The sequence below is a fragment of the Mustela erminea genome, chromosome 4, assembly GCF_009829155.1.
Source record: "Mustela erminea isolate mMusErm1 chromosome 4, mMusErm1.Pri, whole genome shotgun sequence".
Classification (NCBI taxonomy): domain Eukaryota; kingdom Metazoa; phylum Chordata; class Mammalia; order Carnivora; family Mustelidae; genus Mustela; species Mustela erminea.
Genome location: NC_045617.1, coordinates 15,281,153 through 15,424,789, shown reverse-complemented (window position 1 = coordinate 15,424,789; position 143,637 = coordinate 15,281,153). Strand labels below are relative to the sequence as shown.

Genomic DNA, 143,637 nt, shown 5'->3' with positions numbered 1-143,637 from the left:
TGCACTCTCTCTCTCTCTCTCTCTCTCTCTGAAATAAATTTAAAAAAATAAAAAAAAAAAAAGAGAGGATAAAACTCACAAAACAGCTGTAGTATCTTTCACATTTGCAAGTAAAACCTTCTACCTTTGGTGGCTTTTACTAAATTAGAAGGGAACAATTCACTTCTCTTGAAATATGACCCTGATTTTGAGATGGCCGTTCAAAAAAAGAGAAGTCATTACAATTCTATTTTTCATTTCTATCTCACATTTGCCTGTCTCATCTTTTAAGGTTGTGAACTTGATGGGGAAAGAGGTCATACACTTTTATAGCTTAGCGGTATTTAAAATGTCAAGCAGCAGAAAAATCAGGGTACCTTTTAGCCCGAGAATTTTAATGCATGTTTATTGCTGTTCTTCAACATTCCCTCTCATTCCACACACGCACATAGACGTTAGTCCTCCCTGACTCCCACTTCCCACATTTAGTCCAAGGAAAGATGTGTTCCGGAGCAAAAAGAGTACAAGTCTTTACTACAGTATCAAAGAAGGCTAATGTAATTAGTGTCCGGGGGGAGGGAATGGAAAAACATGTAATGTAGAAAGGTTATTTGTAATCTGCTTCTTGAAAAAATGTCTGCTTGATTTGTGTCCTTCTGCAGCTCTCTACAATAGAGGTTTGCTCCCTCTGCCACAGACCCATTTCCAATCACCAGGCTTGTGTGGATTTATGCTCTCTTCCGGATTTAATAGCAACTCCCAGAAGTGCTTTTCAGCGTCATGTAATGGAGGCTGTATTAGACATTCTGCAAGCATAGATTATATTTATCACCAAATTTGAGATAATTGTGAGCAAAGAAGAATAATTATAAAATTCATGTCTTATGCTACTGATTAGCCCAACTGTAATGATTTTTAATATATGGATTGTGCCTTGATTTTTGCATTTGGTGAAAGGAGTGTATGGTAAGAAAACAGGACTAGTAAGCAACGTATTTGTTCCTTTCAACAAAAGCAGAATGAGAAAACAGATGTGAAAGCACATTGTGAATCCTAAAGCACTATACGAATGTGAGTTATTGTTATTGATTTCATTAGCTGTTAAGCTTTATTGAAGGGAAGAAAGATAAGAAAAGAACTGCATGGGTTAGCTCATTTTCTTCCTTTACTGGCATTCTAAGTGCATTAGAGTTATCTATTTGTTTTCTAGGTATTTTAACATGTTCAGGTGGCATATTCTACCCTAATGAATGTTTTCAGTGTTTAAAAAGTGGTCTGCTTTCAATGCAAATTTTGAAATGGGCAAAAGATTTGAACAGGCACTTCCCAAAAGAGGTCATACAAAGGACCAAAAAACATGTGAAAAAATGTTCATGATGAATCAGCAAGAAAATGCAAATCAAACCTACTTTATTTACCACTAACTACATGCCCAACAGATTGACCAACATTGATGAGCACTACCAATATTGAGAACTGGCAAGTATACAGAGCAACTGGATTCTCCTAGGTTGCCCATGGGGGTATAGAGAGGTGCCCTTTGGAAAACTATTGAGAGTATCTGCTATGGTTGAATTTATGCACCTCTTATGACCAAACACTCTCGGATATATACTTTTGGTGGGCAGAATAAAGACCACACCCCTTCCCCAAAGCTATCTACCTCATAATCTTGGGAACCTGCGACTTTATTATCTTACATGGTGAAAGGAACATTGAAGATGTGATTAAGGTTACAGATGTTGAGATGGGGAAAATCATCCTGAACTATCAATGGGTCCAATCTAATCACATCAATCCTTAAAAGCCCAGAACCTTTGCCACTGTGGCCAGAGAGAGAAACAACAGTGAAGGAACAGCCAGAGACATGTGGCCAGAGAGGAATTCGAAGGCATCTTTGCCAACTTTGAAGACAGGGACAAGGTTATAGCTGAGGAATGCAGAGGTCACTAGAAGCTGGGAAGGACTCTCAGTCGAATCAGCAAAAAAATGGAACTCAGTCCTACTGCAGCAAGAAACTGAACTTGGCTAACTACCCAAATAGGTGAGATGATGCCTGGTGGGACCGTGGCAGACTTCTCACCTACAGACCTGAGAAATAACAAGCGCGTGTTATGTTAGGCGAGAAATTTGTGGGAACTTGTTGCCGCGGTCATAAAAAGCGAATACAGTACCCAACAGAAACGTGTCTGTGCATCAGAAAATGTGTACAATAATGTTCACAGCAGTATTATTTGTTAAGAGCCCCCAAGTGGAAATATCCCATGTGGCCATTCACAGAATAGGTAAATAAAATGGCCTGGGCCGTACAATGGGAATGTGGGGAGGTGAGAACAGAGGGTGGTGACAGCCCCCAGAGGATGTTTGGAGGCATTTCTCACGGCATGAGTGGAGTAGGAAGACGGTGGGGGATGGACCGTGTGCTCTCATGTATGTATATAAAGCTGAAAACCAGGCAGAACTCTTTCCACTGATAGAGGTCAGAACAGTGTCTTTATGGAGGGAAAAGGCACAGGGGGGGTTTGGGGAGGTGCCAGAAATATCCTGAGTTTTGATCTGGGGTATGCTCTTCTGCATATAGGTTCTACTACAGTTGAAAAGTTCAGATAAAAAGTGATTTGTTTAAATTATGAAATATTTTAAAAATTGTATCATACAGACCAGTTTGTAATGGTTATCTTTTCCCTCTCATTTACTCCTTGGCTTCCCTGATTTTTCATCATGGAATATTCCCTTTAGGCCAGAGGAATAGGAAAATCCAGTGAAATGCCACCAAATATAACACATTTGAATGAGTTTAAATGGATACACTTTCATACACTCTGCTTTTAAATTTCATTTCTTTCTTTCTTTCCTTCTTTAAAGATAATCAGTTTTGGGGCGCCTGGGTGGCTCAGTGGATTAAAGCCTCTGCCTTCTGCTCAGGTCATGATCTCGGGGTCCTGGGATCAAGCCCCATGTCTGGCTCTCTGCTCAGCGGGGAGCCTGCTTCCCTTCCTCTCTCTCTCTGCCTGCCTCTCTGCCTATTTGTGATCTCTGTCTGTCAAATAAATAAATAAAATCTTTAACAAAAAAAAAAAGTAATCAGATTTTTCTCCCCAGAAGCAAGTATTACATTGTTACTGTTCTCTTCTATTTCCTTTCAAAGATTTTTCAGCTACATTGTGTGTGTGATTGTGTGTGATTTTTTTCTTTCTTTCTTTCTTTTTTCACCTGAAGTATAGAAAACTATACATTTAGGACTGTGCTTGCTTTTCTCACACATGAGCAGAGTCATAATACTTAATAGCTGAGTGGATGTTGAACCATCAATCATTTGACCTAATCCCCTCTTGATGGGCATTTAGGTTTTTGTCAGTCTTTGCTATTGTAAACAACAGTGCAATAAATACCTCTAAACGTCCCTTACTTTTCATAATAAGAAGTTACTTTTCAGTAATCTACTTCAAATCAATAATCAATGGTGGATGTTAACTTTTTTAAATTTAAAAATGGATTACCTATGGACAGGAATACTCTTATTAAGGAATTCATTCATCCAAAGATACTTCAGTACCTAACTTCAAGTTGGACAAAGCCTAAACAAACAAAAAAATTAATCATACGTCTATAAAGGATATATTTTTTTAAATGATGTATTAGTTTCCTAGACCTGCAACAAAGTACAAAGTACTTTGTCGAACAAAGTCGAACAACAGGAATTTATCATTAGATAGTTCTAGAAGCTAGAAATCCAGAATCAGAGTGTTGTCAGAGCCACACTCTCGCCAAAGTCTCTAAAGATAAATCCTTCCTTGCCTCTTCGAATGGCTACGCGCAATGCCCTGGCTTGGAGATGTACGACTAGAATCCCTGCCTCCAGCTTCGCCTGGCTGTCTTCTTACAAGGACACGAGTCCTGTCATATTAGAGGCCCACTCTGCTCCAATATGGCCTCTTCTTAACTAATTATATTTGTGATGACCTTTTTTTCCACATAAGGTCACGTTCTGAAATACCGGGGGGTTAGAACTTCAATACATCTCTTGGGGGTTGGGGGAAGTAAGACACAATTCAACCCACATTATGGCTTGAGTATTTGTGTTCTTTCAAAATTCAGTGCGGTGATACAAGAAGAGTACATGAGTTGGTACTTTACTGAGGAAACAAAGAAATATTCTATACACGTGTCGTCAGCTTTCAGCAAATATTTGAAAGGTTCCTCTGAGGTGCGAGGCCTTATTCTAGGAATTGAGATAAAACTCTAAAAATGCAGGCAAAATTCTCTGCTCGTTTGGGTTTCAGTGAGGAGGCCGACAATAACCAAATAAGTAAAATGTATCTTATGTTGATAAGCACTGACATTGATAAGCACTATTAAAACCCCGAAGGAGGGGCGCCTGGGTGGCTCAGTGGGTTAAGCCGCTGCCTTCTGCTCAGGTCATAATCTCAGGGTCCTGGGATCGAGTCCCGCATCGGGCTCTCTGCTCGGCAGGGAGCCTGCTTCCCTCTCTCTCTCTCTCTGCCTGCCTCTCCATCTACTTGTGATTTCTCTCTGTCAAATAAATAAATAAAATCTTTAAAAAAAAAACAAACCCGAAGGAAGTCAGCCTTGGGAAGGCTTCCGGAAGAGGAAGTACAAAGGCCTGAGTCAGAAGGAGCATATCCGGTGTGTTCCAGGAAGAGCATGGGGCCAAGAGGCTGCAGGATAGGCAGGGTGGGCCAGCAACACCCCCCCCACTCCCCCAAGCGACGTCCCAGGGGAGGAATGAAGCTGCCCCACTGAGGCCACAGGAAGGACTTGGTTGTCCTGAGTGACGTAAGAGCTGTGGGAGTGTTGAAGTTTGTGGTGATGGGGTGGGCAGGTGTAGTCCTGTTCAGACCCTATACAGAAAGTCCAACGGACGGTATCTGTGGTTGGACCAGATTCAGAAAGCAAGAGAGGAGAATGCAAAGGCAGCCCAAAGGCTGCTGATCTGAGCAACTGAAAAGACAGAGTTCTCACTACCTGAGAGGGGGACACTGCAGGAGGACCAGGCTTAAGAGAGAATACACACTAAGTTTGGGACATACTGCGTCTGAGAAGGCAAGCATGACTCTGGAAGTTGAGGAGAACAGTCCAAACTCAAGATTGACACACTTTGGAGTCTAGAACATGAAGGGCATTGAAAGCCACATGACTGTTGAAATCATGTAGGAGATGAGTGTCCATCTAAAAAAAAAGAGAGAGAGAGAGAAGGAATCTGGTTTTCTGAGTTTCAGAAGCCCATGGGACATCCAGGGGGAGATTGAAAATACCAGAAGAGCAGTTTGACTTAAAAAAAAAAAAAAAAAAGACATTTGCCAATAAGCAATAGCTAAAAAATGGAAGTGAACCCTTGGAAATGCCAGTGTTTACATGGTGGTTAAAAGGCTCGCCAGTGCAAATTTGGGAGTGGACCAGGGAGGAGGGGAGAGGAGGGCAGGGAGGAAGGGGTGTCCCAGAGCCAGGGGAGGAAAAAGTTTCAAGGAGGAGAAAGGTAGAATGCCACAGAAAGGTGAGTGGGCTACAAACCGAGCAGGGACCACTGGGTTTGGTAATCAGGAGGTTTTTGTTGGCTTTAGAAGTCCGATTGCAGTAGATGGGGGAACAAATGGGATGTGAGGGAGTAGGTGATATTATCTGAGAGGCAAATAAACTCCATATTCTGGCCTTCCCACATGCCTCGGGTTGATGAATCACGGTCTGACCTCTAACCTCCTCCTATGTGGAGATGTCTGGGCCCTCAGTCAGCGCTTCCACTGGGGGGATCCCAGCCCCCCGGGTCTGTCTGACAAGTGCGGCACTGATGTTGATCTGTTTGTGGGATGCCTTGTCCTTGTGGGTTCAGATGCCACCCCTGGCTCAGGTCCCAGCTCAAACACTACTCCTCCTGGAAGCTTTCTCCAGTCTTTCCAGCTTTAAGCTATCTTTTCCTCCCCTGAATTTGTATACTATTTATCTGTACATCTCTTAACATACACTTGGCTTTAAATCTTTGTTTCCTTTTATATATTTATTGATGCTTTTCGACTTTTCTTCTCTACTAGACTAAAAGCTTCAGACAGGCTCCATGGTTGCTCCAGCTCAAAATCTGCAAGAATATCACATTTCTTCACACTTACACCACATTAATATTTCATACACGCTGGCTGATCAATAAATATTTGTTCAGTAAATTAATAAAGGGAGGCTAACAGGACCCAACAAGATCACATAAAACAGAGTCCAAAAATCTGGCATGGTGTGCGTATCTGTAGATTAAATGCTCTTTGTGGATGAAACCAGAACTTCAAAGTCAGCAGAGACTTGAATGCCAAACATCTAAGCCCATCCAAAATCCAGAAAGCAAGGCAGATGTTAGTCAAGGCTATGGGCTGAGCTGTGTCGCCCACCCCCAAATTCATATGTGGAAGCCCTAAGCCTCGCACCTCAGAATGGGACTGTTTGGCAGATGAGGCCTTTAAAGAGGTGATCATATTAAAATGAGGCTATTGCGTGGGACCCTAATCCAACCAGACCGCGTCCTGAGAAGAAAAGGAAATGAGAAACACAAAGACAATATAGGGACGCCTTCTTTGGAGTTAGAAGTTGGAAAGTATGATTGGGGAGCCCATGCTTTCTGCTTGTAGACAAAGACTGTTCTTGGGAACAGGAATGAGGCTGAAGATGGAAAGACTCCTGAAGATGTTTTTTCATCTCCTGGCTGTGGTCCTTCCAATGGGCCAGCTGCATTCTTGCTCTGCTACAGCTCCATCGCTCAACCATTCCTGGGGACCTGGAGCAAATAAATTCCAGTTTGGGCCTCAATTACTTTTTTTTTTTTTTTTCCAAATTAGGTTCCACGCCCAATGTGGAGGCTTCCGTAAGACTTGAACCCACAACCTGGAGACGAGACCTGAGTTGAGAGCAAAAGTCAGACGCTCAGAGGAGGGAGTCCGTTGGTATTACCGGCTGTTTCATGGAACACAGGCAAGGGGCCAGGTCACAGAAGAGCATGGTGGCTCCCAAGAGATCTGTCCTTTGGAAGTGAAGCAGGAGCAGTTCTCAGAAGGAAAGTTGCTCCCGGAAAGATTAAAAAAACACATGTCAACTGAATGTGTAGTTATGGTTTTCTTTTCCAAAATGTTAAAATATAATAACTTCCAAAAGGAAAAGAAAAATATGTTGGGGGTGGGGGCTGCGCCTGGGTGGCTCAGTTGGTTAAGCCTCTGCCTTTGGCTCAGGTCACTGTCCCAGGGTCCTGGGATGGGGTCCCGCATGGGCTCCCTGCTCAGTGGGAGCTTGTGCTCTCTCTGTCGCTCTGGCTGTGACAAAGAAATACATAAAATCTTTTTTTTAAATGTTGGTACTAAAAACCATCTTCTTAGCTTTACTTCTGCTCTATCATAAGTAGAATGTGTTTTCAGCATCTTTGCCCAGTTTATGGTGAAATTGGTCACCATGTATCGGAAGTCCTCAAAGAAACAGGGGGTTACTAGTGTCCAGCTTAGTGTCAGACTGCTTAGCTCTCCCCTCACTAAACATCAAAATAGTTCATTCATCTGGTGATAGAACAAGCTCATATTTGATATGTCCAATTTGCCCCCAAATTTTCAGCATTTAGGTTAAAATTGATTGATGGATTCATTCCCACACGTTAACCTCCCCAAGGCACTAACTACAGAAAAACAGGACCCTCCCCTCCACCCCAACACAGACACACCTCTCATAGTCCCCTTTTCTCTCAGCAGGTGTAAATACATTTTTTAAAGACAAATTTACATACAAATGTAACAAATCTGTTTTAAGCTCTTGTGTAAAGTTGTTTAGAAAGAGCTTCCAAATTCCTACTCTTGAGTATCCCCTGGTAGCAGGAGGAGATAATTTGACTGCTGAGATCTCATTCACTAGAAGAGGCGAGAAAGAATGATTTATTTCCGGGCACGTTTATTTCATAGAATCTTAGGCTCATAATTGAGTGGCGGATTTCCAGTTCTTCCAGGCACAACCGCCCCATGGAGAAATGATTTTAAAAGACGGAGATTTAGGGGCGCCTGCGTGGTTCAGTGGGTTAAAGCCTCTGCCTTCGGTTCAGGTCATGGTCCTGGGGTCCTGGGATCTAGCTCCACATTAGGGTCTCTGCTCTGTGGGGAGCCTGCTTCCTCTTCTCCCTCTGCCTGCCTCACTGCCTACTTGTGATCTCTGTCAAATAAATAAGTTAATTAATTAATTTAAAAAAAGACGGAGATTTAGTGAGGGCTTAATAAATTTTTCAGGTCTGCTCTCAAGGTTCTCTTAATTTCCTACGTACTGTTAAAGAGCGACAATTGTCCTGTGGTTAGAATGTTCTGGTAACGCACCTATGGACAGAAATGACTGCATAACACAATAGGGTCTGCCTAAGCAGCCAAAGAACAAGCGAACATAACTGAAAATGGCTAACAGCTGTGTAGAATGGTCCCAGCCCTGACCCAAAGTAAAATCCTGCCTCGGGGACAAAAAGCCCAGAAACTTCCAGTGGGTGCTCTGGACATGTGTTCCAGCAGAAACCCCAGGGCTCTCTGTGGTTTGTTTTTTCCCCCTTGGCTTGCGATGCTTGCAGTAGGAACTGCATTCCCAAGCTCATAAGATCAAGAACAGCTGAGAAAATGACCTTATGATGAATTGTTGGGTTTAAAGGAAGGCTATCCTAATGAACAAAGAAGCAAAAGTTCAAAATCACGCCCAGTCCAACCTGTCAGAGACGTGGAATCACAAATGTAATAAAGAATGATATGTCATGGGGCACCTTGTTGACTCAGTAGGTAGAGCATGTGATGCTTGATCTCAGGGTTGTGAGTTCGAGCCCCATGTGGGGGTGTAGAGATTCCTTAAAATTATATCTTTAAAAAAAAAAAAGAATGATATGTCAGGGTCGTTTTACAAACATTAGTTTAAAATTTTGTTCAGAGAGCGCTAATTCTAGGGTTCATTACGGTTTCTTTACTACCTATGTTTTACAGTAGATGGCACCTGTCTAATTCTCCCTGGGGAAAGGAGTCTTGGTCTGTCTTGAGAGGAAATGCGCAGCGGCATAGATTTCCTGTCAATACGCCAGACACTATCCCCCCTCCACACTTTCATTCCCTAAATGTTTGGAAATTAAAGTCATTAATCCTTTTCTTTCTTTCTTTCTTTTAATCATAAGGACCCTACTGGCATGGTGATTAGCAATTTTAGCCTAAAAAAAAAAAGGAAGAAGAAGAAGAAAAAAAAAGAAAAGAAATCCTAACACAGCTGCAAAAAAAAAAAGACAAATAGAACAGCTGGGAAAACCTGATCTATTTTTGCTTTCCATTTAGTTGGAAAACAAAATTCCCTTTCGGAAAGAATCCCCCCCCCCCACACACACACACACTTCATGTATCCCTTCCTTTCCTATAGCTTTTGTTTGGTCTGTCTTTCCCCAATGCTGCTGTCTTTTCACTCAATGGGCATTTCCTTAATTTTTCATTCATTTAACGAATACCCATTCTATGCCCAGGACAGGTGAAGTCCTGTCGCTGGGCACTGGAGGGCGAAGAGAAATGAAGCTGAAGAGTAATGAAGTATGGATATCAAAAAGTTTATCATCCCAGTAGAGGATATGACCGGTACCTAAAAGAGAATAACCGAAAGTAAAAGGCGGGAAAGGCCAAATAAATATTACATGACACAGAGACTCAGAAGGAGAAAGATTTGTTCCAGCTTGTGGGTTCAGTGAGAGTTCACAGAGGAGGTGTGTAGATAAAGGGCATTCCAGGCAGAGCAGAAACAGCAAGAGCAAAGGCATGAAGGCGTTTTAATAATTTTTAAAAACAGAGGGAGACAGGGTGACTAGAGGAGCGGTTCTCAAGGTGTGGTTTCCAGACCAGGGGCATCCGTGTTGCCTGAGAACTTGCTGGATAGGTGGGTCTTTGAGCCCCACACCAGATCTCTGAACCAAAAACTCGGGTGGTGGGACTCGACCATCTATGGTATAATTAGCCTCCAGGAGATCCTGGTCCTTAGGCACGTTTCAGAGACACCGAATGAGGGCATGTGACACAAGAGGACTATGGGGTGGCACATCTTTAAAAGTAAGATTGGGGGGCGCCTGGGTGGCTCAGTGGGTCAAAGCCTCTGCCTTCAGCCCAGGTCATGGTCTTGGGGCGCTGGGATCAAGCCCTGCATCCGGCTCTCTGCTCAGCAGCGAGGAGCCTGCTTCCTTCTCTCTCTGTCTGCCTTCCTCTCTGCCTACTGTGATCTCTGTCTTGTCAAATAAATAAATAAAATCTTTAAAAATAAATAAATAAATAAATAAAAGTAAGATTGGAAAAATGGGACTGCATCAAGGTTAGAAACTTGTGCATCCAAGGACGCAATTCAACAGAGTAAAAAGACAAGCTCCAGAATGGGAGAAGACACAGTTGACCCTATAATGAAGAGGAACTGCATGCGTCCCCTTAAATCTGAATTTTTTTTTTCATAAATGTATTGGGAAAACTTTGGAGATTCATGACATTTTGAAACAACTCAAAGACAAACCAGGTAGCCTGGAAATATTGTAAAAAATTAACAAAAAAAATGAGAAGTTAGGTATGTCATAAATACATAAAATATATTTTATCATTTGTTATCATGAAATATAGACAAATCTTTTACAAAAAGTTAAAAATTATCAAGACTCATGCACGCAAACACTTACAGACTTCATTGGCAGCTGAGAAAAATGTAAGCACACACAAAGAGGCGGTATTAAATCAAAATTGCACAAATTAACTCTGGTACGTACTGTCTTTTTTTTTTTTTAAGATTTTATTGATTTATTTGACAGACAGAGATCACAAGTAGGCAGAGAGGCAGGCAGAGAGAGGGGGGAGCAGGCTTCCCGCCGAGCAGAGAGCCCGATGCGGGACTCGATCCCAGGGTCGTGGGATCATGACCTGAGCCAAAGGCAGAGGCTTTAACCCACTGAGCCACCCAGGCGCCCCTACATTTTGTAATAATTTTGTAATAATTTTGAGTCACCTCCTGTTGCTTTTGTGCTGAGCTCAAGCCTTCCAAATATCAGTTGCAAGTATCTGCTTAAAATGCAGTGTGGGGGCGCCTGGGTGGCTCAGTGGGTTAAGCCTCTGCCTTTGGCTCAGGTCACGATCTCAGGGTCCTGGGATCGAGCCCTGCATCAGGCTCTCTGCTCAGTAGGGAGCCTGCTTCCCCCACCCCCACTGCCTGCCTCTCTGCCTACTTGTGATGTCTGTCAAATAAATTTAAAAAAAAAATCTTTAAAAAAATGCAGTGTGATGTTAATCATCTCCCTGTGTGCAGTTTGTCTCTCCAGTAAATTGTATACAACAGTGAAGAGTGATGTCTTGTGGTTCTCCCTACTAGCAGTTAAGTTTCTGGGGAGTCAAAAGTTATACACGATTTTGAGCTGCAGGGGGACAGTGGTGCTCCTAACTCCCCATGTTTTCCAAAGGTCAACTGTATTTGCAAAGACCTCAGGGGTTAAGATCCAGCATGTATAGTGGATTCCTATGAGGCACTAGGCTGGCTCAGTCAGTAGTGCATGCAGTTCTTAATTTCAGGGCGGTGAGTTCAAGCCCCACATTGGGCATAGAGCTTACTATAAAAAAAAAATAATTTAGGAAAGGATTCTTGGCATTGCCTGGGTGGCTCAGTTGGTTAAGGGCATGACTCATGATTTTGGCTCAGGTCATGGTCTCAGGGTCATCAAATGGACCTGCCTGGGCTCTGCCCTGGGCCTGGAGTCTGGTTGGGATGCTCTGTCTCCCTCTCCCTCTACCCCTCCCCCGACCTCCCACCCTTAAAAAAAAAAGATTCCTAGCACTCAACAACAACAAATCAAATAACCTAATTTAAAAATGGTCGGGGGTGCCTGACTGGCTCAGGTGGAGAAGCGTGAGACTCTTGATCTCAGGGTTGTCAGTTCAAACCCAAGATGGGTGTAGAGATTATTTAAAAATAAATAAAATTTTAGGGTGCCTAAGTGGCTCAGTCGATTAAGCATCTGCCACTGGCTCAGGTCATGGGATCAAGTCTGACACTGGACTCCCTAGTTTGCAGGGAGCCTGCTTTTCCCTCTGCTTCTGCCTCTCTATCTCTTTCTCATGAATAAATAAAATCTTTTTAAAAAATAAAATAAAAATAAATAAATAAAATTTTTAAAAATAATAAAATAAAAAATTTAAAATGGGCAAAGGACTTGAATAGATACTTCTCCAAAGATGGTTCCAACGAGTATATGAAAAGATGCTCAATATTAGTAATTATCAGGAAAAGTAAATCAAAATCATAATGAGATATCATCTCACAGCCTTTAGATGATTACTATCAAGAAAAAAAAGGGGGGGCACCTGGGTGGCTCACAGGGTTAAGCTTTTGCCTTCGGCTCAGATCATGATCCCAGGGTCCTGGGATTGAGGCCCACATGTCACACTCCATGTTCAGTCTGCTTCTCCCTCTCCCTCTGTCCCTCTCCCTGACTCGTGCATGCACGCTCTCCCTCTCTCTCAAAAATAAATAAATCTAAGAAAAAGAAAAAACAAAAAACAAGCGTTGGTGAGGATGTATAGAAATTGGAACACCTGTGCACTATTGGTGGAATTATAAAATGGTACATCCTGTATGGCAGAACAGTATGGAAGTTTCTCAAAAAATTAAAAATAGAGGGGCGCTGGGGTGGCTCAGTGGGTTGAGCCTCTGCCTTCGGCTCGGGTCATGATCTCAGGGTCCTGGGATCGAGCCCCTCATCGGCCTCTCTGCTCGGCAGGGAGCCTGCTTTCTCCTCTCTCTCTGCCTACTTGTGATATCTCTCTCTCTCTGTCAAATAAATAAATAAAATCTTAAAAAAAAATTAAAAATAGAAGAACCATAGGATCCAGCAATCCTGCCTCTGGGTGTATATTCTAAAGAATTAAAAGCAGAATCTCAAAGAGAGATTTTCATACTCATGTTCATAGCAGCACTGTGTCTAATAGCCAAAATGGAAGCAACAAAATCTCTATTGGTGGGTACATGGATAAGCAAAATGTAGTATAGGAACACAACAGAATATAAGTCAGCCTTAAAATGTAGGAAATCCTATCACATGTGATGACTTGGATGAACATGGAGGATATTATTTTAAATGAAATTAACCAGTCACAAAAAACCACCAATACTGTATGATTCCATGTATGTGGTGTGTAAAGTAGTCAGATTCATAGAAATAGAAAGTAGAATAGTGGTTGCCAGGGTCTAGGGGGAGGAGGGAAAACAGGGCTGTTATTCGAGGCAGACGGAGTTCCAGATTTCCGAGATGAAAAATCTGTGGAGATCTGTTTTACAACAATGTGGATATAGTTAACACTACTGAATTTCATACTTTAAAATGGCTAAGATGTTAAATTTAGTCTTACGTGGTTCTTTAAAATCACAATTTAAAAAGAAAAGGGGGCCACCTGGGTGGCTCAGTTGTTCAGCATCTCTGCCTTGGGCTCAGGTTGTGATCCCAGGGTTCTGGGGTCGAGCCCCACATCGGGCTCCCTGCTCAGCGGGAAGCCTGCTTCCTCTCCCTTTCCCACTCCCTCTGCTTGGGTTCCCTCTCTGGCTATGTCTTTCTCTGTCAAATAAATAAACAAAATCTTTTTTAAAATTTAAAAGAAAAAAGGAAGACTGGGTAAGTGAAGGTTTAGAATTCTACCTCCTTTTCTTTCCTTCAGTCTATTATGGTCTACTACTCCTTTCTTTTCTTGCATTTGGTCCCGGGATTTTCACTGTGGAAAGTTTGTTTTGTTTTGCTTGGGGATTTTATTGCTTTGGGGGTTTTTGTTTTACTGCTAACTCAATCTCCTTGTTAATATTTCTTTTTTTTCCCTTTGTTATAGTTCTATTCAAATTTTCTGTTCTTGAGTCAGTTTAGGTAGTTTGTATCTTCCTAAAAATGTTTGTATTTCATATAGATAATCTGATTTGCTGGTATGCAATTGTTCAAAATTTTCCCCTATAATGCTGTTTACTGGGGCGCCTGGGTGGCTCAGTCGGTTAAGTGTCTGTCTTCAGCTCAGGTCCTGATCCCAGGGTTCTGGGATCAAGCCGCACACTGAGCTCCCTACTCAGCCAGGAGCTCCTCCCTCTGCCCCTCCCCCTACTCATGCACAGAGGCTCACATTCTCTCATTCTCTCTCTCTCTCTCAAATAAATAAAACCTTTTAAAAATATATTGCTGTTTATTTCTTTAAATTCTAAAGTAATGTTTTTTCTTTCATTCCTGATTTTATTTTATTTTTATTTTTATTTTTTTAAGTATTTTTTCTAAGACTTTATTTATTTATTTGACAGAGAGAAATCAGAAGTAGGCAGAGAGCCAGGCGGAGAGAAAGGGGGAAGCAGGCTTCCGTTGAGCGGAGAGCCCAACGTGGGGCTCGATCCCGAGACCCCGAGATCATGACCCGAGTGGAAGACAGAGGCTTAAACCACTGAGCCACCCAGGTGCCCCCATTCCTGATTTTATTCATTTTATTTTTTTATTTTTTAAAGGTTTTTTTTTTTTTTTTTTTTTTTTTTAAAGATTTTATTTATTTATTTGACAGAGAGAAATCACAAGTAGATGGAGAGGCAGGCAGAGAGAGAGAGAGGGAAGCAGGCTCTCTGCTGAGCAGGGAGCCCGATGTGGGACTCGATCCCAGGACTCTGAGATCATGACCTGAGCCGAAGGCAGCGGCTTAACCCACTGAGCCACCCAGGCGCCCTAAAGGTTTTTATTTATTTATTTATTGACAGGCAGAGATCACAAGTAGGCAGAGAGGCAGGCAGAGAGGTGGAAGCAGGCTCCCTGCTGAACGGAGAGCCTGATGCGGGGCTCCATCCCAGCACCCTGAGATCATGACCTGAGCCGAAAGCAGAGGCTTAACCCACTGAGCCACCCAGGCGCCCCTCCATTACAATCTTTATTATATCCTTCCTTCTACTTGCTTTGAGTTTCATTTTTGCTCTTCTTCATCCAGAGTCTTAAGGTGGAACTTTAGATTACTAACTTGAGATCTTCTTCTCCTTGTTATTCTAACCATTTATGCTATGAATTTCCCTCCGATTAGTGTTTTAGGTGCATCCCATAACTTTGGTATATTCTATTTTCATTTTCATTTATCTCACAGCATTTTCTAATAACCGTTGCTATTTTTTCTTGTATTTATTGATTTTTCAGGAGTGTGTTGTTTAGTTCCCACAGGTTTGTGGATGTCCCAAATTCCTTTCTGCTCCTGACTTCTAATTCCATTCCACTGCAGTCAGGGAGTATATATTTTGTATGATTTTTAGTCTTTTTAAGTGTTTTGGGACTCATTTTATGGCCTGACATTATGGCCTATCCTGGAGATCATTCCACGTACACCTAAGAAAAAGGTATGTTCTGCGGCTGTTAATGGAGTGTTCTAATATCTGCCTTAGTGCTAAATGGTTTCCAGTATTGCTTGTTCTGTTTCCTTGTCCAGAACTTTTGTCTGGCTGCTCTATCCCGTATTGAAGGTAGGCTATGGAAGTCTCCAACTACTATTGTTGAATTGTCTATTCCTTCATTCCTGTTGGTTTTGTTTCATGTGTTTTGGAACTCTGTTCAGATACACGTTTATGTGTTTAGAGCATCCATAACAATGACTGCAGACTGGGTGGCTTAAACAATAGAAATTTATTTTCTCATAGTTCTAGAGGTTGGATGTCCAAGCATAAGGTGCCAGCAGGGCTGGGTTTTTATTGAGACTTTTCTCCTTGACTTGCAGGTGGGTACCCTCCTGCTGCTGCTTTGTAAGATTGTCCCTCTTTGCACCCCTGGTGGCTCCCCAGGCCCTATAACCTTCTTTTCTCCTAAGGACTGCAGTCAGATAGGATTAAGAGATACCCTACAGGACTTAGGTTAAGTTAATCACCTTTTCAAAGGCCCTATCTCTTCAAATATAGTCACATTCTGAAATACAGGCCATGAAGGATAGTTGGAAGAAAGGCAGGCGGCAACAAGCCCCCCCCCCCCAAACCACCTCTAAGGATTTTGCTACTGAAAGAGTCCTCCACCCTTACCCAGGTGACAGATAGATGACAAAAACCTGATTGGCTGACAGGTTGCAGGGAGGGTTGATCAGATTAAAACAGTCTACCAACAAGCCCATAAAAACCTTAGACTTAGAAAGTCCAACGCAACCATCTTGGGTCCCCGCCTTTTTCCCCCGAGCTTTGTACTATCTCTCAATAAACTTTGTATTATCACTTGATAAACTTGGCTTTGTTTCTGACCACTGCATCTGGTCTACCTCTTCATCCTTCAAAGCATGACCAACAATCTGCGGTCACTTAAGGAGAAGAAAATCCTGCAACACCGGGAGTTAGAACTTCAGTAGGTACATCTTCTCGTGGATGTTTTTCTTTGTCTTTATGAACACTTTCTGGTCTTCAAGTCTATTATTTCCCTGAAACTAGTATAGTTATTCCACTTCTTTTTTTGTTACTGTTTGCTTCTACTTTCAGTCCACCTGTGTCTTTGATTCTGAACTGTGCCACCTGTAGGTAGCAAATAGTTGGATCATGAACTTGTTTTTATCCATTCTGTCAATGTTTACTTATTGATTTCAGAGTTTAGTCCCTTTATATTTAATGTACTTGTTGATAAGGTAGGATTTATGGCTACAATTTTGTTCATTGTTCTCTGTGTCTTAGGTCTTTTTGTTCCTCTATTCATCTACTGCTCCCTTATTGTGTATTGTTTTCTTTTTTCTTTTTCTTTTTTTAAAGATTTATTTATTTGACAAAGAGATAAAGCAAGAGAGGGAACACAAGCAAGGGGAGTGAGTGGGAGAGGGAGAAGCAGGCTTCCTGCCGAGCAGGGAGCCCAGTGCAGGGCTTGATCCCAGGACCTTGGGATCAGGACCTGAGTCGAAGGCAGACCCTTAACCAACTGAGCCACCTGGGCGTCCCTGTGTATTATTTTGCAAATGTGTCATTTCAATTCCCTAGCTGTTTCTTTTACTGATGTTTTTTAGCTATCTTCTAGTAGTTGCCCCAGGGATTAAAATTAACATCCTAATTTATAACTACCCAATTTAAATTAACACCAACTTAATTTCAATCCTATGTAAAACCACTTCTATATAGGTCCATTCCCTCCCCCTTCTTTGTGCTGTCACTGCGTAGAAGTTACCTTTTTCACTCTTGAAAACAGTATGGGGATTCCTCAAGTTAAAAATAGAACCACTCCATGATCCAACAATTGCACTACTATAGGTATTTACCCAAAGAAGACAAAAATGTACTAACTCAAAAGGATACATGCACCCCTACGTTTATAGCAGCATTATCTATAATAACCAAATTACAGGAATAGCCCCAGTGTCCACTGACTGATGAATGGTTAAAGAAGATACTGTATATGGTATATGATATATGGTATATGGAAACAAGATATGGTATATTCATACACACACACAATGGAATACCCCTCAGCCATAAAAAAGAATGAAATCTTGCCATTTGCAAACACATGGATGGGCTAGAGAGTATTATGCTAAGCCAAATAAACCAGAGAAAGACAAATAGCGCATGATTTTACTCATATGTGGAATTTAAGAAACAAAACAAATGAGCAAAGGGAAAAGCGAGAAGGGGGTGGCAAACCAAGAAGCGGACACTTACCAACGGAACAAACTGACGATTACCCGAGGGAGTGAGCAGGGACATGGGTAAAGTAGATGATGGGTGTTAAGCTGGGCACTTGGGATGAGCACCAAATGGTATCTGGAAGTGTTGAATCACTACATTATACACCTGCACCTAGTATTATAGTGTGTTCACCAAATGAGATTTAAATAAAAATTTTTTTAAAAGTACAGTGGAAGGGCACCTGGGTGGCTCAGTGGGTTAAGCCTCTGCCTTCGGCTCAGGTCATGGTCTTAGGGTCCTGGGATCGAGTCCCCTGTCGGGCTCTCTGCCCAGCAGGGAGCCTGCTTCCCCGCACCCTCTCTGCCTGCCTCTCTGCCTACTTGTGATCTCTGTGTCAAATAAATAAATAAAAATCTTAAAAAAAAAAAAGTACAGTGGTGACAATACAGGGAATGAACTGTATACTGAGAATGAATGGAGGCTGCCGCCCAAGGCGGACACAGCTAAATGGTTGGCTCTGTTTTTCTAGTGTGTACACACATGTCCTTAAGTGATGTTTCTCTCATTTCTGGATTACACTGCAAGATCAAATTCAATCACAAGTTATGCTATTTCCAATATCTATTTTTTATTTTGTCAGGTTAAGAGAGATACTCTGGTATTTTATTCTTGGTATATTTTCCTCTTTCACATTCTTTGTTGGAAATCATTTTCTAACTGCATTGTGTAGTGTTATTTAATAAATGAACCTTCTTGGAAACCAAATGGATCTTTGAATCCTAAGTGAAGAAAAAATAAGGCTGTTATCTTGATCTTTAATTCACAGATCTGAGTCTCATTTTATTACTCATAAATTGGGAATAATAATAAAAGCATTTATTTTATTTTTTTTAGATTTTATTTATTTACTTGACAGGATCACAAGCAGGCAGAGAGGCAGGCAGAGAGAGAGGGGGAAGCAGGCTCCCTCCTGAGCAGAGCACCCATCATGGGACTTGATCCCAGGTCCCTAAGACCATGACCTGAGCCGAAGGCAGAGGCTTAACCTGCTGAGCCACCCAGGCACCCCTAATAAAAGCATTTAAATTAATGCATATAACATAATGGCTTAGAGTAGGCATTCAAGGATGATTAAGTGCCTTATTCATATTGTCGTTTTGTTTTCTTTCATTTCCATATTAAGGGAAGTAAAACGTGTATGTGCTCAAAAAATTACACTTTTCTATGTTATGTGCCCATAAACACATGTTTACAATTATTGCTGGTTAGTTCTCCTTTAAGTCAGATAGGAGGGAAAAAAAGTGTTACAAAGAAAAAATAAAGTTAAGGCTGCTTTTTCTACTTGCCAGTGCCCTTTAGTTCCCCAGGTGGATTCAAGGATTTCTTAAAGGACTCCCTTTACAATTACTCGAGGGCCTTGAAACGGCACACGGGAACACAGGCCAGTTTTCTCACTATCTTAATGGAAGAAAGAATTTTCATTTGCCATTTTGGTTGATACCGCTTTTTTTTTTTCATGATTGGAACCTGGGTTGGGGCTTTGTTCTCTCTTATCAGTGTTGTCCTCGTGGCCTGGAACAGGGCCCCTTGGCCTCTGTCTCTGAGCATCACCCTCTTCTCTCCTGGAGTCAGGATGCAAATGCAGAAAGCAGTGCTCGCAACTGTGTTTGTAAAGCATCAGCACCCGGCTGCTGTGATTTATTCAAATCTAAAAGGATTTACCCTGGGGCGCCTGGGTGGCTCTGTCAGTTAAGCATCTGACTTTTGCTTTGGGTTCACATCACGCTCTCAGGGTCCTGAGATTGAGCCCCAGGAGGACCCAGTCGGTGCTGGGCACTGGGCGTGGCCCATGCTTAAGATTCTCTCCCTCTGCCCCGCCCTGCTCCTGTGTACTCACATTCTCTCTCCAACAAAAACAAATAAATAAAAATAAAAATGAAAGGATTTACCCTGAGGGAGAAAGGTGAAGGTTTCCCTTCGCTCGGTGCTGGGGGCAGGACCCGGAGACTTGCTCCCCACCAGGTCCGTCTCCGTCTCTCTTCACTCCTTTCTTTTTGATTCCCGCTGGTCCCTAAGATAAGGCTGGGTGGGGTCCTTGTGAGCTGATTTGGTCCTCCCCTAGTCTAAACCAATTCAAGATCAAGGGTAGTGCTGATACGGTGGCAGGAGTGTCTTAGGGTCAAAGATAACTTGGTCTGAGCCCTGCATTCACTCTAGGTGTCCCCGGAAAGTCCCTCAACAGCATCACCGAGGCTCCATTTACTTTTCTGTAAAATGGGGGTAATAACATTCACCTCGGACGTTCCTAAAAACGACTGAGTGGAGCAGGGAATGTAGTTAAAATGCCCAGTATCCTGCCATCCATTTAGTTCGTGCTTGACAATAATGACGATAATTACATTGTGCACGTCGATGGTGCCTGAGAATAATGATCGGGCCTCAGCAGGAAGGGCGACTTGTACAGCCTTGTTTATAATCGTTTCCCTTAGTAAGCACCACTTACTACCTGTACTTTTTTATTTTTTTAATTATTTTAAAATTTTTTATTTTTTTTTCTTTTCAGTGTTCCAAGCTTCATTGTTGACGCACCACACCCAGTGCTCCATGCAGTCCGTGCCCTCCGCAACACCCACCACCAGGCTCACCCAGCCCCCCAACCCCCCAACCCCCAGTGTTGTGTTGTGTTTTGTTTTTTTAAATTCAATTTCCCTGAAAGTTTTTATATCTAAATTCCAGATGATATTCAACTTCTCTGTTTTGGCCCTCGTTGGGGGAAGAAAGAAGAAAGTGGCCGTGGACTAGGTTGCCACGACCTCGCCCAGCCTGCTGTGAAGTTACCGTTAATCCAGATTTCTCGGGCCGCCAGCTCAGCTCCGCCCCTCGAGTCCTCCCTCGGCAATCCTTTGCCCTCTTTCGTGTCCCTCTTTCTTCCGTCTCTTCCCATGTGTACGAATTGGTGTATTTCTAGGTCAGTGTGCTATTAAGGTCAAGGTCTGTGTCTCTGGGGTTTGCACTGTGCTACCAGCCTTCAGCCTCTGAAACAATTCGAGACAGAGTTGATGCTGCCCAGGAAGGCGGCGAGCCTGCAGGAGGAACCAAGGCTGGGTGTCAGAGCTCGACGTGACCGAAACCATCTCTTTGGACCTGTTTTCCTGAGCTAAAAAAAACCCTTGGAAAGTAGGGTAGGGTAAAGGGTGTTCAGGAAAAACTATGAACAATAGCTTTGAACACACATAAAACATGGGTCAGGAAATTCTGAGCCTATTTCATTGTTTTTCACAAAAGATTCCCTCAGTCTGCTTTGCTAATAGATACTTGCCCTAAATTCTATTCATCTGGTCTCCCTTCCTTTCCTTTGTTTATTTTTCATTATCTCCCCAACCCGATTTATTACACACGTTTAATTGTCATGCTCCTTTTTCTTGTGGGTTCCCTTGGCCTTTTGCTGAATAGTCACTCTTACCCTCACTGCAGATCTTTCAAGGTTGTTTATTTGATATAATGAAAGGAATGAAATTTGGAATCTGACTGGTAAGCCACTGGGAGATGTACAACCTTGAACAAGGAACAATAGGTGTATTTCACAGTTACCTCCCTTGGTTGTTAGAAGATGAAATTTTTTTTAAGGATTTTTCTGTTTTTGTTTTTGTTTTTGACAGAGAGAGACACAGTGAGGGAGCATAAGAAGGGGCCGTGGGAGAGGGAGAAGCCGACTACCCGCCGAGCTGGGAGCCTGATGCAGGGCTCTGTCTTGGGCCCCTGGGATCACAACCTGAGCTGAAGGCAGACGCTTAATGACTTAGCCACCAGGTGCCCTGAAGCTGAAACATTTTTATGTATATGCAAAATCAGGACCTAGTAATAACTCTAAAAAAGTATAGCTATTACTGCTATTTTATAAAACTCATGCATTTATGGTTTTTATCAGATGTGGTTGGGTTACCTGGCAGCAAAGGACAGCTAACACCTAGTGAGTGGGGTCTGTGTTTGGAGTTGTTTTTTCAAGAATAAGGATAAGGGAGGGGCGCCTGGGGGGCTCAGTGGGTGAAACCCTCCGCCTTTGGCTCAGGTCATGATCCCAGGGTCCTAGCATGGAGCCCCGCATCGGGCTCTCTGCTCAGCGGGGATCCTGCTTCCCCCTCCCTCTCTGCCTGCCTCTCTGCCTACTTATGATCTTTGTCTGTCAAATAAATAAAATCTTAAAAAAAAAAAAAAAAAGGATAAGGGAGACAGTCATTCACTCACACTTGATTCCCTTTGACCAGTGGCAGGCATTTCTGAGGCTGAACATTTACCCTATGTCTGTGCGAGGTAGGTAACTTTCAGTATCCCTGGGCTCTGCTGCCGAACCATCCTGATAACCTAGGGTCTTACCTGACTTCACGTTACAGTCATCCGGGGAGTGCTGCTCTATTTTGTTTTGTTTTTTTCATAGGTCACAACCCAGAGAGTTTGTGGTTTTAGGTCTGTGGTAAGGTTCTGTTACCTGAATTTTTTAAAAAGCTCCCAGATGATTCTAGTTGCTTAGTCAGCTTTCTTAGGTTAGATAACTCAGCAACCCTTACTCCCACACAGGGATTTTCATGCCATCTGTCCTCTGCTCAAACTTTTCCAGGCCCTATCTTAGCTTCAGATGAACTGGTTTTCTAGGGCAGAATAGCATCTACTGATGCCAAAGGGTTAAACGGCTTATCCTCCTGGTGAATATTCACATTGTGTAAGTGGTTTCATCTGGAGGACCGCATTTTCCTCAAGGAAAGATTTTACATTGAAGTACCTCCTCCTCCAGGAAGCCCTCTCTGATAGGCATACTAAGCTAAGGATCCTTCCTTCTTACTTTGGAAATGGCACTCCTACACTTCTAGTGCTGCACTTCTCGGTGGTTACATTAGGATGACCTGCTTACAGATCTGACTCTTCAGGGCCAGTTTCTTTACCCACCCCAATGAAGAACATTTTATTGAAGGACATTCCATATGATGGAACGCTGCCCAGAAATAAACAGGAAAACCCACTGATACCGACAACAACTTGGAGAAACCCCAAAGGCATTGAGGTCTATGAAAGAAGCCAGTCTCAAAAGCTTACATAATATATGATTCTAACTAGGGACGCCTGGGTGGCTGTCGGTTAAGCATCTGACTCTTGATTTTGGCTCAGGTCATGATCTCAGGGTGGTGAGATCGGTTCCGTAGACAAGGTGGAGTCTGCCTGAGATTCTCTCTCCCCGCTGCCCCTCCCTCTGCTCGGATGCTCTCTTTCTCTTTCTCATAAACAAATAAATCAATCTTCCATTCCATTTATATGACTTCGCAAAAAAAAAAAAAAAAACAACTACAGTCATGGCAAACAGATCAATAGATGCCACTGGTCTGGGTGGGGAGGTGGGGAACGGTATAACCTCAGAGGGCCAGCAGAATGGATTTTTGGGGGGATACAGAACGGTCTATCCTGACAGCTACGCCAAACTGTACATGGCTTGAAATTCATAGCGCTATTTGTCCCCAAAAAGCTCAGTCTGGGATATGATAATTTAGAAATTAAAAGTCAACAAATACAGTGGAAATCCTGTTTCTAAATCTAATTAATAGAATTTATTCTATTAATAAATCTTATTGATGCAAAATAAAAAACCAGACCCGGGGTGGGGGGGCGCCTGGCTGGCCGGGTGTGTAGAGCATGCAACTCTTAATCTCGGGGTTGTGAGACTGAGCCCATGCTAGGGGTAGAGATTATTTCAAAAAGTAAAAATCTTGGGGCACCTGGGTGGCTTGGTCCATTAAGCGGCTGCCTTCGTCTCAGGTCATGATCCCAGCCAGGGTCCTGCGATCGAGCGCCATGTCAGGTTCCTGGCTCAGCGGTGAGCCTGTTTCCCCCTCTCTCTCTGCCTGCCTCTCTGCCTACTTGTGTTCTGTCCGTCAAATAAATAAATAAAATCTTTAAAAATAAAAATAAAAATCTTAAAAACCCCAAACCAAACCCCAAAAATACCCCTTCAGTGACGTCTGATAGGCCATCCCCAAATGTCCTAGTACCTTAGAAGATGTTAGCATCTAATGCTCATTTTCCTTGGGGGGCACCCTGGTAACATAGTGCTGAGCCGTCAAGCCAGACACCCCCAGAACCCACACTGCTCCAGTACTGCTGAGCTGGACGGAGCTGGTCGGATGCCCCAGGCCTGCTCTTCTTCCCTGCTGCCTTGACACACGCCCTTCTTTCTGCGGACGGCTCATGGGCTCAAGTCCCCTGATGTCTGTGTGCCCTGTTGGTCCCTCAGCCTTCACTCTGTCACCATTCCGGATTCAGCCTGTCACCCGCACACGCCCGCATTCCCTGAGCCACCCTCCCCCGGTCTTTGCGGGAGGCCCCTGCTTTCTGGTCCCCCCTCTGTGTGGCCCTCCGGGGCTCACCTGGGTGTGCCCGCAGATTGCACGCTCAGAAGCTGGGGCTCATCTCTCTGCCTTTGGGGCGTCCCACAGGGGCGGGGAGGGGGCAGACTTGCAGTCTGAGGAGTGACTCGTAAAGGATGTTCTCACCCCAAAAAGAGGCCCAAAACACAATAAAAGGGAATGTAAAATGGTGTTTTTAATGACCCCTTGGCCAGTCCTTGGGGCTCCAAAGACAGCGGCTGCGTGTGTAAGGTGAATGTAAAACCCTTGGCAGACTTCATCTTCTCCTGAATTCACCCAGGGGCGGGAAGGAGGCACTGAGATCGGCCGCGTGCTGTGTTTCCGGCTGTGCTGGCGACCGTCCTTCTGTCCCTTCGTTCTCAGCCCCATCCTTTGGGGTGGACATGAACAGTCCCGTAGTACAGATGAGCGAGGCTTCGCAGCCGTCCCCATCCTCCCGGAGGCAGCAAGCGCCAGGGCCGGCGTGGCCACAGTGACAGCTCAGGGGTCCTGTAAACAATGCTGTGAGCATTTGGTGTTCTGTCCCGCCGGAGATAACCAAAAACAAAGGCCAAGATGGTGCGGGAATTGTCTGCCTTCAGTGCCCCCGGTTCTCATCACACCCTTTGCAAGCATGAAGGGGAGGACCAGACGAAGAAGGTAGGAGCTAGCTTAAGCAGTCAGGGTGTGCTGAGTTGAGCCCATCAGGGCTCTGGGCACACGTCTGTTTACATGTTGGGTTAATGTCTACATGCTGATGGTCTTTTTGGGCTGACATCTGGGGGCTTATGTCTTAACTGCCCCTTGCCCAGGATAGGGACAAAGGCCCTGTGGTTAATTGTCTTATTTTAGGATGTTTTTGCAGAAGTCACTTCTGGAAAGGCTGCAGAGCAGCATCCTAGCACGCTCCTGTCTCAGCTGCAAAACCAGATGTCAGTGCTGTTTGATCTTAGCTGTCCTGACTCCGTATCTTCTTGTGGGGGACCTCGGCCCTGACTAGCGAACTGTCCAACTCACTCCTAACAAAAAGACATTAAGCAATTCCTCCAAAGTCACATGGTGGGAGAGCTGGGTCCGTCCCACAGCAAAGTTCAAGCTCTGGCTGCAGCCGGATCCTCCTTATCACTCCGCCCATGAAATTCACACCATTGTAGGCACTTGGGACCTGGCTGCAGGACCCCTGTCGCTCACGCTTGCTGTTCCTCTCTTTGCCGCCCAACCAGTCTTAGCGAGACTTGCCCAGATCGGACAGGGAGGACCCCCGAAGATCCCACCAGTCCACAATACCGGGTTCAGGACGACAAAACCCTGCCAGTGTTACTGATGAAGAAAAGTTCCTTCCCCAAATCAAAGGACAAACAAGGCTGTTGGAACCGTAGTCAATTTACCAAAGGATAAACATTCCCGTTGGTTTCAGAACATTTTGATTTAGAAATTATACCAATTTAAAGGAAGTATTTATAGTCACTGCAACCACACAGTGAGGCTTGTACATGGTAGCAGATGTGAGCCCCCGTGATTGTATACATTTGAAAGAATTAAAGGTTCATCCAGTTCGAGTTGCAGAGGCTTAAAAACAAAAACAGAACAAAACTCTGACGATTAACTAGGAGAATCAGTTAAAAAGGAAAAAAGGAAAGGAGTTAGGACTTTAGAAACAAAAAAAGGCAGTTTGACCTCTATTTAACCTCTGCTCGTCTTCCTATTAATTGCAATGCTAGCCAACTCACCACAAGCTTTTGGTTGCATGCATTAGACATATTTTGTTATGTCCAGGATATACCCAAACAGAAAATCTGAAACACGGTTGGGGGTTGGGGGGGGGCAGTGGCCCTTCATTATAGGCAGAAGACTCAGTCTAACTTCCGCTTCAGATTGGGCTGGGAGAAAACCCAGGCTAAGAATAGCCCCACAGCGGGGCTCGGTCCTAAGAGCCTGAGGGCTGCTTGCCTTCTGTTTCAAGTTGCTTCCCGGTGGCTGACACTTAACTTAATTGAGACTGAGTCCAGGTTTATTTTTTGCTCATTCCCTGCCTCCTGCCCCTGTTCTCAATAAGCCATCCCCTCAGTCTGGGACCCACCCCATCTTCCTATCCTGAGGAGCCCTATCACAGGATCGCCAGGGACGGGAGCCTGCGTTTCTGCTCTGCGTCCTCCTCCGTGGAGTAGGCGCGTGGGCTTGCAGGCAGGGCCACGGGGAGTGTTTCCAGAGGATCCGGTGAGGACCCGCCTTCTCAGCAGGGCTGGGAGATGTTCATCAGTTAAGACGCCTCTCCTCCTGGGTGGCTTTACAGCAAAAGTTCCTCGGTTTCTCATTGGAAATCAGCCACAAACACAGGCCCTGTGAGAATCTTGGCACTGACTTCTTCAAGCTTCTATTCTGACCTTTCTGCTGTTATTAAATTAAAACCCCAAAGGGTCACTTAGTCACGTTTCCGGTTTTAGCCAAAGTCCTAAGAAGAGCCTCAGGTTAGAGCAGAAGCAGAAGAAGAATCTAGAAGAGAATGCTTTTCCAGAAGTTGCCAGGGAGGTGCCATCCAAACGTTACCGTTTGTGTGCTGTTCCAGGTTAACGCGTCCCTGGCAAAAAAAAGCCCTAACTCTCAGTTCTTATTTTAGGTGCCTTTTCTTCTTTTCTTTCCTTTTGAGGTTATCTGTGCTCCTCTTAAAGAAGCGATTAGCAATCTATTTCAGCTTTTAAAATCCTGTCTTGGTGATCAATTGAACCAAACTGAAAGTCAGATTACTTTAAAATGTCAGACTGCTAAGCCAGTTCTTCCCAAAGCGGAGAGATCGGGCTGCCCCCGGCGGCCAACCCTGGGCGGACACACAGCACCCGCCATCAGAATGAACCCCCACCAGTTCGTTCAGCAGACCTGGTAGCCCAGTCAAGACCCAACCAGCTACAAGGGAACCTGCACACTCCCTCCCACATCCCCGGGACAGGCCCCTGCGTTGCTTCTCTGGAGGAAAGGGAGCCAGAAACCAGATCCCACCCAGACCACCCCCCACCCGGGGTCTCTCTTTCTCTCCCCAAGGGTGAGCAGTCTCTGTTTCTGAGGCCAGAGGGCAGCGTGTACAGGGGTGCTGGTGGGCAAGGCGGAGACCAATAGGCTGTAGAGATTATCCGCCCAAGAAACTTGACTGTGAAAGAAAGGGGGGTCTAAAGGCACTGAGCTCTAAGGGCACTCACTGGTTGTTAATATTTTTCCACCTAGAATAGATTTAGGGCGCCAGCCCAGCTCAGGTGGTAGAGCTTGCGGCTCCCGATCTCACGGTCTTGAGTTCAAGCCTCAGGCTGTTCATGACATTCAGTGGCTCCTGGGTGGCCCAGTTGGTTAAGCATCAGACTCTTGATCTCAGCTCAGGTCGTGAGCTCAGGGTCATGAGATTGAGCCCCGGGCTTGGCTCCGTGCTCAGCGTGGAGTCTGCATGTCCCTCTCCCTCCCCTTGCTGGACTCTCTCTCTCTTATAAGTAAATAAGATCTTTAAAAAAGTAGATTTAAACATTTGCATGAGGAAAAAAAAGTCAAGAGAAGAAGGAAAAAAATTTTATTTTATTTTATTTACTTATTTGTCAGAGAGAGAGAGAGAGAGCGTGCATGTACAAGCAGGGGGAGCGGCAGGCAGAGGGAGAAGCAGGCTCCCTGGCAAGCAAGAAGCCCACTATGGGACTCGATCCCACGACCCTGGGATCAGGACCTTAACAGACTGAGGCAAAAGCAGACACGTAACAGACTGAGCCACCCAGGTGTCCAAGAAGAGAATTAAGGAGCGAGGGGGTGGGGTACTATCTGTGGAGCCCAAGGAGGGACACTAACCCAGTGTTTAGATAGATGCCTCCGTCATCTCTCATGCTAGGACAGTGGAGTAAAGACAAAGATGTTGCTGGATTCTTTTGGAGTATATTACCAGTCCCCTCATAGGAGGGGAGATGCTTCCTGGACGCGCACAGAGCCATAAGCCACCTCCAGGGGATGGGGACCAGTGCTGTCTACCCGCAGTGCACAGAGGATGGCAAGGACGAAGACCTCTTCACAGACACCTACTGCAGAGGATGCAATAATGAAACATGAGACAAAAATGCAGGGCCAATTTAAAAATAACAGTTTAAAAAAATATAAAAAATAAAAATAACAGTTTAACCTAAGAGATCTCCAATTTCATTTTGCCCTGACAATAAAAGGGGGCGGGGAATGCCTAGGAGACTTGTTTGGTTAAGCACTGGACTCCATCTCAGCTCAGGTCTTGATCTTAGGTCGTGAGTTCGAGCCCCGCCCCACACTGGGCTCCATCCTAGGAGTGGAGCCTACTTACAAATAAAAATAAAGGGTGCCTGGGTGGCTCAGTGGGTTAAGCCTCTGCCTTCGGCTCAGGTCATGATCCCAGGGTCCTTGGATCAAGTCCTGAGTTGGGCTCCCTGCTCAGCAGAGAGCCTGCTTCTCCCTCTCTCTCTGCCTGCCTCTCTGCCTACTTGTGATCTCTCTCTCTGTCAAATAAATAAATAAAATCTTTAAGAAAGACAAAAACGATCTGCTATTAAAAAAATAATAATGAAATAAAAATAAAAATCATAACTACAAATAAATAAATAAATAAAGGGCCACCTTTTATTAAAAAACATAGCGCCAGAAAAGGTCTTCTCCTGTCTTTATCTCATATTCGAAAACCAGACATGTTGGAAGGCACTTCTTTCAGTAAAATAATGAGATTCCAAAGCCAACCTATTGTGTCTGTTACAAATATTGATTTTAGTTACTGCGTTTATGGTGCTTTGTGCTTCCGTTTCTTTGGGATAAACTGTTGACTTCTGCTGGGCCGGCTGGTGACGTCACCCCTTCCGTGGTTTACCTACCCCAGTTGCTGTTCCAAATGCTGCTGGCATCTCCAGGGAACTGTCTCCGGATCCTAAGACAATTCCACATTAAAATTCAGTATTTAAATTTACATATATTTGCAACTCCACTCTTAGCTCTGAAAATAGGTATTGTTTTGGCAACATCTTTTAAACTTCTGGAGCCTCTCATACAGCCCCTGAATACAAGAAAAAGACAGGGCACCTCCAGTCCTATTTAAACCGGTTCGTACAGAGCACCTCCTGAATTTCTGTTTGCATGTGGAGATATCACCACTGATCCTGCCTCTGCGGTCAGGTCCTCTTCACAGCAACGTTTTGATTGTGAAACTGTTTTGCGGTTCTGCCTGCTATTCAATGAGCTCATTTCCTCCTCATACATCTGCTTCTGAGAGCTCCGTCCAGGTCACGTTGGAAACAAAACAGTGGGGGAGCCCGTCGGGGCACAGCTGTCACCAAACTGACATGACAAACACCAAGATCTCGGCTCCGGTCTAGTGACCACTGGGAATATGCATTTGCTAAGCGTCGTAAGAATCCGCCACCTTTTTTTATAAACATCTGACAATTCTTGCCCTTACCGATTCCAATGTGGTTTCTTCGTCCTTGAAACCCAAACACAGAGCATTTTTAAGCACCTTAGAACAGCAAACACTTATTATTTCACAGTTTCTGGAGATCGGGAACCTGGAAAGGGCTCAGCTGAGGGGTTCTGGCTCCGGGTCTCTGGTGAGATGGCCTTCAAGCTGTCAACAAGGGTGGGCGTCTGCCAGGAACCCCCCAATTCTCCAACATTTTCAAGGACTGTCCTAGGTCATGGGGAAACAAAAATGTATAAAATGTGGTCTCACCCTTGAGGAGCCATGGGATGTATAAATGAATTAAAAGGGAGCCACTCATGACAGTTCTGAATTTCTCGTTATAAACCACAAGTCATGGCTATGGGTCTGAGTGAAGAAGACAGATTTCCTCCGCCTTTAGCAGCACGGTCTCTAGGCTTACTGACTGTATATACCACCAATTTTTCTTTAAATTGAGCATTCAGATCCAGTATACATATTTATATTTATGTATATTTATAGTGCTATGGCACTAATATATTAGGTATATCCCACCATATATTCAAATTAGTAATTTAGATAGTATGAGGTTATAAACGTATAATTCTTCCTGTACCTCTGAGAACCTGCCCATTAGGGGAAGCCCTCTGAGATGCACCCTTGTACCCACTGAGAATAGTTGCTCATGAAAAATTCCTAGAGAATCTCAGAATTTTGTATTAGTGGGAATTGACAATAAGCCCAGAGAGCAACTGGATGAGGTTATCTGAAATAAAGGGGCTTCAGCGGTCATAGCCAGATGCTTATTTTCAAAATAAGTAGTTATTTTCATTTTCTTGGTCTTAAGGACAGATTAAATGGGGGCACCAGAGTGAAAGAACTATATTATTATTATTATTATTATTATTATTTTTAAGATATATAGGGATGCCTGTGGCTCAGTCGTTAAGCATCTACCTTCGGCTCAGGTGATGATCCCAGAGTCCTGAGATCCAGCCCCCGTTGGGCTCCCTGCTCAGCAGGGAGTCTGGTTCTCCCTCTCCCACTCCCCCTGCTGTGCTCTCTCTCCCCCTGTGTCTCTCTCTGTCAAATACATAAAATCTTACAAAAAAAAAAAAAAGGACGGATTAAATTGGCTGTAATTCATTTTCTTTTCACCAGTACTTCCTCCAGAAAGTTCTGGAAGCGGCTAAGCCACTAATAACTCATTTCTGGTCCTTGTGCATCAGCTGTTGCTCCCGGGACAGAGTCTTCAACCAGAATCGGTCAAGATGTCGTTTTTTTTTTGACCCCACATTGGTTGGTGAAGTAAATCACGTTTTCCATTTTCCTATTTCATGAAAAGAAAAGAGAAAGGGAGAAAAGAAAAAAAGACAAATGGGCCAGTTTGAAATGTCTCAGGTTATCTAGAGAGAAATTTCTCTGTCTATGGGACGTCCCAGGCTGCCCTACCCCCACCCCCTCTCCTCGCTAACACCTTACGGGAGACCCAAACCTGATCTCACATCTCCAAGAGCCTAGGGGCTCCGGGACCCTTGAGTCGGGCTGCTCTGTTGGAGGTGCTGCAGGTGCCTGGAAGGGCAAGTCAGTGCCCCCCATGCTGGGATCCCGGGGCTGGGGGTGCGGAACACTGGTAACACAGGAGCGGGGGAGCCAGAAGGAGATGGCTGGGGTAGGATGGGTAGGGATAAGGGACTTCAAACCAGAACAGCAATTTCCAGGGTGAATATATGAACAGAGCAAACTAAATAAAGAGGCAAGCACAGGAAACACTGGGGGTTTGCAGCTTTAGGAAAAAAGAAGGCAAATGAAAATGAAAGCCAAGGCCTTTTTTTTTTTTTTAACTGGTTCCACTTTCCGGAATATCCCAAATGCGGCTTGGGTGGGAGAGAAGAGACTCCCTTTTAATTATCTGCGTGGTTTTGAGTTTGGGGATGATAACGCACTGAGAGGAGTTGCTTTTGCAATTTGTGCTGAGAAAAATTTTGTCAATAAAAGGGAAATTATTCAATAATAAAGGCAATCATTCTTCAACTTAATGCCTAGTTTCTTCACACCAAACCATCTCATGAACATCCAAGAAACACTGTAACTAGAGACAAACGGTGAATTAGTACCTTCAGCCCTTTATTTTCAGGAATAGAGATAGTTCAGTGTTTTCCTCCCTGGACTGGCAAAAAAAAAAAAAAAAAAAAGGCGATTTTAAACTGTTCAGATCTCTAAAAATCTTCTTACCTCTCTCTTCAGCCACATAGATTAGGAATACTATTATTCTGAAGAGAGGCTGAGATGGATTTTCTTTTCTCTGCATATCTCCAGAGTGTCTAGAAACCATTTTATTTGAATACAACGAAATGTGGAAAGTAAAAACTCATCTCTTGTGGACATTTGGGGAATAAGTCTAGCTCTGCTGCTAGTGTCTATGTTTTACTCTGCTCAAAAATCAGCTTCTTGGGATGCCTGGGGGGCTCAGCGGGTTAAAGCCTCTGCCTTCGGCTCAGGTCATGATTGCAGGGTCCTGGGATCGAGCCCCGCATCGGGCTCTCTGCTCAGCAGGGATCCTGCCCTCCCCCCTGCCTGCCTCTGCCTAGTTGTGATCTCTCTCTCGGTCAAATAAATAAATAAATAAATAAAATCTTAAAAAAAAAAAAAATCAGCTTCTTAACCTTTTTTCCCCTTCTTTTTTCTGAGACAGGGAGGGAGAGCCAGAGAGAGGAGGTCAGAGGGAGAAGCTGACTCTCTGCTGAGCAGGGATCCTGAGCTCAGGACCAGCCAAAGGCAGAAGCTTAACTGACTGAGCTACCCAGATGCCCCATTAATCTTTTTTTTTTTTTTAATTTTTTTTAAAGATTTTATTTATTTATTTGACAGAGAGAGATCACAAGTAGGCAGAGAGGCAGGCAGAGAGAGAGAGAGAGGAGGAAACAGGCTCCCTGCTGAGCAGAGAGCCTGATGCGGGACTCGATCCCAGGACCCTGAGATCATGACCTGAGCCAAAGGCAGCGGCTTAACCCACTGAGCCACCCAGGTGCCCCCATTAATCTTTTTTTTAAAGTTTTTATTTATTTAAGTAATCTCTACGCCCACCCTGGGGCTTGAACTCATGACCCCAAGATCAAGAGTTGCATGTTCTTCCCACAGAGCCAACGAGGTGCCCTTAAAAAATCAGCTTCCAATATTGGTGGCCACGAGGTGCTAGCTGAGAACTTTATCATTTTGAAGCTTAAAAAAAAAATACAATTATAGGGGCACCTGGGTGGCTCAGTGGGTTAAAGCCTCTGCCTTCAGCTCAGGTCATGATCTCAGGGTCCTGGGATCGAGCCCCATATAGGGCTCTCTGCTCAGCGGGGAGCCTGCTTCCTCCTCTCTCTCTGCCTGCCTCTCTGCCTACTTGTGGTCTCTGTCTGTCAAATAAATAAATAAAATCTTTGAAAAAAATATAATTATAAAGCATTATCGATTTGTCAATCTTGGAGAATACCTTGCTGCATTGACTTGAAAGTTGTAAATATTTTTAGACAAGCAAATATATAACAGTTGTTATTAAATATAGGCCAAAAAAGGATATGGACTTTTTTTTTTTTTTAGCTAGAAAATATAAACCAGGGACTCGTGGGTGGCTCAGTTGGTTAAGCAGGTGCCTTTGGCTCAGGTCATGATCCCAGCATCCTGGGATCGAGTCCCACATCGGGCTCCCTGCTCAGCGGGGAGCCTGCTTCTCCCTCGGCCTCTGCCTGCCGTTCTGTCTGCCTGTGCTCACTCTCGCTCTCTCTCTCTGACAAATAAATAAATAAAATCTTAAAAAAAAAAAAGAAAAGAAAAGAAAATATAAACCATGGTCAATTTTGTTGAAGTGAAATTTACCCTGGGAAATTAACGTCTTAAAGTCTTATTAAGAGAGAGGAGGGGAGGAAGGCACAGACTGGAAGGGGAGGGAGACTCTTAAACTGGATCCAGGACCGAGATGGTGACCTGAGCCAAAACCCGGAGTCCACACTCAACCAACTGCACAAGCCAGGTGACCCTGGAAAATTAACATTTTAAAACATGGATGGGCCCCCTCCCGTTCTTTATCTGCTTTCTCTTCTCTTTCTTTATCTGATATCTGATACGATATTGCTAGATTCCAGTTTGGATTTTGCGAAACATCAGTGATGAGGGAAGCAGAAAAGGCAGGGACCTTCCAGAAACTGTTCTTAATGTGAGATGTTGCTCTCAGCTGACCTCCCTGGGACTGCTTCTCAAGCTCCATTTCTTGTTTGATCTGGTTCCTCTGAGACCCCTGGAAAGCAGGAGAACTTGGAAGTGATATTGGCCAAGATGATTACAGGTAGGTCCTTTCCTTCTTTATTGGCAAGATGAAGCCAAGGAGTTAAAAGGGTGTATTTACACAGCAGGGCAGAGCCAGGAAATCTATTGTTTCTGTATTTTATCAAGTCTGATTGCTGTAGAGTTAAAAAGCCTAGAAGCAAAACAAAATACCAGCCTCTTAACACTGTGTTGACATCTAATTTGGTTTAGGTTTCATTTTAAAAGGTATTTTAAACACATTGGAAAGTTGAGGAGACTGGAAATTAAATAAAAATGGGTATCTAGGATCTTAATTTTAGCCCATCTGAGAATACAGAATATATTGTTCTTTTTTTTTTTTAATTAAGCTGTTTTTCCCCCCAGTTAATTATAGATTTACGTGCAGTTGTAAGAAATAAGGCAGAGATCCCATATACCCTTCACCCAGTTCCCCTGGGGGTAACATCTTGCAAAACTGGAGCAGGCATCACAGTCAGGATATTAACATTGATACAGCCAAGGTAAGGAGCTTTCTCCTCCAAGGATCCCTGTTGTTGCCCAAGCCAGACCCACTCCCTCCTCCCCCACCTTTCTTTAACCCTTGGCTACCCCTAAGCTCGCCTACATTTCTGTAATTGTCATTTTAGATATGTTTTATAAATTTGAATTAAAAAGTATGTAACTTTGGGGGAATCTGCAGTTTTCTTTCAGCATTATTCTCTGGAGAGTCATGCAGATTACATTTTACATCTGTGGTTTGTTTCTATCGTTGAATGAAATGTCTTCGAATCTTTTGCCCATTTTTAAAAAATTGGATTGTTTGGGTTTTTTTACTGTTGGTTTTGAGGATTCCATCTCTATCTAGATACTAGTCCTTGTTGGATTTGTGGTTTGCAAATATTTTCTCCCAGTCTGGAGCTTGTCTTCTCATTCTCATAACTGGGTCTTATGCAGAGCAGAAACCTTAAATTTTGATGAACTCTCAATTATCCATTCTTCCTCTTAATGCTTTTTGTGTCAAGTCTGAGAACTCTCTACCAAGCTCTGTATCCTAAGATTTTCTCTTACTTTTAAGAAAGTGTTACAGTTTTATGTTTTACATTTAAGTCTATGATCCATTTTGAGTTAATTTTTTTTTTTAAGGTGTGAGATATAGGTCCGGGTTAACTTTTTTTTTTTTTTTTTGGCCTATGGATGACCAAATGTTCAGCACCATTTTTTGAAAAGGCTATCTTCCCACCATTGGATTACTTATGCAAATTGTGAAAAATCAGTTGTGCATATTTGAATGGGTTTATTGAAATTGTTATAAAATTAATTTACATTTATTTTAAAAGCATTTAGCATGTCAGCTTAAAGGAATTCAAAAGAAATGTTAGATCAACTGATCTGCCTCTCTTCAATTTATTCCTAGTTAAGATATTTATCAGTTCACACTCTGATTATTTTCATGACTCCAGGCATGTGGGTTTTGGCTAGACCAAATATTTTCTGTAGTGATTAAATTCTATACTGTGGAGCAAATATTCAGTATTTCATAACCTAATGGTTTTCTGCCTAGAAATATGATAAGCAGTATATAATTGCATGTAGATAATTTTATACTTATCTGTAACTCTGTACTGTAATAACCATCTTCTTTGGCGTGATTTTAAAAAGTACAGTCTTTCTATAAGGTGTTTCCAATATAACATAAAATTCATTCTGCCATGAGGTCCTACATGGGAACCTTCCAAGTGGATTGACTTCCTTATGAGCAACAGATTGAATATATATGTAATCACGATGATTCCAGAGCACAGACTTCCCTTCTCCTAGTATCATTTAAAAAAAAAAAACTATCCTGAAAAGAAATTGCTTTTCTCCCATATCCTTGCTTAGCTGACTATTAATGCCATCAAGAAACCAGGCCATACCCAGAAACGTCAGTTCAATCTCAAAGCTAGAGCAGTTGCTCTAGACCTCAGCTGCCTAATAGCATCACCAGGAAAGCTTTTTACAACCTCAGTACCCAAGCTGCAGCGGTAAATTGGGATGCAGGCATCCGTATTCATTAAATATCCCAAGTTATTCCAGTCTGCAGCGAAGTTTGAGAACTATTCCTGCCTACTTCTTTATGAAACTTTATTATTAGCATAATTTATCACTCCATATGGTAAATACGGTATACTGGGTTGTTGTAATGAACTATATGAACTTCCATCCTTCAGGTTCTAGTGTTCCTTGCGTGATTAAAAAATCTCTTACATGCTTTTTATTCTGTTGGCAAGAGTAACACATACTCAATGTAGAAAATTAGGGGAGGGACACCTGGGTGGCTCAGGGGGTTAAGCCTCTGCCTTCTGTTTCTGTCATAGTCTCAGGGTCCTAGGATCCAGCCCAGCATGGGGGGGGGGGGGGAATCTCTGCTCAGCAGGGAGTCTGCTTCCCCCTCCCTCTCTGCCTGCCTCTCTGCCTACTTGTGATATCTCTCTCTCTCTGTCAAATAAGTAAAATCTTTAAAAAAAAAAAAAAAAAAAAAAGGAAAGAAAATTAGGGGAAAAACAAGCAAGCATAATGAAGGAAAAAAGTCATTTTAAATTTTATCAGCCAGAAAGAATTATAGTAACATTTTCGCCTTTTTTCTAGGCATATATGCATACATTAAAAAAAATATATATGTATGTTTTCAGCTTTTATCCTATCAAGTTGAGATGATACTGTAAATGTAGTTTTCTAAGTTATTTTAGATTATCTGATAAATAAATGCAAAAATTAGTATCAATAACAGAAACTGTGAAATTTATACTGATTTGCAATGATCATAATTATCATAATTTTTGTCAAATTTTGTAATGGTCAAAATTGTTTAAAATGTCATAATTTTTACAACTTTACATGCTCTGATCTGGGTTATGGGTATTACTAGTTAAGATACACTTTTTAAAAAGTCACTTTAGGGATGCCTGGGTGGCTCAGTGGGTTAAGCATCTACTTTCAGCTCAAGTCATGATTCCAGGGTTCTGGGGATAGGGCTCCCAGCCCCGTGGGCGGCTGGCTTCCTGCTCAGCAGGGAGCCTGCTTCTCCCTCAGCCTGCTGCTCCCCTGCTTGCTCTCTCTCTTTCTCTCTTCTCTCTGACAAATACATAAGTAAAATCTTTACAAAATTAAATAAATGAAATTAAAAATCATTTTACGTTGCTGTACAACAGCATTTAAGGTATGTGACTATACTTCCCAGAATATTTTCCCCCTAAATTGACAACTTACACTGGTACCTCCGGTATCACTATATGAATTTAGAATTATCGCCAAAAATGCATCATTCCCAGCCAAGCTAATAACTATTATGGGAAGATAGTTAAGTTATCATTTTTTCCCCAAAAATCTTTTCAATACTCAGAGTAATGATATGAAGCGGGAAAAGCATGTAAAGTGAATACAAACTTATTAAAATACAGAATGGATTTGCCTTCAGCTATAATTCAGGCTCAAATGCCAGTTGATTTATTATTGTCTGGATTTCAATGGGATATGCATTCGTATATCACTCATATGTGCCTCGGTATTTTCATTATAGGGAAAAATCTCATACATATTCATTACTGAATTTTTAGGGAAGTCATATAAGCAAAAAACATTTTTATAAAATAAAAATCATCTATAACGGGGCACCTGGGTGGCTCAGTGGGTTAAGCCTCTGCCTTCGACTCAGGTCATGATCCCAGCATCCTGGATCAAGCCCCGAGTCGGGCTCTCTGCTCGGCGGGGAGCCTGCTTCTCCTTCTCTCTCTGCCTGCCTCTCTGCTTACTTGTGATCTCTGTCAAATTAAAAAAAAAAAGTTTAAATAAATAAAATTATCCATAACTATTGTTAAATGTTAAATAATTCAGTATAATTGTGGATAATATAATTATGCTAAGTAAGAAAAGTCAAGCGAAGTAAAGTACCTATAAGCAGATGATTCCGTTTTTTAAATTTTATTTTATTTTAATTTATTAATCTGAGAGAGTGTGAGAGCACACGCGTGCATGCAAGGGGTGGGGGCAGAGGGAAAAGCAGACTCCCCATCTCCCCAGAGCAAGACCCTGGGATCATGACCTGAGCTGAAGGCAGCCGCTTAACTGAGCCACCCAGATGTCCCTACATGATATACATTTCTATAAGATTCTAGAGAATGCAAACCCATTTGTAGTGACAGAAAGCAGACCAGCGACTGCCTGAGAAGGCAATATGGGACCGGAGGGGCTGGAGAGAGGAATTAAAAGGGTACATGGAGAGATTCTTGGATAAATGATTGTGCCCATTATCTTGACTATGATGAAGATTCCAAGAATGTATGCTTTTACCCAAACTCATCAACTTGTATACTTTAAATGTGTGCAGTTCTTTCTACACTAATTATACGGCAGTGAAACTGTGAAAAAAATATTCTAAGGGACTGTTGGCAACTTTCAATCAGGGGATTTGTTCCGTACAGTTTTACTTCAAATACTGAATACAGCAATCACTCACTGGGTATTATTTTCACTAACCCGTCATTTTTACTTAGCAAAACACCCCGTAATTTTGCACTCTGAAATAATCAGTGTTTCCAGTTCTCTCATAGAAACTGAATTTCAAATATTTTACTCATAATTTCTTCAAAGAATTCTCAAGAGCTCAATAACATTCAAAATAACATATCCAAATGATTATTTCATTTTTCAAAGTTTTCAGTGATTTAGTAGCATAAGCAGCTGCAGATTTTGGAATCTTTTTCGTGTAATTGATTATGCTCCCAGTGAAGTTGTAATGAAGTCACACATTGGCGGGAGGGAAGGGAGGGAAAGTGTATCTAGTTTCACTATTGATTTTCTATCTTTTATTCTAATTAACCACAGCTACCCCTCCTATAGATACTGCATTTGTAGGAATGACAAGAAGTCATTAAAAAAAGAAAAGAAAAAAAGCAGCCAACAGAATTGGGACCAATGCCCAGGAATACAGAATCTCACCACCCATCAAGTAGAATTTAGAGGGGAGTTGTATAAAATGGGATAAAATAGTCAACCTCTCCTGTGCATTTGCTTTTGGTAATTCTTAAGGTCAACCATTGGTCGTTTTGTTGCTAATGACAAACAATAACTGAAATATTTTTTGATGTTAAAGACAACAAAAATAGGGCACCGGGGTGGCTCAGTGGGTTAGGCAACTTCCTTTGGCTTGGGTGGTGGTCTCAGAGTCCTGGGATCCAGACCAATGTCCGTCTCCCAGCCCTGCAGGGAGTCTGCTTCTCCTCCTGACCTTCTTCTCCCCTTTTGTCCTCTCTCTCACTGTCTCTTTCTCAAATAAATAAATAAAATCTTAAGAAAAAAAAAAGACAACAAAAATATTGTAGATCTGAGATTAAAAGTTCACAAACGAGGGCCGCCTGGCTGGTTCTATTGGTCTTGATCTCAGGGTTGTAAGTTCGAGCTCCACGCTGGGTGTAGTGTTTACTTAAAAATAAATAAATGCAGTCTTTAAAAAAATTCACAAAGGTATTCAGGTTCATAGAGGAACATAAAAATCTCTCAACAATTTACAATGTGTGTTTCTAACATCTTTTACAAGTCAGCAAATGTCGACTTACGAAACCCAAGTTTTCAGCTCTGAAAAGTTCCAAGCATTTTGCCTGGTACTCGACTCAATAAAAGTCTATTGAATTAATATGTTAAAATATATTTTTTAAAATATTGGATACATACAAAACCTGTGCAGAATTTGTGAAGTGATTTGAAGGTAAGAGGATTAAGGTAACTTGGTCTGCTCTGGGGAATAGGAACCTTCAGATACTTTTGAATGTCTTCGAAAAATATGCCCAGAGAAACCTCTCTCCGTCTTAGGCAAATAATTCACTATATCGTGGACTCCACTCATAAGTGGCTGGAGAGAAGCCTAACTCTAGAAAAAGGAGGAATTAAAGCTATCCTAGCTTCTAGGTGACTGCATTTCAGTTGTATTCATTTGTTTGTTTATATTAGACACATCCTGAACAAAGTTCAGCTACGTCAGGTATGTCGAACTTGTTCTTTGTGGAATTTGCTTTTTTTTTTTTTTAAGTTTTATTTAAGTCTTCTCTACACTGAACATGGGGCTTGAACTCACAACCCTGAGATTGAGAGTCACATGCTCCTCTGACTGAGCCAGTCAGGTGCCCCAATACATAAATTAAAAAAACTTTTAAAATATATTATATACATATTATATATAATATTTATTTTATATATTATATATTTTTACATGTATTTTATATGCCATATAAGTATATATATATATATATATATATATATATATCACACCACCATCTTTTTTGCTACTTTAGTATAATCTTAGATTTGGGCCAGAAGGCAATCTTAAATCTTAGTGAATGAAACTAATAGAGCTGGCTTTATAGTTAACCCAAAGAAATAGATTTCTTGAAATTTAGAAATTTAGCATTTGCCTGTATTTATGATGCAGGTCTACAGGTGGTTGACCTTTGACCTTCATCAGTACATTGAACTTTTTCTGTAGCTCCTATATGAATGAATGTTGATTAGTAAGTCATGAATAAAGTAAAATTGTTAATTCTTAGGTTTTCTGGTTTATAGTTAGTAAATGGCAAGAGGGAAGTGCAGGAATTGGGTTTTTAGGTGATTTAGATATCTTGATGTAAGTAATTAGCTCAGAAAAAAAGTAGGCTTCTTATTTAGAGAATACAGTGAAGGTATACTTGGTAGTTTCAAGGTTGGAGAGTTTCCCTGTTCTAAGTGAAATTGCCTGAAGGCTTTGTAGCTAGAGAATGAATCTGTGGGGGTAGAGTTAAGGGTTGGTTTTAAATTGTTTTAATAATTATAATTATGATTGCCTTTTCAAGGGGCTGTATTAAGTCTGATATAACATGTTTCACAGTTGTGAATTCATTTAAAACATAGTCAAAGAGGTTTTGGTGTGTGCACAGGATGCCTAGTTAGGACTTTAACTTTTATTGGTACATCTCATGTGACCCGTCTTTCTGGAGAAGTTAGACATGAAGCGTACAAGTTCAGCCTGCTGTACCGGCCGTGTGTATTTGTTTTTGAGAAATTTCAGGCTGTTTTTATGAGAGTATCAACTCTCACAGAGAAACGACTCTACCACCAGCTGCCCCATGGGAGAGAATGTGTGGGACACCTGTGTCCTGCTGTTTGGGAGAGAAGGGGCTGCTGGCGAGAAATTGGGGTAACCGACAGCCCGGGACTGAGAAGTGGAAAATTGCGAACAGCTGCCTTCCTCTCTATCGATGACACTAATCTAGGCAATTCTAAAGGTGTCTCCAAAACCCTAGAAAAGCAAACCTTGGTGACTTGATTCAGAGTCTTGGCACCGAATGGGCACTCGATAAACAGCTGTTGAAAAAGAAAGGAATCAGGCACCTGGTTGGCTCAGGGGTAGAGCACGTGACTCTTGATCTCGGGGTTGTGTTTGAGTCCCACGTTGGGTGTAGAGATTGCTTAAAACAATGAGATGTTAGGGAAAAAATGGATGAATGAAAGAAATGAATGTAGTGTTCTGAATAGCATATGTCCTCTTATATTGAATGTTGTAAGTGGTATATTCAAAAGGTGGGGACATGGCATTGCTGGGGATAATAAATAGTACAACTACTCTTCTTAATAAAAATAACTTAACAGAGAGTAGCTCCCCAGTTTACAAGTAAGATGGAAAAGGATTCTTTGGGCAGTCCAGAAACCAAAGGTGCTTGTGTGAATCTCCAAAAGAGCCTGTTATTCCTTTTTTTTTTTTTTTAAGATTTTATTTATTTAATTATTTGACTCAGAGAGAGAGAGAGACAGACAGACAGACAGCGGGCACACAGGCCGGGGAGCTACAGGCAGAGGGAGAGGGAGAAACAGGCTCCCCACTGAAAAAGGAGCCTGATTCAGGGCTCGATCCCAGGACCCCGGGATTATGACCTGAAAGGAAGGCAGACGCTTAACCGACTGAGCCCCCCACGTGCCCCAGGAGCCTATTCTTCTTCTTCTTCTTTTTTTAAGATTCTTGTTTTTTAATTTATTTATTCGACAGAGAGAGATCACAAGTAGGCAGAGAGGCAGGCAGAGATGGGGGGGGTGGGGGAAGCAGTCTCCCTGCTGAGCAGAAAACCTGAGGTGGGCATCCATCCCAGGACCCTGAGATCATGACCCAAGCTAAAGGCAGAGGCTTAACCCACTGAGCCACCCAGGCGCCCCTGGCCTATGATTCTTAATATGCTTATCCGGGAGCTTTTTCAGGCAGATGAGGGAGGACTAGAAAGTGTGTATTTCTTAAAACAAGATTTTGCTGGAGTACCTGTCTGGCTTAGTTGGAGGAGCATGTGACTCTTTGATGTCAGGGTTGTGAGTTGGAGCTCCACATTGGGTGTGGCGATTACATAAAAATAAAATCTTAGGGCACCTGGGTAGCCTAGTCAGTTAAGCAGCTGCATTGGGCTAAGGTCTGGGATAGAATCCTGCATTGGGCTTGAATGGAGAGCCGCCTACTTCCTCTCCCTCTGCCTGCCTCTCTGCCTACTTGTGCTGTCTATCTCTTTCTCTCAAATAAATAAATAAAATCTTTAAATAAATAAATTAAATAAAAATAAAATCTCCCAAAAAAAGGATTTTGCTTTAAAAAAATCATATGAACATATTTATGGCCTGAAAAATAAACACAAAGCAAGCAGTTGCTAATCTAGGCCGACACTGATGATGTGGCTTGTATAGTGTTGGCTTGAAATCCTTGACCTTGTAATATTTCTCTGAAAATTTGAAAGCTGGATGTGAAAAGCTTTGTTAAGAATTTCCCAAGAACTGAGTAATTATAATCTCACAGAATGGGACATTTTGATAGTGTTTGTACTACATATTGATACATTTTCATATGTGCTGACCTTAGTCATTCTCAGATAGGCTTTAATAGCATTTTTAACCCTCATGTGAGGCCTAAATGCCACTTTTTCACAGATATTCCTCAGAAGAGAGAACACACTGGAAGCTTCCTATAGAAGGGGAGTGAGGTGTTGAACAGAGACTCAGTGTAGGAAGAATCCTTGCTCTTTTCTGCCTACCAGCTGTGAAATCTTGAGCACCTGATTTAATGTCTCTGGGCCTACTTTCCTCCACTCCCTGGTAAAATGAGAATCCTAGGCTCTACCTCATAGAGTTGTTTTGAGGACTAAATACAATGAGCTATGCAAAGTGCTTTAAACAGCACCTGGCACATACATAGTAAGTACTGGGATGTTTCCTAAGTAGTAAACAATTTAAGTTGAAATGGATGAAATGCTTAAAAATGATGAAAACCAGCCATTTTGCGTAATACTGCTTAAGAAGCCATATATTCTAGAGAAGGTGGCCTTCATGTGCTTCTTCAAATAATGCTAAATGTAGAAATATTTTATGCTGGATAACCATATGACATTATACTACAAGCCACAGTTAATCAGGCACAAAATATTCTACTACTGAACTATCCGCTTGCGTCAATTCTGCACTAACTTGTAGGAAATCTGAGCAGGGGATATTTCTCTGGTATCCGGGGTCGATATTCCAAGTTTCTTCATTCTTCCAACTATTTGTGAAATTTAAGGCAAGTGTTTGCCACTGAAAACTGGGGATAATTTCTCTTTTGGCCCCACCACCTTCATGCCTGCGTGCCAAGTAATCCAGCTGAAAATTTGATTTCCTTCAAATAATGGTTGGCTGCCTTGTGTTTTCATGGAACAAGTACTCAGGAGCAGGAAGGGTTAGGAAGGCGAGCCACTTAGGCTGATCCCCTTGAAGCCTGCATCTACGGAGAATTACTGATGGCCCGTGGACAGGTCTGTGTCGTCATGTCTCAGCATGGCGCGAGGGAGAAGTGGCCTGGACCTCCAGCATCACGCCCTCGAAAGAGGACAGGCCCATTTCCAGTCACAGCCTCACTCCCCCGAATTCCCCGGGGAAGGAGGGCAGCCCGTGTCGCTGATGGCATCGCCTGACATCACTGGTTCCGGATGATAGGCGAGCGTGGGGCCGCCTGGCCCACCTCATCCGTGGCCTGACTGCATTAACCTCTCGGTTCCCAGCTCCTGCCACGCGAGGTGCCCTAATATGGTCAGGCTCCGCAGAAGCCAAGGAGCGCTCGCCTTTCTCCTGCTCTTGGGGAGGAGGCAGGAACCAGCCTTCGGAGGCTCACCCGGGCTGAAGGAAAGCAACTGGGGATTTGGGTTCGCTTGCTGGGCGGATGGAAAGTGAGCTGCCGCAGACGCTCTGCCTTGGGTTATCAATCATTGAATAAACCTCAGCAAATCCAATCTCCCCGAGGGGCCTTCTGCCCTCCTCTCGCCTTCTGCAACCCTGGGTCGTCCCCCCCGCCTCACGCCCCCAGCTCGTGTCCCCATTTAGGAATGGGAAGCGCCCGGGGGTCGGGGTGGGAGGGCCGCCTGGACCCTGGCTGGAGGCTGGGGCTGCGCCTCTGGTCCTACAGCCTTGGGGGAGATGCTGCTGCAAGGCGTGTCTGGGGCTGGGCTCATGTGATGAAGCGAGGGAAAAACAAGGGGGAGGAGGAGGAGGAGGCAAAGAGGTGGCTTTTTTTTTTTTTTTTTTTTTTCTTTTAAGGAGTTTGCCGCGAGCGCGTCTCGTTCATTCGCAGTCCGGGCGCGTCGGGAGCAGGACCGCGGGAGCGGGAGGCGTGCTCGGGACCCCGCGGGCGCACGGCTTCTCGCTCTTCTCCACGTTCCTGCCGTTTGGGGGAAGGTGTAGCCGGGCAGCGGGGCGCGGGAGAACCGCAGAAGAGCCATGGGTGCCGGGAGCTCCACGGAGCAGCGGAGCCCGGAGCAGCCGGAGGCGGGGAGCACGACGCCGGCCGAGCCCGAGCCCAGCGGCGGCGGCCTTGCGGCGGAGGCGGCGCCCAGCGCGCCGGGAGACCCGGCGATCGCCGCCGCCGATCCCGCCACCAAGGTACGGGCGCGCCGGGCCACCTGCCCCGGGGACGGGGGTGGGGGAGGGTGGTCTCCCTGGTCTCCGCTTGCGAGAACTTCCCGGCCCGTCCAGCCCATCTGCAAACTCGGGAGCACGCACCCCTCTTTCTGGCTTTCCAGGGTCTCAGGCGTCGGGGCGGGACCAGAGCAGCAGCGAGCGCGGCGGGCTTGCATCTTTGTCGTGGGTCTCCGGGGGAGGCGACTGCGCCATCCGCAGTAATAAAATCCGGCCCCCGCCCCCTGCTAACCGAGCCTTTCTCCTCACTCTTCCGGTGGGAGCGACCCAGCCCTGAGATGCCCGAGATGCCGGAGCTGCGCGGGGGAGTCCGGGGGTGGGGTGGGGTGGGGTGGGCAGTGACCCATCCGCCGAGGGTCCTGAGCCCCCCGCCCCTCTTTCTTCCTCCCGGATTCGGAAAGTCCGCTTTTGGGCCAGGACCCGTGTCGCAGCGTGGCGAGGCCGCCACCCGTGAGTTCCCCGCCGCGTCTGGGCTTTGGCACCAGCTGTGCCTGGAGAGAGCGGGTTTGGTACCCAGCCCTGCTGCGGCAGCGGCTCGAGCCGACACCGCCTTCCGATGCAGAGGAAGCCTGGGGTGTAGCTCGCTCCGAGCCAAAGAAAACCTGGGTAGACGCTGCTCTTCGAAAAGGAATGACAGGTTCCGTCAACAAGGCGGGGTCCTCCTTTTCGCTCCGTGCATTGCCTGTGGACTCAAGGGGTAAACCTACCCGGGGAGTAGTTAGAAGTTCTCCAAGGATGCGGTCAGAGGTTGCCGCGAGGATTGATTGCGCTCCTGTGTCTATGGAGACAAGTGCTGAGCCTCCTAGAAATTTTGTATTTTATAGTCTTGAGTCTTTCAAGGCTGAAACATTTACTCTTGGCCACTTAACAGCCGCCAAGACGGGGACTTGTTTGGATCGTTGAGCATTCTAGATCTATTTTTCCAGCACGTGTTTTCATTAGCAAGGCATCACCTAATCTGTTTTGCCGTATCCTTGTAGGAAGATGGAGGATAACTTATCATACTTAATATTTTTTTCCCCCAAACCCCGTGTTTTACTTGGGTTGGGAAGGTGGTGGGTAACTTAATACATATTTTTTAAAGCCCCGTGTTTTATGTGGGTTTACAACCTGTGTTTTATCTGAGGATAAAGAATGTGAGGAACTTCAGATGTTTACAGTGTGAAAAACATCCCCTCCCCCACCAGAATCTGGGTAAATTTCACAGAACTGTGACCTCATTGCCCTGACCTCTTTAGCTGCCCTAGTCTAGTTTGGGCTGAGAGACTGCTTTTAATTAGATTCCTTCTAGTCGTTAACTAATAACTACTTGTAAAACCCATGGTCCCTAGAGTTGTAGATGCTACCCAGTACAGACTGCTAGAAAGCTAATTTTCTAAGACAGGGGCTTACTGAGGTCTAAGTGACATTTTAATACTTAACTGCACATCACCTTCTGATGCCAACTACTGCCCAAGGGGCCACATACCCAGTATTTAGAATCCAGTAGTGAAAGTAGTTTTAAGGTGTAATTGACAAAAGCTTGCGATTGGGGACAGTTCTTTTCTTGGTTTTTACTACTTCAGGTCTTAACAATTCATGCTGGAATAGAATGTTTAATTCCTTCCTGGTAAACTTGAATTTGTCCCTTTAAAAATACTCCTTCCATTCTCTTTTTGTCCTTCTTCCATAACCTTCTGCTCCTTTTCTAGGCGCCACCATCTTGAAGCAGCCAAGCATCCTCCTTTATAAAAAAATTGACTTAAATACATCTAGAATATCATTGAGCTTTTTGGCATACTGCCCAGTTATCAATTTGGAGACAAATCAATACACTTACATGTATCCTTGGAAAATGGTGTCGTTTTTCATTTCAGCTAGCAAAATGACACAGGTTTTCAAAAGTCCTTTTAAAAAGAACTCCCTAATTAAGAATGACTCAGCACATAGCTCTTACCTCTCCTGTTCACCCTGTGGAACTCCCAATTGCTGACCTCTGAGTAATCCCATCTGCCTCTTGCAGGCTCCTGTAGCACCGCAGGTCCTTCCCAGCAGTTAGCGGCACATTCGTGAGGTTAGTGACTTCACTGTTGTCCTCGTTCTGGAAGCTCCACGAGGGCAGGGGCCGTGTCTGTGTTTGCGCACGTCTTCCGCCACAGGTGGCATGCTGCCTGGTTTTGATTGCACGCTGTCAAGTTGGGGAATATTTTGGGCCATCGACTTTGTCTACAGTTTAACCGTGTCACTGTCATGGTCTGCCTCCGGTATCAGAGAGTGACTACACCAGATAGGTCCCGTTATTAATAGACCAAGTGACTATTTCGGCAGTAAACTCTGGAGGGGCTCTCCAGAAATACAGTGGCTTGTTCGCCTTGCAATTTTAAGTTGTCTTCATGTCAAATAATAGAACAGTATAAATTGCGGGTGGCTCGAATGAGACCACTTTATACATTAAATTAGTTAAGATTTGCATCTTGAGCTTTCTTGAGTGGGCATGTGGACATTTGGGGGGTTATACTGATACACGCCCCCCCCAATGCTGATCACTAATTAATTCAAAGCTATCGACATTTTTTCTATCTAAATGATGTTTGTATCAGATGCCTGCTGCTTATTTAATAATCCAGTTTACTTTCTCTCTCTCTTTACCTGTCCTTTACTGAGTTAAGTACTCAGACTTAAGATGACCTTACCCTAATTGAGTATCACTTCTATCAGATCATGTGGAATGTAAGGAAAAAGAAATTGATTATTGAAGCCTAACATTTTAGGGGCACTGAGGCACAAGTCCTGGCTTTATCTGGTATATTTCAATAAAATGGAAGGAACCTTTCCTTTTTCTTTTTTTTTTTTTTTTAAGGTTTTATTCATTTATTTGACAGACAGAGATCACAGGTAGGTAGAGAGGCAGGCAGAAAGAGAGGAGGAAGCAGGCTCCCTGCCGAGCAGAGAGCCCAATGCGGGCTCAATCCTAGGACCCTGAGATACTGACCTGAGCCAGAGGCAGAGGCTTTAACCCACTGAGCCACCCAGGCACCCTGGAAGGAACCTTTTCTTCCAGTCAGTCGTTCACAATCTTACACATGTAAATTTTGGGGGACAACGGTATCGATTATTTGCTACGTTGAATTTCGAGACTTGGAGACTTTGGCCTCTGCAGGGACAGGAATTATTAGACCACGAAAATGAAAGCAGTAAATAAGGCCTCTCACTTATTCCCATCATGCGGTTTTAAAAGTCTGTCTTTGAAAGAGTATTTGGTGTCAGTAGAGGGTGGAGTGACCAATGACAATCTCACGGAGAGTCTGGCAAACTGGATTTCTTTCTTCTTTTTTTAAGATTTTATTTATTTGACAGAGACGTAGCGAGAGAGGCAACATAAGCAGAGGGAATGGGAAAGGGAGAAGCAGGTTTCCTGCCGAACAGGGAGCCGGTTGTGGGGCTCGATCCCAGGACCCTGAGATCATGATCTGGGCTGAAGGCAGACGCTTAATAATGACAAGAGGCACCCAGGTGCCCCCAAACCTTGATTTCTTAAGCCAGGTTCCACATTCAGTCTGGACAGTCATAATTCTCTGAATTACCTACCCTTTTTGTATTTTTTGCTCCATCAATGACTGAAAACGGAGCAGTGATCGGTTGTAACCTTTAGGCCAATGTCCTTGGCAGGTGGGGAGATGGGGACTTTTTCTGTCCTTCTGTTAACAGTTCCATTTCGTCACAAGAGCTGGGAATCACCAAGGAACATAAACATGTACTCGAATGGAAGAATCCTTCATCCGATGGGTGGACTTAAGGATATCTTTGCCCTTCATGCACTAAGACAGTTGAGTTGATCAGCTGCATAATTCTTCCCCCTCAGGGGGGATGCTTTCTCCCGCTTTCTCCGCTTCTGTTTACAAACTGGGAATGGAGGACGTAGGTGACCTTACTGTGATCATGGATCAGTTTTACAATAAAAGGGCCAGGATTTAGGGTTTGGAGAGAATTACACGTTTGTTAACAGTGGTGTGTTGGATGTGTGGCTGCCTGTTTTCCTATGGATTCCCTCCCGATTACAAGAGGGGCTACTTCCTGAGTAGAACAGATTCCAGACATTGGAGACGTCGGGGTGAGGATGGTCATTCATTTAGCCTGTGGGGATTGCATAGGTTAGTGAATGTGTGTGAGATCACTGGAGATTTCCCCCTGAAAATACTGTTGGGATGAACCCGCCTCTCACATGCATCCTTTTGGATACACTTCAGGTTGGCTAATCTCTGCCTCGGTCACTTGAAAGCAATTAGAATAAGGATCGTTCTAATTTGGTATTTTATAGGATAATCGATAAAACAGAAATAACATGTTTTGCTTTAAAAAGGCATTAAGGACGCCTGGGTGGCTCAGTGGTTTAAAACCTGTGCCTTCGGCTCAGGTCTTGAGGTCCTGGGATCGAGCCCCGCATCAGGCTCTCTGCTCAGCGGGGAGCCTGCTTCCTCCTCTCTCTCTCTGCCTGCCTCTCTGCCTACTTGTGATCTCTCTCCGTCAAATAAATAAAATTAAAAAAAAAAAAAGGCATTATGAAAGTATTTCTTTGTCTCCATCAGCTTTAACGCATTAAGGATTATAGAACACCACCGAAAGGGAAATCAAGCTAAATGGTGCTCTCCTGGTTGGCCTCTGTACTTCTCTCTGCTCTAGTCTACTCATGAACTGAGAAATTAGAATTCATAGCACTGAGAAAAAGATAATCAGTACTTTTATCTCATGAAAAAAAAAAAAGCCAAATTAAAGATCATTGAACCCAATTCTTTGCCCTCTTATAACCTGAACAAATTAAAACTTACGATGTTTCATTTTAAAATAATGGAAAAATACAAAAAAGCTGTGTTTGGGAGAAGCACTGTCTATTATAAATGTGAACTTTTAAATCTTCAAGGGGCGCCTGGGTGTGTCAGTCAGTTGAGCATCTGCCTTCGGCTCAGGTCATGATCCCAGAGTGCTGGGAGCCTGCTTGTCTCCCTCAGCTTGTGCTCTCTCTCTCTCTCTCTCTCTCAAATAAAATCTTTAAAAAATACATGAACTTTCAAAATCTGTCATTAAAATTGACTTGTCTGCTTAGATTTTGGAGGGTTTTCTTGCAAATTAGCAGCTTAGAGATTCTAAGTGTTGGGTTTTGTATGATCAACCTCTTGTTTCCTACTTGTTAGTACATCTAATAAAAGGATTTAGGGGAAGAGGTTAAGAATCTAATAATTTCAGTGATACATCCCTCTGTTATTTCTTAACCTTAATAATTAAGTTATTGAAAACTGACTATAATCTGACTTTCTTGAATCATCATCTTCATAAGATCAGAAGTTCTTGTTTATTGTTGAAATTTTTGCTTAAAAGCATTGCATAACAGGATTTATTTAATGTTTATTTCTTTTTAAGGTTTTTTTAAATTAAGTAATCTCTATATCCAGTGTGGGGCTCAAACTCAAAAGCCTACAAAAGAGTCACATGCATTCTGGACTGAGTCAGCTGGGTGCCCTTAATATTTTATTTTTCTAAAAATGTTAAATGTTGAGGACTTTGATGTGTAGAGTATGATAAAAAATAAGTCTTCTATTACCTCTCCATCCCCAGACATTCACTGTGGATAGTTTGAAGCCAATGTTGGTGGTCTCTTGCATGTTCTTTCCAAACTTGATGCATGTACCCGTGTATAAACAAAAGCCCCAATTTTTAAAAAAGTAATCTGCACCATGTGGTGTGAACGAGTGGCGTGCTCCATGGAGCCAGCCCAGTGCCACGCCCCATGTTTTTTCCTTTAACAAAATCATTATCATGCATGTTCTGCTATTTAGGTTTGGAATATCTTTTCATATCAGGACATAAAGACTTACCACTGTTTTTATTAATGACTACATATGTTTTTCCTTTATGGGTTGAAGTACAATAAACGTTTAACCAATCCCCCTGTGTTTACATGACATTTTCCTGGTCTTGCGCGGTATTGAAGTAGCACAGGGACTGTCCGAGCTCAGGTATCTTTGTATGTGTGCAGATCTCTGGGGTAGATTTCTGCAAGTGGAATTGCTTGCTCAAAGCATTTATGTGCGTTTAAAGATAAAAAAAAAATTGGGGGGCACAAGGGTGGCTCAGTGGGTTAAAGCCTCTGCCTTCCGCTCAGGTCATGATCTCAGGGTCCTGGGATGGAGCCCTGCATCAGGCTCTCTGCTCAGCGGGGAGTCTGCTTCCTCCTCTCTCTAACTGCCTCGCTGCCTACTTTGTGATCTCTGTCAAGTAAATTAAAAAAAATTAATTAAAATTTTCTCAAAGACTTGATTGATTTGAGAGCATTAGCAGCGGGGTTGGGGGGAGGGAGGCTGAGAGGTAGAGGAAGAGAGAACCGGCCCCGCCCCCTGCCCACTCCCCACTGAGAGGGAGCCTGATGAAGCGGGGCTCCATCCTAGGACCCCGAGACCACGACCTGAGCCGAAGGCAGACACATAACTGTCTGCGCCCCTTACATACCCCTGCATTTACACTTTTGATAGCCCTTGATAAATTTACTTTCTAGAGATTCTGTGTCAAATTAGGTCCCCACTCGGGATCAGCAGTAGTTTTTGGATGATTTGCCTCAGTGCGGAGCAGATTTTCTAATATTTGCCATTCTGCACCCAAGTTGGCCCTGCAGTTTCCTGAGCACATGTCTGGTTGTGTATTGTGTATGTTGGCCATGTGGTCTGCCTCACGTACCACCCGGTCATGAACTAGACTGGCTTCCAGAGCATTAAAGACTAGGGCTTAATTTACTGTTCATTTTTAAAGACCACCTCCTTCCCCCAAAAAGATTCATAACGGGGGGGGGGGCGCCTGGGTGGCTCAGTGGGTTAAAGCTTCTGCCTTCCGCTCGGTCATGGTTGCAGGGTCCTGGGATCGAGCCCCACATCGGGCTCTCTGCTCAGCAAGGAGCCTGCTTCCTCTCCTCTGTCTGCCTGCCTCTCTGCCTACTCGTGATCTCTGTCTGTCAAATAAATAAATAAAATCTTTTTAAAAAAATGATTCATAACAGGGAAAACAAGTTGAAGAGTAAAAAGGTGGCTCAGGTACTGCTTGTATTTACTCATTGCTTCCCAGATTCATAAACAGACTTAATTTTATTTGTTTGGACAATGACCTACTTCTTTAGCAATGAGTTTTCAAGTTTCTCCTCTGGGAACAATCTAAAATCATCCAGTTGCCAGAAATTTCTTCATACTTCTGGTCCATGAAATGTTGGAACCTGGGACCGGGACCGGGACCGGGACCGGACCAGCAGAATTCCACTCCTGGGAAAACAATAGGTTAACACCCGCCCCTCCCCCGCCATGGGTTCCAGTCCCCTTAACGACAAACTACAGACTGGATCTGTTAGCTGGAATAAATGTGCTTTCCCAGAAAAAAGGAGGCACTCAAAGCACAGAGACGACAAGATAATCCTCAAACCATGATAGGCTTCTCTCTCTCCCTCTTTTGATTTTTTATTTACTTATTTTTGTGTGTATGTGCGAGAGAGAGAGAGAGAGAGCACAAGCAGTGGGGAGTGGTAGAGAGAGACGCAGACTCACCGCTGAGCAGGGAGCCCGATGGGGGACTGGCTCCCAGGACCCCGGGATCATGACCTGACCTGAGCCAAAGGCTGACGCTTAACCGAATGAACCACCCAGACACCCAGTCTTCTCTTAACACAAGTATCCTACAAGTTCAAAGGTTTTTGTCCTCCATGCCCCTTGTCTGTAATGTTTAAAAAAAAAAAAAAAGTAAGGTGGGGGTGGGGGGTTTCATTCTGCCCAGCCTTAATCCTAGTTTTAGTAAAAATGTCAGTTTTGTCTTTGATTTGTAAATGAAGGACGCTAAAACTTGGGAAGGCAAGATTACCACCACTCGAGGACGGGACGGATCAGGTGCAGACATTGCAAACCTGGCTGTCCAGTTGAATCGTCCAGAAGCTTGGTGAAGACACCGTCCCTGATGGCGCGGAGTCAGAATCCCAGGCATTGGAAGGAGCCCATATCCCGTAGCCGCGGAGCTCGTCGGTGTGCCCGTTTTCCCGGTGTGGCTGCCGTTGCCTTGAGGGAGGGGTACAGGATGTAGGAGGTGACAGAGGGCCAGGGGGGGGGCTTCAGGCGGCGATGACAGCAAAGGTTGACCGTGGTTGGAGCCCGTATGCATGGGAGGGAGAGTTTCAGAAGATGCAGGAAAAACAGGTACACCCCCCCCCCCCCCGCACGTTTTCCAGAAAAAAGTCAAGGGACATACTTCCTCCTACATAACTTCATCCTTTTATTCTACTGCATCGAAAACCAAGTGTGCCGCCAGTAGAGGCTTCTCTACATGCAATGTGCGATTCAGGATAAAGAGATACTGAATTCCATGCAATTATGCTTTCTGAGACGGAAGGAGCTACTCGTCAGTGTTCATTCCACCTGATGCCTCTTAAACCTCTTCCCTCATTTCTCTCAATTTGCAACTTCTGCAGAGCTAGGGAAGGAGTGGGTTCAGCCCTGAGGAGGGCTCAGCGGATGGTAGTCGGCTGGTCCAAAAATCCTTGCAGAAATACTAAAGCCCAGCTAAGTCGTTGAAGATCAGGATAGGGTTCTGGCTTTGTCCATTGTGTATTTACTAGTTGGCCTGGATTGCATAAAGATTTCTTTTTTTTTTTTAAAGATTTTCTTTATTTGAGAAAGAGCACAAGTAGGGAAAAGCAGCAGAGGGAGAAGCGGACGTGAGACTCGATCCAGGGACTCTGGGATCATGACCTGAGCTGAAGGCAGAGGCTTATTTAACCTTAACACTGAGCCACCCAGGCGCCCTGACGTTTCTTGACCAGCTGCTCTCCTGCAGGCACCGTGCCAGGACGTGGGGCTACAGAGGGAGCGCCAAGAGCTCAGGACTAAGAAAGTCACAAGCTTTCCTTTCCAGAGTTAGCTCCTGACTCTGCTAGAAATGAATTGTTCTGTGTCTGTCTGGAGGGAGAGATCCGAATTCATTTTCCATGCTCGTTACCTACTGTTTCCAGTAGTATTGAGTCAGTAAGTCCCCCTGCATAAAACTGGTTTTGGCATCTATGTATAAATCTCTTTGTTTATTTTTCTTTTTACTTTAAAAAAAATTCCCTGCTGTGTTTATATAGTAAATTAAAAGCATTAAGGGAGTGGCTTAAATGTCATCAGTTGTAGTAGCTAGCCTGTGGTTTAAAATACTTTTTTCTGTTCTGCATCTCAGGTGTTAACCTGCAGAGAGTCCTCTTTTAGGCAACAGGCTTGAGCAATGGAAACTTGATCAAGGCCAAAGGGCCTGGGGCAACCACCTGGCTGAATTCAGACAGGCTGTCGACCCACCTCAGACTAGCCATAGGCCCTCACTGACCAGTGGGCTACTTAGATGCAGGCACAGTTACCATAAAAGGGAAAATTCCATACGTGCCTCTACGTCCCCACGTTCTTGATTTAAATACAGCCCCCATCCCCTGCCTCCTGGCAGACACCCTCTCCTCCACTCTCCTGCCCGCTGCTCCCTCGCAGCGTGTTCGGTAAACATCTGTCTCCTTTGTTCTGCCTTGGGGGAAGCCCGATCCGCTGGCTTCCACCTGATCGTCCCCCCATGCTTAGGGCCCCCCCTCCGATCGAAACACCAGAGAGAACACCTTAAACTGGTCTGCCACGGCTCTGGATGGTTTATACATCCATAAATAGAAAAAAAAAAGTAAGTGGGAAACAGATGTTTTCTTCTAAACTTAATTTCTCTTGGTATGTATGAACATGCGTTAAAATTGGTCAGGTCAGGGGCGCCTGGGTGGCTCAGTCGGTTAGGTGTGCCATCTGCTCAGGTCATGATCCCTGGGGTCCTGGGATCGAGGCCTGCATTGGGCTCCCTGCTCAGCAAGGAGTCTGCTTCTCCCTCCTTTTGCCCATCTCTGGCTCACAGACACTCTCTCAAATAAAATAAAGATTTGAATTATTGGAGAGAGAGAACAGGTAGGTGAGCACAAGTGGGAGGGAGGGAGAAGCAGGCTGCTCACTGAGCAAGGAGCCTGACTCGGGGCTCGACCCAGGACCCTGGGATCATGACCTGTGCTGAAGGCAGCTGCTTAACCCATTGAGCCACCCAGGTGCCCCTCAAATAGATAAAATCTTTTTAAAAAAGAGTCAAGTATTCCATAAACACCTGTGGAAGACATTGGTCTAGATGGAGAGAGATTGGAGAGCTGAAGAGAAAGCATCATCCCGAAGGCCTCGTCATCTGGGAGAGGCGATGGAGTCCCTCTGCAACTAAGGATCGTGGGGTAGGGGTGGGGGGTGAGGAGGCATCAGGACAGGTCACCTATCACAGGATAGGTAGGTGGCAGGTGATACTGCGGAAGGAACTTCGAGTACTGGCCACGGAGAAGGTGGAATCAAAAGTGATACTAACAGAAAACGAGATAGAGCAGACGCCACTGGGTTGAACGGCTGTTGGACCCTCTGCGTTGTCACACGGCGGTCACTTGACCCCAGTGTGGCGGGTCCTCCTGAAATGACAGCGCCCCAGGGTTGACCAGGATTCCTTCCATTCCTAGTCAAGGAATCTTGGTAACATGGGGAGTGTTTACGTTGACTTTCAAAGAAGACATTTGTCATTTTTTTCCATCTCCACTGCCTGCCCTCGGGTTTGTTCAGAGGACGAATTACGGTTTGCTGTTTTTCATGTCCGAGCATAAGATTTCTTACTGAATTGAGCCATTGCAGGCGCTGAGCTTGTCTGCCTCGAGAATCGGTTTTCTATCGCCACTCCCCTGATACTGACCATTTTTGTTTAAGACCTGCTTTTGTTTTTTGGGTTTTTTAAAAGACCCATTTCATTGCACCCTTGATAGGTTTCCTTACTCCATACAATACATATTGTTGTGGTGCATAGAACCAGAGTGTTGATATATTTTATGGTTTCTAATCTTTGTTTACATTTTCAGCGCTGGGCGATAATTTTTCACTAAGTTAGTAAACTGTAGAATGCATCTTAAGAAACTTTGCTTTGAAGTTACCCTTCATTTGGGTATTTATGTAAAACAGTCTTACTCCATACCCGTAACAAATCACAGGCTGTGCAAAGTTCAGCCTTAGATGTGGTGTGTCTCCTTTGAATTTACAGTGTAAAGGGAGAGAGAGTGGAGATAGGCTTGTCTACAGGACGTTGCTAAGAGTTAGCCAGTCTCTCTATGACAAATTTTTCTTAAATTTGAGGAAGGACACATTGAACCAATATTTAGACATGAGGGTTTTTTTTTTTTAATTTTAGTTTTTATTTAAATTCCAATTAAGTGAAAATAATAGTGTAATACTAGTTTCAGGTGTACAGTTCAGTGGTTCAGCACTTAGACATGAGTTTCTGACTCCTGTAGTGTTAATCTAAAAGGGAAATTTTTGTTCTTTGGCTCTTTTTATATGAAGAAAGTTATTGAAAAGTAGTGGAAAATGTTTCTGCTAATGTTTACTAAATCAGTCTTGATTATTACCATCTTTTCTCCAATCCTGACAAAAGTTAGTGTATAAAACTTAAACAAAAAGGAGTTGACAGTCATGGGGGCAAAACCCCAGTTGGTTTGGTTTTCTATCTGATGTTTTTCTTTGTAAAACCTTCAAGAGTTTAACTTAACTTTAAACTCAGTTTGATGGTAGTTTTAGATCTGGCTCTTGTTTACAGTATAGAAAGTTGTTTTGCTTTGATTAAAACGAAGGTTGGTTATTCTTTTGATACTAATTAAAGACATATTAAGGTCTTTCCAAGGCTCAAAAGGTTTTTGTCCTCTATGCAGAGTCTGGTGACCAAGGAGGCCCTACAATGTTATCTATAAAGAAAGATTTCAAGTCCCTTCTGGAACTGTGCCTGATAAACAGTCCTCCAGGACACGAAGAATGCAAAGAATGCTTAAGTATTCAGGGAACTAGGTCATGGTTTAAAGTATTACATTTGTCAGAGAAAGTTTCTCAAGCGTCCCTCGGATCCTTGGATGCCTTCTATTCCTCATTCAGGGTGCTTTGGTCTTAGGGAAATTAGGTGTCTGAATTCACTTCTCAGGCTCAAGGAGGGCTGGGCTGCGGGGAGCAGATGCCACACTCCCTGCACTTGGAACACCAAAAAGACAGTTAAGGCTCTAGGTTAGTGACCGGAAAAAAATCAGAGATGTGATGTGTGTGTATGTGTGTTAATTGCCTGATCGGAGACTAAAAATTACTGAGTATATATAGGCAAGTGATAATAGACTGTAAGTACATTTAAGAAGAAGAGGAAAACCAGAGGCTTCCTTTTAAGTGTACCGGGGGTCTTTTTCTTTTCTTTTAAAGATTTTATTTGTTGGGGGAGGGGGAGAGGCAGGTAGAGGGAGAAGCTGACACCCCACTGAGCAAGGAGCCCGATGTGGGATTCCCTCCCAATATCCCTCCCAATATCCATGACCTGAGCCGAAGGCAGATGCTTAACCAGCTGAGCCCCCCAGGCCTCCCTAGTTGGGGGGGCTCTTTTTGGGCTGCCAGTGTTAAGCACGGCAGGGGACCAGCTGAGTTTCCCGTAACTACATGTGACCACAGTGCCCACGGTTTGCTGTGGACTTAAGCTTGTAGAAACCAGAGTTAGCCCTGAATTGTAGCTGAGGGTTGGACAAGAGTCACAGACATGACGGGTTGTGAAGGTAAGAGAGAGTGTGTGTACTCAGGCACCAGGGAAGGTGACCTAGAGGGTGGACTGAGTGTCCCCTGAAAGTTCATACCCTGACACACTAACACCAAATATGACGGTATTAGAAGACGGGGTCTATGGGAGGTGATAGGTCATGAAGATAGAGCCCTCGTGATAATAGGGTTAGTCATCTTGTAAGAAGAGACAGCAGGCAGCTTGCTTTGTCCCTACCATGTGGGGATACAATGAGAGCATGGGAGAGAGCTCTCACCAGGACTCAGATCGACCCACACCTTCACTGGGGACTTCCCCGGCTCCGAGGAGAAATAGTTCATAGCGGCCTGAACTAAGGTAGAGGAAATAGAATGAATGGATGGTGAATTGTTGAAAAACGGAGATGCTCAAGAGGTTGCAAGAAAATGGAGAAATAGTAAAATAATAATAAATATTTAAAAATGCTGAAAGGAGGCAGGAGGGAACCTTGTCATAATAGGAGAGAGAAAGTGGTCTCAGGAAAAGCTGGGGGACCCAAGTCTGTCTTAACTACAGGACTAAGCAGAATCTTTAATGTGGCGTCTTTACCCAAATGGAATTGGAAAATGCTGGGCTAGAGAAGAGCAGAGCTGAAGGAGGGGTTGAAGAGTCTGGAGAGGTAGCTTGTGGCTCTGCTGTGGAGAACATTGGATTCTAGGTATGACTTCTCTGCATTTATTGTGATCGGCTGTGTGAAGCCAATAATTGGGATCCAAATCGGCATCTGTTCGCATGTAGGCGGGGACTGAAAATAGCTTCAGTTTCTAAGCTGAGACTGAGAAAATAATTTTAAAATACTAGGGAAATTTGTTCTTTTTTGGTGGGGGCACCAGAAGGATGGGTTTTCACTTTCATTCATATAAAACTGATTGTATTTTTCATATGGAATTTCTTTTTTTTTTTTTCTTAAAGATTTTATTTATTTATTTGACAGAAATTACAAGTACACTGAGAGGCAGGCAGAGAGAGAGAGAGAAGGAAGCAGGCTCCCTGCTGAGCAGAGAGCCCGATGCGGGACTCAATCCCAGGACCCGGAGATCATGACCTGAGCCGAAGGCAGTGGCTTAACCCACTGAGCCACCCAGGCGCCCTCATATGGAATTTCTAAATGAACCACATGTAGAGAGACTTCTGCGGTTAAAATGGGAAAATGCGGAATATGTCCCTGCTTTTAAATGTACGTTCTTTGGGAAATGTCTCAGATTATCCTGAGATGAAATATTTCATGCTTTCATGTCCTTACTTAATGGCCTCTAGATTTGTTAATGTATTTTGGTGGGGGAGGGCAGAGAAGTGGAAAGTTGGTACAACAATAAGGATCATTCAGACTGGGGGGTTGAGGAAAGTTTGGATTAATTTCATTGCTAGATAAATCAGATAATTGCATCAGATTGAGATTATATTCAGTCTCGTGAGTCTAATTGTTTATAGACTTAATATTTATAGCACTTAATTGCACAGAGAACTAAACATCCTAGCACAAGCCATGTTATGCCTTCATACTTTCCTTGAACGGTATTTTCTGGAGCCAAAGACAATTGGACTACTGTGGAGTTAAATGCTGTCAATACTGTGTTCCTCTAACCCTTTCCAGCTCCTGCAATGAATACTGGAGGTATTGTAACTGTATGTGAACTTGAACGAAGATCGGGGTGGGGTGGGGGGGGGAGGTCAGAATAGAGCCTACTTGAATGGGATTGCAAATTCTTCCTCTGGCAAATAAGAGTAAAGAGAAATGTCACCCGTTTGTTGCTTTTTATGGTCATGAAGAAGGAAAAACCCTCAAAGCTTATGATTCCTTTGCTATGAGCTGAGAGCTGGCTTATTTGGGCTTTGGATGAGAAGTTGAGAAAGACACTGATTTTATTTTTTTTTTTGAGGCTGATCAAAGCTAGTAACTGTATTTGGGATTGTAACTAAGCTAAATTTTAAAGTTGCCTCCCCCCCCACCCCGCCTTCTCTCTGCCTGCTGCTCTGCCTACTTGGAATCTTTCTCTGTCAAATAAATAAAAATTTTTAAAAGGGGAGGGGGTCCCTGGATGGTTCAGTGGTTAAGCCTCTGCCTTCGGCTCAGGTCATGGTCTCAGGGTCCTGGGATGGAGCCCTGCATTGGGCTCTCTGCTCAGCGGGGAGCCTGCTTCCCCCTCTTTCCTCTGCCTGCCTCTCTGCCTACTTGTGATTTCTGTCTCTGTCAAATAAATAAATAAAATCTTTTAAAAAATTGTTCTAGGGCGCCTGGGTGGCTCAGTGGGTTGGGCCGCTGCCTTCGGCTCAGGTCATGATCTCAGAGTCCTGGGATCGAGTCCCGCATCGGGCTCTCTGCTCAGCGGAGAGCCTGCTTCCCTCTCTCTCTCTCTCTGGCTGCCTCTCCGTCTGCTTGTGATTTCTCTCTGTCAAATTAATAAATAAAATCTTTAAAAAATAAATAAATAAATAAATAAATAAATAAATAAAAAAGAAAAAATTGTTCTAAAAAAGAAAGTTGGGTGCCTGGGTTAAGCATCTGCCTTCAGCTCAGGTCATGATCCTGGGGTCCTGGGATGGAGCCCCGCATCGGCTCCCTAATCAGTGGGGAGCCTGCTTCTTCCTTTCCCACTCCCCCTGCTTGTATTCCCTCTCTCGCTGTCTCTCTCTCTGTGTCAAATAAAGAAATAAAATCTTAAAAAAAAAAAAAAAAAGAAAAAAAAGAAAGTTGCCTCTTTTAAAACCTAAAAGTCGACATAGGGTTCTGTGTCTAAGATTGTTTTAGGCTGTAATAAGCAGGAGGTTGAATCAAGGCATAAAGTACTGATTCTTGCTTCTTAATAAATATTTGATACTACTGTTTATTTATTTTTATTAGAGAGTGTGTACGAGGTGAGGCAAAGGAAGAGGGAAGAGAGAACCCCAAGCAGGCGCCACACCCAGCGTGGAGCCCAGTGTGGGGCTTGATCTCAAGCTTGACCCGAGATGATGACCTGAGCAGAGGTCAGTAGTCGGAGCTTAACCGACTGAGCCACCAGGTGCCCCCTGCTGTGTGTCTGTTTAGGTCCATGTATACATAGTGTGTTGACTGAAGATACCCCTTTCCTGACCCTTTTCTTCAGTGTAACTTCGTGCTTATTCTCTCACGAGGCACTGATGTCACTGGAAAAATAGGGCCTGGACGTGAGTTGAGTGCTTTCTCCCATGACCGAGGTCTCCTGACCCGTTGGTGCTTGGTGTGTTTCAGTGTTGACTTCAAGGTTGCAACGTGTTTAGAGAATGAAGTGAAGAGATGCATAAACCATAAGGGCCAAGTACGAACGGAAATACAAAGGAGTTGCTCTTCTTGGTGGCTGTCAACTCACTAATAATGTTGGTTGGTTTTGAGTACCCATTGGGCACCAGGCAGTTTTTTGGGGGCACTTCTATATACTTGTATTTTACTACTAGCTCACAGCTTAGGTGCAGTAAAGGTATCATCCCTATTTTAAAGTGAAGCCCACAGAGTGAAAATTGAACTAGAAAGTAGAGCTTTTGGTTCACTAGCTCTTGGGTTCCGCGCTGGTCCCCGTGGTGTCCTCAGCTCCCAGTCTTCGGGCTGGTCAGTACAGGAAGGACCGCTGCCGCGTGAAGTGGGTCTTGGCTATGATGCCAAAGAGATGTCCTTATTATTTTCTGATACCTCATCTCATTTTTAACTTCTGGGATGCCAGACAGCACCAGGGATGCCAATGCCAATGCCAATTTCTAAGTGTTTTAGAATATATTCCTATATCTGTAAATGGCAGACGATTCATGTTTATTAGCTAACCTCTTATTTCCACGGACCCTACTCTTCTACCCCATCATGGACTGGAAATCGCTAATGCAGGCTGTATGAGCAGTTTGGGTTTGGAGTTACATACAACCTAAATAAGAATTGATAGCACTTATTATTTTTCTTAGATGGAGTGACTTGAATGCCAGGCCCATGGAATCCCCCTCCTCCCTGCTTGTTTTGCTCTGCCCTCCTGACTTGCCAGTTCATCATCCGGGCTACTGTACCCCACTGAACTCCGTTCCAGGTCAAAGACATTTCCTCCCTTTGGACCATCCCCCAACTGATTTTCCCTCTGTGGTCAAGGCATTGTCCTTGGGCGATTTTGTCTTTTAATACTAAATTATGTCCCACTAAATTGTCTCACGTACACATCTGTGTAGTATCAGAGAAGTGGACCTCAAAAGAGGAGCATTCCTTCTGTCCCTTTTGTCTGCCTCCCTTCCCATAAAGGGGCGCTCTCTCGGTAAAGGGGATCCCTGTCTGTCTTGTGTTCTGCCTGTCATTTATCCATGTCCAGGCTGCTGTGAGGTTCTGCTGGTTCTATTTCTGCTTCCTCGGATCTTTTCTTTATTCCTCAGTTTTAATGACCCTTTGCAGTACAGGCCGAATTCATCTAAACTAGTCTTCCTACCTGTGTGCAGCTGGCCTGAAGGGGTGGGAACCACTGCTGCGAGTTCCTAAGCTACACTTGTGCAAAGGCAAAAGTGGCAATAAGGTTGATGGAAAATAGTTTCTAAAAGTTGAAAAAAAAACCCCTGCTAATCTTCCTACTTCTAGCCATTTTTTATATATACAACTGCTGTAGAGACAGACGGTTATAAAGGGAAAGTACCCTGGACCCCTGTAATTGGAGAGGCCCCCTGCTTGTAGTTGTATAAAGCCCTGCAGACTTTTCCTTTGCTTCCAGCCACCCCACTATGAGTGAGTCCCTTACTCTTCATTCCCAAGTTGTGTCTTGAGCATTGAGAGAGAAAACAAAAACCAGTGGTTGAGTTAATGTTTTCTTTTGATTATCTATACATTTTTCTTGTTTCAGTTTGTGAAAGTGGTAGTAAGAGGATGTTCTCTGCATTGCGTGTTTAATTTTATGTGCTTTCCCATGTACTGTGGTAGCATGGCCTAAGAATTGTCTACATGACTGGGAAGTCAGTGTTCCACCACCTTGGGCATCCTAAATGCGGACGGTGGAAATCTTGATCATGCTTGTATGAAAACACAGTTGTAATTGGGGCTGTAAATTTATTTCATTACTGAGTTGGCATTTATTTGGGGAATTCTGTTTGAATTAGAAATAGGGTCAGTTGACTTAAAGGTTTAGACATTTGATTTATTGGTATTTTAATTTTTAACTAATAGTGTCTGGTATGAATTAATGAATGATTAGAAGGTCTTTGTTTTCCTTCTCCCCACCTCCAGTAAGAAAATCCCTAAAGCCTCTATGGTTTTTATCACAAAACAGTAGGCTTAGGATGGGAGGGGTTTCAGTGAAGCCATTGTGTATCCGGACTACTTCACAGGTGATCACTGTCTCAAAGGCCATGCTCAGTACCCCCTTCTTTCTAAAGCCAAAGAGACATTCCACAATGAATGCCTGCCAAGTCCAAGGTTTTGACAAGTTTTCTGGGTCTGTGTCTACACTTCAGAGTTTAAGCCCATTTTCTTTGCCTGCAAACCAAAGACAGTTTACTACCCAAAGTACTCAGCCTTTAGATTTATTTCTTATATGAGTAAAAAAGTGTTTTAGAATATATTCCTATATCTGTAATTTGAGTCCTTGCTTCTCTTAAACTTAAATTTTCTTTCTTTTAAAAGATTTTATTTATTTGACAGATCACAAGTAGGCAGAGAGGCAGGCAAAGAGAGAGGGGGTGGCAGGCTTTCTGCAGAGCAGAGAGCCCGATGTGGGGCTCAATCCTAGGACCCTGAGATCATAACTTGAGCTGAAGGCAGAGGCTTAACCCACTGAGCCACCCAGGCGCCCCTTAAACTTAAATTTTCTCTCACTCATGCTGATTGTCTGAGAGTCTGGTAATCAAAAGGCTGAAGTACCACTTCCTTGGACAAGTAGCTTTGGACTTTTTCTAACTCAGAGGCCTCCATTCAGAAAAATACTAAATTCCTTCCGCTGGTGTTTTTTTAGTCATTGCTCCTCCCCAGGCTCTCCTGGGATCTGGTGTTCAGGGGCTTAGCTTCTGTGACATCAGGGTGCTCTGGAATTCTGGAACTGTCCATCTCCAGCTGGGACACCTCTGTCCATTGCCTCTGTCTCTCCAGCCTGAGCCCACCCATGTCAGATCTCAACCTGCTAGTCTCTTCGCTGTGGATGGCCGTTTCCAGGTTGGGGTAGGTGGAGAGGCGACTTCTGTGAGGAAAGCTACTGTGAGGAAAGCGAGTGGGATGTAGAAGGGATGCAGAGAGGGGGAAGGGAGGGAGAGCATCCTTGACACCAAGACAGAAAGCAGGAGCAGGCCGTGGTCCGGAAAGGAGTTCTGAATCACTGCTGACAGGCCTCGAGGACCAGAGAGGCAAAGCCTGTTAGCTCAGAAATGTTGTATGTTTCCAGCAGGTTATTAACTTTGCTTGCCAATATCTTTTTTTTTTTTTTAAAGATTTTATTTATTTGACAGAGAGAAATCACAAGTAGGCAGAGAGGCAGGCAGAGAGAGAGAGGGAAGCAGGCTCTCTGCTGAGCAGTGAGCCCGATGCGGGGCTCGATCCCAGAACTCTGAGATCATGACCTGAGTCGAAGGCAGCGGCTTAACCCACTGAGCCACCCAGGCGCCCTGCTTGCCAATATCTTAAGAAGATCTGTGTTTAATGCTAAATCATAGATGATTGTTCATTTGTCAGTAGATTCTATATGAAAATAGTATATACAAGTGCCTGTTAAAGATATATTTTTAGATACTATAAATGTGTATGTAGTATTTCTGGTTAAAAAATGAATTTAGTGGGGATGCCTTGCTGGCTCATTTGGTTAAGCAGCAGCAGTCTCTTGATTTCCGCTCAGGTCATGATCTGGGGGTCATTAGATCAGGCTCCTCGCTCAGCGGGGAGTCTGTCTACCCTCTTCCTCTCCCCCTCCCCCGCAAACACACGTTCTCTCTCCTTCTCTCTCTCAAATACATCTTTCAAAAAAATGAATTTAGCTTAAAAAAATCTTGCTTGCGGAAAATTGCATACCGAAACTTAAATCTGGGAAATAGAATTTTTCTAAAACTTAGGTTTTAGGTACAAAGTTTAAGGATGTAAATTAAAGCATTCTTGAAAAAGCTTTAATTAAGATAAAAATTCACACAACATGGAGTTCACCCATTTAAAGTATGCAGTTAAATGGTTTTCATAATTTAAAAAATCTTAATTGAAAATTTATCATTGAACCACTGGAAGCAGATACTTGTTCACTGATACGATACAGGTGCTTGTATCTGCTTAAATCTTTTCCTTCATTGGAATCCAGCTGGCCCCTTCTAAATTTTTTGAAAAAGTTCTAAGAAAGGAACTCCTATTGCTATTGGAAATCTAGTCACTGTAGGGGTTTCCATTAAGTCGCTTAGCTAGATTAACTTCCATCCAATAGGTTTAAAATACACTAGAAGAAAATGAACTTGAAAAATAGATCTGAAGAAAATAAACTTGAATATATTAAGGAGAAAGGATAATATGGCTATATGGCTTATTAAAAATGAAACAGTACATACCTAAGTATATAAAAACCAAACCTTTTCCTTACGCTTCCATCCCCCTGTTATTCTCCCTCATCAGAAAGAACTACATTTAACAGTGGTTATGATCCCCTTCTTGGCTAGAATGGATTACTCAGCAGGTAATGAAAAAAAAAAATTAGTGATCACCAGGAGTCAGGTTGGGTTCACTGAAAACAAACCCAGTAACCAAATTTACTTAATTTTTTTGTTTTGTTCTTCCTTCCTTTCTTGGTCTTTTGTTGTTGTTCAGGTTTCTGTACTGTAGGATTTTCGAGAATGAACCGATCGTGTTTCTGGATTTCACCAGAGATCGGACAAAATTGACTGATGAAGCAGCTCTCCTTAAATGTAGGCAAAAACGTACAGTTGCATAAACATAATTGACGGGTCATCCTCGTAAGAATTGCCGGCTTCAGAACTCTCTTTGTGGCCTTGGCAGAGTTATTTTTTATCAACGTGCATAAGCCGTGAATGAAGAGGTCTCATTGACAAGTGGTTAACGAGTTAACTACAAAACAAATGCTGTATTTTATCCGTAAGTGTTGGTATGGTGAGGGTGTTCGGATAAAGAGGAAGGACAGCACAGCTCTCTTGGCACCAGAACAGGCAGACAGGAAGCACACAGGGTAGAAAAAGTTTCTGGGTCTGTGTAGGGACAGGGAGAGAGAGAAGCATCTAACAGAGCAGAAGAAAAACACCCTGAAATGCAGTGGATCTTGTGCTTTTGAAAAATGAGATTATAAAGCAATTTGGTGATGCAGTGGACCGTACTGAGTGTTCACATGCTTTGTTCCAGCACTTCAGGTTCTGGAAATGGTACAAATAAATAACACAAGAAAGGAAAACTGTGCCGTGTGATGTTTCAGTATGTATCACTGCCTCACTTCAGAGGCTGAAAGATCAGCGGAGTGAACTCAGTCTGTGTGGTGTTTGTACCCATCTCTTGTCATTAAAGGACATGGGAGAGGGGTGCCTGGGTGGCTCAGGGCATTAAGCCTCTGCCTTGAGCTCTGGTCGTGATCTCGGGGTCCTGGGATCGAGTTCCGCATCGGGCTCTCTGCTTAGTGGGGAGCCTGCTTCCCCCTCCCTCTCTGCCTACTTGTGATCTCTCTGTCAAATTAAAAAAAATAAAATCTTAAAAAAAAAAAAAGGACATGGGAGAGGAATTGGTGGTGTCTCGGGCAAACGTGTGGTTTCAGAATGGGGGTAGTTCGCCTAACTGTCCTCTGGACCAGCGATTCTCTCTCTAGTCTATGCGTGTGGCTGAAAGTTCTTGAAAATGAAGAGGTGTTAGAATGACAGTGTTTTAGACAATTCAGAGTTTTTCCTTTTTTTTTTTTTTTGAGATTTTATGTATGTATTTGACAGAGAAATCACAAGTAGATGGAGAGGTAGGCAGAGAGATAGAGAGGGAAGCAGGCTCCCTGCTGAGCAGAAAGCCCGATGTGGGACTCGATCCCAGGACCCTGAGATCATGACCTGAGCCGAAGGCAGCGGCTTAACCCACTGAGCCACCCAGGCGCCCCCTTTTTAAGATTGTTGCAAACCCAGCCGATCCACACAGGAGGGAATTGAGGATGAACAGATGTAATTGACAAGCAGGAGGGCAGTGGAAAGCTGGGGTTTTCATTGAGCGTCTGTTCATGATAGTATGCAGGGAGGGAAGGTGGTAGGTAATACACCATTCAGATACACTCTTACTCTGTAGTAATAAATGCTACACTGGTTTACACTGGTCCAGGTGGAGTATTGTGGAGTATTGTCCTTAGGACAGAGCCACATATGAAAACCAGATATGGCTATGTTAAAGTCAAAAGCGTGGTTTTCAGGTCCTTGAGAAACCGCTGCCCCACGAGAATCCATAAAATGCCAAACTCTGGCGACAGAAGGTGGGGTTTGAGGAGGGGTATTGGGAAGAGGGTGGTCTTCAAAGGGTCAGCCCCATTTCCTATGCAAGTTTTACAAGGTCAGTTACAGATTCAAAGGACCAAGGATGAGATTTTGTGTCTGTAGCCGTTTTTTTAATAGATGATTTTTGATCCCTGTTAACATGGCCTGTTAAATTTCTAGAAGGCAGCTGCAGAAGGACAGCATAGTTGTGCTCAGACTGCCGAAGTATCATTGTTGATTAGGGAGGCTTTTTGAAGACAGAAGTAATCACAGACACTTAGAGTGTGAAAGTTTCCGTGGAAGGTTAGCATGTGCTTTCTTTTTAGTGGACACTGAGATGATTCAGAGGCAGAGTCTCCAGGCTACCATACGTTTCCTTGGCCAGCAGGGAGCATCCTTTATTCAGGCCCTTGGAACCTTTCTTTTTAGGGTTGCTAATAGGAAGAGCCCGGTGATCCTTAAGCCCTCCCTCGTTCTGAATCCTGCACACCATTCACCGGGTGTCCCTTTTTTGCCCGACATGCCATTTCCCCAAGACCCCGTTTTGACTTTCCAGTTCCCACTAAGTTAAATTCATGGAACTACTAAGCTAAATTTGCAGATTCAGACCCTCCTGGGACTGAGCAAGTCTCATTAATTAAAATAATGGCACATGGGGTGCCCAGGTGGTTCAGTGGGTTAAGCTGCTGCCTTCCCAGGGTCTGGGATTGAGTCCCACATCGGGCTCGGTGCTTGGCGGGGAGCCTGTTTCTCTCTCCCTCTCTGCCTGCTGCTCTGCCTTCTTGTGCGCACTCTTTCTCTCTCTGACAAATAAATAAAATCTTAAAATGATGGCACATGTTCTCAAACACAAGTATTTACAGAAGTAAAACTTTGAAAGCTGTGTGTATCAATCTTGTTGAGTGTGAATCTAAGTAGTGGTCCATTTGCTTGGAGGGAATGTCTGATACCTAACTAAATTACCTATATTATATGGAAACTTCCAGTTGTGTACATTGTTTTAGTTTTGGAAATAGATCTATGTTTATCATTTATAAGATGTTCGATCGACTGTCAAACTCATGTTTTAATATTCCAGAAAGAAAGTGAGGACTTGGGGCATACTCAAACTCAGGGTTGAGAATGTGATATACCATGTCACGAGTGTTGGAACGAAGTCGTTCCAGTACCAGGTGTGGGAAACATTTAATGTCAGATGACTAAATTTCATGGTCAAGATGAAAGATGTTCACTCTCAGGTGAAAACTTTGATGTAGAAGGTTTCTGCAGGCATTTGAATATACACACTACAATGGCTTTTCTAGGCTTAGCTGTCTTGGAGATTGCTGTAGTCCATCAGTAGGGTGAATGGTGATCCCCAAGTGTTGCCTGAGTTTTGACTTTTTTGTGCCGGGGGGAGTGTATATCCTTCCTAAATTTCTATTTAGTGCAGACTTTCTTTCAGTTAGCACTTTTGACTTTCTATCTTATTCTTTGTTCCCTCCAAATTTGGTGGAAAAGAAGTTTGTCTAAATGATCAGCCAAGACATCTGGAGGAGGCTTGCATAATTAAAGAATGTATTTGCTTTCCTTCAGGAATCAGCACCACTCAGATCTGATCGTCATGACATTTTACTGTTGCTTAAGAAGCATTGTAGATCCTGTTTGTGATTAATTGGAAATGAACACCCTGGAGCAGATAAATTTATCCTGGAAAATATCTATGGGTAACATTACTTAGAAGTATTTACTAGTCTCAGTTGCTAAAAGATTATTAATTGTTCCTGGGGTTTTTTGTTTGTTTGTTTGTTTTTTAAGATTCTTTTTTTTTTTTTAATTCCAGAGAGAGCGAGCCAGCAAGAGCACAGGGAGAAGAGCAGAGGGAAAGGCACCAGCAGAAAGCAGACTCCCCCGACCGTGGAGTCTGATAGGGGCTTGATCTCAGGAGCACAGATCATGACCTTGAGCTGAGACCAAGAGTCAGATGCTTAATTGAGCCACGCAAGCACCCCTTGCTCCTGGTTTTTTAAATAACAGCTTTATTAACATATAATTCACATATCATAAAAAATAATTCACATATCATACAATTCACCATTTAAAGTGTACAGTTCAGGGGCGCCTGGGTGGCTCAGTGGGTTAAGCCTCTGCTTTTGGCTCAGGTCATGATCCCAGGGTCCTCGGATTGAGCCCCACATCAGGCTCTCCGCTCATCAGGGAGCCTGCTTCCTTCTCTCTCTCTGCCTGCCCCTCTGCCTACTTGTGATCTCTGTCTGTCAAATAAATTAAAAAAAAAAAAAAGTGTACAGTTCAGTGGTTTTCAACTTGAAGAATTGTATAACCATCATGACAATTTTAGGACATTTGACACCCCCCCCCCCCCAAGGAACCCTAGAATCACTCTCCACTTCCCCCTCCCTTAGTCCCTTATAACCACTAATCAACCTTCCATCTCTAAAGAGAAATGTCTGTTTTTTTTTTTTTACTTAATGTAATGTTTGTAAGGTTCATCTATACAACACATGACAGTACTTAGTTTCTTCTTCTTGCAGGATAATAAGGTATTGTATGGCTACACCTCTCATTGTACTTAGCCTTGCATCAGTTGATCCACATTTGGGTTGTTTCCACTTGTTGGCTATTGCAGATAATACTGCTGTGAACATGAAGGTCCAAGTTCTTGGGTGAGTAGGTCTTTCCAGTAGGAGTAGAATTTCAGGGTTATAGGTTAACTCTTATGTTTAACTTTCTGAAGAACTAACACACAGTTTTCCAAAGCCACTGCACCCTTTTACTTTCCCAGCCATGTAAGAGGGTTCCATTTTGGTTTTATTTTTTTAATAAAGATTTTTATTTATTTATTTGACAGACAGAGATCACAAGCAGGCAGAGAGGCAGAGAGAGAGGGGGGAAGCAGGCTCCCTGCTGAGCAGAGAGCCCAATGCAGGGCTTGATCCAGGACGCTGAGATCATGACCTGCGCTGAAGGCAGAGGCTTTAACCCACTGAGCCGCCCAGGCACCCCTCCATTTTGTTTTTAGAGAACTAAATTTCCAGTATTCTAATTCACTCGTGCAAAGCTTAGAATTAAAGATGCCTTCTGAATGACTGTGTACAAACACCCTGAATCCGTATGAACCTTGCGCATTGTGCACCCTGGCTTCTGGAAAATGGTCCTTATGGCCCTGACTGGTAAGCTCTTACCTATGAAAAAGTTCTCCTTCTAGAACAGGGAGTTACTCAAATAGTAAAATATTTCCATGGTGGGAAGCAGGTAATGGTGAGAATTTCTGTTGGTTTAATGTGTTTCTCACCCAGTGTATAGAAGCAGTTTAAGATTGTATTTTGCCAGGTTTGTTTTCCTTCTCTTACTGGTTTTCCTTTGTTGTTGAACTCTTAGACATCAGAATGCTTCGCTTTGAAAGAGGTTAGCAGTGACTCGTAAGAATGAACTCCTCCTCGTCCTCCTCCTCCTCAACCACAGTAACTGTTAACTGCTCTTGAGAGGTTTAACGCTGATGTAATGCTATCATCTAACACAGAGTCCATATTCAGACTTACCCTGTTACTCCTTACATGGGTTTTATGCCTGCAATTGAAAAACTGGATCCAGGATCTCAATCCAGTTATTTGTTTACTTTTTTTTAAAAGATTTTATTTATTTGCCAGAGAGAGAATGCTCAAGCAGGGGGAGCGGGGCAGGGAGAAGCAGGCTTCCTGCTGAGCAGGGAGCCCAATGGCAGGACTCGATCCCAGGACCCTGAGATCGTGACCTGAGCTGAAGGCAGAGGCTTAACCTACGGAGCCACCCAGGCGCCCGAGAAATTTTTTCTGTCAGAAATGTTCATATTTTTCTTGAAGGAAGTTGTGAGTTACATGATAAGACAAAATGAAGTTCTGTACCTAAGGGTCTTCAAGTGTTAGAAAACACGGAAACTAGAAATTATAGAAAGATGAAAAAAGTAGCAGAAAAAAGAAAAATAGAGGTTCACACTTAACACAGCTATTATCTCTTTTAACACAGTCATCTCTTTTGTATGTTCGTAGAGAAAGAAAGATCATGAAGAAACTCCCGAGGGCTCTGGGTGGCTCAGTCGTTAAGTGTCTGTCTTCGGCTCAGGGTCCTGGGATCGAGCCCCGCATTGGGCTCTCTGCTCAGCAGGGAGCCTGCTTCTCCCTCTCTCTCTGCCTGCCTCTCTGCCTACTTGTGATCTCTATCTGTCAAATAAATAAAATCTTAAAAAAAAAAAAAGCCCAAATAAACCCTCCGGTTGGTTCATAGCGACAGTGGGATGAAATTGGACAGTTTCCTCATCCTCACAGACCTGTTTCATCCTCTTCATCCTCACACACCAGATCATCCGCTCAGACCTGTTCCACCCATACGCTGACTGAGTTACCCTGACTGCCGTTTTGTGTTCCCAGCAAGGATTCCCAAGCTGTCTTTTTTTCTAGCCCTTCACCTGCTGCATCTGGAAGACCTCTGGTTGGCCAGAGGATTTACAAATGACAGACTCCAGAGCAGACAGCGCCCCTCATGTTTGAGATTTCCAGTGTTTGAGCCCTCAGAGCACCCCTTTAAGAATGCATGTCCAGGGGTACCTGGGTGGCTCAGTGGGTTAAAGCCTCTGCCTTTGGCTCGGGTCATGATCCCAGGGTCCTAGGATTGAGCCCCTCGTGGGGCTCTCTGCTCAGCAGGAGCCAGCTTCCCACCCGCCCTGCCTGCCTCTCTGACTGTTGTGATCTCTCTCTGTCACTCAAATAAATAAATCTTTAAAAAAAAAAAAAGAATGCGTGTCCAGGGGTGCCTTTGTGGCTCAGTCGATACCTTCTGCTCTGGTCCTGGTCCCAGCGTCCTGGGATTGAGCCCTGCTCTGGCTCCCTGCTCAGTGGGGAAGCTGCTTCTCTCTTTCCCCCTGCTGCCCACGCCCCCCGCCCCCATTTGTGCTCATCCTCTCCCTCAAATAAATCAGTAAAATCTTAGAGAAGAAGAAAAAAAAGAATGCATGTCCCTTTTACATCCAGAAGAGGGAAAAAAACTGTTGAATAGATTTTTGAAAAATGAACCCACCGTCCAAGAAGGTGATAGTAAAAAAACAGCTTGACTGGGATCTTTCCTTAGAAATTCCATCATAGGGTGCCTGGGTGGCTCAGTGGGTTGAACCGCTGCCTTCAGCTCAGGTCATGATCTCAGGGTCCTGGGATCGAGTCCCGCATTGGGCTCTCTGCTCGGCAGGGAGTCTGCTTCCTCTTCTCTCTCTCTCTGCCTGCCTCTCTGCCTACTTGTGATCTCTCTCTGTCAAATAAATAAATAAAATCTTAAAAAAAAAAAATTCCATCATAGGAAACATCACATTGCTAAAGCTCACATTTTGCTGTAGAAGGCCTTTGAATGAATCATTGACAGGTTTTTTTAATAAGGATACTTGACACATTTTATATTGATTCAGTAATTTAAATGTTAAAATTTTTTTTATACTATCACTGGAAGAAGTAAGATTTTATAGAATTATTTTCCTCCCATCTGTCTCAACGGGACCTCCTACATATTTTTTACCCACCAAGTTGTGCATTTATATTTTTTTACTCTAGTGCAGGATTGCAGAAAGGCTGTTTTTTATTATTTTAGTTGAATGACTTTATGCAGATTAAACCATTAGAGTACCTCATTGACTTGGAAAAGTGTTTTAATTATCTAGACATCTAGATTGGTTTTAATTGGGTAGGATTCATGTTTGCAGGAAGAGAATAGCTCATAAATAATAAAAATTACATTGAACATAATTGTTAATAGATGATACCACTGCCCATTTGTCTGACAGTTGTTCACTAATAAACTGATCAGATGAAATTTTGCATATAAACAGAATTATGGTTGTGCTGAGTGAGCCTCCACAGACCGTGAAATAGTTTGCAGAGTTAAACAATAAATTTTGATTTTATTCAGGTTCCCCGAGACCTTTTAAAATCTTGTACAAAATGTAAATGTAGCAAAGCTAAAACAGTAAAAGCTGATTTTCAGAGCATGGTGTTCTGGTGGCTGGAGTCATTGTTGCAGAGGCTCCCAAGGAGAGCCGGGGAGGAGGTGAAAATGTACATTTCTTCCTGCAGGGGTTTGCTTCATGTTTGCAAGTGATTCAGACATTTTTATAGGTGCGAGTACATTTGATCTGCTTGGGGCTTTTGTGGGACGGAGAAGGGATGGCTAATGACACGGAGTTGGCTTGGTCAGCAGTCCTAGCAGGGAGAGGGATACGGTTCACACCCCGGTCTGCAGTCCCCGCAGCGCGTCTCCCTGTGGACGGAGCCTCCCGGAGCCTCACACAAAGGGAAGCCGGCAGGACTGGGAGTGGCTGGAGGAGCGTGCACACCTGCCGAGAGATTTGGAGGAACTTACTATTTATCATTTTTACCTTTTTCCCCACCTAGGAGGTCACTGATTGTGTTTTATTTATCACAGTCACATGGCTTTAGGAAAGAGCTCGATAGTGCATTGATTTCTCTGTCCCTTTTTATTGATCTGTCTCTTTAAGAGTACGAAGGGACCTTTTAAAAAGACTGTTCTTTTTGGATGGATGTGGAAGGATTGACTTTTTTTTCTTGGTACTTCTGCAGTGGCATTTGTGTGTCCGTGTGCACAGGCATAGACTCAGTGTAAGCAGATGGTGTTCATTTAGGTAACAAGAAAGCCTAAAAGCAAGCACAACTTAGAAAATCTTGAAGATACAGAAGAAAATGAATCCGTCCTCTCCTAGGGGTAATTACTTCTGCAGCTGTTTAAAGGTGGGTTCTGTACTCCGGGGGCTCCAGATTTCCGTCGGAGCAGGTGAAGATGATGAGCCTGTGTCTAAGCCTGGTTATTAACCGATGCGGCTGCAGTGAGTGTTGGACACTTAAAAATGTTATGTGGACCTCAGTGCCTTACTAAGTAATATGTATGTTCTTCATTAAAAAAAAAAAAAAAACTTGCATTTCACCTTTTTTGGGTAGAATAGTCCTATGGTAAGCACACCCAGAGAGATAAAACTCATTTTCTGGATCTTCTTCTCTTTAAGAGTTTCTAAAAATGTAGAATGGTGGGGCGCCTGGGTGGCTCAGTGGGTTTAGCCTCTGCGTTCGGCTCAGGTCATGATCTCAGGGTCCTGGGATCGAGCCCCGCATCGGGCGCTCTGCTCCGCAGGGAGCCTGCTTCCCCTTCTCTCTCTGCTTGCCTCTCTGCCCACTTGTGATCTCTGTCAAATAAATAAATAAAATCTTTTTAAAAAAATGCAGAATGGATGGAACAAGGTTCTGGCATATTGTTTCTTAAGGTCTAGATTTTACCAAGGGAGTACTTTATAGAACTGAAACAATAGGAAACAGTTCTGTTTAATTAATTAATTAATTAGTTTGTTTGTTTGTTAGAGTGTGAGAGAGAGCACAGTCAGGCAGAGTGACAGGCAGAGGCAGAGGAAGAAGCAGGCTCCCCATAGAGCAAGGAGCCAGATGTGGGACTCGATCCCAGGACGCTGGGATCATGACCTGAGCTGAAGGCAGCTGCTTAACCAACTGAGCCACCCAGGTGTCCCTGTTTAATTTCTTTTAACTTAAAATTTGATACTCAAGTAACGGCTCAGTAGGTATTTATTGAATGAGTTTTACACTTAGTTCTTTTTTTTTTTAAGATTTTATTTATTTGACAGCAAGAGAGGAAACACGGGCGGGGGGCGGGGGAGGGATGAGAGTGGGAGAAGCAGGCTTCCCGCTGAGCAGGGACCGTGACTTGGGGCTCCATCCCATGACCCGAGCCAAAGGCAGACGCCTAACAACTGAGCCACCCAGGCACCCCTCACACTTAGTTCTTAAAATGAGAACGCTTAAAACTGCAAATAGATTATTGCCTCCCATTGAACCATCTTCTTACTATATTTTAACAGGGCTATAAATCCTACTTCTTTTTTAGCTTTTCCCTTCTGTTCTTTTTGAACAAATATAAAACATTTTAAATGCTAATAAGAATATACACAGGAACAGATTTTAGGAGTGTTTTGTGGATTTTGTAAAAATCTATTCTCCGACTCTATTGGTTTGCCAGATAGTGGTGCATCTCCTAATATTTAAAAAAGCGTTCATCACTGAGATACAGGAGACATGGGAAGCCTTTTCCCCCCAGGTCTTTAGGGCGTAGCTAACGGGTGCGTGTGAGTGTGTGCATGCGTGTGCATTTAGGAGGGAGGAAGCATTTCCTGTACTCCTGTGGAGGGGGGATAATAGAAGTTCAGCTTCTCATTTAAATTTTATTTAAAATCTACAGTAATGTAACTGTGCTATAATTGAAATTTTCATAAATTAATTTCATATTAATTTCTGTGTTGAGGATAGTCTTTGGATCCCTAATGTATGACTGTGGATAGACTTACAGTGAGGGAGACTCCAAGTGTTGTTTATCTTTATTAAAGTTGCACTATTAATCCGGTTGGATTTTGCATTTGGAAGGGGCCATTGTCAGAGCACAGATGTGCCGAATCTCTCTCTCTCTGCAGTGATATTATAGATATTGGAGTCATGAAAGGATAACTAGTTCATGACTTAGCTTAAGACAGTGAGTTTTGAAGTGTTCTTCTATCAAAGCCACCTGCTGCTTTTCTAAAATCCTCCAGTAAGTTCTTAGATACAATGGATTTGAAACGGAGAACAACAGACTTTGAGTGTCAGTACAATCTGTACTACGTCAGTGGTCTAGCGGGCCCACACCCAGAACCTTATTCCAGTTCTTGGGAAGATTCTTGTTATTCTAGTGAGATTGTATTCCCTGGAGCACCTGAGTGGCTCAGTCGGTTAAGCATCTGACTCTTGGTTCCGGTTCAAGTTCTGATCTCACCAGTGGTGGGATTGAACCCCGTGGGGGACTCTGCAGGACAGGGATTTTGAAGATTCTTTCCCACTGCTGCTCCCCCACACCCCACTTAAAGCTCTTGTCTTTCTCTTTCCCTCTCTAAAGGGGAAAACAAATCTTTAAAAAAAAAAATGGTATCCCCTAGTATGATCTTATTAACATATTATCTTTTTTTTTTAATTTTATTTATTTGACAGACAAAGATCACAAATAGGCAGAGAGGCAGGCAGAGAGGGAGGGGGAAGCAGGTTCCCCGCTGAGTAGAGCACCCAATGCGGGCCTCGATCCCAGAACCCTGGGATTGTGACATGAGCCAGAGGCAGAGGCTTTAACCCACTGAGCCATCCAGGCGCTTCTTTCTTTTTTTAAAGTAGAGATAGAGAAGGAGACTGGAACAGTGGCCTGGAAGCTGGTGGGTGTGTGTTTTGTTTTTTTTTTTTTAAAGGGTGGTTTCTATTCTGAACAAGGTCTGTGACTTTAGACAAGTCACATTCTTTCAGATCTTGGTTCTCAGCAGTGTAGTGGAGGAATTATTCTAGATCTTGAAGAGGAACGCTTCGTGCTCTAATGTCAAAATTTTGCTGTCTCCTTAAAAAAAATGTTACAATATTAGATACTGTGTAAAATACTTAGAATATCCTCCCTCCCAGTTTTGCCATATAAATTTTAAATTTATATTTGCTTATGTTAGTGTATATTACTTACAACTTACTGAATGTATAAGCATCCGAATTTTTATTAGGTTGCCAGTAGCTCAACACACTCCTATTTTGCCCTCATTTATAGAATTCCTTATGTTTTTGGGGTCACTTAAATACATGACAGTTGACTAAGCCATTCTTTTTATTTGCGGGTGAACACGGGGACAGCCTGTTTCCCTTTCTGCAGGGAGTGGCATTGTTCTGGGCCCTCTTCCTGTTCTTGCTATAAGGTGAGCTTCCAGGCTTCAGGAGAGAGAGGAGGAAGAGCTTGCATTTTGTAGTCAAGATAGGAATTTGAATCCTCAGTCTGCCACACAAGATCAGTGGCTTAATTTGCAAGTCTTCTCTGCAAATTGGCTAGAAGGTTGGTAAGGCATGCTTTTGTAAGTTCTGCTAATTTCAGTGCCACCGGGAGCCTGTGAGGGTTGAGATGTCCCTTCCACGTCCCCGATACTGTAGTTGACTTGGACAGGGGAAGGATGCGATCTTAAATGTGCTTTTTGTGTTCCTTGAGTTTATTAGAGCAGATAATATATTTCCGTTTGTTGATGTACTGGTTTAGTTTCAAGTTATGAATGGTATCTATTGCCCACTTTATCTATTGGTCTTATTACTTTAAAACTGGTTTTTGTTAATCTTTTTTTTTTTTAAGGCTTGGTTTTTGTTTTGTTTTAAAGATTTTATTTCTTTATTTGACATATAGAGATCACAAGTAGGCAGAGAGGCAGGCAGTGTTGGGAGAAGCAGGCTCCCTGCTGAGCAGAGAGCTCATTCAGGGCTCGATTCCAGGACCCTGAGATCATGACCTGATCAGAAGACAGAGGTTTAACCCACTGAGCCACCCAGGCGCCCAGTAAGACTAATTCTAATTCCATCATACAAACTTAACTATTAAAGCAGAGTGTTGTCCCCTACTCCCCACTGGCAGTAACTGTAGCCAGTTTATAAGACATTTGCTAATTTCGTTTTTCAGCCATTATTATATGATTGGATATCTCGCTGGTAATTCACTTTATTGAGTTTTCCATTAAAGTCTTTTTTTCCTTGCTGGAAGGTGTTCGTACATACTAGAACTGCATTTTATTTTCTGCGTATCTTTTTCAAACTACTGATTACTGGAGAGCTTCTAATCCTCAGTGGAGAGTTAATGGAAAAGAGGGAAAGAATGCTTTTTAGAAGAAGAAAGCACATACCTGAGACAAATGAATATTAAAACCATTGAAGTTCTCTTTTTTTGCAGTTATTTGGTAATCTACTCTTGTTTAGAAAAATGTGTTTTATAACAAAACGGGGTAGATTAAAGTTAGAAAAAACTGGAAAACAACACCATTCAAAGGACTCTTAACTCTTGTGTGCTAAGATAAGATTTTATTCATTTATTTGACAGAGAGAGAGATCTCAAGTAGGCAGAGGCAGGCAGAGATGGGGGTAGCAGGCTCGCCCCTGAGCGGAGAGCCCGATGTGGGGCTCGATCCCAGGACCCTGAGATCATGACCTGAGCCGAAAGCAGACCCTTGACTGAGCCACCCAGGTGTCCTGGGTTATATACTAGTTATTTATAGAATATACTAGTTACTTATTAAAGCATTTGTGGACAAAACAAGCTCGTCTACTCTGTCTCCAGGGGTCAAAGCAGATCATTTGCTCATCCTGAGATTCCTGAATGTGACCTATTTTAGAAGGTTAGAGCTCAGAGTTCTGGGTTTATACTTAATAGAGTAAAGCAAACAAGAACCAGAGAGCTGCCAGTCTGGGCCTGGTGCAGCCGGCTGAGATGAGTGCAGGTATATAAAAGAACCAGGAACGCGCTGTTGAAACAGACTTCAAACTATAGGTGCTACCGTTAGTACTGTTGTAAAGTTGGTACTTAGATGTCACCATGGCAGAGGTCTGAAGTACTTGATTTCTACATTTGTCGGATTTGGGATACATGTGTCCTGTGTCTCACTGCTTCCCACCCTAACCACCCCCATTCAGAAGTAACCACTTCTGCATTCAACAGATGGAGTTCCTCCGAAATTAAGGCTCCTGCCTCCCGAGTCAGGACAAGACTCCTTGCATGTGTTTACGTGGCGAATGAGCACTGCTCTGTGTTCCCGATAGAGCTAAAAATCAAGGTATTAATAGCATCACTAGATGTTCTCTATGATAGCTGGCAGCTCTGAAAGCTAATTTGACAGGTATAACTTACGATTTGTAAATTAGGTTAATGGATTCCTTTTTTACTGGAAAATGTGCTTGTATAAGATCACTTATATTCAAGTAGTAATTAACTACCAGCGATAAGTGCAGATGAAGAGATTCCAGCTTCAAGCTAATACTCTCTCCACCCCCCCAACCATGCTGAGAGATGGTGACAACAGCTTTGTTTCTCTGCAAATTTCATTGTTTCCCGGACTGAGTGTGCTTTTAATTAGGTCATGTTTTCTAGAGCGCTTGCTTATATATTAGTGAATATTCAGACCGCTCTGTGTATCAGAAGCAGAAGTATGAGGGAATAAATTTGGTAGCAAAACCAAAGAAACTAACAACAAAAACCTCGTAGTTGGTGTGCTTTTCGTAGCGCTTTGCCAATGATAAAGCTTTTCGCTATGTCTACTTTCTAGAAACACCTTCCAGGGGAGTTGGGTACATAGGTTCTGAGAGGAAGGTTGGTGTATGTGCAGTGTAACTCATTTAAGAACTTCGAGAAATCTTTAAAACCAGGAAAACAAGCAGGAGGCGGGCCAGGGTGGCTCATGATCTCAGGGTCTTGATCGAGCCCTACATGGGGCTCTATGCCCAGCAGGGAATCTGCTTGAGATTCTGTTTCCCCCCCATCTCTCTCCCTCTGCTCCTCCCCCCACTTCACGCACACTTTATCTCTCAAATAAATCTTTAAAAAAAAAAAAAACAAAAACGAGGGGCGCCTGGGTGGCTCAGTGGGTTAAAGCCTCTGCCTTCAGCTCAAGTCATGATCTCAGGGTCCTGGAATCGAGGCCTACATTGGGCTCTCTGCTCAGCAGGGAGCTTGCTTCCTCCTCTCTCTCTCTCTCTGCCTGCCTCTCTGCCTACTTGTGATCTCTGTCTGTCAAATAAATAAAATCAAAAAGATTATCTTTATAAATGCAGTCTAAACCAGTTGAGGTTTACCTAGAGGAATTAAGGAGGATGGTTCTTGAGTACAGAGACTGGGGGGGGCTTGAGCTCGTAATGGGAGGGCAGAGAGGTGTTGCAGAGGTCTCTTCCTTGCCCAGGTTTTATTCATAGGCTTGTCTCCGCTCATTTAGGTCGAAGACGAGAGATGCTTGACTTGCAGAGACGTGTGTTGTGGCACCTGGACTATGACTCTCTTCCTTGGGTAACATGATGATGCGATGTCTAGGGTTTGTGTTAGTGTTTTTTGTTCCAATATCTTGGGCTTAGTGCAGAAGGCAGGCTTGGGAAGAGGCATCTGAACAAGCTTCCTTGGATGCTTACTGTTGATAGAAGAAACACATCAACCATTACAAACCTGTTCTTAGAATAGTCACTATTCCTTTGTGGAAAAAAACATTTCGGTGTGTCTGCATGCTTACGGGACGGAGCATCATGGTTCCTCCTCCATGAGTCCCGGTAGCTTGATCAGGGCCATCTGGGTGACAGGAACTCCGGGCAGTGTCGGGGGGGCCAAGATGCCGTCTCTGCTGAGCGCCCTGGAAGGGGGCCGGTGATGGATCCTTCCAGCACACCACTGCTGCACCGGCTGGACACGGTGGTGAGCCAAGTTTCAGGCCGGCCGGCTGGACGCGAGAAGCAGGGCCTGCTGTCATCTCTTCCATTGCACCCCGCCCCCCCCCAACCTCACCCCCCCTCCCCCGCCTCCACTCTGAAATGGATACAGAGGAAATCTTCAAGCCGGGCTGGCTGATCCCTCGTGCTAAGGTCTCAACAGTGAGGCTGCCTCACTCTTTTTTATGAAATGCCACTTCCCTTTCAGCTTCCCATGGGGGAGTGCGGGGGAGAGGAGGACCTGACTCCTCCAAATCAGTTTCTCCTTGGTTTTTCCCTCTCCCCCTCCTCCTGTAAACTTACCTGCAGGGAAACCATGTCTCTGTGCCTGTAAACTTACCTCCCGCAAACTCCCCTGCCTTCTGACTTGTTCTCCCTTCGAGGGCTGTTTCCTAGTTGCGACAAATGACGGAACTCCTGTGTCCCCCAGCGGGCCGTCTGCTGCGGTCAGTATCCGGTCTCTGGGACAGTAGCTGCCCCTAGGAATCGCCTGAGCATTTTGGAAACTATGAGTACCTGGGTATCATTCCCCCAGGTGCTGATTTCCTCGGGCTGGGGGGTGGCCACAATGATGGTGCCAAGTGTCAGCCCCACATTTATAGGCTCAGGATGAGAAATGGGCTCACAGCTCAAGGCTCATAAGGAGGGGATTCCCACGCCCTTCCGTTTATCACACTGTGTGTCCTGCTGGGTCTGGAAGAACCCGGTAGCCCTCTGACCATTTAAGGGAATGGTCCTGACATCGCCTGCCTCTTGGAACCTGTGGGATGAGGCAGTCTTTGCTGGACCTCGAGCAGACTTTCCTGATCAACACCGGCTGTGCTCAAGGACCGGCAGGACTGCCTTCATGTCACTGGTATTTTGGTCCGCAGGCGGCCGACTGAATTCTGGGGAGTCCGGGGCAAAGCACACGCGTCACAGAAACCCATTTCAGTGGATCATTTTAATTCTGCTATTAACCGTCCCCCCACCCTAAATGGATTCTCCAAAATGGGGTCTTCAAGTCCATTATCAGAGCTAAATGTTTAATAACTTCATTAAATAATCCATGCCATGGTGTATAGGAAACTTTGTAATTTTTTTTTTAATTAATTTTACATGAAGGAGGCATTTCTGGACATCCCTTGGGATGGCTTGACATGGCTGGCACCGGCCCCCTCGTCTCCTACCTTGCTGAGTGCCGCCTTCCATCCTAAAAGCTTGGGGCGGGCGAGGCTCTGGCAGTGGGACTCGCAGCCTGGCCAGCTTCGGAAAGACGCAGATGTGAGGCAAACATTGAATCAATTGAAAAGCCGTTGAGAATTCAGTCTGGGAAGCTGTGGGTTGGCTCTGTAGCAAACACGGCCGCCCCTCTGTAGATCGATGTGTGGCTTTCCTAGTCTCTCGGGATTCCTTTCGATGATGATGCTCAAAATATTTGGAGTCGAACATTGTAGAATAGCAAGCAGTTGTCGGATCTTCGGTAAATCACATTCTCTTAGATGGGCCATCTTTAAAAATTAAGCTCATTCTACTGAAAATAAGACAGGCCATTTGGTGTGTTCATTTTCTTTCAATCAAAGGGAGCACAGACTTAGAACTGAAGTAGCAACAGGGCGATCGATAAGTTCTCTCTACCTGGATATTAATCAGCAGTTATTTTATTTATTTATTTATTTATTTATTTATTTAAAAAAAGATTTTATTTATTTGACCGTGAGAGAGATCACAAGCAGGCAGAGAGGCAGGCAGAGAGAGGGGAAGCAAGCTCTCCACCGAGCAGAGAGCCTGATGCGGGGCTCAATTCCAAGACTCTCAGACCATGACCTGAGCCGAAGGCAGAGACCTAACCCAGGCGCCCCTCAGCAGTTATTTTAAACAATATAGTTCAAAGGCAGGACAGCCACGAAATTTGCATACTGATAATGTATGTCATTTAACTTTGACCTCAGTTATGCTCCTAATTATATATTGCTTAGGTTGGACAAAGCTTGCAGTAAACTTGAACTCTCATTTCTGTAGGCTGGGGTGGAACCTGCAAGACGTGGTAATCTGTGCTGCCTTGGGCTGCTTTGATTAGACAGTTTCATCAGGATGGGAGACGAGCTTTGTGTAAAACACCTTTGTGTGTCCCGCTTTTCCGTCTCTGTCTTCCTCCTACATATTGGGGATGAGCCACTACCCCCGGACGCTCACTCGATGTGTATTTGATGTGTCCCAGATGTGTATTTGATGTTAGATATTAGCGTTTATTGTGCAGAGTTTGGTGCTGCAGATTTTTCATAACTAAGCCCCTCTCTGAAGTTTCTGATGCTCATTTTACAGGGACACATCTTTGGGGATTTTTTTGTTTGTTTGATTTTTAACTTTTTATTAAAAAAAAATTTTTTTTAATATTTTATTTACTTCTCAGAGAGCACAAGCAGGAGAGCAGCAGGCAGAGGGAGAAGCACATTACATTCCCTGCTGAGCAAGGAGCCCGATGAGGGACTCCCATCTCAGGACCCCAGGATCCTGACCCTAGTCCAAGGCAAATGCTTAACCGACTGTGCCATCCAGGCATCCCGAGGGACACATCTTTGATTAGAAGAAGTATTATTAGCACCTAAAGGTATTTGAAGCTGGAGATGATCCTGGTTTTCTCCTTTATCAGAACTGTTTATCTATCAGGCTAAGAAGCTAGTTAGCCTTTCTAAGGCACACAGTGGATTTCAGAACTTCTTTGGATTACTGAATTCCCAAGCAGGGATGCAATGGAATATTTTGCTACCTAACGCAGATCCCCCGGAGAGGATCTTAACGAGAGGAATGACTTGACTGTGACGTGGTGTGTTGGATGCAGGGGGAGTGGGGATCTTGCTGACTTGTGGGATAGACGCACGAGTATGAACTCAGTGTTCCAGGGGCTCAAGAGGAACAAGGCACAAATACAGTCAGAAATGTCTCAGAACACCATGTGCTTTTAAGCTACTCGTGTTCATTGTTTTCTACACAGTAACACTTTGATTATCTTGCCTTTGGAATCTGTAGCGGCCTATGAAGTCAAAATGGCAAGCAGTTTCCTTGTATATTTTGCAGGTGCAACAGTTCGGACGGGGGGCAGGGAGGCTGATGGCTTGACTTAGACATTCATAATATATGTCACTACACTAGAAAATAATGCTTTAGGGATTCGTATCCTGAGGTGTCTAAGTTGGCCAGACCTGGAGAGTCCACGGCCAACTAAACCACAGATGTCAGGTGCCTACTGTGTGCAGACAATGCAAGTTCAGCTTTGCTTGGAAGCCTCACAAAGGGATTCACCTGAAAGTTGTTAATTCAAAACTGAATTGTTGGGTTGCCCAATCTGTTTGTTTACCCAAGTGGACACTGGTTCAGCTGTGGTTCACTTCTGTATTAGGAAGGTTGTATCAATGATCCAGCATAAGTAGCATCATTTTTTCTTGGTTTCAGGGAAGCCGGGGTTGGTGGGAGTTAAAGAACACAGTTAAAGTTCAACCCGGAAGAGTTCTTCCTGATTCTACGAGGCTGAGTCACGGTTCTTAGCCAGAAGTGTTAGGACCACCACCTAGATGAGGCACAGTTTGGGGCGGAGAGCACCAGCAATGCCTCGCGCCCTCCAGTTCCAGTACGTAGTTTGCACATAGGACGCTGGTGGCGTCTAGGATTCACATGTTCTTTTGTGGTTTCATGCAGCATCTCTCTCTCCATTCAGTATGATACGACCTAAGCGTGGCGGGAGCTCTAAACCTCGCCAGGTAGGCCTTTTGTGTCCTAGGCTTCTGGTAGACCATCTTCACACAGCCAATGGCTGTAGCTGGTAGGTGGTCCTTTTTATTTCCCTGATCTCAAGCAGAGATCGTACAAATTCACTTCATCTGAGGTCAGCGTGGTGGATCTCCCACCTCACCAGATTCAGAGCTCTGTTTTCTTTCACATACTTTCCCAGAGCACTGAAGATCTTTCATATTTTTTCAAACAACTGTAACTTTTTAATGGATGGGAACACATATCCGACTGAAAAAACATAACTGCATGTACCCTGGTGTCTTTAGTTACAGGGGCTGTTGATAGATGTGAACTCAAGGGTTCTGTGGGCACGTTGTTTCAGAAAACAGTTCCAGTGGGGCGCTGGGCTGGCTGAGTCAGTAGAGCATGTGACTCTTGATGTCAGGGTTGTGAGTTCGAGCCCCACACTGGGTATAGAGATGATTTAAAAATAAAAGTGTTGAAAGGATTTCCTCCTTGGAGATTGAGAGTGCGCACTACACTTGATCAGAGTTTCCCCAGACGATCTGCTGTTGCAGACCTAGTGTATTGATACTCCTGGATACCAGTTTGCAAAGTGCTGATCTTGGAGATTAGAGGCCTGGTTTGTACTTAACATTCCTAATAAAGAGTTTACCTATAGCGGCCAAGGCTTTGGGATTTACATAAATAATATGAGCTGTATTATTTTCCTTTTTTTTAAAGATTTTATTTATTTATTTGACAGAGATCACAAGCAGGCAGAGAGAGAGGAGGAAGCAGGCTCCCCACAGAGCAGAGAGCCCGATGTGGGGCTCAATCCCAGGACCCTGGGATCATGACCTGAGCTGAAGGCAGAGGCTTTAACCCACTGAGCCACCCAGGCGCCCCTTACTTTCTGTTTTTAAATACGTGATTATTTGAATACTAGCATTCAGTTGAATGAAATTAGTTTGTGTGCTGAAAGCATCCCTAGTGATGCTAATGGCTCTCTTTCCACTTTCATCCTTTCTCATGTCTAGGGGTGACTCTGGGCTTTTCCTCCTGAAACTACATTAAGGATTGTAATGAATTTTGCTGAAAATTACAAGAAATAGGGAAATCATAAAGGTGAATACTGCTTAAAAAAAAGAAAGAAAGAAATAGGGAAATCGGAGATTTCTGGACAATGGCCAAGAGACTCTGTGTCTGGTATTAAATACCCTTCACAAAGTGGCATTTAAGGACCCACGAGCTCATGGGCTGTGCAGATCGTATTCCAGAAACACTACTTAGATAGTGAGTTGAAATTTCAAAAGCATGGTTAGTCAGAGCGTGTGTTTTCTTTACGTGGGGCTGGAGGGAAGAAGCCCCGTTGACTCGAGATGGTGGTGATGAGACGCCCACCCCCTTTGCAAGGTCCTTCAGATGAACTCAGTCATGTTTAATGTCCAGAACCAGTAAGGAGAGGACTTGGTGGTGGTGTTTTGATGAGTAGTGAGTGGAAAGAGAGAGCATGAAATTAAAAGCAAGCAGAGGTTTTATTTAAAGATCAGATGCTTTGGGGCATTAGTATTTTAAAGAGATAGAACTGCTCCCTTATAGGAGGGCCTCTTTTCGGAGGAAAGTGAGGACCAGAAAGAGATCTCGAAATACCATTTCTCAGAGACAAGGACATCCTGTTATTATTATTACTGGAGAAAGAGAGAGCTTGGGCTAAGTGGGATAGGAGGGGTGAGGAGTGGAGAGAGACGGAGAGACATTCCCAGGCCGACCCCAGGTTGAGCCAGGAGCCTTGATCTCACAACTCGGAGATCATGGCCTGAGCGAAATCAGAAGTCAGCACTTGAAGACTGAGTCACCCAGATGCCCCCGAAAACATCTCATTTTTAGAGGTCACTAGACTTACTCCTGGCCCAGGGTATATAGTCTTCTCAATTTCATGTGGTTTGAAGAGCTTTTGGTGCAAGGTTTTGACAGTACCTCTGAAACTCGAGAAGCAGGTCATTTTCTCTCTTCAAAAAGCCTTGCAAGTTTAAAGGTCTCCTTTTTTTCTCTTTTTTCTTTTTGGCTTATTGTTTTGTGAATTACCTTGCATCCTTTCTAAGTTCATGGAATATAGAATAATAAACACCATGTGCCCATCCCCCAGTTTGAGCTGTGATCAACATTTTTCTAATCTTACGTTGTCAAATATGTACATTTATTTATATATTTTAAAGAAGATTTTATTTGAGAGAGAATGAGAGTATGAGCGGGGGCGGGGGGAGCAGAGGGAGAGGGAGAAGTAGACTCCCTACTGAGAAGGGAGCCCAGTGTAGGACCCAATCCCACCTGAGATCATGACCTGAGTCAAAGACAGATGCTTAACCAACTGAGCCACCCTGGTGCCCTGATCTTACTTTATCAATAATTTTTACATTTTATTTGCTTATCTTAAATAACAAGATATGTTGTCTGGAGACCAGTCATTCATTATACACCAAATAGTTGAACACTACAGAAGAACATGACCACATTAGTACTGTCAGACATTAGAGAATTGACAGTTCTTTTGGAATCTTAAGAAAACCTTTAAAAATTAGTTCACCAGGGGCGCCTGGGTGGCTCAGTGGGTTAAAGCACTCTGCCTTCCGCTCAGGTCATGATCTCAGGGTCTTGGGATCGAGCCCCGCATCAGGCTCTCTCTGCTCTGCAGGGAGCCTGCTTCCTCCTCTCTCTCTGTCTGCCTCTCTGCCTGCTTGTGTTCTGTCGGTCAAATAAATAAATAAAATCTTTAAAAAAAATTATTTCAAAAAAAAAAAAAATTATTTCACCACTCTGGTTTTCTTAAGTTTTATTTCTGCATCTCAGATATGGACTGCCCTTGGGGTAAGTAAGGGAGCATCGTAAGGCTAACTTGTTAGAAAGCATGGCTGTATAGAGGAAGGCCTGGAGAGATTAAAGAATTCAGTGCAGTTAGCTCACAAAAATTAGGGCTGTGGCTAATGTAAAATTTTTACAAATACGCGTTAGTGATGGAGCCATGTGTTTCTACATTTAGCCTTCCGCTTATTTCTAGAAATTTAAAAATAGTTTGGGAACTTCTCTCTGTGCTTATGTTTAAATACAAGGGAGGGCTGAAATAGTTTAACCATATTCAGCTGTGCCTGTTCAGACATTTTGGTTCTAGATTGAATGTGCTGTTTGGAGCTATGGCTGTTGACTTGCATAAAATAACTCTTCAGCTATAAAAATGGTTAAAAAAATATATATTTTTTGCTCTTATGTTAAATCTTCACCCAAAATGAGGCTTGAACTCACAACCCTGAGATCAAGAGTTACATGTTCCACCAACTGAGCCAGCCGGGCGCCCTGAGATGGTCAACTTTTTAAAGCAGTGTTGACAGATGGGCTCATCAATCCCATGTAGTCTGTGTACGTGTGGTAGTAGGGTTCTCTACAGTGTCTTTTGCAGCAGCGTAACTTGACTTTGCTAACCAAGGGTCAACTGAGCCGGGAACCCCAGGCAAGAGAGCCTACATCTCCTGAGTCATCGTTGCCTTGTGGCTCAGTCTGTCCCCAGGCTCTGGCCATCTTTCCGCAGTGGTACCCTGTGTCTTGAGCTGTAGCCCCATTTGTGTGCAGGGGTAGCAAGAGGTACTCTCTGAACACAGCTGTGTCTGATGGTGCCTCCTTCAACACCCTCCTCACTGCAAATACGAGAATTTTTCAAAGTTGGCCTGAGTGATAAAAATAATCGGAGTAGAATACGTACCTTGGTTTGTGCAAATGGATTGTGACTCACACAATGGCTTCTGAGAGCTTTTCAATTGGGAACGAGAACCTTCCCCAATACTATTCCATTTGAATCTCAGTCTAAAAACGGAGATGGTCTTAGTCCCCATTTATACCTGGGAGAATGAGCTCAGAGCGAAGGTTCCACAGCTAATGGGAACCATGCTGTATGGTCTCCGCTGTTTCCCCCATACTTTCTGTGGTTAAAAATTTTTAAAAAAAGAAAGAAAAACAAGAAAACCAACTCTGGTGTCTGTCCTCCTTTAGACCTTTGTGTATAATGCCTGGCCCCTCCTAACGGAGAGTTTTAGAAAGCTAGAGGACTAGAAGTCTTCGTGCTGGCTATGTTGAGTATGTTGAGTGCAGAGGTTGGACCAATCAGGCAGGAACTCTTGTTGCTTTTCCGTTTTAGAAGGGGACAAGTAGGGACAAGTAGTTCCCCTTTAGAGTCACAGTTGCTGACAGCAGATAGTATAACAAAAGCAGGTAAACCTTGGGTTAACATGTGACTCACTACAAACTTAACATGTGTTGTGGGATACACAATATTCTGTGAGGTAGAGAAAATGAAATCTTAACGTAGTTTACAGAGAAGGGCAGGTAGGAGAGACTAAGTAATGTGCCCAAGGTCACAGATCAGAACCAGCTTTCCTGGCTGCTTCCCTTTGCTGGCCGGGAGCCCCACGTTTCAGGCTAAGACAATGATGGGACAATTAAAAAATAAATGCTGAATCAAAGTACTTAATTTTGCCGCAGAGTACCCCGCCCTCCACTCTGCTTCTCTGTCTCTGAACCCATTTTGTCATCTACCCTTGAGGAAGGAATATGGATTTGTTTGCGTGATCAAACTCCTGAAATACGATTTCACTGCGGAGTTTCTTTCTTAAAGCAGTTCACTTGTCCTGTGAACATTCATGTGACTGGTAGAAATCAGAATTACAGCGCTTCACTGTAAAGCAAATTTTCTTAGCTGCCCCCTTTCGCCCATACTAAAAATAAACTGAAACAAAAGAACATGCAGAGGAAAAGCTCTTCCACCACCCAATTGTGAAAGCAATCATGGTATGTAGGTAAGAAACAGAACGCAAAAGTGGAAAAATAAAGGATAGCAAATACTCATAGTTCCTTCCCCAATGATTTTGATATGTTATTGTTAAGTTTGGTAATGTGGCTATTTTATAGTATGTTCTCTTATGTATTTGTTATTTTTTTTTAATATTTTATTTATTTGACAGAGAGAAACTAGGCAGAGAGGCAGGCAGAGAAAGAGGAGGAAGCAGGCTCCCTGTGGAGCAGAGAGCCCGATGCGGGGCTCGATCCCAGGACCCTGAGATCATGACCTGAGCCGAAGGCAGAGGCTTTAACCCACTGAGCCACCCAGGCGCCCCTGTATTTGTTATTATTTTATACTAACTATTTAGTTTGCCTTTTAAATTGACTATTCCAACATAAAATACATCTCCATACTATCATATACTTTGTAGGTTGTATTTTTAATGCTGCAAGATAGGCTGTAACCATTCCCCAAATTTTGTATATTTAGAATTGTTTTGATTTTAAGTTAAATCTTTTGCTTTCCCTCCTCTTATTCTTTTTTGCAATGACCTTAACTCAGTCCATTTGATCTTGTCAAGCATTGGCTTCTGTTCCTCACCCCCTGTCCTAAAGGTTTATACCGTGTTTAGACTTGGAGTTTATGAAGTTTCTGCTTGAATTAGTTTGAATAAAAATGCTTACTTTTAAAAGAAAAGCAAATCTTTTGAAACCCATAATTCTGTTGGTGTTCTGTAAATGACCTCTAAATTAGAGGAGAAACTTTTCACTTAAACACAACCCAGGCTGGTTGGTCTTGTCATGATGACTTGGGTTCTTAGAGCCCATGCCATTTTTGGGAGATGAGGTTCCTAAGTTAGGGATTCTGCGCTCCAGAAACTCCTCCCCGGGCAGAATGCTCGCACCTTGAGTCCGCTAGTGCAGCTCAGGTCATCCTCCCCACATTGTGGCTCAGTCCCTTTGGTCACAGTACCTCTTAGCTTCAGCCTCCATGGCTGGCTGTAAGCTAGGGGTGATGACAGTAGTTGGCTTAAGGCAGAGGGTTAAATTAGCAAGATTGCCTATAAATCACGTTTGTGAAATGGGTCCGTAATACACACACGAGTGTATCAGGAGCTTCTGGTAGCCTGCAGCAGAGCCCTGGTATTCCTGGTTGGGTCTCGGTCAACATATATTTTTATTTTTTATTTTTAAATTTTTTTATTTTTATAAAAGATTTTATTTGACAGAGATCACAAGTAGGCAGAGAGGCAGGCAGAGAGAGAGGAGAAAGCAGGCTCCCTGCTGAGCAGAGAGCCTGATGGCGGGGCTCGATCCCAGCACACTGAGATCATGCCCTGAGCTGAAGGCAGAGGCTTTAACGCACTGAGCCACCCAGGCACCCAACATACATTTTCTTAAAGATTTGTCTCCAGGAGTGAGAGAGCCTGAATGAGTGAGCGGGGGGGGGCTGGGGAGGGCGCGCACAGGGAGAGGGGGGCAGAGAATCCTCGAGCTGACCTCCAGCTGAGTGTGGAGCCCGACCTGGAGCTCGGTCTCCTCATACTCAGATCATGATCTGAGCTGAAATCAAGAGTGGGCTGCTTGACCAGGCGACCCAGTTCTTGGTCAGTATTTGTGATTAATGGTGTGGCCAAGGATGTTATTAATATGGTCTCACATATTAATAATAATAATCACGATTACTATGGTAATCACATTTGGAGAGTATAGGAACTGAGAGCCGGAAGCTCCGTGAGAGCAGTTTGGTCCATCATTGCTCAGATGGACTGAAAAGATTTGTGAATCCTGGAAAGCCGGGTGACTAACCTGCTTACTGCCCAAGAATCGACACATTTTGGGGTTCCAAGTATTTTCACCTTTGCAATAATAAAATGAATGAAAAGGAAACCGTGCTTTCCTATGATCTGTAGCAGTTAGATCTCCCAATAAAAGAAAATGGTCTCTTCCCCAACACCTGTGCAAAGTGCAAAACAAATTTGTCTGCAAAGGCAGTGTCAACGATTTTGTGTCGTGTTACTCAAGTTCTGTTCTTTTTCTTAAGTGCTTCTGCGGAGTTGGGAGGGAGCCCTCTCTTCCCTTCTTCCCTCCTTATTAATGGGTTACTTTTGTCTTATTTTTAAATGCATAAAGGAATCAGTCTCCGTTACCTTGCTTTTCCCACTTAAACTGGAGACATCTACCCACATCAGTGTCCCTAGATGTACTGCGTTCCCTTCGATGCTATTCTGTGGATAGGATCCCTTCGATGCTGTTCTGTGTTGTACATCACTGCCACCTACACCTTCTGGGTGTGTAAAGGCATCCATGTGCCCACTGGAATCGCGTGGTGGATGGGGCACTCAGACAGCCAAGCATCTGAGTCTTGATTTCAGCTCAGATCTTCATTTTGGTGATGATCTAGAACCCGGCCCTGGCTCGTGGTCAGTGGGGAGTCTCTGCTTGTCCATTGTCTCTCCTTTTCCCTTGCCCGCCCCCTTCTCGATTCCTTTGACATGCGCACTTGCTCTCTCCTGCTTTAAAAAAAAAATAGTGTGGAGTGTGTATGTACATTCAGATGGTTTATAGCTATTTCCAAATTGCTTTCCAAAGACATAGTTTACTGATTGATACTCTGGTTTCTGTTTTCTTCTGTTTGACATTTTTAAAGATTTTTTTTATTTATTTATTTGACGGACTGAGATCACAAGTAAGCAGAGAGGCAGGCAGAGAGAGAGAGGAGGAAGCAGGCTCCCCGCTGAGCAGAGAGCCCGATGGGGGACTCAATCCCAGGACCCTGAGATCATGACCCGAGCCGAAAGCTTACCTTCAGAACGTTCCCTACTTGAAGAAAAAGACATGGAAGTGTTCTCTTTGCAAGTTTTATTGGGGGTTTAAAATACCCCCAGATGGGGGCACCTGGCTGGCCCAGAAGAGTATGTGACTCTTGATCTTGGGCTCATGAGTTTGAGTCCCTCGTTGGGTGTATTCATTACTTAAATAAACTTAAAAAACTGAATTAAATTCCCCCAGATTATCTTTTTCATGTCATACAGATTCCTGGTTGTTCCTGCTTATATCCATTTAACAGTTCCGCTTCTTGGGCTTTAACAGTTCCGCTTCTTGGGTTTTAACAGTTCTTCTTGGGTTTTGCTAGAATTGTGCTGGGCAGAGCCTTATTTACTACATTTACGGCAGGACTGTGGGGCCAGTCCCACTTCTGCTGGTCATCCAGTGAGGATGTAGACAGAGTGTCTGCTACTAAAGAAGTTACCTCAGCAGGCTCATCTCCCCTACCCCCAATATCCCGAGAGCGTCAAGAACGCGACTCGTGGAACATTGTTTAACTCATTCAGTGAAGAGCTTGATAATCCTGGCGAGCTTGGCTAGCTCAGTCAGGACAGAGTATGACGCTGAGTCTTGGGGTTGTGAGTTTGAGCCCCCTGTTGGGTGAAGATATGACTTAAAGATAAAATCCATAGAAAAGAAGGGTACTGGGGTGGCTCCGTTGGGTAAGTGTCCAGCTCTTGATCTCAGTTCCAAGTCTAGATCTCTGGTTTGTAAGTTTAGGCCCAGTGTTCGGCCCTGCCCTGGACACAAGAGCCTGCTTTTAAAAAAAAAAAACAAACAAAAAAGCTTGATACTCCTCCTGCTTACTCTGTAAAGGGGGCTCAGAGAAAATTGTGGACAGTCTTGTGGAGGAGGGAGAGGAACAGAGGAGTCTGGTAGTTTTTCTTTAGTGCTTTGGCTGCCATTTTGGATTGTCTCTGGTCTTAGAAGAATGAGGGGAAAATAGTTGCTGGAAGCGCTGAGATTTTTTTTTTTTCCTAAAGGTTGTTGAGTGGTAATGTGGTAATACTTTACGGGAATAAACTCTGGCTGACCCACTCAGAGGATATAAGCTTGAAAACATTAAGGGTTTTGATTTGCTCAAAAGAGGCGTTGACGCTTTTTGAAGCACAAATCCAGTGGGAAAAGAGCTTTCCTGGTGCTCACTGTGTTGAAGTGCAGGGAGCATGTCTTTCAAGTCTAATGTCTATCTCCAAAGTCAAGGTTCTAGAACTGTATTTGTACAAGTGTAAAAGTAAGTTCAAAAGGAATGGAAAAAGCTGTGTGCAAGAATGGAGTAGACATTTCCTCTTTCTTGTTTGGAAACTTGAATCCCAATACTGCTCTCTTCCCTGAAGTAGTTGGCCCTCATGCCTGGTCTCTGGCTCCAGCGTTCCCATTCCCTGGCTCTAAGTTGTGTCCTTGCCTCTGCGTTTACCTGGGCATAACTGATAAATCAATCCTTGTCTCCGGTGGGCATGTGAATTACAGACAGAAGAAAGAATGACTGGAGACAAAACCCTAAGAGACTCTTCATCTCAGGAAGCAAACTGAGGGTTGCTGGAGGGGAGGGGGTAGCCGGGTTTGGGTGGCTGGGGTGATGGACATTGGGGATTGTGTTTGCTATGGTGAGAAAAATAAATAATAAATAAAGGGATAATCAGGAAAAAAAAAAAGAATGAAGACAAGCCAGATATGTATTAAAAAGCATGTAATTCTTGGGACACTGTGGCTCAGTTGGTTAAGTGTCTGACTTTTGGTTTTCCGCTCAGTTCATTGATGGGGGGGGGGGGGTCATGAGACAGAGCTGCGGGTTGGGCTTCGCGCTTAGCGGAGAGTCTGCTTAGATACTCTCTCTCCGCCCCTTGCCCTGGCACGCACTGGCTCTCATAAACTTCAAAAAGCGTGTATTTCTCCCCTTTTTACAAATGCTTATGAAAATATATATACGCATAGAGACAGGACTTTAATATTAAGGATCAAAGGGTCCAGTTTCTTACAACTTGAAGTGACCTTTTTAAGAAGATTTTATTTATTTATTTATTTGACAGAGAGATCACAAGTAGGCAGAGAGCCAGGCAGGCAGGTGGTGGGGTGGCAGAGAACCTGACGCGGGGCTCAATCCCAGGACCCTGAGATCATGACCTGAGCTGAAGGCAGAGGCTTAACCCACTGAGCCACCCAGGCCCCCCAATTTGAGGTGACTTTAACTTACTGGTAACTCTCAGAAGCACCTAAATTTTTTTTAAAATTTTAATTATTTATTTGACAGAGATCAAAAGTAGGCAGAGCAGCAGGCAGAGAGAGAGGAGGAAGCAGAGCTGAGCAGAGAGCCTGATGCGCGGGGCTCGATCCCAGAACCACGGGATCATGACCTGAGTCGAAGGCAGAGGCTTTAACCCACTGAGCCACCCAGGCGCCCAGCACTCAAACTTTTTAGCAGTAGTATAAATTATGTAAATGATTGGGGATGGGCGGAAAGGCAAACAGAAAAGTGAATTATCTCTCTACAAGGACACATGAGATTTTGTAAATAGCATCTCTGAATGAGACGTAGAATGGTGGAAATAACCTGAATGTGGTTGGGGTGAAGACCCCTGTTTGTTGTGCGGGTTGGTGTGTCACGTTTGAATGCTCACTGGAGATGATCACCTGTGGGAGTTGAGCTTGGGTGGTCCCCTTGCATTGAGACCCAAGCTGTGAATATAGTAATACTGGCTCAAAACTCAGGTTTTTTTTTTTGTTTGTTTTCTTTTTGTTTTTTTTTTTTTAAAGATTTTACTTATTTATTTGACAGAGATCACAAGCAGGTAGAGAGGCAGGCAGAGAAAGAGAGAGGAGGAAGCAGGCTCCCTGCTGAGCAGGAGCCCGATGCGGCTGGGACTCGATCCCAGGACCCTGAGATCATGACCTGAGCCAAAGGCAGAGGCTTAACCCTCTGAGCCACCCAGGCGCCCTCAAAACTCAGTTTTAAAAATGGTCCCTTTCATCAGTTGTCTGCTACCAAAGTTAATTCATCAAATGCCTTCTGGAAGTAGAGACAGTTGCCCTGTGGCCATTGGGATTAGTAATCCATAATTATCACACCTGTGTATAAGGAGGGCTAGCAGGTGACTCCGATTGTAAGACTCATTTGATGTTATTTAATTTGCTTCATTATATGTGTGTAACATTTTTTTTAAGATTTTATTTATTTATTTGACAGACAGAGATCACAAGTAGGCAGAGAGGCAGGCAGAGAGAGAGAGGGGCAGGAAGCAGGCTCCCCGCTGAGCAGAGAGCCCGATACGGAGCTTGATCCCAGGACCCTGGGATCATGACCTGAGCTGAAGGCAGAGGCTTTAACCCACCGAGCCACCCAGGCACCCCAACATTTTTTTTAAGCAGGGATTTTTTAAAGATGTTATTTATTTGACAGAGTGAGAGAGGGAACACAAGCAGGGAGAGTGGGAGAGGGAGAAGCAGGCTTCCCGCTGAGCAGAGAGCCCGATGCGGGGCTCGATCCCAGGAACCTGGGATCATGACCTGAGCCGAAGGCAGACGTGTAACGACGGAGCCACCCAGGTGCCGCTGTGTGTCTAACATTGAAAGGCAGAGGAAAGTTTGTGTCTGCATCCTGTATTTCTTCCATGTTTCCAGACATTTGGGCTCGGGGTAAAGATCCCTTGATTTTGACAATTCACAAAGAATGATGAGACCTGTTTAAAGAATTGCAGAAATTCTCTAGGACTCTAAACTCCGTAAAACTTCAGATTCCTGGTTACCAGACAAGGGGCCCCATTTATTGCCTTGGAAAATGGAGGCGGTCAAGCTGCTTTCCCGTGATCCCCATTAGTTTGCGGCATCATGGTGCAAGTCAGTACTTCTTAGGTAGATTCATGGTGTTTCCGTGGACCCCGCAGTCCTAAGTGGCCCTGCTTCCCTCCTCCCACTCTTCTTCACATCATTGATCAAATCTGAGCCTGATGTGTTCACATAACTAGCGATTGTTTTGTCCAGATACCTGACATTTTCCCTAACGGGCACTGCGGAGCCCGCCCCCTCCCCTTGCTTTTTGTCTTCAGGTTTCATTTAAGACTCCATCTTCTGTATTTCGGGAAGAGAAGACTGAAAGGGGAAATGTAATCAGAGTGTTCTGTCTGATAAATGGACTCAGCATGGGTGTTCTGAAGCCGACTCTCTGTCTGTAGAGTCAGTATTAAAGTACCGTGGTATTATTTCAAGGAGCAGCTCATGCCGGCGAAGGCAGCTGGGAGCCTGGAACAGCCAGGTGAAATCAATTTAGCTCAGTTCAAGTCTTCTGGATTGACAGACAGTCTTGAACCTGCTGTCCCTTCAAGGCTCCCATCAAAGCCAGTGGTTTGGCCAGGGCGCTCTGTTAGCTTGGAAGCATCATTGGATCATGCTAAGTAGAGTGCCGTGGTTTTGAGATTTCTTTGAAGTAGGCAGGTCCCGTTACTCTGGAAGACTCTTAATGGCATTTTATTATTACGCACAGCAGCAGGTCCTTCTGTGATCTCTACTGCTGTGCGAAAACCCTGGAGGTCCTTGATGGTAAGTGGTGCTGGCCTTTGGGCCATAGTGCCTCGCTTCTAGGCTGTGGGACCTGTGGCCAGCCAACTCCAGCTTCTGTGGTCACACACTGAGGTCCAGTGTCCTCTTCTACCCAATGGAGATACTGCTGTCTGCCAAAGTTGGCTTTTTTTTTTTTTTTTTTAAGATTTTTATTTATTGAGGCACCTGGGTGGCTCAGTGGTTTAAAGCCTCTTCCTTCAGCTCAGGTCATGATCCCAGGGGCCTGGGATCGAGCCCCACATCAGGCTCTCTGCTCAGCGGGGAGCCTGCTTCCTCCTCTCTCTCTGCCTGCCTCTCTGCTTACTTGTGATCTCTGTCTGTCAAATAAATAAATAAAATCCTCAGTGGTTAAGCCGCTGCCTTCGGCTCAGGTCATGATCTCAGGGTCCTGGGATCGAGTCCCGCATCGGGCTCTCTGCTCGGCAGGGAGTCTGCTTCCTCCTCTCTCTCTCTGCCTGCCTCTCTGCCTACTTGTGATTTCTCTCTGTCAAATAAATAAATAAAATCTTTAAAAAAAAAAAAAAAAAAGTAGGCAGCGAGGCAGGCAGAGAGAGAGGAAGGGAAGCAGGCTCCCCACTGAGCAGAGAGCCCAATGTGGGGTCTCCATCCCGGGACCCTGGGATCATGACCTGAGCCGAAGGCAGAGGCTTTAACCCACTGAGCCGTCCAAGCACCCCACCTAAGTTGGTTCTGATAAAACGAGATATGTATACAAGATAGAAAGCTTTGTTGGAATCCTGGGGTTCCTAATGATTATTATACTATGTTTGCCACAGCCTCAAAACTTTTTACCTATGGACAGAAGGGCAAATCTGTGTATCTGCTAATAACAACAACTGAAAACTTCAATCACACAGGTTATCCTCTGGGATAGAGGACAACTGACCACTTTAGTAATACTTTAAGGAAAAATCAGTGACGCACAAAAGCATGAGTGGCCCATCTCTTTGTTGTGTTGTCTCCGGGTACATTGGTCTTCGAACCGTGGGGTTCCTAATTCCCTTCCCCTTCCTGAGTTCCTTGGACCCTTTCTCATACGCCCATCTTGTGGGATCGGAGATCTAGCTTTATCCATACTTCCTCTCCTGTTTGTGACTGGCTCTGTGTATTCCCCCATCAGGACCATTTCCCTGATTGTTTATTTACGTGTCCTTTTTCCTGAGAAGGACATATTCTCACTTAGGTATACTTTGATCAAATATGCATACCCTGCATCTAATCACAAGGAGACTTTGTTTTAAAGAAAAAAAAAAAACTTTTTCTGAAGTAGGTTCCACACCCAGCGTGGAGCCCATCTCTGGGCTTGAACTTAGGACCCTGAGATCAAGACCTGAGCGGGAGATGAACAAGTGTTAGTCCCTTAACCAAATGAGCCACCCAGTGCCCTGAAAAAAACAAAAACAAAAACAACAATGTTTAAAAGTCTGAAAGTCTAGTTTTCTTAGTAGTCTCTAAGCTCAGAGGGGCTGGGGCTGCATCTGACTTCTCAGTGTTGTAGCTCGAATAGGCCTGGAATGGTGGGTCTGTAGATAATTGATGCCCGCTGTTCGGATGACTGCGTGGATAAAGGAATGGTGCTCATTTACCTAGATACAAAGCCCTGTCTCCTTGATAAAGCTCCTGGGATACCTTTTGTAAGGTAGCTGGATTATTCAAGCTCATGGGACACTTCAAATCTTCATTACCATTGACAGTAAGTTTACATGGTTCTGTTTTGTCCCCTTAGCTCCTGCAGAAGAATGGTCAGCTGTCTAGTGCTAATGGCTTAGCTGAGGAAGAAGAGTTCAGCCCCCAGGAGGGAGCCCTGAATGGCCAGGAGGAAGAAGCCATTGTCACAGATGGTAAGCAGCTTTTCAGTCTCTGGGTAGAAGAAGTAGGGATTCTAGGGCTGACAACACCTGCTCTGAATCCAGTGAAACAAAGCCAGCCTGCTTGGACCACTCGGTGTCCAACTAGGGTCGGGGCAGGGGGGCGATGTTGACAACAGACGCAATCCATTGGTTACAAAAGGAAGTATTTATCAGATCTTTCGTGTGGCCTCTGCACCCAGGTATACGAAGTTCTGCCAACTATTTGGGTATAGGAAACGAAGTCATGTTTCATCTTCCTTAGACATTTTTGTCTGGAGCTTAGGTTGGTAGTTTTTTGTTCTGTTTCATTTTAATTGTTGGCTGGTCCCACCTAGTCTGATATTGATGTGAAATCTTGTTGGAAACCCCCAGAGTCGTGGTTGCTTTAAGCTTCAGTATCTCTCCCTCTGGTGAGTAGCCTGCTCCCTTTGTGCAGATTTTTCTAGAAATGTGTATTTCATGGTGCCTGCCGCTCTTCGCCCAAACTATGATTTGCTGCATGTGTTTTAGCTCTTGAGCCTAGAGGCCCCGTGGGGGTGGTTTTTGGAAAGTGAATCACTACAATGTGATTCTAGTTGGACTAGTTAGACTAGTTGGAGTGAGCCCACTTGAGGTCGCAGGGACCATACCTTCGGGTCAGGAGCAAGGACCTTGACCCAAAGGCCCAAGCTTCCCAGGCTGGAGAAGAAGCATCCTCCGGCCTGAAGTTCTTGCTTCCTCATTTCCTTCAGTCATAAACAAAGGAGAATTTAACGACCACTATCGAAGGTGCATAAAATGATGATTTGGCAGGAAGTGAAGTGAGTCTTCGCAGTGTGAACAAGACAGATGAGGGGAAAGTCCCAGGAGAGGAGACTAGCCATTGCCTTGGGTAAACGAGACTCTCCTAACATGTGGAACCTGTTTCTCTTCTTGTTCACTGCCCCCATGGAGCTGCTTCCAGCCGCGAGCTGCTTTTGAAGTTGGTGGGAAGACTGATCTTTATATAATACCACAGGCACAATATAAAGTCGGAAATATATACAGTCTCACAGAAGGGAGGATTTGCATGACCTAGTGTGAAAGTTTCAAATCATCTCCACCAAAAGAATTGGAATGGTCCCAGCTCACATTCCAAAGTCCTGTGCTCTGTCCTTCCCATGGCAACTTTTGAATCCAGTCGAGCCACAGCCGGTCTGGAGCCTTCTCTGGCCAAGCGCCTGTGCTCTGTGCTGCAGGGAAGGAGAAAAATGGACAGACAGCCTACCGCTTACCCACTGCAGGGGGAGAGGAAGCGGGTCTGTAGGATACACATGATGAAGGGAAGGTTAACATGGTGGGTATCAAATGCATTTGCAAGAAATGAGAGCTGGTCAGGATTCTGGGGGTGCCATGATTTGAGGTCAGCGCATAAGACCTGGGGACAGGGGCAGATAATGGTCAGACTGGTTCACGGGTCTCGGGCCAAAGTGAGGTGACTAATCATAGCAGCCACCACTTTGCAGGTTTTTACCACGGGTCCTAGAACTGTGCGTTTGTGCACGATGGTCTTTAATAAGGTGGGTGAACCTTGTGTCAGGACTCAAACCCAAGATCAGCCAATGACCAAACACAAGCTCTCAGTCGCTGTGCCTTCACTGTGCTGGGCAGGTCCGTAGGCTTGTCTTCTGGCACAGCGTCCTCTGAGCAGCGTTCAGTGGAAACCCAGAGAGGCAAGTGTGCTGGGTAGCGCGCAGGGCTGTGAAAGCAAGTATTTGTCGGCAGTGTGGGTGGGATCACTGACATGAGTGAGGCGGGGTTCCTCTGTGACGCTGACGTATGCGATCCAGAAGCAGGGGGAGAGGAGAAGGGGCAAGGTCAGGCCTTCGCAGAGGAACATTCCCTGGTCTCCCTGAGCAGGGGGAGAGGAGAAGGGGCAAGGTCAGGCCTTCGCAGAGGAACATTCCCTGGTCTCCCTGAGCTGACCCAGGCTTCTGCTCGTGGCCTCGGGGTTCTGAACAAATAGCAAAGACCTCTTGTAAGAAAAGTGGTCAGTGATATACCTTGTTCCTTTGAAAAATCCTGAAAAGGCCTAAAAGACGGGTGGGTGTCCTAGGCCTGCAGGGGCCACCAACCCAGGGCCCTGCCTTTCGGATGAGCTTTCCTGTTTCACGAAGAACTGTTAATCCATTGGCTTATTAGTGTCTGTAATAAGCTTGGTGCACTTGTTTTTTCTCTTTTTCCGTGCTGTCTTCATTTTGGCTGCCTGGCATTGTAAACATTATTACTTTTTCATGCTTTTTTTTTTTTTCTTTTTTTTAAGATTTATGTATGTATTTGAGAGAGCGGCCGAGCGGGGGTAGGGGTGGAGGGAGAGAGTATCCAAGCTGACTCCTGCTGAGTGTGGAGCCTGATGCGGGCTCGATTTCAGGACCCTGAGGTCACGACCCAAGCCGAAACCAAGAGTCGCATAACCAACCGTCAGAGCCACCCCAGGGCCCCTTTTCATGCTTTCCTTTTGACTACAGTGATCACCTGTGGTTAGATTTTATCGTTATTTCCAGAAATCCTTTCTACACAGAAGCTTACTGGGATGTCAGTGAAGGCATAATTGAGTAGGTAACACGTAGGATTGCGGGGACCTCGGTTTCTCCTGCTGTCCACAACAGTACGGGTAGCCTGACCCACCTCCTTCCCTCGGAAGATTGACCAGCAGAGGGATTGGGTCCTGCCCTAGGTGGATCAGTCCACGGGAGAAATCGATGAACGAGGGGCGTTCCTGCCAGCGGGTTTTTCATTTAAAGCAGCCGACTATATTTAGACACAGCCAGACATGAAAATACTGTCTGACCTTGTTAGCTTTCTTGCTGAAGCCAGACATACTGGCAATACAGAACCCATCCTCTTCCTATAAGGAAAATGGAATCCTGTCCTTGTAAATGTTCCTCAGATGACAGAAGAAAGGGCCTGCTTGCTACATAAATATCTTTGTGCATCAGGCTTAGGTGCGTATAGAGGGATTTTGGAGAGGACTTGAAGATTGTAGAATTCCACGGGCCATCTTACAGAAAGTACACAGTCAGGGTTGAGAACCAATAATTATTGGGTGAACAAATGGGATGCCTGGGTGGCTCAGTCAGTTAAGTGTCTGCCTCTAGCTCAGGTCATTATCCCAGAGCACTGGGATTGAGTCCCGCATCAGGCTCCTTGCTCAGGGGGGAGCCTGCTTCTCCCTCTCCTACCTCTCCCCCTACTCGTACTGTCTCTCTTGCTCTCTCTGACAAATAAAATCTTAAAAAATTACATGAAATGAATTCACAGTAAATTATTTTAGCCTTGGAGATTTTGTCCTCCTGAAATTTTTTTTTCTTATTTTAAATATTTTATTTATTTATTTGACAGAGAGAAATCACAAGTAGATGGAGAGGCAGGCAGAGAGAAAAAGGGAGGGAAGCAGGCTCCCCGCTGAGCAGAGAGCCTGACATGGGACTCCATCCAAGAACCCCGAGATCATGACCCGAGCCGAAGGCAGCAGCCTAACCCACTGAGCCACCCAGGCGCCCCTGTACTCCTGAAATTTTTAAGGTGGTTTCTGTTCATTAAAACTTCTTCTGGGGGTGCCTGGGTGGCTCAGTGGGTTAAGCCTCTGCCTTTGGCTCAGTCATGATCCCAGGGTCCTGAGATCGAGCCCCACATTGGGCTCTCTGCTCAACAGGGAGCCTGCTTCCTCCTCTCTCTCTGCCTGTCCCTCAACCTACTTGTGATCTCTGTCTGTCAAGTAAATAAATAAAACCTTAAAAAAAAAAGAAAAACTGCTCCTGGGGGGGAAACAACAACAGCAACAAAAAACTCTTCCGTTGAACAGCAGCCTTTGCTCAACTAGAAAGTTATTTCATGGGGCGCCTGGGTGACTCAGTGGGTTAAGCTGCTGCCTTCGGCTCAGGTCATGATCTCAGGGCCCTGGGATCAAGTCCCAAATCGGGCTCTCTGCTCAGCAGGGAGCCTGCTTCCCTTCCTCTCTCTCTCTCTCTCTGCCTGCCTCTCCCTCTACTTATGATCTCTCTCTGTCAAACAAATAAATAAAATCTTAAAAAAAAAAAGTTATTTCATGTCATGCTATTTGCAGCATTCACAGTGGTCACACAAGTGCCATTAGTTTTGTGAAAAATGTGCTTTTGTGGAAAAATTTTTAAAAAGCCCTCTCCATCCCAAAATGTCATTTTATTATAGTCTGTGGTCTATGGGTTTTGTAGGAGTTAAATGCCTCAACAGGAATGATTTTTTAAAACATTACATGTGAATCCAGGTCAAATTTTATATTTGAAACTTTGGCAAATTAAAACTTCCAGATTTAAAAAAAAATTAACTTTAGTATCTGTTGCACACATTATTTTTTTCCTGACCAGATGAGGAAATTCAATATTATAAAACCAAAAAATTGAAGACCTCCTTTATTTGGATAATACATGTATTTAAAGATTTTATGTATTAACACAGAGAGAGAATGTGGGTGCTTGGGCACAAGCAGGGGGAATGGAAGGGGGGAAGCAGGCTCCCCGCTGAGCAGAGAGCCCACATGGGGCTCGATCCCAGACCCTGAGATTTTGACCTGAGCTGAAGGCAGATGCTTAACCCACTGAGCCAACCAGCCACTCCTAGATAATACATATTTTTATTAAAGTACCCATTCAACTCATTGCCATGTGCAACTACACAAGTGATTGTCTCCAATCTTAATAATTAGAATTTATCATTTACAAGTGTGTTACTTGTTTCCTTTTTGAGATTCGCCTTTCTGCAGAGTAGACACAGCAAACGTCATAAAGTAGGTGATTACTCTGTTTCCGTAGGTCACGTTTGTTTGTGTGAATAAAGGATAGCCATTGCCTTGGTTTTTAAATTTTTGTTCACACACACAGAAAAAATAATAACAAATTTTTGTTGACATGTGCTTTCTACTGTTTGCCTGCCCAGAGTGAGGACATGCACCCCAGCAGCAGTGAAGCGTTTGGGGTGCTCTGCCCTTGGTGTTTTGCCTCTCTGGAGCCAGCTGCATTGAAAGTAGCAGCTAACCAGAAGGACAGGCTCTGTTAACGCTGATCAGAGTGGTGAGGAGCTGGGCACCTGGGTGGCTCTGTCCCTTAAGCATTCGACTTGGGATTTTGGCTCAGGTCGTGTTCTCAGTGTCCTGAGATTGACTCCCTGCTTAGAAGTAAGTCGGCTTGACATTCTCTCCCTCTCCCTTAGTCCCCTTTCCCACTTTAGCTTTCTCTCTCTTTAAGAAAAAAAAAGAATAAAATCTTTTTTTAAAAGATTTTACTTACTTAATTTGACAGATCACAAGTAGGCAGAGATAGAGGAGGAAGCAGGCTCCCACTGAGTGGAGAGCTTGATGCAGGGCTCTATCCCGGGACTCTGGGATCATGACCTGAGCCGAAGGCAGAGGCTTTAACCCACTGAGCCACCCAGGCGCCTGTAAAATCTTCTTTAAAAAGGTGAGGAGGGTCACTACTGCAAAAAAGATAGGCAATCCTAGGAAAAAAAAAAAAAAAAAACCCTCTCAGATCCTGAGAAAAATTTACGAAGAGGGAAACCCCTAAATGTTGTCACTTTAAACAGAAGTCTTGGAGAGAGCGTGTTTCTTACATTCTGTAGGATTCCAGTTTTTCTGCATCTGGCTCTGTCCCCCAGATACAGAAGCAAAAAAATGGAGTATGGCGTGCTCAGCTATCTAGAAGCTCAGTTTGCAGTATGACGGAGAATTTCATCTTCCTCATGGTGCTTAATGTCACTGTCTCAACTTTTATTAAATTTGCTGTTTGAAACCTACCTGATTCTGGTGTTTAGTGCCTTTGGGACATAGAAAGGCCAAAAGGTAAGGCCAGAAGGTTATTTACTGCCAGATGATGACACCCTTCCCCGCAGATCTTACTACCTTACAGAAAATCCATGCTGGAGTTGCTAGTAGTTTCGATCATCTAGTATCTTTATCTGGACAGTGTATACCGAAGATCTTTCCAGGTCTCTGTAGAAGGTGGACGCCCTACCCCATACATGTTCTTCTGTGAGAGGCTGCTCTCTGAACAGTGAAGACATACACCGTCGCTTTTCTCTGTCAGTTGGTGATGTCATTGGTCCTTTGTTCATATCCTCATGAAGACAGGTGCCTGTTGCCCAGATCTCGACCCTGCATTCCTCCTCTCTTTTTTCCCACACCATTTGTCAGCCTGCGGCATGGCTCAGGTCTCTTACCTCCAGCTCTGCTAAAATGTAGGAAGCAAGTACTTGAATGAATGAATGAATGGTTCGAGTTAGCAGTTTGGCTTTTCCGCTCATGGGAGAGGAGCGTCTGTTAGCTTTGCACCGTTGTCTCATTTTCACATAAATACCGCAACGTTCTAGCACCCGTGAAGCTGGGTCCCTCTCCTCCGCGCACCGTGCTGGCCTCTCGCAGGTGCTGGCTGTCGCTCATCCAGGTGTTGCCTGAAAAGGTGACCAGTCAGGCCCTGACCTGCTCGGGAATGCTTTCCAGTGGGCACGCTCAAACAAATGACAGAGCGCTCCCCACTACCCCCCGCTTTGGTATTTTCCAATACAGTGTTATTGCGTGACATTTTCTCAAGCTGTATCCTGTTTTCGTAATGTTCTGAAAACTAGGGGGAACGCTCATAAAACAAGCCTTGAACATCAGCAGGAGTGTGTACTTCGCAGTTTCTGGGAACCGGTTTTTATTCATTCCTCTGCTCTGCGGGAATGTCTGTAGCGTTCCTCTCTGAAATGACTATGTCATTGACAAATTTCTGGGAATAAATAACTACTCTTTCCTCTTTAAAGAAACAGATTTCTTTTAAAGTAATGAACAGCTAACCTGTACTGAGAAGAATTTCTCCCTCGAACTGTATTCAAGTCTGGCAGTCCGGTGAACCTTACTTTTCCTCCTAACATGGTAAATGGTGGGGGTATGAGGAGAGAAGGACTTCTAGTCATCCTTTGTCTGCTCAGTTTTGATTCTAGGGGACAAAACCATGGATGGGGCTGCTCTAGTCATCATTTCTTTGTGAGCCCTAGAATTGAATCTATCCCTTAATCTCACTGACCATCAGTTTCCATATGTAAAAAGAGCATCCTCAATCATCTCTGAAATTACAGGACTGAGTAACATTAGTATTGCTGGTAATAGGAAAACCAAATGATGGGGTTAGCCGTTGAAGACACTCCAGTGACCTTGAGCAGGTGAGAACCTACCTGGTAATTTCATTATGCCTTATTGTAAAGACACTTTTTCTTTTTAGTCTGATGTTAGAAGTCCTCTTCCAGATTTGGGACCTCTGGTTGGCTTGGTGGGTGGAGCAAGCAACTCTTGATCTCAGCATTGTAAGCTCGAGTCCCACACTGGGTATAGAGATTACTTAAAAATGAAAATTAAAAAATACTTTTAAAAAGGTCTATGAAGTTTTTAATCTAATGAAAACTCAAGAGGGGAAAATTTGTTCAGGAATGTCTTACTAAATAATCACTCAAGTATGAAAGAAAGCTATGTAGTTTCATAAATGTGGCTACACGGTAACCTATCTCTCGCCCTGTAAGGGAAATGGAAATTATGTCATAGGATTGGTTATGGCCCTATTTTTTGACAGATACTGGTAAATGCCCTATCTGTCTGCCCTGAATACTGTCATTCAACCTTAAGTTACTTTGAAGGCTCTGCCAGAAATAGCTATAGTTTGAGGCTACTCCAGTTCACTGAGCAGGGTAAGTTCTGGTCCATGTGAGGAGGCACGTAGGTGAGATGGTCTATAGGCTTCAGACCCTTTCCCTTGGAGGGACTGTAATGGTCTGAGGTTACCCGTTCTTTTAATTGGGACTAAGCCCTAATGGAAACATTAAATTCTTTAGCTATTAATTTAGCTGACAGTCCTTTAGATCTTTTCTCCGACTAACTCATTCTTAAAACAGTCCCAGTTCAGGTTCACCTGGCTGGCTCAGTTGCAGGAGCATGCGACTCTGGATTTCAGGGTCGTGAGTTCAAGCCCCAGGCTGGGTGATATTATAAATAAACTTAAAAAAGATTTTTTAAAAAAATCTAATTTCTCCTAATGTAGTGAACCCTGAATGGTTTTAGCAATGGTATGTTAAATGTCCCCATGTTACATAAATAATGATGCTTAGGTAACTTACGGAAGATGCCGTCTCTGGGTATATTTTTCCCCAAATCATTAGTTTCAGAGTATCTTAGCTGATTATTGGTTTTGTTCTTTATTATTTTTTTTAAATGTAGCTTTTCTACACTTTGAATTTTTACAAACTGCTTTTGTAGTTAACATGTCGGGACAGTGTGACTGGTTACAGGGAAGATGTAATTAAATGAAGGGACTGGTTACTTGCCCATGTCTGAACATGCAGTGCTCAGACTGACAAGCCCAGGGCAGTTAGCCTGCTCTGTGGTTCACTAGAGCTGCCACAGTAACCTATTACAGAGCAGGTGGCTCATACAACCAAAATTTACTTTCTCCCGGTTCTGGAGGCTGCAGAGTCCAAGTTCAAGGTGTTAGCAGGTGTATGTTCTCTGAGGCCTCACCTTGGCTTGCGGATGGCCACCTGCTGGCGGTGTCCAGTCATTCCCCTATATGTGTGTATCACTGGCCTCTGTGTCTCAGTCTCCTTTTATAAGGATACCTGTCACTTACATAAACAAAAAGTGGCGCCTGGTTGGCTTAGGGGGTTGGGCATCTGCTTACACTTCCCAGGGTCCTGAGATCCAGCCCCGGGTCAGGCTCCCTGCTCAGTGGGGAGCCTGCTCCTCCCTCTGCCTGCCGCTCCCCCTGCTTGTGCCCTCTCTTCCGGTCTCTCTGTTAAATATATAAAATCTTAAAAAAGAAGAAAAAAAAAAAGGAAACCTGTCAGGTTGGATTTGACGCACCATAATGGTCTCTTTGACTTAGTCCCCTCTCTGAACACAAGCACATTCTGATGTGCCGGCAGTCAGGGCCTTCAGCATCTGAATCTCGAGAGGGCCCAGGTGAGCCCCCAACACCTGTCCTGTCCGCATGATCGACAGAACCGCAAAGTCCGGTTTAGTGGCCTTCGAGGAGGGGGACTTAGAGGTGGTCCCGACCAGGCTCCGGCTCCCTGGCAGGAGGCTCTTCTCTCAAACTCGGATGTAGGGAGTTTCTCCATGACCGGAAGCCAGTTACTACTTCACTTCAGGGAAGACATGCCCTCCCCGCGCCACCAAGCTGTGCTGACTTCTGGAACTGTCTAGAATAAACTCAACTCCCTTTTCCACATGGTGGCCCTCTAAGTATTTGAAAACATTTATCCTGTCTTTTGCTTTCATCTTTTCTTCCCCAGACAAAACTCTACCAGAGAAAATAAGCCATCTCCATTTGAAGAGAAATGCCAGGGGCTTATTACATCTTTAGAGTATGAATGTGCTTGATGGATGCTTGCCAAGCATAACGGGGTTTCTGTTTCAATATTCCCGCCTTTTCAGACTTGCTTAATTTCCCCACCTCTTCAGCACGTGAGAAAGCAGTTGGCCTTCCGCCAAGTATTCTGTGCGGAAAGAATGGCTTAGAGAGGAGATACGTGCGTTGATGGAGAAGCATAGGAAGCGGTCGCCTTATCAGGGATGTTGCTTAATGAGCCAAAGCCAAGTAGCGTGACGGACATGTCAATATCCTTTGATAACGTATTTCTCATGATGGAATTACAGTCGCTCTCTCGGTGTTCACTCAACGGGAGCCTCGGCATGCAGCCTACATGGTGGGATTCAGGAACTAAAGATCAGAATAAGATAATCTCCACTTTGCACATCATTGCTTGTCCCACATAAATGGAGGCTGCTTTGGTTTCCATATTAGTAGCTTCCTGCCGAGCTGAGAGCTAGGTGGCCTCATTGTCTAAGCTCCGCGAATGAACTTTTTACAAAAGAGCAACATTTTCCTCCTGTGTGTCAGATTTTGGCCTTCAGCACCACCAGTTGGGTTAATTTTTCCTTCCATTCATTCCTCAGGCGCGTTAGGATTCTCTGTGTTGCCTTCATATGTATATGCCCGTAGGAGTCTGATGCTGACCTGCTTCTTTAATCCCACGGGTGGCTTATAGTGTCCTTTCTGTCCTAAAAGTCTTGAAAATCTTACAGCAATGGGTCTCCTTGTGAATACATTTATCACATGCCGGGGAAGTTATTTCATCCATTCCCATCTTTTTCTTTGTTCTCTTTTTGGAGTTACTGTTCTTCAGATTTAAGACCTACAGTGGCCCTCATTAAATCTTTTTTTCTCCCTTCTGTCATTTATCTCTTCGCTCTTTGTATTTGACTCTATTTTCTGGGAAAATATCCTAAAGACTAGTTTCCATTTTGTTATTTTATTTCTAAGAACTGAATTTTTTTTTCCTAAAATTCATTTTTGAAGTATCCTGGGTTTTTTTTTTCCTGGCTGCATTATCTATCTTTGGATTGCTTTGAAGGTTGATTGCTCTGCATTGCCTCTGTCTCTTCCAGATTGCTTTTTTGTCTTTCATAATAGGTGTGTTCCTTATGTATCTGATTTGGGGGCTGGTTTGTCGATATTTAAAAATCGGTGGGTGGGGAGCACACCTAGGTGGTTTAGTCAGTTTACTGTCTGACTCTGGATTTTGGCTCAGGTCACGATCTCAGGGTCATGAGATCAAGCCCCACATCAGATTCCATGCTGGACATAGAGGCAGATTAAGAGTCTCTGTTTCTGGGTTCCTGGGTGGCTCAGTTGGTTGGGTGACTGCCTTCAGCTCAGGTCATGATCCTGAAGGCCTGGGTTCGTGTCTGCATCGGGCTCCCTGCTCAGCGGGGAGTCTCCTCCTCTCTGACCCTCACCACTCCCATGCTCTCTCTCTCAAATAAATAAAATCTTTTTTTTTTTTTTAAGATTTTATTTATTTGACAGACAGAGATCACAAGTAGGCAGAGAGGCAAGCAGAGAGAGAGGAGGAAGCAGGCTTCCGGCTGAGCAGAGAGCCCGATGCGGGGCTGGATCCCAGGACCCTGAGATCATGACCTGAGCCGAAGGCAGGGCTTAACCCACTGAGCCACCCAGGCACCCCACTAAGGTCTTTTTTTTTTTTTTTTAAGTCTGTTTCCCTCTCCCTCTGCTCCACACCCCTGCTCGTGTGTGCTTGCCCTCCTTTCCCACTCTCTAAAGGTAAATAAATAATAATAGAAAAATAAGAGCTGGTTGGGATTGTGTTACAGGGCAACGTGGCCATCCCTGGAGGGTGATCTGGTTGATCTGGTTGATCTTCATGTGTCTTTTCTTGGGCTGGTCACATTCCCCCAAGTGTACAGACTCCTTTCTGGAGCCTAGTGAGGGAGGGATTATGGGAGTGGGGTGGCTGAACGCCTCTTGTCTTTCACAATGGGGTGCTGTGGTGCGCCTTCGAGTCTCTGCACCCCCCACCTCCCACTCCTGGCCTGGAGACTGAGCTTCAGTCCTGTCCCCTCTGGGACCGGTGAGTGAAGAGGGTCTGGCTATACAGACTGTAGGAAGAGGGAACCTAGGGTCTTTTTTTTTCTTTTTTAATAAAAATTTTTAAATTGTGGTACGTCACATAGGAGGGACCTGCCCTTGTGTGAATGGCTTGTCTCACTGTTTGCCTCATGTATTGAGGATTTGTCTGAGCTGTAATAATGGGACAGGATTTCTGTCCATTTTAAGGCTGGGTGACCATCCATTGTTTATATATTTCACATTCGGTTCATCCACTTATCCGTGTCTTGGGTCTTTTCACCTGAATCTATTTGTGTTAGTTGAGGCCTTTGGAGATTTCTGTAGCGTAAGTGGAGTTAATTACTTTTTCTCCAGCTAGTCTAGGATGTCGGTGTATTGAGGTGCTCAAACTGGTTGCCACTGCCAATTTCTTAACCTTTTTCTGTTTTTCTCTGATCTTGGAGTTCGTGCATTTCATCTCGATGATACATGAGTACGTTTTCTGGAGGGAGTAAAAGATAAAATACGCTGTCATCCAGAATTTACTCTCTATCTAGACAGTAAATTTTACACTGACTTTAAAAAAATTACATGCTTTTAACTAGGACACTCCAGATTTGTTAAAAAAAAAAAAAAGTCATCTTCGCAAGTAAATAGGAATTCTTGTGACCGTCGCTTAAATCTATTTCTTCTGCAAGTGTCAACTTTTGCTTTATAATTATTTTTTAAGCCGATCTAATCACACCCATAGGATGACCTTTTAAGTAAAAAAATCATTTAAAGCATTGTATTGTTGGATGTGATTACTGTAAAAGTTAGTGGAAAGATAATAGGTTTAAAGATATTAAATATATTAACAAATTAAGAGACAGTGGAAAAGCCAAGTGTACCAGTTAAATCTATCAGTGGGAATTTTATTCCTTACCATGTAGAGGCCACCAAGGAACTCATCCATTAGTCCAACCAAGTTTGGTTTATTTAAGTGCTACAACAGAGAATTCCTGTGTGGGAGCACAGTAATGGGGAGCTGGAATGGTCTTAACTGTAGGGTTTGGGCTTAACTGCTGGAGAATTCTAGGTGAGTGGAAGGGCCAGCTCTAAACTGGACGCTGAGGTAGAGAGGGCGTTTCTGTGACTGGGTATCTTGGGAATTTGATTTAGAAGGCTAGGAAATAAAACAGGGATAGGATTGTTGCTGACAAAATGGCAGAAAGAGGGGGACGTTCCAGGTGCCTGGCTGGGGCTGGCTCAGAGGTAGAGCTTGTGAGTGGAGATCTCAGGGTCATGGGTTCAAACCCTGTGTTTAGCATGGAGCCTGCTTTCTAAAAGAAAAAGGAAAGAGCAGGAACATTCAGTTAGGTTTGAGGTTTCAGAGCTGTTCTCTGGCCGCAAGGTCGCTATTTAGCCCTTGAAGTTCTAATAATCCTACTTGAGATATGCGTTGTGAACAAAGTACATCCTGGGTTTCAAAGACTTAGTGCAACAGAAAGATGGTAAAATGTTTTCATTAATAATTTTTTATACTGAGTACATGTTGTCATAATATTGTTAATGCTGGGCTAAATAAAGCATAATAAAATGGACCTCAATTTTTTTAAAAACTCATTTTGGTGTGGCTGCTCTAACATTGGAAGTTGTGTATGTGGCTTGCGTGGGGTCACACCATGAATCAGGAGGACAGATGCGGAGTGCGAGTGGGTGCTGGGCCCATCGCTGCTGTTTGACTCAACTTTCGGCTGCTTCCCCTACCCCACCCCACCTCCCTGACTCCTTTTCATTAAGAATTCAGGCAAATTAAGATCCACTCTTTCTTCTCTGGCAAAGTGAGAGGAAAAGAGGCATTTTTAATAATAAAGGGGCATTTTTGTCTTCCCAGAAATAGTTTCCAGAGGATTCTTCAAAATGAGACTTAATCGATACTACAAGCAGCATTTCTTGACCTTTTTTCTGTTATCGCCCCCGGAAGGAATCTTTTTAGATATTTTCATAGCATCTCCCCCCCCCCCATAATATTCAGATAGACACATGTACTATATTAGTGTATGTACTGTGTATCTTCTGTCTGCGTCAGGCACACAGAGCGTCCCCATCAGGAAGGAAACCAGCTTTCCTCCCGTTGAGGATGTGCCTGGGTGGCTCAGTGGGTTGAAGCCTCTGCCTTCAGCTCAGGTCATGATCCCAGGGTCCTGGGATCGAGCCCTACATCGTGCTCTCTGCTCAGTGGGGAGCCTGCTTCCCTGCCCTCCGCCTGCCTCTCTGCCTGCTTGTGATCTCTGTCAAATAAATAAATAAAATCTTAAAAAAAGAAAAGAAAAGGGCATGGTTTTTTGTTTTTTTTTTTTTAAGATTTTATTTGTTTATTTGACAGACAGAGAGCCAGGCAGAGAGAGAGGGGGAAGCAGGCTCCCTGCTGAGCAGAGAGCTCGATGCGGAACTCTATCCCCAGGACCCTGAGATTATGACCTGAGCCAAAGCCACTGAGCCACCCACTAAAAGTTAAAACCATGCCCTTTTAGCTATATTTACTCTCCTTCTAGAATATACTCAGTAGTGCTAGTGTTAACTTTCATTTACACCTCAGCATAACATTACTGTGGGTGATATATTTATTCTCCATTAGTTGAACTACAGAGACAGCATTCTAATATTTCACCGTGTGCCATAAAGCCAACAGTCAGGACTAGAAGCTAGCTTTTCAGACTTCAGAATCCCCCCCCTTTTTTAAAGTTTTTCATTTATTTGACAGACAGAGAGGCAGGCAGGGTGGGGGGAAGCCGGTTCTCCGCTGAGCAGAGAGCCTGATGCGGGGCTCTATCCCAGGACCCTGGGATCATGACCTGAGCTGAAGGCAGAGGCTTTAACCCACTGAGCCACCCAGGCGCCCCTAGAATCCTTATGACAACATCAAAGACAGGAGTGTTCAGACCTGAGTTGAGTGGAGGATTTGAACACAAGGCTCTCAGGAAAGAATTGATTCCTCTTTTTTATTCATGTAGCTCACCAGATTTGGAAGTTTTTTTTTCTTTTTTTTTTTTTTTAAGATTTTTTTATCTATTTGACAGAGAGAGATCACAAGTAGGCAGAGAGGCAGACAGAGAGAGAGAGGAGGAAGCAGGCTCCCTGCTGAGCAGGCAGCCCGACGTGGGACTCGATCCCAGGACCCTGAGATCATGACTGAGCCGAAGGCAGCGGCCCAACCCACTGAGCCACCCAGGCGCCTGCCAGATTTGGAAGTTTTTAAAAATTTCCTAATTTTTAAAAGATTGTATTTAAACTTTAGTCTCCTTGCACTTTTCCAATCTCTGTGTTCCAGTGATTGGAGAGTTGAAGATCATGGTATCTTGGACCACTGTGCAGTCACATAGCACATCAGAGGCATCGCTCTGGGGTTCGAGGTCTGGTAGTGCTGGACGCCATCCGTCCACCCCAAAGCCAGCTGGCCGATGTGCTCGTGTTCTGACCACAGAAGTAACGATGTTGTGGAAGATGCGTAAAATGTAGGAAAATATTGGGACACGTGGGTGACTCAGTAAACTCTTGATCTCAGCCCAGGTCTTGGCCTTAGGTTTGGGAGTTCAAATCCTGTGGGGCGTGGTGCCCACTTTAAAATAAAGAATAGGAAGATACTGAGATTCCCTGTAATTCCACTATGTTTGGCTTTTGTTATTTTTCTTTCTGGGCCTTCTTCCTCAGCCTTAAAATGTACCATATATGCATTTTTAAAAAGCAGAATTGTGGTTAGATTCAATATATAGTTTGTATCATGCTTTTCACCCTGAACAAAGGTGTGGACTTCTGTATAAGTGTAGCCATTTTCCTTGTTATTTGTTATGATGATTTTGCCAAATATCCCCCCTTCCTACTAGTGGAACACTTAGGCTCTTCAAACATGGTACACCCCAAGCAGTAAATGTTCTCACACATAAACCTCTGCCTCTCATTGGGTGTATTTCGCAGAAACAGAATTGCCAAATCAAGGAATGTTCCAATATGGACTCAATGAGGGGCAAAATAATTCTTAAATTACGTCACTTTTATCATTTGTATTGAGTATTTACATTTTTCCTTGCTTTGTTTTAAACTGGATTGTGAAGTCATTTTAAAATCCCCTTCAGGCCTTTCTGTGGTATCACCACAGTCGCTTTGAGCAGCAACCACTCACATTATTTGTCTTGAGGATTTTGAGTCAGAGTAACCGTGTCTGTATAAACATGTCCAGTTCAACCGGACCGTTAAATTCGATTAGCTGGTATTTGTCAGGGTTTGCGGTGTAAGGGCGGAGACCAGAACACCCATCCTGCACCTGATGCTTGCCTCATCAAGACCATGTCTATGGGGGCACGTGGGTGGCTCAGTGGGTTAAAGCCTCTGCCTTCGGCTCAGGTTGTGGTCCCAGGGTCCTGGGATCGAGCCCCGCATTCGGGCTCTCTGCTCAGCGGGGAGCCTGCTTCCTCCTTTCTCTCTCTCTGCCTGCCTCTCTGCCTATTTATAATCTGTCAAACAAATAAATAAAATTAAAAAAAAAAAAAAAGACCATGTCTATGTCATCTCTTCCAGCAGCTTTGAGCTCACCCTGAGTTTATCTTGGAAGCTTTTATTAAATATATATAAATATATTTAAAGATTTGATTTGAGAGAGAGAAAGTGTGCACGAGCAGGGCAGAGGGAAAGGAAGAAGCAGACTCCCTGCTGAGCAGGGAGCGCAGTGTGGGGCTCCATCCAGGACTTGATCCCGGGACCCTGAGATTATGTCTTGAGCCGAAGGCAGACAGACAGACACCCACTGAGCTGCCCAGGCATCCCTTGAAGCCTTGTAAAGGAGTCACGGTGGTGAAGATGCTCGCTTAGATTTCACCGGCCCTCTTCCTGTCAGAGGAAGAGACCTTGTGGGTATTCTGGTTGCTTTTCCTGCAAGGGAATGCTGCTTTGGAAAGGCAGTGACATGGAGTGTGGGGGCCTGGGTTTGGTGGCCATCTCCGATTGCTCCGGTTCTCATGTGTGGCTTTAATGCTCAGTCCCACTTGGAGGCAGGCAGTTAGGGACATTTTGATCTCTCAAGAACCCCGAAACCTGTTCTCACTCAGTCCTGCTCTCCCTACCTCTCTGGTTCTAGGCAACCACTTTTGTAGACATTTCATTTAAATGGGATTAAATATTTCAAGGGGTGCCTGGTGGTGCAGTCAGTTAAGCGTGTCTCAGCTCAAGTCGAGGTCTCAGGGTCGTGAGATCAAGCCCCAAGTCTGCTTGAGATTCTCTCTTCTTCTCCCTGCCCTTCCCACTCCTTTCTCTCTCTCTCTCTCTCCCAAAATAATAAATCTTAGGGGCGCCTGGGTGGCTCGGTGGGTTAAAACCTCTGCCTTTGGCTCAGGTCATGATTGGGATCGAGCCCCACATCGGGCTCTCTGCTCTGCAGAGAGCCTGCTTTTCCTCTCTCTCTGCCTGCCTCCCTGCCTACCTGTGATCTCTCTCTGTCAAATAAATAAATAAAATCTTTAAAAAAAAATTTTTAGAAAAAATCTTAAAAAAAAAAAACCATTTTTTACAAGATGGATCGGAAGGGAGACAAACCATAAGAGACCTCCCGACCTCCCCCCGCCCACATAAGAGACTCTTAATCTCAAAACAAACTGAGGAGGGCCCTGGGGGTGGGTAGGGAGAGGGGGGTGGGGTTATGGACACTGGGGAGGGTATGTGCTATGGTGAGTGCTGTGAAGTATGTAAACCTGGCGATTCACAGACCTGTACTCCTGGGGCTAATAATTCATTATAATGTTTATAAAAATAAGATTATTAAAATTAAAAACTAAAAACAAAAACATTTTGGTATGTTCAGTATGCTCTTGGGTGATGAGTTTCTTTTGCTTAGCAATGTTTTCATTGTGAACATGCATATTTAGGGGCACCTGGGTGGCTCAGTGAGTTTAAAGCCTCTGCCTTTGGCTCGGGTCATGATCCCGGGGTCCTGGGATCAAGCCCCGCTTCGGGCACTCTGCTCAGGTGGGAGCCTGCTTTCCCCCACCCCCTGCCTGCCTCTCTGCCTACTTGTGATGTCTGTCTGTCAAATAAATAAATAAAATCTTAAAAGAGATAACATGCATATTTAATCCTTTTTATTACTGAGTAGCCGCCTTCTTTGCAGGTATCCCTAATTTTGTTTTCTGTGCATCAGTTGATGGATATCAGGGTTGCTTCTAGTTTTGGGCTACCGTAATTAATGAATACTGCTATCAGCATTCCTGTACAAATTTTTGCATGGATGCATGTTTTCATTTCTCCTGGCTATATATCTAGGGGTAGAATTGCCGGGTCATACAGTAGCTCTGTGTTTAACATTTTGAGGAGTTGCCAGACTGTTTTCCAAAGCAGCTGCACCATTTTACATCTCTGCTAACCATGGATGAAGCTTCTCATTTCTCGAGTCCGTGTTACTCTCCCATCTTTTTGATGGTAGCCATCCTAGTGGGCGTGGATTGGTACCTCATTGTGGTCTGAAGAGGCATTTTCCTAATGACGGATGATGCAGAGGATCTTTTCATGTGCTCATTGGCCATTTGTGTATGTACTTTAGAGCAGTGTCTACTTAGATCCTTTGCCCGCCTTTTAATAGGGTTTTATGTGTTAGAAAGCCATTAAGCTGTCACTCAAATTCATAAGCCTCAAATACAGTATTTCTCGTTCTCACTTCAGTTACCATCTCTGTTACCTTCCCCTCCCTTCCCCTGGTCTCTCGCCAGGTACGCTGAGCTTGTAGCTGGACAGAACTCACTCATAATTCGCTAAATGTCATGTTCTTCTTTGTCCGTGCTGCTCCTGCGTGGACGGCCTTCCGCTGTCCCCTTCACGCATCTCACCCTTTCTGCAGCCAGCTCACCTGGTATGTGCAGTGAGCTACACTGGAGTGTGCCCATGTTGGCCTCCAGATGGGTCTGCCGCTGGATGAGCTCCCCAAGGCCAAAGGATAATAACCGAGTGTATCCCCGGATGTACAGTGTAATTAACACAGAGCAAGAACGTGGCAAATACCTGTTCAATGAACCATGAAGATTCAGGAAAAACACCTTCGCTGTCCCCTACCTATTTGGGATATGGTTAAACATTTTTCCCATAATTTTGGCTTTGGGTGATGATTTCTTTCTCTACAGTTTTAATGTAATCAGAACATAACGGCAAAAGAAAGTTTCCTGCATTGTATATTGACCCTTAGGTCTGAGCGCCACCTCTGCTTTCACACGGTTGAGTGACTTTGCTTTGTAAAATGCAGACCCACAGAGGCCGCCACCGTGTCACGCCCTGTCCTTGCTTGTCTGCTGAGAGAGTCAGCAACTTGCCACCAGATGCTCTCTTGCTCTGCCTTGTGCTTTTAACCACTTTAGGAATCCCAGTGTCAGTGTTGTTACCAGTGTCCTAAAAAGAAAAGGTGTAACAGAATTACACAGCAATACGTTTATCTTTGTGGGTGTTATTTGGGGCCTTAAATTGGTAACTAGGGATGTTTCTTCCAGTTCAGCCCAGTGGAGTAGCTGTTGCCTGTGATTTGTTAGATCTTGGGCTTATGGGAAGGAAAGGAGCAGGTAGGCACTGTTAAGCAAGGTCAGAATTGACAGATGTGCCTATAGGTGGAACAGGTGTATTTCAAAGGGCACACCAGATGATGGCCATGTGCTGTCCCCAGCAGCTGGTGCTGAGAAATGAGGCGAAACTGAGATCCCAGATCCCTGAGGTGTGGGGGGGTGCTGTTCCGGGGGACAGTTCAGGGGAGGGGTGTGGCTGTATCTGGGGACACACTGTTGGGGCTGTTGCTTGGGAAGGCTATAGACCAGTCATTTAATGTGGACCACCTGTGCGGCCTCCAGAGGCTTGTTCATCCAGGATCTGTTCAGCCAGGACTCTCCAGCTCCGGGAGCTAAGTGCCTGTGTTGGGGGAGGGGAGAACTTCAGAGTGGTCTGGACTGCTTAGTGTGCATGCGTGGATTACAGAGGGGGACCATTCCACCAGCAGTATTTGACACACACCAGACTCTGTAATTGAGGTAATTTGTGAATCCCAATTAAGGGCCCTCGAGGGAAGATGAAAGGTTAGGATGCGGCTTGCTCTGGGTATCATATCACAGGGGGCAGGAGAGGGAGCTCATCATTCCGTTCCCTGGGGACACAAACGGCCTGGCTGGATGTCCTCTGGAATAAAAAAGAGGGAAGCCGGGTCAACAAAGAGGCTGAGGTGGATTTTTGTAACGCGGTCTGATCACTAGCGACATTGCTTTCTTAACTTAGCCCAGTTGGGCCCAACCCTGGTGCGTTGCGCCTCCTGGTGGCCAGAAGAGGCAACTAGGTGTCCTCCGGCATCCCCGGGCTGGCTTTTTTTTTTTTTTTGATGCTTCTGCCCCACCCTTCTCTTCACTGCGCCCACTCTGGTCCAGCCCAAGGCTCTGTGCTCCCCTAAGCAGTAATGAGTAAGATCTGAGCTTCTCCGTCTGAAGGGGAGAGCAGTCCTAAAACCTTTCTTTTGTTTGCTTAGGGGAAGAGGCCGTGGTAATGGGGTGAAGCAGGCAATGCATGAAGTGATAAACAGGACGAGGATGAAAAGGAAAGGAAGCGGGGGTGGGGGCCCTCAGTGCACTTTCCCTTGCAGAACAATGACATAGACAAGCACGTCGAAATTGCAAGACCGGTGTATCAGTTCCTCTGTATCTTCCTACAGAACATTCTAAGGTTTCGGGAAGAAAGCATTTGAGATCCGAGGCTGCCTGAGATGTTCTGAGTGCTTGATGTGGGATCTGACCTCCATGCCGTGTGCTTGAATATGGCAGTGTCTGTATTGCGGAATATGGCCTCGTTTGATCTAAACATTTAGTTAACGGGTACCATAAAGACGACAACAAACAAACCCGCTGCCCCAGTCTTCGGGCTTTTTACAAGTTGCCTTGGGTTGATTGAGCGTGGGAGACACAACGGTGGCCTTCGAACACCCTTCTCAAGGGACAAGGGAGGAGACCAGTTGCCATCCCCCAGCTCAGGGCCCGTGTGTCCTACGGGCGGTGGAAATGTAAAAATACTGTCGCTGCTAGATGCGAGCCGTGTTTGGCACCTGGTCAGCCTTTGCACACACAAGGCTACAAAACGCCGTAAAAAAAAAAAAAAAAAAAAAAAAAAAAAAAAAAAAGTCATAGACTTGTAATATCTGGGCGTTATTTGCTTCAAGTCCTGCTAAAGGGTGAGGACGCCCGCGTAAATCGGCGCCAGGAATGAAGTAACGGCTCAGATAAAATGTTGCTGACTCGGGTTCTTCACCCCAGCCACGCTGAACCCCTCCCTGGGACCCTGCGGAGCCCCACTGACCATTCACGGACACCAGCTCCAGGGCGGGCTCCTCTCCTGTAAAATGAAACACGTGACCCGGGCGCGGTGCCAGGTCCCGGCGCGCGGGGGCGGGGCTCCGGGGGGCGGGGCTCCGGGGCGGGGCTCCGGGGCGGGGGCGGGCCCTCCTATAATTAGCCGTGGAAACGCATCCTCCGTCCCTTTTTGCCGCGGCTCCGAAGTCACTTTAAATTCTCCCTCATCCTCCGGGGGTGGCTCGGCGCGCACTCCTCTCTGATCTCTCAGCCCGCCTGCGGTCTGAAGCAGACCCGGTGCAGCTTCAGCCCACCGCCCGCAGGAGGGCGAGCACCGGCTGTTCCTGCCGTCTGCAGGTGTGCGGTTAAATATGCTGGGAATCCTCACCATCACAGGTAAGGCGGCGGCCGGCTGGTTGCGTTCCGCCTCCGTGGCAGGTGGAGTAAAGGCTTCCCTCCCTCCACCCCGCATTTGGGGGCAGAGACCTTTCGAGGTCCTTGGCCGGGGACACACTGATGGGGCATTCATTCCTGTGTTGGCTGACTTTCCAGCCAGAAGAGCATTCTCTCTTTGGCTCCGGGAGAACTCGACACGCCCAGCGTTTTCTTTTTGCCTACGCAGGAATCTTCCCGACTGTACTTAGGGGAGACCTTGAATGTATTGGGGGCGCTTGGTGGGGGGAGGGCAGAAGAACAGCCAACTGAAGAGATAGGTGTTAGATTGGGGTGAATTTGAAGCTAGGTTGTGAAAGCCTAATCCCTGGTTGTAGTCCTAAAGTAAATTCCTGTCTTTGCGAAATCAGGATATGGCCTGCTTATTAATAGGAAACTTTCAGTGAAAGTGCACTTGGCGATTTAGGGGCCTAAATTGTTAGCTCTGGTTTAAATGGTGGTTTTAGCAAATACATAGTGTAAAGTTGATGGCCAGCGGGTAACAGGATTGAAGCACTAATAGTAAAAATGTATGTTTTTAAAAAAACGCTTTCTAAAAATTTGGCTGTAAGTATGAATTATAATATTTAATTCATATGTCTAGCAAATGAGTTTTATATATCAGATTTGTCAAAAGCCCTCACAGCTCTTCTAACTTGATATTTGATCATTGATGCATGTGTGCTGTGTGTGGCCTGACTCCTTAGGAACTTGGCTGTTTTCTCCTCTCTCCTTTTTACCACTCCGGCACTAACGCCCATTGGCTAATTTAGGTTTCTAAGAACTGCTCTTCCCTAATTGTTTGAGATCACTGCTCATCACATCTACACCTTTTCTTAAAAATGCTGTGTGTAGGATTTCTAGACTTCACATTTTTCTCAATATAATGGCTTCTGTGAAGCCTGGTTCTTCTGTGGAATTCTAAATGAATGTGAAAGTTTAGCAAAACTAAAAATATCTCTCACTTCCTATAGATTAGCTTGTTTACTTTGAGATTTCCTTAGAATTCCTTCCTCAAGTTAATGCCATAAGTACTTACCATTTGTATAGCAACAATGTTTACGAGACACCTAGAATCTATTATTTAATAGTCTGTACAAAATAAAATAGATTAGAACCAAAACGTTTCATTTTTTCCAGATCATTTCTTTTTCTCTGAATGAAACAGCCATGCCAAACCATGAGAGAGGCTGCCTGGTAGTGTGGTTTGTGGGGGGGTGCATCGGCTAGGGGTGGGCCTTCTAGGATTATAACTTTCTTCTGGGTGCTTTTTGTGTATAGGATGACCTTTATTATATTCATTGCCTGATTTGTCAGGTGTTGAGTTTCTTACGAGATAGGTGTCACTTTTTCAAAGTAGTTAAAGAGGTACGGAACTTGGGGTATTTGGAGGGCTTTCAAAAATTGGTTCAGGGCGCCTGGGTGGCTCAGTGGGTTAAGCCGCTGCCTTCGGCTCAGGTCATGATCTCGGGGTCCTGGGATCGAGTCCCACATCAGACTCTCTGCTCAGCAGGGAGCCTGCTTCCTCCTCTCTCTCTCTCTGCCTGCCTCTCCGTCTACTTGTGATTTCTCTCTGTCAAATAAATAAATAAAATCTTTAAAAAAAAAAAATTGGTTCAAATCGTCCCAATGGATGAATGGAAACGGAAGGATGGTGTCATTTTTTTAAAAAAATGTATATATTTATTTGACAGAGATCACAGGCAGGCAGAGAGAGGGGGGGAAGCAGGCTCCCTGCTGAGCAGAGAGCCCAATGCCGGGCTGATCCCTGGGACCCTGAAATAATGACCTGAGCTGAAGGCAGAGGCTTAACCCACGGAGCCACCCAGGTGCCCCGGATGATGTCATTTTTAAGGCAACTTCAAGTTAAGTAGATCCGTTGCTTTCTGAGTTCCTGTTACAGTGCTGTTGTGGAGAATGGACAAAATTTGGTATTTTCTCTAGTAATAAAGTGCACATAAATTCCTCCAAAACTGTAACAGCCAATAACCATTTTGTTGTGGACCAAGGGAGTTTGAGCTGTCATCTTTTCCCCCCTCTGTAAGTTATCCTGATAAGGAAGATTTACAGTGACTAGTCTTTAGTTGGTCAGAATCTTGAAAAGCAAGAAAAGCTTTTATAAATGGCATTAAGTAGGGGTGCCTGGGTGGGTCAGTGGGTTAAGCCTCTGCCTTCAGCTCAGGTCATGGTCTCAGGGTCCTGGGATGGAGCCCTGCACCTGGCTCTCTGCTCAGCAGGGAGCCTGCTTGCTCTCTACCCCCTGACCCCACCTACTTAGGATCTCTGTCAAACAAAATCTTTAAAAAAAATTTTTAAAAATTAAAATGGCATTAATTACTAATTAAATAGCAGATTACTCATCTAAATAATATGAAATCTAGTCCTCTTCAGTGTTACGTTATGCGTGGAGCATTTAAATTTCACAGTGAACAGGAAGTGATCAGACTGATAATATTCTTGTACTTAGGAGCGAGTTTCCTTTCCTGAAAGTAAGGAAATGCTGTCACTTACAGGACTCTTACTCCTCCTTCCTGCACAACCCCCCACCCCCAGACCAGTGAAATGAGGGTAGCAAAACTTACTGTGAAATGATGGCATATTCTCATACACTCTGGGTCTTCCTTGACATCTTAACCTCACATCACAGGAGCAATACTTAGCTTACAAGCTGGACAGTAGGAGGCATCTGGGTGACTCAGTCAGTTGAGCGTCTGCCTTTGACTTAGGTCATGATCTTGGGGTCCTGGGTTTGAGCCTCGTGTTGGGCTCCCTGGTGGGCAGGGAGCCTGCTTCTCCCTCTCCCTCTGCTACAGTCCTGCTGTGCTTGCTCTCTCTGTCTGCTCTCTCTCTCTCAAAACAAAACAAAACAAAACAACTTGAGGACCAGCTGGCTCAGTCAGTACAGGGCGTGACTCTTGATCTCCAGGTCTTGGAGTTCAAGCCCCACGCTGGGTGTGGAGATGACTTAAATAAATACATTAAAAAACAAAACAAGAAAGTAAGTGATCACATAGGATGGTGGAGGTGTCATCTCCCCCACCAGCTTACTAAAGGTGTGCCAGGAGAAAAATGCTTCTTGAATTTTGGAAGGTAATTTGAAAATATCTAACCTGTTTTTTCTAACACATTATTGAGATAACTGTGGAGTGTCATGGGGAATTAGGGCAGCATTACTCTTTGTCTCTACTAGAAACTAGGGAAGGAGGAGTCCTCCAACATTCATGCAAGTTCTAGATGATTTATATTGCCTTTCTCTATGCAGATCTTTGGACAGGATTTTAAAAAATCATCTACACGGCTGCTTCTGTTTGCCAAGGAGGCAGATGAGTTGTTTAGAGACTTGAGGGATGTTGAAATGAGTATGGTCACACCTACTAGAGTAATAACTACCTCCTAGTGAGGGCCCATTCGCATTATTCTGTACAAGAATCCTGCACACAATGGGTGTTTAACACCCTTTTAAAGATGATAACTCAGTTTTTCTTGGTGTTTCACAGCTACAAAGAAGCACAGGCGTAGTGTACCTTGTAAAGGATATTAATATGGCTTTCTTGGTGCCCCTGTTTTTGTATGCCTGCCCAATGTACAGGGGCCATTCAGCATCACTGTTGAGGCCAGGACAAACGGGGACCGTCCCCTGAACCCTGCCTACGTGGGGTTTTGCTTCTCTGAGTTTAAATCCTAGCTTAAACATCTCCCTTCGAGGTTTTGTGGTTAATGAGCCTGACAGCATGGGACGTTGGGTGTGTGGGATATACGGGATGGATTTAGAATGTAGAGAATTTCTGGAAAAACTCCAGGACAGTGCTGCAGATTGTAGGAGAAAGTTAACCAGATCCAGATGTCAGCAGCAAGCAGGCCTGGTGGGGCTACAGAACAGAGCGCTCTGGTTACCCTAAACTGAAAAAGTTAATGTTGTAGCTTTTGCAATATTGCAGTTTTTCTCTGACAGAAATGACTATTGTTGTACCACGGGACTTGGAAAGCTACGTTTGGATAAAAGCATTAAAATTTTGCAATATATCATACGACCTCTTTCTTGTCTTCTTTTAAACATCTACAATAGAAGACACGTGTTACACTTTTTATGTCTTAATCTCTTAATTATTTGGAAGAGTGAGAACAGACCCTGTAGGTTTTGGACTTGTTGATTGATCTGCAACCGTTGATTGCATTTGTGGAGTTTGGAGGTGGGGTGTCTGTGTGGAGCACAGCTTCTAGGAGAGTACTTGGACTTTTGAGGGGATCATGTGCCTTTTGAAACTCGGGAAGTAGACGGATGACGATAGTTCCACAAGGACAGTGTAAATGTGGTCGCGCACCCCGGACGTCTCTTGTGTTTGATTTCCTAAATGGGGATTACCTAACTGGACATTTATCTGGAGATGAAGCAGAGTTTACTAGAAAATAACACCTAAAAGCTTTCATATGCTCTACCAAAGTGGGATTTCTATACCATAAATGATTTCAAATTTTGCTCTTGAGACATCATTAAAAATACTTCCTGTATTCTCACATTAACTTGACTCGTTACTATTTCACAGCCTGTAGGGGTCTTGTTCTTGTTTTTTGACCTTGAAAGGGCTTTTGATGACAAACTCATAATACTAAGAAATACGTAGATTAGGGGTGCCTGGGAGGCTCAGCCATTAAGCGACTGCCTTCTGCTCAGGTCATGATCCCAGCGTCCTGGGATTGAGCCCCACAGCAGGAAGCCTGCTTCTCCCTCTCCCACTCCCCCTGCTTGTGTTCTCTCTCTAGCTGTATCTCTCTCTGTCAAATAAATAAAATCTTTAAAAGGAAAAGGAAATACATAGATTACTATCAAAGCCCTTAACAGTTTTCCTATAGTTTAATGAAGGGAGTGGCTTATATTTTTAAAAATGAAAATACAGTTACAGGTGTTCATTCCAGAAAATATATCCTACTGGATGCCACTGTTCTCTTCTACTTTCTACACTTTTTAGGGATACTTTTTCATTTGTCTTAGAAAAACACAAGACAGACTGACAGTTACCCAAAGCCTCTGGTGGTAGGACAGCTTTAGGAAGCTGGGACCTTCATTTGTGTCTGTTATGTACTGTGTCTTCAATATCTTAGGTCCACCATAAGGATTTTTTTTTTTTTTTTTTGAGGGCATATTCTGAAAATGTAAATGCATGAAAGCACCTTGTACATCATTTTAAAAATCGTGGTTTTTTTTGGGTGCCTGGCTCGCTCTGCCAGAGGAGCGCACAACTCTTGATCTCAGGTTCGTAAGTTCAAGTCCCACACTGGGTGTAGAGATGACTAAAAAAAATACACTTCCCCAAAAATAAAATCATCCTTTGTGTTTCCAGGAAACGGTTTTCAACTTATGGACAGTCTCACACAGACATGATTAGAGTCTTCTCCCAGAAAAAGGGAATAGAAATGCATGGTTTCTGTAATAATGTTTATTTGAGAAGCAGGACTTCTGTGATGTTTTTCCACTGACGGCGATGTGGGAAAATAGGTCCACACTGACCATGTCCCAAGCAAATGGTGGGAAGCGTGGGTCTGGTGAGTGTGTGGCCTGAGGTTAGGACGGTAGTGTTTTTTTCCTTTGTAGTCAAAGCCCTTTTAAATGGCTCTGGGGTGTGGAGAGGACCAGTATCTGCCAGCTCTATCTACTAGAGTTTTTTCCTGTTGATAAGCAGACCCGTCTCCCTTTCTAATAATAAGCCTTCTTGCTGTCTTTGATACCAGGCAAGAATGTGGAATTTTCTAGCTCAGTCACCAAAGCAGTGGGTAACCGAGCACAGTGTTTAGACTTTATGGGCATTTGGTAATCTTGCTGGATTGAGAGCAGTGTTCTTCAAAGTGGAAAATTTCCATCACTCTGAGTCCCGCATGAGGAAAGGCCCACTGTAAAATCAGTTGTTTCTGGGGAGGGACTTTCTGGGTACCAAGAAAGTGCATCCTCAAATCAGTGATGCTTAGATGATCAAGCCTTTTGATTGTCCTCTTTCAATCCAGTGGGACAAATCTAAGGCAGATAATACTGAAGGGAGCTGATGTGTTGAAAACTCGAGCAGAGGAGGTAAACTTATGAATGAAATGTTTCTGGGTCTGGTTGTGAATGGATTCCACTGTGTGAATCTAGGTAGGTGAACAGTGGCCTGTCTTTTCTAGAAGATACTAGTATCACTTGCCTTCTGTGTCGCTTATCTGCTGCCTTCACTCCCCTGCCCAGACCCCGACAAACTGGGCCAGCAGGTTTGCTCCCCCAGCGATGATCTTTAACTCATTCAGAACCAGTATGCAGACAGCACATAAAAATGAAACCAGATGGGATCCAGAGGGAGACAAACCATTAGAGACTCTTAATCCCTCCCACAAAACAAACTGAAGATTGCCTGGGTGGGGGAGGAGGGAAGGCAGGTGGTTGGGAGGTGGTTGGGTTATGGACATTGGGGAGGGTCTGTGCTATGGTGAGTGCTGTGAAGTGGGTAAGCCTGATGATTCACAGACCTGTACCCCTGGGGCTAATAATACATTATATGTTAATAAAAAATTTTAAAAATGCCTGGAAAAAGGTTTCTGCTCACCACAAACTAGAACAGGGACAGGAATGAGTGCGGTCTTGTCTGGAGATTCCCTTTTCTGGCAGCATGTGGGAAATGTACTGGGTATGGATGGGCCTGGGAAAGCGAGGGGGAGGGGGTCGGGGGTTGGGGGATGGAGTTCAACACAAAAAGAAGGGATGCGTCACTGTTCTGACCCTCAGTTGGTCCAAAATGGGGTAAAGGGTCTAGATCCTCACATGGTTTGAATAACAAACAGGAGAGGGAGGGAGCCAACCCAGTCTGTCTGTGCCCGGTTTTTTCCCTTAGCATCTGTGTTGAGAGTCAAAGAGGTACACGTTCAACTATAGAGAATTTGAAAAGGCACCTAAGCTTTTTGGTTTGGTAGGGTTTTGAGGTTTTTTTGTTTTTTTGTGTGTTTTTTTTTTTTTTTTTTTCTTGCCCTGATCTAGGAAAATTGAAAGGCTTCCAGCCTGGTGGAGTTGACAACTGTTCAATACTGCCCTCTTCTGTTCAAACACTTGCTCAGGGGTTTGGACAGTGATTTATATACTGTATGCATGTCATTCCCAGTTTTCCGAATTTGAAGAATCTCCTGCAGTTTATAAAGATCATTTTGGGGGCGCCTGGGTGGCTCAGTGGGTTAAGCCGCTGCCTTCAGCTCAGGTTGTGATCTTGGGGTCCTGGGATCGAGCCCTGCTTCGGGCTCTCTGCTCAGCAGGGAGCCTGCTTCCTCCTCTCTCTCTCTGCCAGGCCTCTTGTCTGCTTGTGATCTCTGTCTGTCAAGTAGATGGGTAGAATCTTTAAAAAAAAAAAAAAAAAAAAAAAAGATCATTTTGGAGCTGGGCAAAAAAATAATTAAAATGAAATAGTTCTATTCTAAAGAAGACAATGAAGAAAAAAAGTAGAGTTTTTGTTTTATCTTAACAACAAACGGATACTTACTCCTAACAAGCCTTCCCAAAGGTGACCTATGTTTTAGGCGAAGACGCTAAGAACAGAAACTTCAGGAAATTGGCCCAAGGGCCCAGTGCTAGATGTGGTGCAGCTGAAACCAAATCTGTCCCCAGAACTTTGGCTCTTTTAATCTCCCCCGATCCCTGAATTTGGGAGAGAGTAATTTTTCTGTTAATACCTTGATAAAACATTATGGTCTGTACTGTGAGGCTAGGATCCAATGTCTTCTATGACCGCCACCCTCTCTCCTTTCGTTGTTTTCTGTGTTACTGGTTGTCTGCACCTGTTGATTCTGCTGAGTGTTTCTTAATTGAAGTATAACTACGTTATATTAGTTTCAGGTGTATAACATAGCGAGTTAACAGCTCTGTACGTGACTTCCTGCTCACCACATGGTGTCGTCCCCGTCTGTCACCATACAATTTCACGTGATGTACTTTGAATTTCCGTGATTATTTTATAACTGGAATTTTGTACCTCTTAGTCACTTTTATCTATTTCACATTATCTCTGGGTGTTTGTTTTTTTAAACAGTGTCTTTTTTTTTTAAAACAGTGTCTTTGAACTTAGAGAAAGTTGCAAAAATAAAAAACAAGTACAGGAGACATCTATATACCGTTTATCCAGATTCCTGTATTGTTAGTATTGTATTGCATTTGCTTCCTTATTTGCTTTTCCTTTGTGGTAGAAAATAAAATAAAACCAAAAACCAGCATACAGGTTCCTGTCAGCCCTTGTATGGGCAGGAGATAGGACTTGGTCTGAAGCTGTTGAGGGTTCAGTTATCCATGTCATTTATTCCCGAGTATTAAGTGTCCGTTTCCTAAGAAGAGATACATGCTCTTTATAACTGGAGTTCCACATCCGTGTCCTGTATTGACATCATTACAGTCAGTATGTAGAATCTATCATCCTTGTTCGAATTTCGTCAACTAATCTAAAAGTGTCCATTTTAGCATTTCTTACCTTGCATTGTGAGATCCATCCGTGGATCAGTATTACTTGTTAAATCCATTAGCTTCTTTAATTTCTGCACTCCTTGTCTTTTAAGACACTGACATGTTGGAAGCATATACTCTCCTCTCCCCATTTCCACTGCATTCCTTTGTGTTAATTTCCTTTTTCATGTTAGGTTACGCATTCTTAGCCACAGATGCTGCTGTGTCCCTTGCGAAGGTTTTACATGCGATGTGCCTCTGGCCCTAATGGAAGTTGGTGTTAAGTTTGTGCCCCATCTCCCCACTCTTACAGCTAGTGAGCACATAAATACCCTGCCCGCTCTCTCTCCCATCCCCCACTTAGCGCCCGTAGATCATAGCCTCACCCAGTTTTTACCATAATGGTTGGAAATGGTGATCGAGTGATTTGACTCTCTCTGAGTGGGTGGGTAGGATATATATGTTCTTTCTTTTTTTTTTTTTTAATGGCATGACTATAACCATCAAAAACAGCGTTTTTACACTGAAATAAAATTTTTTAAAAAGATCTTATTTATTTATTTGACATAGAGAGAGACCACAAGGAGGCAGAGAGAGAGGGGGAAGCAGGCTCCCCACCAAGCAGAGAGCCTGACGCGGGGCTTGATCCCAGGACCCTGGGATCACGACCTGAGCCAAAGGCAGAGGCTTAACCCACTGAACCACCCAGGCACCCCAAAATAGAATTTTAAGTGCTGTCTCCATCTAAGAATGGGAGTAGACATGTCTCAATACTTTTTCTTGTCATAAGTAGCATTACAAATTATAAAATATTAAAAATTTTGGAAGATAAGTATAGCACTTTATAAGTGTATGGAATTTCTCTTTTAAAAAGACTGACTTTGTTTTGTTCCTATTTAATGGTCCCCCTCCAGCCTTTGGCCCACCAGAAATGCCACACCCCTACTATGACACTGGCCAAGTCATGAGACCATTTAAAGAAAATAGACTGTATTTTTTAGAACAGTTTTAGGTTCACAGCCAAAATGACTTGGAGGTACAGAGTTCTCTATGCCTCCTTGCCACCCTGCCATGCGTAGTGTCTCCTACTATCAAATTTCACACCAGAGTGGTGAATTTATTATTTTTGATGAAGCTACATTGGCATCATTACCACCTAAAGTCCATAGTTGATACTAGGGTTCACTCTTGGTGGTGTACATTCTGTGGGTTTTGAACAAATGATAAAATAATCATAAATATCTGCCCTGAGAGTATCACAGTGTACAGTTGACCCTTGAACATCATGGGGTTAGGGACCTACTAGTTAAAAATCCAAATGGAAGGTTTGACTCCCGCAAAACTTAACCCTACTATTAGCCTGCGGTTGACTAGAAGGCTTACTGATAATATAAATAGTTGATTAACATATTTGTGTGTTATATATATGATCCACTCTATTCTTAAAGTAAGCTAGAAAAAGAATATTATTAAGGAAATCATAAGAGAAAATACACTTACACAGTATTGTGCTGTATTTATTGAAAAAATCCATGGATAAGGGGCCCCACATGGTTCAAACCCATGTTGTTGGAGGGTTCACTAGTTTTGCTGCCACAAAATCTTAACATGCTCTGCGTGTTCATCCTTCCCTCCCCTGATCCTTTGGCAGTACTGATTTTTTTGGGGGGGGGGTCTCTGGTTTTGCATTTTCCAGAATGTCATATGGTTGGAATCATACAGTATGTAACCTTTTCAGATAGGCTTCCTTCACCCAGTGATAATGCATTTAAGGTTCTTCTGTATCTTTGGATGGCTTTTCGCTAGTTTATTTCTCTTTAGCGCTGGATGATGTTACAACATTTTCTGGATGTACCATAGTTTATTCATCCATTCATATAATGAACATCTTGAGGTTGTTTCCAAGCGTGTGCAGTTATGAATAAAGCCATAAACATAGCTATAAACATCCATATTCGGGTTTTTGTGTAGACGTGTTTTCAGCTCCCTCGGGTGAGGTACCAAGGAGCAGGTTGCAGCTATCATGGTAAGAAAATGTTTAGTTCTGTGGAGAACTGCCAAGCTCTCTTCAAAAGTGGTTGTACCGTTGTGCAAGAACCACATAACCATATTTGAAGTCCATTTATTCCCCAGTTGGAAGGACAAGGTGAATTCTTCCTTCAAGCCCAAGGCATTGTGACTCTGAATGAGCTCTGTAATGGGAACGTGCACGAGGCACACAGTTCTTGTCCTTAAACTCAAGAAATTTAAGTTCTTACAACCAAATGAACCATGCTGTGGGCAGGATCCACTATCCCTTGGCCATCACTATGCATTGCGATTTTGGAATTGACTGCCCAGCAGTTCAGATCAGAGAGGCAGCTCAGATATCCGACAGTATGGAGGTCTAGCAGTCGGCCAGTCCTTTAGCCATGAGGATTTTCAGAGTTTGAGTGCGCTTACGTTTGAAGCGACCCATTGGGATGATGCACAGGACCCTCGGGACGTTTTCCTTGTGGGCTTGTGAGGCCAGAGCCCTGGGCGGCTGGACCGCAAGGAGGCTGTGCCCTCTGTGACGCACGTGGTGGCCTCCAGGGGGCGCCCTCGTCAGCGCTATCAGTGTCCCCTGCGCGATGGGGCAGCTGGGAGAAGCTTGGGCCTCCCCGGCCCCTGTAGCGCTTCTCTGCCGGCTGGCGGCGCGTGATGCCCTGGTGGAGTAACCTTTGCCGTGAGTAGCGCGCCCCCCAGCGACCGTTTGCCCAGGGTCGCGGTGGGCGGGGCGGGGCGGGGCGACTTTGAGGGCCACCCACAGCACCCGGTGGTTGGGACGATCCTGGTTCCTGGGACTGCTTCGGTCATTAGAAGCTGTAGACCAGTTGGTTGGCCAGTTAGGATTTAATTTTCTCGGGATCCTATCCCTCTTTAAAGAGATGAGTTCAAAAAAATAAATAATTTAAAAAAAAAAAAAAAGAAAAGAAGAAAGAGATGAGTTCCGCCGGTAAACTGCTGTGTGTCAAGAGCCGGTCTCAGCATCGGGGGGCTGGCGGGGCGTCGCCAGCTGCTCGGTGCCGCCAGTTGGCAGCTGTTGGTGTTTGTCTCTCCTTGTGACTGTCAACATTCCAGTCACCCCAGAATGGAAGAAAAAGTGTTTCAGATGGAAACTGATCTGCGAGCAGGCAGGGAAATAGGGAGGGAAGTGGTGTGTCCCTTAACACCCGTGTTCTCCCCTGTGTGAGCGAAATGTCTCTGCGTTGTCCAGGGAAGTTGAGAAAGGTTAGTGAATGATGCTGGCAGGAAATTTCATTTCTATCTGTGTACGTTTTCAGTAAAATTGTACTAGTGTGGAGTGTATCATTGGGGGTTGACTTTTTCCCTAGTGTGGTTTCAGTGGTATTGTGTACCTTTTTAAATTAAAAAGTCACATCTCAGAGCGCCTGGGTGGCTCAGTTGGTTAAGCGTCTGCCTTTGGTTCAGGTCATCATCCCAGGGTTTCTGGGATTGGACCCCCCCCCCAGTTGGGCTCTCCGCTCAGTGGGGAGCCTGTTTACCCCTTTCCCTCTGCCCGCCACTCCCCCTGCTTTTGAGCTTTCTCTCTCACTCTTACCTGTCAAATAAATAGTCTAAAAAAAAAGTTACATCTCTTGTGTTACATTAAAAGAATTCAGGGAAAGTTTGGTTTTTTTTCCTCATGAATGTACTTTTATAATTAGGGAAATTAACAAAATTTAAAAATTATTTATTGGAGAGAGAGTATGAGCCAGAGGGAGGGCAAAGGGAGAGGGAGTGAGGCTCTCAAGCAAACTGAGCCCATGAGGACCATGCTGTATATGTATTTACAAATATATCTGTATTTCATATATGTATGGATATGTATGGATATATTCTAAGTATTGGTATGGATACTGTTCATAATTATTAAGCTTCATTTTATGCTGTGGGTATTAAGACCTTTTCTGGCGGTACCTGGGTGGCTCAGTGGGTTAAAGCCTCTGCCTTTGGCTCAGGTCATGATCTCAGGGTCCTGGGATTGAGCCCCCACATCAGGCTCGCTGCTCAGCACGGAGCCTGCTTCCCCTGCTCGCTCTCTGCCTACCTGTGATCTCTTGTCTGTCAAATAAATACATAAATAACATCTTAAAAAAGACCTTTTCTGTGTCCATTTTAATTGACTTTGATTTATAGAAGTAAAACTATATCAGAGGATGCCTGGGTGGCTCAGTTGGTTGGGCATCCAGCTCTTGATTTTGGCTCAGGTTGTGGTCTTGGGTTGGTAGTATTAAGCCTCACCTTGGGTCCTGTGCCCTGGGAAGTCTGTTTGAGATCATTCCCTCCTCTTTCCTCCCCACCTGCTCTGTTAACTTGCTCACTCTCTCTTTCACAAGAAATAAATCTTTCAAAAATATTAAAAAATTTTCTTAAAAATCACATTTATATTCCCCAGAGATCATGTGAGGGGTGTGTGTTTGCTGGGGTGTAGGGGGTTTGGTAACGGGGCGGGGGGGACCAAATCGGAATCACACTATATATACTGTTTGGTAATCCGCCTTTTTTTTTTTTTTTTAAGTCAAACTTCAGCTCTTGCTTTCAGGAAAAGTTCATCTCATCTCCTCCTAAATCATACTCAGTTATATTTTTCTAAAAAAGCCAAAAATCTCCTTTGGCTAGTTTGCCCTAACCAATAACCAGTCTAGGATTGTGCCCGGTAGATCTTACTGTTATGCTTCTTAAGATTATTAATTTAGCACAGTATCTCCTTCCTTTATCAAATTACATTGATTTTGCTTGTTTAAACCCTCAATGATATTTTATATTTCAAAACTGTAGACAAATAGAATAAAGTCATATACACGTGACCTAATTAGCAGTTACATAGAGTCTAGCACAGTCTCTCCTGCCCGCCCTCCTCTCTCTCCTTAAACTGTTTGCAAGTTGCTTGCAGACAGTCTACTTGGGTTTTTGTTTGACTTTCGTACATTCTGACATTGACATAGCTGCCAAGCTAGATGTTGTACTGAATATCCTTCATTGATTCATCTGATAGTTTCCTCACAGTTAAGATTCCATTAAGCATTTTTGGCAGGAGTACTAGAAGTGATTTATTGGCCTTCTCAGTGCTTCACATCAGAAAGCACAATGATAGTTTTGTTCCGTTAGTGGGGATGTTTAAGGTGGTACTTGGAGATTTCTCCACTCTAAAGGCAGGCTTTCCTTTTGATCTGTGTGTCCATACTCTACAAACTACAGGTTCCTGACAACCTTTCACCCAATGGTTATAGCGTTTCTGGATTTTTTTTTTTTTTAAAGATTTTATTTATTTATTTGACAGAGAGAAATCACAAGTAGGCAGAGAGGCAGGCAGAGAGAGAGAGAGAGGAGGAAGCAGGCTCCCTGCTGAGCAGAGAGCCTGATGCGGGACTCGATCCCAGGACCCTGAGATCATGACCTGAGCCGAAGGCAGCGGCTTAACCACTGAGCCACCCAGGCGCCCCGCGTTTCTGGATTTTTGACTGAAGGAGTTACTACAAAGATACTGGCAAAGAGCAGTTTTCTTAATCTGATGGCAGACAACTAAGCTTTTTCTTTTCTTTTTTTTTTTTTTTTTTAAAGATTTTATTTATTTATTTGACAGACAGAGATCACAAGTAGGCAGAGAGGCAGGCAGAGAGAGAGAGGAGGAAGCAGGCTCCCTGCTGAGCAGAGAGCCCGATGCGGGCCTCGATCCCAGGACCCTGAGATCATGACCTGAGCCGAAGGCAGCGGCTTAACCCACTGAGCCACCCAGGCGCCCACAACTAAGCTTTTTCAAATAACATGACCGTTTAAGCTACTGCAAATCAGATAATTTCCTTGCTCTGCATTCAAGTCCTTTCTATAAAAACTTCTCCTCTAACTCCTGTCTTTTTCTTTTGCTTCTGAATGGCTGGGTGTTTTTTGTTTTTTGTTTTCTTAAGAAAAGTATTTTATTTATTTGACAGAGCACAAGCAGGCAGAGAGGCAGGCGGAGAGAAAGAGGGAAGCAGGCTCCCTGCTGAGCATAGATGTGGGGCTCGATCCCAGGACCTAGGGATCATGACCTGAGCCGAAGGCAGAGGCTTAACACTGAGCCACCCAAGCGCCTCTGAATGGCTGGGTTTAATGGTGATATGACTAGTTCCATATTTATTCAGTCCCAGCTGCATTCAAAACAGTAAAACTTCTTGTAACCACACTTGGCCATGAAAATGGTGTTGTGTATTATTTTATATTGAACATAATGAGAAATGATTTTTTACTTTATTCTGAGCATTGGAAAAGTTCAGGTCGGTGGACCCAGTTGATGAACTGAACTAAAACGTGGCTTTTCCTCCCCAAAGAAATAAAAGAAAATCCACTTATGTTAATTTCATGTAAGTGGATCATACTGGATGAGGGGACACAGTCACTTCTTCAAAGACTGTAATGCTCAACGTTTTCACGGCCAAACAGCTGTTGACCATGGTCTAGAAGGAGCCTATGTAACCGGCTATAAAAGAAACATTTTTGTTAACTCATCCTTAACAATGTGAATCTTGATGGGGTAATTTTGAAATTCTAATGAGTGACTGTAGATCAAAGTAGAAATTATATCTAAATTTATTATTGATTGGCACTTTTCATGAAGAAGTATTTCCCTGTTCCCTATTTTACTTTTTTAGTATCACTTGTGATTCATGGATTCTTTTCTTGTTAAGTGTTTTGTACCCCATCCTTCTCATCATATTTCTTACGCTTCAGTGTTGGTCCAGCAGGAGACCCCTTCAAGCTAACTCCTGTGTCCCTCTGTCACACCTCTCAGCTTGTGAGCACCATCTTTCCTTTTTTTTATTTTGTTTCATTTTGTTTTTTATTTGAGTTTGGTCGACCCACATTACTTCAGCTTCGGGTGTACAACACAATTTTTCACATTCTGTGTTACATTATTGAGCACTTCCTATCTGTCAAGATAAATTGTTCCTTGTACTTGCCCTTCCCCAGTCTGGAATTTCCCCATGCAGCTTCCAGTCCATTTTTGGGGACTTATTAAAAGAAAGCGCCAGCTAGTTGTCACATAGAATACCTCAACTTGAGATTTGTCTAGATTCTTTTGTTGCCATTTAGCTTATTTTTCTAAAATGGGTTGGATTCTGTCGTGGGTGTGATGATTGATCCATTCTCTGTTGCAACAGAATCTGCTTGTCCCACTTTAATGATGTTGCAGCTACTTATATATAACTAGTATTCTGGTACTTGGGTGTGTAAACTTCGCTTTCACAGGGAACAGAAGGAGCAGAGTAGTATCTTTAAACCTGAATTTTTAAAAGTCATTTGAAAGAAGCAGATGCTGTCTCATGGACTGAGATTTACAAATACTGAGAAGACTGTTAGCCTATCATGAAATTGCCTGAGATTAAATAAAGTATTACTTGGTTATGTTTTTTAAAACATGTATAATTTTTCTGAACTGTAATAATTCTATTCTTCTCCACCACTCTCCTTTTTCTGTAGTTGGACAGAGGGAGTCTGAAGATGTGAATGAAAGAGCCTCAGATAAGGTGATGGCTGCTGGCTCCGTGGTCGCTCAAGACCTAGCAAAGGATGGGCAGGAGGAAATGCCTGAAATCATCGACCAGATTCCTTCTTCAGAAAGCAATTTAGAAGAGCTGATACAACCTGCTGATTCCCAGGCTAATGATGTTGGATTTAAGAAGGTGTTTAAGTTTGTTGGCTTTAAATTCACTGTCAAAAAGGATAAGACCGAGAAGTCCGACACTGTGCAGCTACTCACTGTCAAAAAAGATGAAGGGGAAGGATCAGGAGCAGCAGACGGGGCTGGTGACCACCAGGAACCCAGCCAGGAGACCGGAGAGGCAACAGCCAAAGACAGTGAATTAAAACAATCCACGGAGAAACCCGAAGAAACCCTTAAGCATGAGCCAAGCAACACAGAGATTTCTCTCCAGGCTGAGTCTGTTCAAGCAGCAGAGGAAGGCAAAGAGGACGGGGAAGATAAACAAAAAGAACCCACCAAATCTCCAGAGTCCCCAGCTAGTCCGGTGGCCAGTGAAACAGCATCACCCTTCAAAAAGTTCTTCACGCACGGTTGGGCTGGCTGGAGAAAAAAGACCAGTTTCAGGAAGCCGAAGGAGGAGGAGCTGGAAGCTTCAGAGAAGAAAAAGGACCAAGAGCCTGAAAAAGGAGACACGCAGGAACAGGAAAAGACAGAAGATACCTCAGAGAAAGTGGCAGCTTCCGAGCAAGAGCGCCCCCAGGAGATCGCCCAGAGCGTTGACGCTGCCAGACTGTCCGCGGAATTTGAAAAAGTAGAGCTGCCCTCCGAAGATCAAGTGCAGGGACCCCCCGAAGAGAGACCCGCCCCTTTAGCCACAGAAGTATTTGATGATAAGGTAGAGATTGTTGCCGAAGTCCACGTTAGGATGCCAGAGAAGAAGACAGAAGAGGAGAAGGCTGAGGGAGAAGAAGCAGTGGAGCCCTTGCCGTCTGAGAAAGGGGTAGACTCCCAGGCTGAGCTCGAGAAAGCGGAGCCTCCTGAGGAGCCGGGGAAGATGAAAGAAATGTGTACCCCCGGAGGGGACCACCCCCAGCCGGCCGACCTGAGCCCCGAGGAGAAAGCGCCCTCTGCACACCCGGAGGGCGTCGTAAGTGAGGCAGACATGCTGTCCTCCCAAGAGAGAGTGAAAGTGCAAGGAAGCCCTTTAAAGAAACTTTTTACCAGCACTGGCTTAAAAAAGATTTCTGGAAAGAAACAGAAAGGGAAGAGAGGAGGAGGAGGGGATGAAGAGTCGGGGGAGCACCACCAGGTCGCAGCGGAGTCTCCGGACAGTGCAGATGAACAGAAGGGCGAGAGCTCTGCCTCGTCCCCGGAGGAACCGGAGGAGATCGCGTGTCTAGAGAAAGGCCTCGCGGACACACAGCAGGAGGGGGAGGCTGAGGAAGGGACTCCCTCCGACGGGGAGAAGAAGAGAGAAGGTGTTACTCCCTGGGCATCTTTCAAAAAGATGGTGACGCCCAAGAAGCGTGTTAGAAGGCTTTCTGAAAGTGACAAAGAAGACGAGTTGGAGAAAGTCAAGAGCGCCACCTTGTCTTCCACGGAGAGCGCGGCCTCCGAGACGCAGGAGGAAGCCAAGGGAAGTGGAGAAGAGCAGAAGCCAGAAGAACCCAAGCGCCGGGTTGATACCTCAGTATCTTGGGAAGCTTTGATTTGTGTGGGATCATCCAAGAAAAGAGCGAGAAAAGCATCATCTTCCGATGATGAAGGGGAACCGAAAACGATGGGAGGAGACGGCCAGAAACCAGATGATGCAGGAAAAGACAAAGAAACCGGACCGGACGCTGCGCTTGCCAGTTCTCAGGAACAGGATCAGGGGCCGGGCAGCCCCTCACCTGAGCAAGCTGGCAGCCCCACCGAAGGAGAGGGGGTTTCCACCTGGGAGTCCTTTAAAAGATTAGTCACTCCAAGGAAAAAATCGAAGTCGAAACTGGAAGAGAAAAGCGAAGATGCTGTACCTGGGTCTGTTGGAGAACATTCCACGTCAGATGCTGAGCCTGGGAAAGAAGAGTCTTGGGTTTCCATTAAGAAATTTATTCCCGGACGAAGGAAGAAAAGGTCAGACGGGAAAGCAGAACACGCCACGGCTGAGGATGCGGGGCCGCCAGAGGTCAACGAAGATGACTCCGATGTCCCGGCCGTGGTACCTCTGTCCGAGTATGACGCGGTGGAAAGGGAGAAAATCGAAGCTCAGCAAGCCCAAAAAAGCGAGGAGAAGCCTGAGCAGCAGGTAGCTGTTGCTGTGTCGGAAGAGCTCAGTACGAATCTGGTTCACGGCGTGAAGGTGACTGTCCTCGACGGGGCCAGGGCTGTTAGCAGTGTCGAAGAGAGGTCGCCGTCTTGGATATCCGCTTCGGTGACAGAAACTCTTGAAGAAACAGAGGAGGAAGCCAAACCCCTAACTGGGGAGGTACTTGAAGGAGAGGTCCTTGCAGAAGAAACCTCCGTTGTTACCAAAACTCTGCCAGAGGGCCAAGATGCCACTGATGACACGGTTGTGAGCGAGGCGGAATTAACTTCGGAGGCCGTGACTGCTGCAGAAGGTGCAGAGGCATTTTGTGCTGAAGAAGCCGCAGAAGCATCTGGGGCTGAAGAGACTGCTGACATGGTCTCAGCTGTTTCTCAGCTCACCGACTCTCCAGAAACCACCGAGGAAGCAACACCCGTTCAGGAGGTGGAAGGCGGTGTGCCAGACCTGGAAGACCAAGAGAGGCGGACTCAAGAGGTCCTGCGGGCAGTTGCGGAGAAAGTTCGAGAAGGATCACCGCTGCCTGATGGCAGGGTGCCAGAAGACATGATTCAGACAACAGGGGACGTAGAAGCCAAAATACTGGAGAAGGTGGATGGAGCCGAAGAGGATGCTCCAGGGCTAGACCTGAAGAAAGAGGCAGATGCAGTGTTGGAAGTGAAGGCACAGGAAGCTAAAGCTGAGACTTTGACACAAGCCGAAGTAGTCATACAGGCCACCCCAGAAGGCTTTGAGAAAGTTCCTGCAGTCACAGACAGTGTGGACTCCAGTGAGCCTAGAACCACTTGTCAAGCTGAAACCTTGGTTGGGGTAAAATCAGAGTTGATTCTGGAACAGGCTGTTGCTCCTGACTCCGCTGAAACCCTTACAGACAGCGAGACCAACGGAAGCACCCCCGTAGCAGATCTCGAAGCTCTCCCTGGAACACAGCAAGAGCAGATCCTGGAGATGTGCGAAGATTCCCAGGTCCCAGAAGCAGAAGCAGTTTCTGTCCCCGAACAGCTGCCTCCAACACCTGCTAGTTTTCCATCCCAGGAAGAAATTAAAGGACATTCAGAAACAGAAGAGGTTCTAGAACATATGGACAAAGAGGTATCGGTGGAAACCGTACCCATTCTTTCAAAGATGGATGCGATTGAAGAGGAAGGTCAGTTTACCGGTGGGGAGAGCAGAGAGAAACCGCTTCTCAAAAGCCCTGTCGCAGGTGCAGACCTTGAGACCACCGGGAGTCAGGAAACAAGTGAAGTTGTCCTTGAAGATGAAGCTCCTAAAGTATCTGAATTTCAAAAGGATGACGACACCGAAGTCCACAGCCCTACACCATCTCCCACCCCAGTGCAGGGAGAGTTGGAAGTTCAAGGAGAAAGGGAGGAGATGGAAGTAGAGCCAGCTCAAGCCACCCAGGAGGAACTCGAGCAAAAACCAGCTGTGACCACATCTGAGGAGCTTCATAAGCACCTGGAGCAGACAGACGGCGTGGCCGTCCTCCACGGGGAAGAGGAGGTTACCGCTTCGGAAGGTTCTCCCCGGCCAGTGCAGGAGGAAGTGGTACGCACAGAAGTTCAGGTCCAGACCCCAGAGGTGTCATTAACTCCAGTGGCTGCAGCAGTGGAGGAGAAGGTCTTAGAAGAAACTGTCAAGATTGTAGAAACCATGGAAACTCGGGAATCTGCAGACACACAGTTAGTACCCGAAGAAGAATCCTCCGAAAAAGATAAAGACTTGACCGCCCAGCCAGGGGACATCGAGGCGCCCACAGGGACTGAGGCTCAGCCGGAGTCAGCACCTGTGACCACAGCAGCTGCGCCTGAAGGAGGCATCGGTGCTGACCTGGAAGGAGAGAAAACCCCACCCCGGAGACCGTCTCCGGAGGAAGAGGGCGCGCCCAGTGCTGGTCCAGAAGTCCAAGGGAGTGAAACAAGAAAGGAAGATGGAAAGGCTGAAACCGAGATTTTGAAACTTGAGACTGAGAGCAGTAAACTTGTACAAAATGTAATCCAGACGGTTGTCGACCAGTTAGTGAGCTCGGAAGAAACAGCCGCTGATTTCCAGACACAGGCCCCGCCGATGATCGCCGACGCCCCGGAGGGGAGGGTGCACCCTGAGACCGAAGAAGGGGAGCCACAGGCCACTGCACGGGATGGAACTCAAGCTGTGGTGGCCAACGGAGAAGCCACGCTCACCGCCGGGGAACAGACCCATTCCGACGTGTGCGAAGCTGTGAGTGAAGCTTCAGTTGAGGTGGCAAGTGTTGAGGTAGAACCTTCCAGCATAAATGACCAGCAGCTCGAAGAGGCAGTTCTCCTGTCGGAGGAAAAGAAAGAAGCAACCGGGACCGAGTCTGTTGCAGTAGATGGTGATCGTGCCGGCTTAGAAGAAAGGTTAGAGGGGTCCCTCTCTGAACCCCAAGAAGATGAAAAAGGTCATGTTGTTGAGCCGGAAAACCAGCACTCAGCCCTGGAAGGTGTGGCGGCCCCAGGAAGCTTGAGCAAAGAGTCCCCAGACACAGATGGACCAACACTGAAGGAGAAGGAAGGTGGCCAGGAAGTAGAATTTCCAGAAGGAAAAGTCCACAGCGAGTTAGAAGAAGAGATCAAAACCGAAACGCAGGATGACACTGAGAAACAGGAGGCAGAACCGACAAAATCCGAACCCACAGGATCCTAAAACGTCATGTAAGCAAGTTTCGTCTTCTAAAACAGTCTTTTCCTCTTTTCTTGCCATGTGACGGCATATTTGTTACAAGGGAAGCAGGAGTTTGAGCCATTGTGACTGTAGGCAGATCCTTTAGTTGGGCAAAGAACCGTCAAGGAGATCCTGGTTCCCGTCCTTTTTTCCCCTCACTGACCTGCTGCCATTCAGGCTTAACTGATGTCACGAAAACAGTGAGCTCCTTCCCCACCCACGTGCCTGCTTTCAGAGAAAGTGAAGGGTCATGTGTGTGTGCACAAGCGTGCATGTGTGTGTGTGTGGCTCAAAGGCTTAAGAAACCGGTTGTGCTCCCACTGAATTTTTCTTTATAAGCAGAAGTTCATGGTGAGTTGCTGTCCTACAGCCTGAAATTGTAGTTGATAGCTCTCAAGGAAAAAAAAAAAATTGTTTCCCCCATCAGTAGGAACAGGCATTTAAAAAATTTCCCAATGTGTGTGATGGGCCCAAATGTTGGTGCTGGGGAGCCCCAGCCCCCAAGTTTTGGGGTGGCCCAGTCTGAACTGCCACAGTCCTGACCCACTTGCTTTTTGGGGGGGCGGCGCTCTGCTCTAAGGGCTTCTGCTGCTCCTGGACCGAACAAGGGAGGAGAAGACCTTGACTGACTTTGCATTCTTCCTTCCTCCTCCAGGTCCAGCCCACGTGTTTGCAAGACCAGAATGTGAAGACGAGCAGTAGGAGGCGATGGATGCTGCTGTCGAGACTCGAGACCAGTGTTCCAGACTCAAAAGCGAAGAACAGGTCCCTGGACTGACCTTTCTGGAGCCCCTGACAATCCTGAGGCTGCATCGGGAGCTAGAGCCATCTAACACTTCCTCCTCGCAGGGCCTCCCCCCTCACTTTGCCCTGATACCCTGTTCCAATGTTTCTGATTGAAGGTCCTGAATTCTTAACTCGGAACTGGAGTTGGCCAAACCTGGTTCTGCTTCTCAAACTGGAGTATCTTCCTTTATGTATTTATATGTATGTTTTAAGTAACCCTCCTTCTGTATCTATTGTATATTTTTTTTTTCTTAATGATTAAGGAAATGTGCAGGATGGTACATTCCTTTTGTGTCGCCCAGGATAAGGCGGGCCAAGCAGCCATGCAGCCGCGGTCAAGTCCAGGGAAGTCGTGAGAACAACTCCCTAGAGACAACGTTCCTGATCAGAAGCTATAGTTCGTACTTTAAAATCTACTAAGGAGTAGGGTCCATGTTTCATACCGCTCTAAAATGGGTCACTTTCCTCTTAGGCACAGTGTGCTAAAAATAAAAAGCCTTTTTGGGGTGGGGGAGGGGAAACATACAGAATGTTCCATTGTTACTGTGAAATTTCTTTCTAGCCCAGTGGGGGTTGGAAGGGAGTTTTTTGTTTGTTTGTTTGTTTTTTCCAGTAGCGAATTCACTCTAAGCCTTTTCTCTGAATTGTTGTGGCTGTTTGGAGAGAGGAGTGTGCTGAAATCCTGAGGCAAGGTAGTGAGAAACGTTTTTCATCTTGTCAAGAAAACAGTTGGCTGTTTTAAGGTTTTGATTCTACTCTTCTGTGCTGGACGACATTCACACACAGCGTGAAGGAAAGTCAGGTTCTTGATGACTGGTATTTTGGTAGGTTCTGGATTGTGTCTGTGCCATATCTGTGCCCACTCTTTAAAGGACAATGTTGCATTATGTTCATTTGGATAAACTGTGATTTGACAACCGATTTAAATAAAATATTTGCTTCACGTAGATTTGCTGGTTTTATTAGATACTAGGAAGCCTGGGGCATGTTTGTTGAGATCTAAAAACAGCTAAGGTAGAAGTTTCCAGTGTGGTCACTACATGGTATCACCACTGGATACTGCTTTGAGGTAATGTTCAGAGGAACTCCAGCAGAGAGGCATCAGTTGCAGGTCAACCAGGAGCTTTTGAGACGGACAGGACTGATACAGTGCTACCATCTGGTGGTGCCTTCCTGGAAAAGTCAGTTTTCTTTCATCATTCTGGGTTTTAATGAGAAACGTCAAGAAAGAAATTTTTAAGAAGGCTTAATAGTAAAAATGCCTTGCCCAGTAGGTGATTTGAGTATTTTTTTAGACTTTGTCAGACTTTGGCCACAGTTAGCTGTGTCGTGTTCCGCTTCTTCACACGTAGAAATGGCCTCGCCACACGAGCATCTTAAATTGCACTCAAACTCAGAACTCTGGTTTGCAAACTGAAATTATGACGGCTAGTTAATGATTTTATTCTAGATGTTCTAGGAAGACAAGTTTGGCAGAAGGAACATAGGTTGTTAGAATTAGAAAGTAGTTGATCTTAGATCAACAAACCTGACGACCAAAAAAAGGGGGGCCATATCATATCATGAGACACCTCATGATTAACAGTGTATGACATTGTAGCTGAGAAATATTTAATACCCTTTAAGGAGTTATTATCCTATATAATAGTCACCTGAACATCATTATGAAACTTAAAACCCCCAAATTTAAAAAAAAACAACCCTCTGATCTAAATAATTTTTTGCCAACTTAGAGACTTAAAAAAATCCAAGTGCTGATGTCAGTTTTTGAAGATCAACCAAGAGGCACTGGAGATGAGAGCAAGCAATCTGTAAGGGGCTCCTGATGGGTCAAACACTGACTTCATCTCTATGGCACAAGACGCTTCACTTTGAACTGATTAAGGCTTTATGTAGTCAAGTGGTTAACTTGGATTTTTTTTTTTTTTTTTAAACCCCCTCCCACTCCATTCTGTTTGGGTTTGCTCTTCCCGGAGCACCTGTGGCCAAATCATTCTGGTTTTCCAGCAGTGGTTGCTTCATGACTGTGCTTTTCATACTCCTTTATCTGGATGTGCCTCGGATTATCTCTGTACGAGTTCTAGACCTATGTCTGTTAAGCAACACTTCCATTAGCCGGAGGAATGCTATTAACAGTAGCATGACATAGAATCCTGTATTACAATTCTAAAGCTGCTGTTGATTTATGAAGTACGTACCAGCGAAATGTAAACTGCAGAAGTTGGAGCAAGTGCCTATATTTTGCTACTTTTGGCATTACTGTAGAGCCATGTACAGTAGAACGCAATGCAAGACTTGTAAACTCTCACCACTTCTTATAATTGGGGAACGTAAAATGTTCCCCCTCAGGTTATTTTGCTAATGGTACACCTGAGTTGCCTCTCTGTTAACACATACTGTGTTTCCCGTATTTTCCTTTGGTGTTTGGAGCTACAAATAGTCAAGGGCTGGAAATTTTAGCTTTCAGTGTAAGCTTCAAGCATAGCAAGTTTCCTTTTAACCTGAGAAAATATTTGATTCCTAGTTCTGTTTGGGGGGCAGATTTTCATTTATCTAAATAAAATGCGACCTAATTAAAGCCCTGGATTTTCTTGTCTGTAATCTCACCTTAATTCAGTTTTGATTGCTTTTCTCCACTGCTGTGGTAATCATCACACATTTAACTTCTTTTAATTACTTACACCATTGCAACATTCTCCACAGAGCATCGTGGGAGTTTGGAATGTACCCGGGACATGTGTAAATGCACCCAAAATGGTCAGTGATTCTTAACCTTTTGGGAGCCAAGGGCCCTTTAATTAGAATCTCATTAAACCTCTGGCTGGGTATGTGCTATGGTGAGTGCTGTGAAGTGTGTAAACCTGGTGATTCAGAGACCTGTACTCTGGGGATAAAAATACATTATACGTTTATTTAAAAAAATAAACTAAAAAATTAAAACAAAAACAAA

General features: G+C 44.4%; 1 protein-coding gene across 3 annotated transcripts; it reads left to right on the top strand.

Annotated features, from left to right (window-relative positions):
- The first annotated feature begins 44,297 nt into the window (after window positions 1–44,297).
- Window positions 44,298–141,634, top strand: AKAP12 (A-kinase anchoring protein 12). Of its 3 annotated transcripts, XM_032338737.1 has the most exons (4): window positions 44,298–44,637; window positions 97,675–97,789; window positions 134,908–139,891; window positions 140,557–141,634. In XM_032338737.1, exons 1-3 carry the CDS (start codon window positions 44,476–44,478, stop codon window positions 139,881–139,883), a joined length of 5,253 nt encoding a protein of 1,750 aa, XP_032194628.1. In that variant the 5' UTR covers window positions 44,298–44,475; the 3' UTR covers window positions 139,884–139,891; window positions 140,557–141,634. The 3 variants fall into 3 exon arrangements, with proteins under 3 accessions (XP_032194628.1, XP_032194629.1, XP_032194630.1); XM_032338738.1 differs by lacking the exons at window positions 44,298–44,637; window positions 97,675–97,789 and adding an exon at window positions 118,717–118,949; XM_032338739.1 differs by lacking the exons at window positions 44,298–44,637; window positions 97,675–97,789 and adding an exon at window positions 130,027–130,132.
- The last annotated feature ends 2,003 nt before the right edge of the window (window positions 141,635–143,637 follow it).

What these genes read in the sequence shown, in the direction of transcription:
- AKAP12 (XM_032338737.1), top strand. Translation starts at nt 44,476, where the DNA reads ATGGGTGCCGGGAGCTCCACGGAGCAGCGGAGCCCGGAGCAGCCGGAG. An exon ending in CCGCCGATCCCGCCACCAAG is followed by an intron (nt 44,638 to 97,674) that starts GTACGGGCGCGC and finishes TTGTCCCCTTAG; the next exon opens with CTCCTGCAGAAGAATGGTCA. An exon ending in AGAAGCCATTGTCACAGATG is followed by an intron (nt 97,790 to 134,907) that starts GTAAGCAGCTTT and finishes CTTTTTCTGTAG; the next exon opens with TTGGACAGAGGGAGTCTGAA.